Genomic DNA, 144,179 nt, shown 5'->3' with positions numbered 1-144,179 from the left:
GCCTGTTCTGCAGGACTTCAATCCAACTGCTTTGGGTACGGTAGAGGCACCTGCGGGGCTGAAGTTGGCTCCCTCTCTAGTCCCTCCCCTTTCTCAAGGTGAGAGTCAAGATGAAAAGGGGGCTGCGGGAGCAGGCTGGGAATGAAAAGACCGGAGGCAAGGCACAAAAGAGGGAGGAATCTAGCCAGACTCCCACCGCTCCCCACCGCTTCTCAGACAGGCACGACTGAAAGAGATAAATAAACGAAGATCCTCCTGGATCCAGAAAAAAATCCGATAGATAGAACAGTACCTTCCTCTGGGGTGGGCTTCACCGCGGGAAGATATCCGCTCACCTGAGCCAGTTTGGGGTGTGTACTCAAGACCTACCTGAGTCCGGGTAGACAGAGCTATTGGTCCCCAGGTCAGAGGACTGCAGCCGCCCTCGGTTCGCAGACACCTCAGCTCTAATCCAGACGGTGCAAGGATGCGATCTGGGCTGTACACTAGTGCCCTCTTTCTTCGGCACTATTTTACCGCAAGGGAAATAAAAATGGGGGAGGGAAGCAAACTCAAAAAAAAAAGAAAGAAAACGAAGAAGAAGAAAAGAAAAAAAAGCAGGTCACCCAAGGTTTGTCTAATATCTAATGTATAAAAACTAGACATTTGATAGAGGAGGAGGAGAAGCCAAAGAAATGCAGAAACTGTCAATTTCTCCACTGCTGTGTTGTCTATCTATCTGACAGACTTTAAAGAGGTTATCAGACACATGGGGATTCAGTAATTTCTAGCCAGAGGAGTAAGGAGCTCCTGGTCTCCTTTGGGGTGATTAGCTTTCTTTGCATTTAACCCAAGGACTCACATATTTTTTTCCCTCTGGAAATGAGGTCCACACTCACAAAAGCAATGTGTGCAATATGTGTCTATATCGCCGGAGAAGGCTCTGTTGGCAGGTTGCAATGAAGATGGAAAGCGGTTCCACAGGGCGGGACAAGGGAAAGGAGGAGCATACACACCCTAAAGCAGGATGAGTCAAATGTAGACTGGACATCACACCCACCTTTTCCAGGTCAAGATGGATCTAAATTGAGAACAAGAGGTCATATGAAAACACTGGAGTGAAAAACACTTATCTGAATTCCTCCCAGACTGCCAGCACCTTCGCGACAGGTCTCACAGTGTCGCATTTTCCAGCATGAAGACTGGAAGTTTAAATCACATTCCTCTTGGAGCAGGAAGGCTGAACAGAATGAGTCCAGGCTTTTTTAGAGGCAAAAACAAACGACATGGAGGCTTTCCACACTTAGTTAAATCTCTTTGGAGCAGAAACCAGCCTGTTTTGGGGCCCTTGATCATCACCTTGTTCACCTCATCTTGGTATTAGGAAAGCTGTCAGGACCAAGGAGATGAGCCATATGGAACTATATCTTCAACTGTATGTTCCGTCAGAAGTTGGAAAGGGAAATGCGTCCAGTCAAGAACAAATAGACTCCGTGTTCTGGTTTTTGTTTTTTATTTTCCTCAAGTGTCAGACATTTCTGAACTGTTTTCTTCAGCAACCTAAAAAGGATTCTTCTGACAGCCTTTCCCACAAAGAATGAACTGAAGCAAGTATGTACTCTACAGAGTAAAAAGTCTCACTTCTCAGTTCTGGGGGAAAAAACACGCATTTACTCAAGGGAAGGAGGAACATATAAGTTTCAGTCTCTATATACAGTGCAAACTCATTCTGTTTGAATTTTCAGAAGAGAAAGCTGAATTTTTCATAGTGCCCATAGTATTTCATGTCCTCTAACAGCAATTTGAGCTTAAATTATAGATCATATTCTGGGTTCGGAATCTCTGAAAATGATTTTTCTGAGCTTCTTCTCAGTTGTAGCATTCCATATACAAATTAGTAACTATGTGTACTAGCTAATTTTGTGTCAACGTGACACAAGCTAGAGTTATCAGAGAGGAGGGCGCCTCAGTAGAGAAAATAAGATCAGGCTGCAGGAAAGCCTGTGTGGCATTTTCTTTTTTTTTTTTTAATTTTTTATTGATAAAAGGAGGATAAAGAAAAGAAAAAAAAACAAATTTCCACCTCCTCCCACCAGCCTCCCATTTCCCTCCCCCTCCTCCCACTCTTCTCCCCCTCCTCCCACTCTTCTCCCCCTCCTCCCACCCCTCTCCCCTTCCCCCCCACTCCTCTCCCCCTCCCTTTCCAGTCCAAAGAGCTGTCAGGGTTCCCTGCCCTGTGGTACGTCCTAGGTCCTCCCCCCTCCGTCCATATCTAGGAAGGTGAACATCCAGACTGGCTAGGCTCCCACCAAGCCAGCACATTGCGTAGGATCAAAACCGCGTGCCATTGTCCTTGGGCATTTTCTTAATTAGTGGATGATGGTGGAGGTCTCAGATCATTGTCGATTCTGACACCTTTGGTCTGGTGGTACTGTAAGAAAGCAAGCTAAATAAACCATAAAGAGCAAGTCAGTAAGCAGCACTCCTCCATAGCCTCTGCATCAGCTCCTGCCTCCAGGTCCCTGCCCTGTGTGATTTCCTGTCCTAGCTCCCTCTGATGGTGAACAGTGATGTGAAAGCCTACACTGAATAAACCCTTCCTCCCAAGTTGCTTTGGCCACAGTTTTTCATCACAGAATATTGTCCCCAACGAAGGCACTATGATTTCCCACCAAATAGAAGAAAGTCCTTAAAGTCCACCATTATCTTCGGCATGCAGTCCTTGAAGTCTTTGATGTACCAAATTTCTATCATTTAGAAAAGACTATCTACTACTGAAGGAATAATTAAAATTTGAGATTTTATGTTTTTTCAAAATTCATTTTATATCCCAAGTAAAAACTACCCACTCAAGTGGGCAGGAAGAAAGATGAATTTGGGAATCAAAATACAACATGTGCATGTGTGTATGTGTACACACATACATATAAGCATTATATATTGTGGGGATTAAAGATTAACTTCAAATGTAGCATCTTGAAATTATTAAGTTTTCCTTTTCATTACACTTTATATTGACTAAATTTTCAAAAGCAAAATACTAATAAGATTATTTTTACATTGCTAATAAATCATAGATCACAGATATATAGTACCTTATCCATTTGCTAAAGGTGCGTGAATTAAAAAGCACTAAGAGTATTAATATTTATTCAGTACTGACAGGGTAGTATATTGAACTTAACATGTGATTTGTTAGCAGTGTACAAAATGCCGTAAGTATTTTGCTTTGCAGTTCTATTTACTGTAAGATGTAGTAGTGATCAGACAAAAGATTATCTGATAACTAGCTTAAAATAGATCTCAGAATACTGACTAAGACACTCTTTATCAGTGCTATCAACTGAAGAGCAAGCATTCAAATTCATGAGCCTATGGTGGGTAATTGTCATTCAAACCACCACACCCTTTCTCAAAAAATGTAGTCCATATGCTACTATAAAAATAAATATAATGTAACAATATTTATCATGTGAATATATGGTAACAGAGCAAATATTGCTCACAAAAATTACTCTCTGCTTCCTTTTTAGTACATGCATAATTACTATTGGATTCTTCCATAAAAGATATTATGGAGAAATAAGTCTAGATTATAAGTAAAGGATTTTAGGGTTTCCCCATAAATCAGTTGAAAATCCAAATCCTTCAAACAAGAAATGTAAGAAAAAAAAAGCAATGAGCAAGTTAAGTGTGTGTTGGAAATTATAGTGGACTCTAGTGGGCATTTTGAAAATTAACATTTACACCGTCATTGGAATATGGAAGTAAAGTATACACAAGAGATAATAAACTCATTACTAAAGAGATAGCACTGACTGAAAATAGAAATGGGATCAAAGAAGGTCTTTGTAGAAATTCATTTGTGGAAAATTGATATGTAATGTATTACTAAGGGAATATAATGGCTGTTCAAGGTAAACCAATGTCACGTATCGTGAATATCATGCTTTTTCATAAACTACCTTACTCAGTGGACAATTGAATTAATATAATATTTCCTACTTCTCTACATTTAATTCATGAGCATAGCAGGATAATTCGGGTCCCAGTGAAGATTTTCAGTTTATTTATTCAATTTGGCTATCTACTCTGCTTAAAATGAGAAGTAAATTGCCATATTAAGACTGGATGTCATGCTCTGAACCATATACAAAAGCAAAGTATAAAACTTCATCCATCAAAATGTAAAATCATTTTTATAAAATGTAAACGAGGGGCCACAGAGATGGTTCAATGGATGAGAATACTTTCAGTTTCTGCAGATGACCTGGGTTAGGTTCCCAGCACCCACATGTCAGCTGCTATTTGTAACTGGAGTTCTAGGAGGTCCAGTACCCTATGTGGCCTCTAAAGACAACAGGCATCTGCATGATAAACAGACTTTCATGCAGGCAAACACTCACCCAGAGAAAACAAAAATGTATACATTTTGAAAAACTATAGATCATGGTTGATTAACAAGGCTACATATTCTATTGTTTTATTGGTGTGATTAATTAGGTAAGAACAAGACATTGCAATAAGATGAAAAACACCAGCTACCATATGTGGTTAGAAAGCATAAAGGAACTGTGTGCTCTTGCAGATGGACTAAGTGACATGTGTTTGAACACATTTTGTTCTTCCACAACAGTCAAAACACTACTTTTTGAAGTTCTAAAATATGATTAAGGAGAATAAGGCAACCACAACTATTCTGGAAGCACAATAATGACTGTAATTACTGTGTGTTACATTCCTTGTGTATTGAGATAGGAGCAGTGGGCTGCTTCCCGCCACCCGCCACTCTGTTGTAATAGGAACAGCCCCGAAATATTTACACGGAAACTGTATTCTTTTTTTATATATATTTATTTATTTATTATGTATACAATATTCTGTTTGTGTGTATGCCTGCTGGCTAGAAGAGGGCACCAGACCCCATTACAGATGGTTGTGAGCCAACATTTGGTTGCTGGGAATTGAACTCAGGACCTTTGGAAGAGCAGGCAATGCTCTTAACCTCTGAGCCATCTCTCCAGCCCCCGGAAACTGTATTCTTTTAAACACTGCTTGGCCCATTAGTTCCAGCCTCTTATTGGCTAGCTCTTATATATTGATCTAATCCATTTCTAATAATCTGTGTAGCCCACGTGGTGGCTTACCAAGGAAGATCTTAACCTGCGTCTGTCAGGAGTGGGAGAACCATGGCGACTCCTTGACTCAGATTCTTTCTCCCAGCATTCTGTTCTGTCTACTCCGCCTACCTAATTTTTTGTCCTATCAGAGGCCAAGCAGTTTCTTTATTACTTAACCAATGAAACAACAGATAGAAAGATGACCCTCCTCCATCACTCGTGACATTATCATGTCTGGTTTATGTTATATGCTCATGTATTGAACAAATGAAAGGATATATTGTTTTTAAACATAAAAATAAATATTTTCTGTGAGTGACTTTCCCTAAGATTTAAGTTGGATTACCAGGTTTCTTATTTATTACTCATTTAATATACGGAGAATGATTTTTTTTGCTTCTGTCTCAAGTGTAAATGGATAGTCCAATTAGCATTTATTTTTACTGTATTTACACTACAGATGTTGTGACATTTGAAGCACTGAAATATTTTTTAAACTTGACAAAAAATCTTTTTATTTACTCTTCTACATTAGTTAGCCAATAATAAATGAGATTTAAAAGCTTATAAATGAGAAAAAAAGGTAGCAAATCAATAAAACATAACTTTTATGTGCTGTTGTTGTTATATAACTCCGAAGTGTCATTTGAAAATATTCTTAGAATCGTTATGACATGAGTAAGACAGAAATATTATAATAGCCTTAGATATAGGACAATTGAGACACCAAGAATCTGATCCTTACTTGAACTCAGAGAGAAAATTAGAGGTAGGGCTAAGTCTTATTGCCTTTAATCCAAATTCATAAGGAGTATGTAATAAAAACCACTTGCACTAACTGTGTTTCGTGATACTTTTCATATTTCCTTAAGCTCTGAACTCATCTTCTCTACTTAGGAGAAGCTTAAGTAATAGAGAAAATGGGTGTGAGTTGCTTTGCGGCTTTCATCTGCTGAGGGCATCAACAGTACAGGTGAGTGCTCTATTTGCTAAAATTAGCCATCTTTTATAACAGTTCTAATAAAGGCAGTAACCCACTTGCACAGTCTCACAGCCAACTTTTGAACAATTAGCAAGGAAAGTATCTAAATTTTCAGGTAATATAAATGCCTTCACTAGAAAAGGTTTTGTTTTACAATTTCAGCTACACAACACATTGAAATATTGTCTCTGAGAGAGCAACACCATGTCATGTCCCTACTTGAGGAGAAAAATCAACACCATGGTTGTTCTCCTTTCAACACAGCACTAAAATAATGATCTACTTAAAACACCTTTTTTCTCCTTTCACTTACTTGCCTCAAAACCTGCAGTATATCAGTAGTAGAATATCTAAATTGATCAACCTGACACTGGAAGTCATTTGACTGTGGAAGTCTCACAGAAAGAAACCATGTAACTACATACTTTTTTATATTAATTTTTATTGATTTTATTGAGCTATACACTTTTTTCTGCTCCCCATCCTTCCTCTTCCCTCCCTTTAACCATCTCCCATGGTCCCCATGCTCCAAATTTACTCAGGAGATCTTGACTTTTTCTACTTCCCATGTAGATTAGATCTGTGTATGTCTCTCTTAGGGGCCTCATTGTTGTCTAGGTTCTCTGGGATTGTGATTTGTAGGCTGATTTTCTCTGCTTTATGTCTAAAAGCCGCTTATGAGTGAGTACATACTTTCTAAGAAGGAGAGGTCAGACAGTAAGGAGAGGAGCCAGTCAGTAAAAGAAAACTCTGGCTTCACATGCTCAAGCATGTTTAAGGGGTTGTGACAGTAAAAACATAGTTTGTTGTTGCTGTTAATAATGGTTCATTTTTATTTTATTGTGTTTTTTGCACATGTACTCAGGGAGTACTGACTACTCTTACTTCCTGCCTCCCTACCAGCCCTATCCACCCACCACTTCAAATACAAATCTCTCCCTCAAGTTTGTGTCTATTCATTTTGTTTTGTGACCCTGCCATGGTCTTCTGTGTGACCAAGAGTCTAGAGCTATTTATTAGAACTTATAGGGGTCAGTAGAGGGTATAAAACTAAAGACAATGATTCCTCCTTGCAGCAGCCAGTAGATCAGGGGTAAAAGGCAGGACCCTGTGAGTTCCTTCTGTTCTTCAACTGACTGTTGATTGAGCTGGTCTTGTTGAAAGTGCAGATAACTACAGTTGATGTGAATGAATGATTGCAATAGATATATGCATCTTGGAAATGGTGTTTTCTAGTCTTCCAGACTTTTGTCAATGCCCTGGCCCCTCTTCTGCATTGCTCCCTCAGCCAGAGAGGGAGCAGTCTAAAGGACTTATTTGGAGCAGAACTGACTTTCATAACTTATTATCTGGAGCAGCTATGGGCCTGCACTCACATCACCACTGTTCCTTGTAAGGAAATGTTTCTCTGATTAGGGCTAGGATTACTTTTTATGGGTATAAAAAGGTATTATAAATGCAGCTTGCTGCCATGTTAGTTCTGTTAACTGTCAGAAATATGCTCTTTCCCACCTCCCATGGACATACAACTTTCCTAGATGTGTGTTTTTAGCCAGGCTCACAATATCAGATATTCCCACCCAATGTGACTCTCATGAAATGGATCTACTCAGAAAACAGTAGGCTATGCACTACTCCCTCCCACAGTCAAGTCTCCGGTACACAGGTGGGCATGTCTTGCTTTCCAAGTGGTTTCTTCATACTTCCTTTATCCAGATTTATCCTCACCCTATCCTACATCCCCAACTTCTCAAACGACGTCTCTTCCTGCATATACCTTTTCGCTCACAGTATTCTGACATTCACTTTCTTTTTACATAAGTTCTACTTCCCCTTTCCTAGTGCAACCCCTTCCTTGTTTTCTGACTTGCATGTATATTTCATGTTAGACATAACATACTAAAGAGTTGAAGCTAGGCTCTTCATATAGAACAAATGCCAATTGTCCTTTTGAACCTTGGTCCCTTCACTTGGAATAATTTTTTCAACTCTATTCATTTCCCTGAATTTTTCATAATTGAATTTCTATTTGCAACTAATTAAAATTCCATTGTGTATATGTACCTGTGGTGGTTTGAAGGGAAATTCCCCCCAAAGGGAGTGACACTATTAGGAAGTTTGACCTTGTTAGAGAAACTGTGTCACTGTAGGGATGGACTTTGAGGTCTCTTTTGCTCAAGCCTACCTCAGTGTGACAGTCAGTCAACTTCCTGTTGCCTGCAAGATGTAGGACTCCCAGTTTCTCTTCCAGCACCATGTCTGCCTGCATGTTACCATGCTCCCTGCCATGATGATAATGGATGGAACCTTTGAAACTGTAAGCCACTTCAATAAAATATTTTCTTTAAACGATTGGCTGTAGTCAGAGTGTCTTTTTACAGCAATAGAAAACTCTAAGACAGTACTACATCTTCCTTACCCATTTTTCAGTTGGTAATCATCTAAACTGTTGCTATTTCCTAACTATTGTGAATAGGGTAGCAATGAATCAATGCTCAGGTATCCCTGTAATAGAGTAAACTCCTTTGAGTAAATACCCAGGAGTGGTACATTCAGCTCATATATAATAGCTTTATTTTCAGCATTTTGAGAGATCTCTAGACTGATTTCCAAGGTGGCTACACTAGTTTACATTCTCACCAACAATGTATTTATTTATTTATTTATTTTTATTTTTTATTTTTTTTGATTTTCGAGACAAGGTTTCTTCGTAGCTTTTGGTTCCTGTCCCGGAACTAGCTCTTCTAGACTAGGCTGGCCTCGAACTCACAGAGATCCGCCTGCCTCTGCCTCCCGAGTGCTGGGATTAAAGGCGTGTGCCACCACCACTCGGCTACCAACAATGTATAAAAGTTCCCTTTCCACACATCCCCACATTTGTTGCTATTAATGTTTTTGATGATAGCCACTCTGATTTGGGTTAGTTAGAATCTCAAATTGATTTTAATCTGTGTTTCCCTGGTGACATGTTGAATTTTTTTTAAGTTTTCAGGCCATTTGCATTTCTTCTTTTGAGAGTTTTCTGTTTAGATATGTAGTCCATTTTAATTGATTTGTTCCTTTTATGGTTGGTCTTTAGTTTCTTGACTCCTTTGTATATTCTACAAACTAATCCTTTGTGCAATGTATGGCTGGTAAGGACTATCTCTCTTCTGGGCTTCCTCTTTACTTAATTAACAGTGCCTTTGATGTATAGACTTTTTTAATTTCATGGAATTCTACTTTTCTATTTTTGGTCTTATTTCCTCTGCTATTGGAGCACTATTTTTAAAAAATTACTACCTATATCCATATGTTGAAGCATGCTCTTTACTTTTTCTGCTAGCAGTCTGTTGAGTCTTATTTTGAAGTCTAAAGACTTCAATTAAAATTAAAATCCTTTGGAATTGAAATTTTTATAGAGAAAGGGGGAGGGATAGAGATGAAAGATAGAGAGAGATAGAGAGACAGACAGACAGATAGAGAAGGAGAGAGAGAGAGAGAGAGAGAGAGAGAGAGAGAGAGAGAGAGTTTCATTCTTCTGCAAGTTGATATCCTAGCACCATTTGTTAAAGATGTCAATGGCAGTTTAGGTAGCTGTGGCCATATGGTCTTTATCTGGTTCCTCTTTTCTATTCCATCTATGTGTCTGTTTTTGTGCTAAGTCACACTATTTTTACTACTATGGCTCTGTAGTGTAACTACAGATATAGTATATCTCCTGTCAATTATTTTTGTTGGGTCTGCATTGGTCATCTTTGATCTTTTCTGCTTCTATATAAATGTTAATATTGTTTTTGTTTTGTTTATATATCTGGGAAGGATGGCTATGGGATTTTTATCAGGATTTCTCTGAATCTATAAACTGCTTTTTGTAGTATGGCTACTTTCAGAATATTAGTTCTGGTTCATAAGCATAGTAGGTCTTTACATCTTCTGGTGCCTTCTTCAATACCTTTCTTTAATGTCTCACCATTTTCATTGTAGAGGCCTTTCATTTCTTTGTTTACAGTTATTCTTATTTTGGTTTTTGTGTGGCTACTGTAAATATGACTGATTCTGTGGTTTCTTTTTCCACAAACATATCACTGGTATAAACAAAGATTATTTATTTGTATGAAGCATATTCAGGAGGCAGAGGCAGACATATCTCTGTGAGTTTGAGAACAGTCTGGTCTACAAAGTGAGTTCTGGGCAGCCAGAACTACATAGATACCCTGTTTAGATAGATAGATAGATAGATAGATAGATAGATAGATAGATAGATAGATAGATAGATAGATAGATAGATAGAGATAGGTAGATAGATAGATAGATAGATAGATAGATAGATAGATAGATAGATGATAGATAGATAGATAGATAATAGATAGATAGATAGATAGATAGATAGATAGATAGATAGATAGATAGATACTTTTTGAAAATTTCTTGGGTATTTGTGAAGCGACTCTTAATTAAATCCATTGATAAGGTTTCACTATAATTCTATATTCTTGCCTTGTCTAATCAAACAATATATGCATTTCCTTTGCTCAGGACATACCTTACACTTAATAAAAGTACACATTCACTTTTTCATGTCTTTTATATGTATTTGATCATCTTCAGAATTCATTTTGAATCTAACTTATTCATGAAAAGGTCCAGTTCCCGAAAGAAAAATTTTTAAATGTTACATAATTTTAAATGCTATGATACAAATGGTAAAGCAACACTTCCTGTAAGCTGGAAAAGCAGGTGCTGCAGCTAATATCACGGTGTCCTTACTTTCAGAAGGGTGACCTGTTCCAACTGTGTGGCCACTAATGAGTGCTTTAAAATATTCTTGAATATAACAAACTGCATTTCGTTATTTTATTATCATTACTCGTGGAAATGTTTCATCTTTTGAGTGTAGATTTAAATTTTATGAAAATGGAAAACTGAAATAACAGAATTCTGAAATAAGAGGAAGTGAGCAAGATATTTGGAAAGAGGAAACTGTCTTGCCTATGACTGAATCTTCCAAACTTAAAATCAGGTCCAGAGCTCAGTAACTATTTATTAATGTAGTAGATAAATTTTTGATCAAAAGTAAGTTGTGATTCTGAGGAAACAGTGTTTCTTTGGCTCCATAGGCAATTCAGAAGAACAGCTCCAAATACACAAAAAATTTTGGACTCACTGACTTTTAGAAGAAATAAGTCTCACACACATAAAAACATGAGTATTTTCTTTAAACTTCATCAGCATTTTTGGCTAATCTTACGAATGGGTAGATTTTGAAGGTTATTTCAGAAATGTATATTAAAATGTAGAGCTGTTTTCTGCTAGTTGATCTGTTTTGTTGTTAAATAGCATGCAAAGCGCGAAGAGTTGAAAGACTACATTGAAATTATACCAAAACATTTCTGCAGGTTATTACCTGCAGATAGCAGTATAATTATAGATTATTTTAATTTTAGTCTTTATAAATCTGCAAAAAGCAGTATAATAGATTATTTCATTTTTAGTCTTTCTAAAATTTATATAATAAATATACACTAATTGGTTAAATAGTTGTGATAAATGAGCATTTATTGATGATAAACACAAGGAATCAGAGCTTACAGATCACAGTGCTATCTGCACCTGCACTACATATCATCTAAAACAGCTAGTTTCTCCTTTTATTGGGAAAGAGTTCTAACGAATACTAAAGACACCACAATAACAAAGATACTGATTTCATGGAATCTGGAAGAATTCAGGAACTTTGAGCCTGATAAGAAGTCATTTTTAGAACAAATCTTTCTACAACTGAAGAAACAGCAATAACAAGGAACCAAAACTGAAGGACAAGCAGGGATTACCTAAATTAAGATGGTGATAAACTGATGAGGAGATAATCCACACAGAAGAACGGTCATGTTCCATGGATTAAAAGGGAGTGTTGTGCTTAACTGAAATATGAATGGTTTGCAAATACAATACAGAGACTAGAAAAAAAAAGTAGGATTTTACTTTGAGAGAGAAATACGATGAGGGGGGTTACATAAGTAATGCATAGGTTTTTTTGAGAGATGACATCAAAGTTACTCAGAAAGTTGATGTTCGTGGCTAAGTCATCATTGTGATTTGGAGGTCAACAAAAGGGAACTGTGCAGAATGAGAAGGCACGCGCAGGCAAAAGGCTGGTGTGCTGCGAGTCTTTTAAGAGAAAATGGAGAGCATGTCTCTGTGATATTACAGACACAAAAGATACTAATCATAAAATTAAAAGTCTACGCCAGACATCATCAAAATTACAAACATCTGTTCTCCAAAAAATGCCACAGAAAATGAAACTGCAAACAACATACGGAAGCATTTGGAAGAGATACAGACACGGAACATATACAATGAGAGGAGGGGTGGACCACATGCAGAACTCCCACAATAAATTGACTATTAGCCCAATTATTTCAAATGTCAGAAAGCTTTAACAGTCACTTCATAAAAATAATATGCAAATCTTCAATCACTACATGAGATGACATTGAACATGATGGGGTCATCAGTGAATGTTCAATGAGATTCTGAGCCACAGACATGAACACAACGGAATTATAACATTTTGAAGACTGAAAACACCAGGTGGCAAGAAGAATAGGAAGAAAATTAAAATACCAACAATAGCTGGAGGAAGGATTGAAATGGTCCAGAAAATCTGGAAAAAAGGATCACTTCCCACAAGCATGCCTATCCTAGCTTCATACTATCCCATTTTTATATATTTATCAAAGTAAAAAAAAAACCACATATTCACAAAAAGACTCATAATATGTTCAGCAGGTTAACTCATAACAAATGACAACTGGAAACAACACAAATACTCACCAGGAAGCAAGTAGGCAAACAAGGTGTGGCATCTTCAAAAAACAGTAAACCACTTCACAAGAATATTTACAGATGCGTGTTACAACTTGGCTGAATCTCAACAGAGTCAGTCTAAATAAAGGATGGGCAGAATACATAACATTTATTTCAAGGACAGTAACACTTATATATGCTAATACAAATCAGAAGATTGGCTGTCTTTGGGTAGGACTGAAAAGGTGACTGTGAAGGAGTAAGACAAGAGTTTTGGAGTGATTGAAATATTTCATACTTGATGGGTTGTTTCACAGGTGCATGCATGTTTTCAGAAATCGTGGAAGGTATGCTTAAGATTTGTGTATTCTATTGTAGATGCATAAATAAATAAACAAATAGATAAAATGCATTTAAAAAATCTAGCACTTTGGGCAGCAAGATGTCTTCATGGTTAGGAGCACTTAACCCCTCTTGCAGAGGATCCAAGTTCAGTTTTCTGCACACATGATGCTCAGAGCAGCCCGTGACTCAGGTAAGAAGATCTGATGCTCTCTTCTGCACTCTTCTGTCCCCTCCCTCCTTCTTCCATTCTCTTCTGCCCCCTTCTTCCCTCTTCCACCCTCTTCTGCCTTCTGTGGGTCTTGCATACAAGCAGGACACATAAACATGCAAAGGCTCAGGCCCAAACATAAATAAATAATGAATAAATAAACCTTTATTTTAATTTAAAAAAGTGTATGTCAGGGTCTGGTGCCGGTCCACACTATATATTATTTCTCCAGACCAGAGGGGAGGCATGGAATTGAAGACACGACTCACATGGCTTTATCCGGAGGGAGATTCTCAGTGATCCCTCATGAAATCCTTAGCTCACATCCTGAAAATTCCTCTGTGTTCATTCTCCAAACAGCCTTATATACTAAAACATAAATTGAGGGGGAAATTCATTAGCAATCTGTTTCCTAGGTAACCAGGTAAATGGCTGTGGTCAAATCCACACATCTACCTATGTGTGCTCTGTCACATCCTGCTCTGTATGCCAGCTCTGTGTAGGCTGAATTAACATCTCTATCCCAGGCATCCTCCGAATTACAAAGAAGGAGCAGAACAATATCCCGACCCTTTGTTAGGGATGACCACCTCCTGTGCAGCAGGCGCAAATTGTGGCCTGAGATTCTGGTCGACATACCATGTAGAAATATGGGCCTACACATGTAAAACCGAAGATTTCTAATCAATACAAAAGCTCCATGAACATAATTAGAACATCAATAAAGAAGTGTTAAATTGAAAAAGTTGGATGATCATTCTGAGAACATGAAGTAAGACACCTAAAATCTAAATCTACAATGTAAGGGATTGATTTGTGGATCTCTTTGAACACACTGTCAAGCTGTGTTGTCTGCTTCTGTCTCCAATTCAGCTAGTGGTTTCAATTTTCAGTTTGGTTCTGTAGCTACACTGACATGACTATTTTCTTATCACCTTGTAGGGATAATCACCTTGCAAGTGGTTTGATGAGTTAAAGTTTTAGTCTCACTCTGAAGGCCTTAAATAAAGTACTTCTTTATTGATGCATATGATTTAAAATAGCAGGTTTTGTTGGATTCTCAGTTCCTCCCTAACATTGGGAAACACAGAACCTGTATCATCAGTTGGGTGATTGCACCCACTTCTTATGACAGCAGAAATATTAGACACAAAATTAAATTAAATCAAAAAAGTAGATAATTTAATCTATCTTTGTGAATTAACAAGATGCATTACAACTGAGTTTGCTTTCATTATAAATTACATGTATTTTATTTTTATATGTATCCATTTTTTAAACTCACTAGGGACACTTCAATAATGATTATTATAAAAATATTTACTGAAAAAAAGTTGCAAAGTTACACTCATTATCAAAGCACTAAAAACAACTCAAACCAATAAATGTTCACAATGGACACAAATCATCAGAAATTCTTTTATATTGTATTTATGTGATTATTTTTTATTTTTGACCATGAACAAGAGATGGAAGAAAAAGTCTTTAGAACGCTTTAAATATCCTCTGCATTAGAAATTAATAGATTTCCCTGAAGACTCTAGAAGATGTTATTCTCCATGCTTAATCACAAAAGAACCAGGGATTAATATGAAGGAAATCACTCAAAACAAATAATATAATTCCAGTTATTATGGCTGAGGGATGCCTGTGCCCAACTCTAATAGTCCCACTTAAACAGTAGAACTAAGACCATTCAAAGGAAATGTCTGGCATTCCAACAGCTGTAGATAGGAACACCTGCCAAAACACACTCACCAGGACACCCCTAGACAAATGTCAGTCAATACGGAGTCCTGAATCTCAGAGACCCCCTCACCCCCACCCTTACTACTATAAAACCCTATTCCAGTTGAGCTGGGGCTCTCCATATGTTCCAATACGTTGGACATGTGGAGAGACCAAGTTTGTAAACTTGATTAAAATAAAGGTTCTTTGCTTTTACATATGGGACACAGTCTCCTTGTTGGCTTTTGAGGGGACTTCAAGGATTTGGGCATAACAAAGTGAAAGACCCAGATAAATCCAGACCCCTCAGCAGGAAAAATAGAGCCAAAAATCTAGCAGGGAGAGAAGAACCAAAAAACTAGGTTAGCCAGTTCAGTGACTCTGTTCCAGGAACTATCTGACCATAAAGTTAGATTATAATCTTGAGAATAATCCTGAGAAAAAAGGAGTTACCCCCTTGTGATGATCACTGGTATTTTTGGAATTTTCCAGTGATCACTGGTATTTTCAGAATTTTGCAATGATGCCCTCCCTACCCCCTTTGGGTTGTGGTTTCTTCCCCTAAATACCCCCTCTTCTAGCTACTCAGGGTCGAGCTCCTTTACCCCTGCATGGGAAATGAGTTTTGGCCTCAGCTGGTTCCTGTCCTGTCAATAAACCTTGTGTGATCGCAGCAAGGACAGTCTCTTGTGAGTTCCTGGGGGTTCCTGTTATCCTGAGACTTGAGTGAGTGTCTCCCCACTCCAGGGGTCTTTCAAAAGAACAGTACAAAATTTTGGACAAGTGAATAACTTTAAGAGAAGATGAACATTTAATATTTAAAAATTAAGTAAATGCTTTAATAGAAAATAGAAGTGAATAAGTAATTTTGTCTAGATTAGGAGAACCAGGTAATCTTCCACAAAATAATATTTCAACTGGACTTTTTAGAAGATTCATTAATTTCCCAGGCTACCACAACCAATTCCTATAAACTCAGTGAACGGTAACAACAGAAATGTATTTTATCAGAGTAATGGAACTCATAAGTCAAAAATGAAGTGTTTTTAGGTCCACTTTGTTGTTCTTTTGCCGAACTACAGTTCCCAGCGTTCTCCTGGATACGGACATTTCCCAGAAGCCTTTGTATTCCTCGTTAAAAAGCGAGGGTCCTACGACCCCGCTCTCTCTCTTCTTCTCTCTTCTCCTCTCTTTCCCCGCCTTTCCTACTGTGTTGGCACACCCTTACCTGCCTGTTACCCCTCCCCCATTAAAGTGCACCCACATGGGACCGCCGTGTGTCTGTGTCTTTTCCTTGCGTAACGTCTTTGCTCTCTAACCTGCAGCCAGCCAGAAAATTAAGAACAACACACTTCCTTCTGGAGGTTTCAAGGAAGCATTCATGACAGATCTCCATCCTCATTTCTGATGACTAAGCCTGGTCATCAGGCTTTCCATCTCTGTCTCTGTCTTCACATCATCTTCTCCTCTCTGTCCTTGTCATAGCTCTGCTCTTACAGGCACATTTGTCACTGGGTATAAGGATTATCTAACAACAATAATCCCCCCAACCTCTTCCTCTTATCTACACAATATGTATTTTTTCCAAAGATCACATTCATTGACCTGGGGAGGTTTCTCTCATAGATTGTATGTCACTATATTATCCAACACACTCTGGGGACAAACACGATTTTACAAACTGGAAAAATTGGAAAGGACTAAGTAATAAAAGCAAATGTTACTGCACAGATGTTTAGAGAGTGTGCAAAGTGTAATATCATTAGAAAGAGCCCGGAAAAAGGGTAAGAGGTAATGATTAAGAAGCAGTTTCGAAACAGAAACACTCTAGAAGTCAAACCAGATTTTACACAAACCAAAAACACTTCAGATGAAGATATCTATAAAACAATTTGGAGTAGAGAAGAGATGTCAGCTGAGGTTGACAGTCTTTGAAACAGAGGTTGCCAAAATTATTGTGCAAAGGGCCAGATTGTAAATATTTTAGGCTTGTGAGCCATGCTATTGAAAGACCCCCAGTGCTGGGGAGACTCTCACTCAAGTCTCGGGATAACACAACCCCCCCACCCAGTAACTCACAAGAGACCATCCTTGCTGCAATCACACAAGGCTTTAATGATGAGATGAGATGGGAACCAGCGCACTGGGGCCGAGACTCATAACCCACGCAGGGGGAGAGTTTGACCCTGAGTGACCGGGAGAAGGAGTTTTTAAGGGAAGAAACCACAGCCCAGTAATCCATAAAGGTCATAGAAAATTCCGAAAATCCAGTGACGGTCACAAGGGGGCAACTCTTTGCCTCTCAGGACCACTCCCAAGGTCATAATCAGCTAGTTCCTAAAACACAGTACAATGATAATCACCAGGGGGAAACTCCCTGTTTCTCAAGATTATTCTCAAGATTACAATCTAACTTTATCTTCAGCTAGTTCCTGAAACACAGTCACTGAACTGGCTAATCCTAGATTTTTGATTCTTCTCTTCCTGCTGGGGGAGGGGGGTGGATTTATCCAGGTCTTTCACTATCTCTGTCACTACTACTCGACTTTGCCATTGGAGAGAGAAAGCAGACATAGACAACATGGAAACTAGGAGCTGTGTGCATCCCTATGCATCCTATGCATCAGTATGGATACCAAATTTGAATTTCACATAATTTTAGAGGACAAAATGGTATTCTTAAAAAAAATGTTTTAAAATACAAAACCACATGTAGGAATGACATCAACAAAAATGCAAAATAGCTAGTTCTATGAGCCCATCTTTTATGGGGGGGGGGGGCTAAAAGCTAGCAAAATCTGGCCAAATCAACTTTGTCAAAACTCTGGAAAAATCATAAAATGTTTATAATAATCAGAATTTTGAGGGGAGGTGGCTCAATGGGCTAAGTACCTGCCACACAAGCATGAGGACCTGAGTTTTGATCCCCGGAAGGCAAGCAGATCATTAAAACTGATTGGCCAGCCTAGATGATCTGTGCACTCTGGATTCAATCAAAGGTCCAAAATATATGGGAGACAGCAATAAAGGAAGACAGCAAATAGTTACTTTTGACCTCCATCTATATACATGAATACCTCTATGCAGACAAGTAAACACACATCAACATATTACATTCACAACAGAGAGACATAGAGACTCAGAGACAGAGAGCTGAATCATGACAAAATTCCCTATAAATTTCAAATTATAGAAAACCTTTGTAGCACTTCTGTTTGCCTTTCTCCTGTCCCTCTCTAGAGCAGCAGTGGTTTGGGGGAGGTAACCTGCATGTCACCATGGGCTGTTTGCTACCTCCTGTGCGAGAGCAACTAGTTGAGTCATTTTTGTCTGCTTTGATCAAGACTTAAAGAAGACATTTGACCTGTTTTACTAACTTGGAATATTCTCACGTGCAAATAGAGACTTTCCTCAAAAACCTTATGAAGCAAACAGGCTCCTCAGCTTCCTGAGGCAGGAGCACAAAGCTGAGTTAAACAACTGAAGAGCCACGGATTTGGAATGAAAAGCAGATAAAAAGTTCCTTTGGGAAATAAAAGCATGGAAAAGGACCCACACAAACAGGGAATTTACAAAATAGTGTTTAGCCGGGACAGAATACATACTTAGGACAAGAACTTCAAATATTCTAGACGTTCATCTTTGACTGATGTTTAAGCTTGGAAGAAGTAAGAAGTAAATGCTGAGGCAGTATTGTTGGGTAAAGTTACCTGCTCAACCCTACAAAGTAAGCTCTCAAAGGCAAAGAGAAATTCTTCTCTTTTTCTTCCTCCCTTCTCTTCTGTTTAGTTGCTGTTGTTGTTCTATTCTATTCTATTCTATTCTATTCTATTCTATTCTATTCTATTCTATTCTTTCTTTCTTGAATTGCTGTTGTCCATTCCACTATTAAAGAATACTTGCCAACTAACTGAACATAAACTAAAGAAACATCACATACAGTAAATAAGACAGATGCTATAAAATGGTCAAGAAAAATATAATTTAAAAAATAAGCAGCTATAAGCCACTAACAACTACTAGACTGAATCCCAAGCAAGAACTTGGGAGCATCTAACTTTCAGAAGTAGTATGTTGTAAAATTTAATGTGTCAGAATCACAATAGAAGTCACAATACTATAGGAAAAGGAAAGTGTGACCTAGTCACAGAAGAATAAGTAGAAACTACAAAAAAAGCACACTCATTGACTTTCTAGACAAAAACGTTACAAAGACTTTTAAACATGTTTAAAGAACTAAGCAAACCAAATTAAAGAAATTAGAACAACACTGTCTCAAAAAAATGGAACTATTAACAGACAAACATGGTGTAGGAGGATTTTCTTTCTATGTGTTGCTTTCATTGGTTGAATAAAGAATACTGCCTTGGCCTTTTGATAGGGTGGAGTAGATAGAACAGAATGCTGGGAGGAAGAAGGCAGAGTCAGAGAGAGCCGCCATGGAGTCGCCAGAGTCAGACGTGCTGAATCTTTCCCAGTAAGCCACAACCTCGTGGTAATACACAGATTAACAGAAATGGGTTGAATTAAGATGTGAGAATCATCCAAGAAGAGGCTAGATATAATGGGCCAGGCAATAATCTAATTAATATAATTTCTGTGTGGTTATTTCAAGGGTTAAGCTAGCAGGGGTGGCCGGGATGAAAAGCAGGCCCACTCCCTCTTCCTACTACACAAACAGATTACAAAAGGGAACCAAAACATCTGGAACTATAGAACTCAAAGAATCTATAACTGAAATTAAAAAGTTGACAAGAGAGTTTCATTGCGGTTGCATAGGCAATAAAATCCACCAACAAACTTCCAGATAGATCACTTGAAAGGATGAAGTCTTAGGTGTACAAAATAAAACTAAATATTAATAAGTAATGGTTTATAGACTTATTAGTTTCCTCTCAATGTGTAATCTCATAAATAATGGGCAATAAATGAGGAGAGATAGAGGAGCATAAGGATAAAAATTAGGACCTATCCCATGAAACAGAATTAGACGGTCAATAGTCAAGACAAAGGAATGATCTCAAAAGCAGAAAAAAATGGAATCAAAACCTCATTCACAAAGAATCCTTAAGATGTTAGAAATAGGTTTCTTATGGGAGCTGAAACTGCTCCCAGAGGAATAGAGTGGTTTAAAGGACAGAAAGGAAACAAAATAAATCATAGGAATGTTTTAGTCAAGGGAGTGAAAGGCATAAATGCTGAAAAGTAAAATACATTGCTAAAAGGAAATAAATCTAAACCAGTCAGAGAGACACCCATGTTTCTGTATTGAAGGACTGGCAATATAACCCTAAGTAATGTACAGATTTAATGGGATTATTATTAAAATCAAGCAGAATTCTTTTTCTTCTCAACTGAAAAGTGAAAGACAAAAGAAGAAAGAAAGAAATAGAATTAAAAGGGGGCTCCAAACAGCAGAAAAAATATTGAAAAAAAAATAATGAATTTTCCAGGGGCAAAACTTCACACAAGATTATGCCATATAGAGCTATGGGGTACTGGCTGAACGGCAGGCTTCTGTATTTGTGAAAACGACTTAAGAACCCAGAAATAAATCCAAATACCTGTCGCTAACTTATTTTCAGAAATAAGAAATAAATGTGTCTGATAAACAGTATCGAGACAGCTGAACAACCTTCCCCAAATATAAAATTGGATCACCTACCTCACAGAGAACATAAAATCCGTTGAAATGGATCAGTGACTTTAACACAAGGGTAAAACTATAAAAACAAGAGAAAAAACAAGGTAAGTCTTCATCTCCTTGGACTTCACAATGGATTCTTAGAAACAATGATACAATACCATGAATAAAAAAAATAATAGGGAAATTTGACTTGATTAAAATTAGAAAATTGTAAACATTGATATACAACCACCTAGAGAATTATAGAAAACATTGACCAATTACATATCTAATTAGTATCTTTTACTCAAAACTATCATTAAAAACTCATATTATAAGAACAATAAGACAAAACAACTGTCAAAAGGTAGATAGAATGATACAAATAGAGACAGTCCTTAAAAAAACATGCAAATGACCAAAATGCACATTAAAAATGTTCAAACCAAGTAGTCCTACCTGACATACAAATCTTTTTTTTTTCATTTTAATCATTTATTTGTTGTTTTTGTTATCAGAGTGGCATCTCTGAAATGGTGAATATAATTAATCATGAAATAAAGAACACAACTAAAAGTAACGGCTTAATAAGAAAAGAAAGAGAAAGAAAATATATTGATAAAATGACAGTTCCAATCAGCATTAAATCATGTTCCTCACAATGCTATTTTCCTTTTATCTTGTGTCCACAGAGTGAAACAAGATTAACTCAGACATTGACCTCATAAGAAAGGCTAAGCAGCTTAATTTGAACATTTTTGACATGTAAATCTTAAACAATAAAATACTACTTAACGTCCAGTAAGATAATTTTTATCAAGTGAAAACATGGTGAAATGGGAACCTTTCAGAATGGGACCATGGGAGAGGGCTGGAGGGGAGGGGAGAGGAAGGAAGGGGAGTAGAGAAAAATGTAGAGCTCAAAAAATAAAAAACAAACAAACAAACAAACCAGTTTACAAAAAGAATGTAAACCAGTGTAGCCACTATGGAAAGCAATCTGACAGGTACTCAAGAGGTCAACCATAAAATTCCCATTTGACCTAGCCATCCACCACTAGGAAAATATCCAAAAGAATTAAAAATATCACCATGAATATTCATAGCACAGCTATTTGCAGCAGCAATTCCTTTCCCTTCCTCTTGCCCCCAAAGCAAAAAGAAACAACAAAAATGAAGACAATAAGGCCAGAAGAGATACCCTATATCTATATCATCTATATCAGCAATAGAACGCATAGGTTCTATTGCTGAATCTCATCAGTTAAGAGCCAGCGATGTTCTTAGAATAACACAAGATCAGTGATGGTGGTTGATCACTTCCTTGAACCCTAGCAGAAGGCCTAGAAGAACTGATAAAGTTGGTCACAAAAAATAAAGAAGCTGGAATACTACTGCAATGGAGGCAGCTAGATGGGGGAACTTAGAAGGTCGAACAAGGATCTAGGTGAGGGTGTGGGTCTGTACAAATAATTGTGGCACTATTCTGCAGGTTAACAATCCAAGTGGAAATTTTGAAAAAAAGAAAATGGTAGGAATGGCAACTGGATAGAAGGAGTGCAGAAATAGTCATATTCCTGAAGCCACCCAGGGTGCACAAGAGCTGATACAAGGATGGAACCTCAAATTCAGCAAAGACAAAAGGATTAAGCACATACATTTATTTAAAATGATCACCTATAGATTTTAAAGCTTTTGAAGGGAGGGAAAAGGCCCTTGACAAGAAATAAACTTCTCTTAAAAATAAGGAATATTAGAAACCTCCCAGAAGCTTAGGCATATAAGACCCTTATGGATGGTCCAAAAGAACTGAAAAGATTGTAACTATTCTGAGTCTCATGTGGGCAGAAGCAATATTCAGCTGCTGCGAGGAGGAGCATGGAAAATACCTTCTTTCAAAAGCATGGTGTCTAGGGCATGCTGAAAGCTGAGGGTGAAGTAGGCACATAGAAACGCTCCCTTATTCCATGCCTAGCCATAATCACAAAGCAACAGTGATCTTCAATCAGTAATATGAGGGGTGTGGTAGCCTGTTAGTGTTAGTTCCCGTTAAGACAGCCAGAGGCATTCAGCTCAGCTTATATAAACTCAGTTTTCTGGTGATAATGTAATACTACTTTTTTATTTCCCAGTTTCTTTCATTTTATTTATTTATTTCCTTATTTGTGAGACAAGATCTGCCCTGTATAGCCCAACTGACAACGAACTCTCAGCAATCTTTCTGCCTCAGCCTAACCATGTGGTGGGATTTCAGGCAGACACCACTACCTCTGGATTCTACCATTAGTGTATGTATAATATGACATGTTCAGTGAAGAATTACTAAAAACACAAGCCTACTCCATAAGAATAGTTTTGATTTTGTTTTTTAAATGGCGTAATGTCTAGAGATAAGGTGGGGAAACACACAGCGATATTTGCTAAGTTAAAACTTTTAACTCTAAAGGTTTGATGCCTAGCCTGTGGAAGGTGCTTATCAAAGAGGGGAAGACACGCTTGAAGTATGGAAAAGTTCAGTGAAGAGATAGAAAGTATAAAACAACATGGAAACAGACAGAAAGATCAAACAATTGATGTGATGAATCACTTCTCTGTCTTCTCCAAGTTATTTCTGAGGTTTCTAGGATTGACTCTTGATGATTCTCAAATACTCACACGGTCCTGAAAATGCAGCATTGGAAGATGTGGACCCTTTAAGAATGGGGCCTTGTAGGAGGCTCTTAGGACATTAGACACCCACCCTTGAGAGTGATTATTGTTCTTTTTCCTCTTCCTCTTCGTCTTTCTCTTCATGCTTTGCCAATTTAATGCAAAAATAGGCTTCTACCATGATGTTGTCTTACCAAAGGCCGCAACATTCATTCTTGAGTTGACACCTCCAAAACCTTGGGTCATGATATAAGTCTTTTCTCCTTAAAAGTTCATTGCACCAGAAATTTTGTTATAGTAATAGAAAGCTGAAAAATAGTTATATTAATAATAGGCAAGCATTTTGAAATGTGGGGACATAGTAGGAACACTGGAGCACTTGCCTAGGATGCACAAGGCTTAGGGTTCAAACCTCATGACCAAAAAAAAATGAATTCAGAAAGATAAGAGACTATCACCAGGAATGACAAAAGTCTTGTTAAAGTTCTCAGAGTTGAAACAACACCTAGCAAATAATGATACCTAGCAAAGGGTTTCGGGTAAATGGAATCAGTCAGAGACTACTTGAGGGAGAACAGAAAAAGTGCATTTATTAGTAAACATAGATGAGAAGAGCCTTCCAGAAGGAACATATTATATTCAAGGGCAAACTGCTTCACCAATTGGGAAAGCAGAGTATCTCAGGAGAAAGGAGGATTCAGATTAGGGAATAGAGTCAAATAGATTTCATATGGTTAGGCAGGCTCACAGGTACTGCCTATTTCCCCAAAATGTTTATCCCTGAACAGCGCAATTTGGTTTTGTTTGCTTGTTTTCAGGATTCTCAAGTCTCAGTGTTATCAAGTCTTGATAGCTCCAGGGTTTATAAAACAAAAGGAGTGAAAGTCTCCAAGGTACTGAGGAGCTGCACTGACTGTATTTGCCCTGTGCATGTTATTTTGCTCAGCTTTGTTTTTGCCAATTAGACATTTAAACATAGAAACAACCCGCTAAAGAAAGTAGCGTCAGTATCTATATTGTTCTTAATGACTCGTTACTAAGTATTTTCAGTTCTTAATTTGGGGTCAGGTTCTTGTGTAATTATTGATTTCACACTGGAGCTCTTCACTTGCATACCCATGCAGCATTCATGCTATTTAAAACTGTTATCCTATAAGCTACTTTACAGCATTCAAATGATATTGGTAATTCTCTCTCTCTCTCTCTCTCTCTCTCTCTCTCTCTCTCTCTCTCTCTCTAGGAAATACTCAAATTATTTCTTTATAAGGCATTATCATAAAGCATAATCTGTGTTAGACCATTAAAAGCAAATTCTTACCATGTGTTCATTGAGAATGCATTCATTTAAAATCTACTTTTAACAGTCCAAGCTGTTTTTCAATAATCAATAATTATCAAACCATTTTTTGTTATAATTGGTTGAACTTAGTGCACTAGACGTAGCAAGCGAGTTGGCATTTAACTCCAAATAAAAGCAGTAGATCAGCATCACTTTCAAAATTAGATTACATACTGAGTAAACAGCACACATTGCTCTCCTTCAACAGAAGAAACTATAATGGAAAGCAAATGCCAGCTTGCTTGTGATTTCATCAATAATTCTGACATTCAATCTCAAAATTAGAAACCATGCCAAAAATCCTGTATTTTCCCCTCCAATTTAAAAAATGGACAATTTTTGACAGGTGATAGATTTATTAGTCTAACCTAAACGGTACTGGGTTTCATATCTCCCTTTTCTTTATTCAGCTTCAGGATATCGATCACTACCTCCTCTACAAGACTGGGGATCAGAGTATCATCTATAGCAGCCTCTTTGGGGACACTCGGGCGACAGCTCTGTCAGGTGTTATTAATGAAAACCATACTTTTGAGAAAATGGTTGTGACACTTGGACAGGAAAGCTAAACCTACGATTGATGAATAACAAGCACAGAAAAATAATGTATATTCCATAGAATAATGATTTCTCCAAGATCGATTTTTCTTGAGTATTTAACAATTACTAATATCCTTCTAACCACACGAGTTCCCTTGAATGCTATAGGCCTTAATTCTTGACTCTCACTTAGCTGCCACTTGTTTCCAACAAGGAGATGTTTGTAACATAAATTTTCCATTTTAGATTTTGAGTCCCTAACTAAAAATGACTCAGTCCATGCACACGTCATGAAAACTGTGCAATCTGAAATACAAACATCACAGTAATCATACATATGATAATTGGTCATAGGTAAATTCTTTGAATTATAATGTAAAATTTCTGCCATAAGCCAGTATCAAGTCTCTCCCATCAACTCTTTTATTTCTGAAGAACTACTGTTTTCCTGGCATGTATTATATAAAATAATCTATAATTATTTTAAGCATTTTAGTTGTTATAAAAATCTGGTTGTATTTTTAAATGTTATTATTAAATTGAAATGTTGAGTTTCCTATCTGATTCAAAAACCATACATTCTGATCTAGACAGAGTTGAAAACTATAGTTATAAAGTCAAGAGATAATTGTTTCCACACAGTTTCCCTTATCTTTGCCTATTCTCTAAGCTTTTTCTGCCTTCATTGAAAATGCCTGAACCATCTGAAAATTTGGGGAAAATATACTAGGATTGTAGCTTAGGGTTGAGTCTGAGATATGACCCAATTCTATATACCAAGAAGGTATTGAAACTTGTGTGTTAACTGTGAACATAATCCTTACAGTCCCATTCTGCTATTGTTTCTAAGACACGCTGTTTGTATAGGGGAAAAAAAAAAGAGACAATGTGGGTATATCTGAGTCCCCAACTAAAGAACTATCAGAATAACTCCACATTTAATCACCATTGACTCCTAACAACTTTGCTTCCCATAATAACTATCAACCATTACAGGATACAAAAATTAACAATTAGAGTGTCCCACACAAAGCGCATCTAGGCTGGGAGAGCAGAGGAAAAGCTGATAGTAGAACAAGTACTTTCCATGAGTTTGCTGGAAAACTTGTCTTCATGACACCAAAGGATCAAGAACTCAGAATGTGAGTGGAAATCATTCAGAAAAGTCAACTTCAACCACCTTCTTCAACACACATCACAACCTGCCTGTCGTTAGTCTCTAGATGAAGAGCTACCAGCAATCAACAGTAGCTGAGAGAGAGGGGAATTAGGCTTCCCAGGCATGATTCTCCCTTCTCAGGGCCAATTAGTTATAAAATACCAAATGGTCACCCTCAGAAACACATACATGCATATAATGAAAGGATTCATCAAGTTGTTTTATGTTTATTCATTTATACACATATGTAACAATGATTGCTTAAAAGTGGTTGTGAATTTGGGAAAGAACCATGTGGGGATGGACACGGGGGGGGGTACAAAAAGAGGAGAAGGATGGAGGAATTTATACAATTATATTTAATTAAATAAAAATAAATATTAAAATAATTACTAAATAATCTATTATCAAGTTATTGAATATCTAGTTCCTATGCTAGATAATACATACTCCATTTAGAAAGCAATAAAGGGGGCTGGAGACATGGCTCAGCAGTTAAGAGCCCTGGCTGCTCTTCCAAAGATCCTGAGTTCAATTCCCAGCAACCACATGGCGGCTCACAACCATCTCTAATGAGATTTGGTGCCCTCATCTGGCAAGCAGGTATACATGCAGGCAGAACACTGCATACCTAATAGATATATAAATCTTAAATAAATATTGAGAAGACTGGAGAGATTTCTAAGTGGTTAAGAGCACTGACTGCTCTTCCAGAGGACCTAGGTTCAACTCTCAGTACTCACATGGCAGCTCCAGTCCCAGGAATCTACATTCTTCTGGCCTCCTCAGGCACCAGGCACACTGATAATATACAGACATACATGCAGGCTTAAAAAAAAATTAAAAAGGAATAAAAAAAAAAGGTATGAAGTCTACTACAAATAGAACCGATAGAGCTTTATTAATCTTTCAAGTTAGAAGTAAAACACATAAATAAAAAAAATCTTATAATTTAGACATCTGTCTTTGTAGTAAAACATTGGGAGAAATCACTGTATGTCTCTGTAAGAAGTCCTTCTGTCTTTGTATTGCTTTCATTGGTTAATAAAGAAACTGCTTTGGGCCCTTGATAGGGCAGAACTTAGGTAGGCAGAGAAGACAGAACTGAATGCTGGAAGGAAGAAAGTCATAGTAGGAGAGAGAAGCCATGGATCCTCTGCCTGAGAAAGAGGCCAGTTAGAATCTCTGGTAAGCCACTGCCACATGCTGATACACAGATGAATGGAGATGGGTTAAACTAATATGTAGGAGTTATCCAATAAGAAGTTAGAGCTAATGGCCTAGCAGTGTTTTAATTAATACAGTTTCTGTGTGGTTATTTTGGGGCTAAGCTAGCCAGGTGGCCAGGATGAACAAGCGGGCCCCTCCTTACAACATGTCTCTAATTCCTACTTTTAAAAAAATTTGCTCTTCCGATAATTTCAGTAAAGTCTTTTAGAATAGTTAGCAAAACCAGTTTTATGCCATGTGTATTGTTATTAAAACTAAATTGAATCTGCAGCAATGACAAAAAGAACAATAGGCTAGTAATTCATTATTATAATACAGTTTTGGGTTGAGTTTCCCACATCCTATCGAGTGTTTACATTACTTTACATCTTTCCAACAAACTGCACTCGTCTGTCTTCAGATTTACTCTGTAAAAGAATGAAGTCACATGTTTCTATGTCCAGATAGCTTATTAGTCTTCTGCTCACAATACATTCTAACCACTAAATCAGGTTTTTATTTCCTTTTATTATACCGATTAACTGTAATAGACATCCACAGGTATAATTTCTAGAACACAGTGTTCTCCCTCTCTACCCAAGGGAGCTCTCCCAGTTGTCTACTTGCTTCATAGTCTACTCTAGTTATTGCAGCTAAAAGTAAATAGTTGTTCTCTGGTTGGGGATTTTACCTTTCTAGGGAAAAATGAAACACATGTTTGTTGATATAAGTTCAAGCTGATTTGTTTCCCATAGGTATTTGGAGGTAGAAATTTCTCAACGCTATTATTCTCAGGCTAAATTTGATGATATTTCAAAAATATAATTGGAATTTTCTTTCTGTTACCACTAAGGGATCATTAGGTTATATATCACAGACTAAATGAGCCAATTTAAAAGAAAAGCTCCAGTCTTCCTCTTACTGTTATTCTCAAAGTGGTTGCTACATGATATTTTTCTTTTGTACATAAAATGACATAGATTCAAATTCCTGTTTGTCTGCTCAGTATACAAACGACATCTATTCACATTTTTCTTTTTCTTAAGTGGCATCTTAACCAACCAAACACAATAAACTGTAACCACAATGCTGCAGATATGAGTGGATCTGTCACTTAGACAGTTTTCATTTTTATTCATCTTTCATCACCTCTCTGAAAATATTCTTGCCATTTTCAGTAGACTCGATTAGCAAATGCTTGCTCCTGTGGCTGTTCCTCCTACAAGCAGCTGGATCCTTCGGACTTTGTTTACCAAGGGAGACCCATCTCCTCTAGTTCCCTGGACTCAGCTTGGACTTTCACATCATTCTGAATGACATTAGTTACAGCAGATTCCCTCCTCTAGCCACTTACATATTTCTTACATTTAAAAAAAAAAACAAGTGAATGTTTTAAAAAATCCTGCGCTGCCACGCAAATATAAGTGGTACTTGACATCGTCATTATTATTATCATTAATTCATAATAAGTACTCACTGTGCATATACGCCAGGCACTTTTCTAAGATTGGGATTCAACAGTGAACAAATTACATGAAAGTCTCTAGTTAGGAAAAAACAGAAAATAAACACTAAGCATAATGGTAAAGTATATAAAATGTCAGAGTGCCACTGGGAAAAAGGAGCCCTGCAAGCAAGGGAACTAAAGGGTAAGATAAGAACTAGAGAGTGGGAAGCAATTTGAAATCAATGGGCTTCCTTGAGAGGGTAACATTGGAACAGAGCCCACACAGAGATAAGGGAATTTGCCTTGAGGATGTATGTGTTGAGTACCCTGGAGAGGGAACTTACACTGAAAAGCCCTGTGGTTTTGAGGAGCAGTGTATAGTGAAACCACACCAGGACATGATCATGTCTGGAGACTGGCTCAGGTCCTCATGTCTCATGTCATGGCCGCTGTTGCTGGGCACTGCCTTGCAGACCAAGACTGGCTGGATTTGAGGAAGTTTCATACTGCATACTGAGCTGGTTTAGTCTGGGTTTTTTTGTTTGTTTGGTTGGTTTTTTTTTTGTTTTGTTTTTTTTTTTTTTTTTTTTTTTTTTTTGATTTTTGAGACAGGGTTTCTCTGTGGTTTTGGAGCCTGTCCTGGAACTAGCTCTTTTAGACCAGGCTGGTCTCGAATTCACAGAGATCCACCTGCCTCTGCCTTCCGAGTGCTGGGATTAAAGGCGTGCGCCACCACCTAGTCTGGTTTTTAAGTCAGCAAGGGTCTGTTGGTTCCCAAGCGCTTTGTGCCTGGGCAAACATCTCCCTGCAGCAAACATCTTTCCTTCTCCAGAGGGGAAGAAGCAGAAGCTCCATCAAAGACCACCTTCTGTTTCACCCAGAACCCTAATAGACACAACTTTGCTGTCTTTTTTCTGTTGCAAGGAGGCCTCTTGTTGGTTCCTGGATGCTCAACCCCAAAATAATCACACAGAAACCATGTTATTTAAATGACTCCTTGACCCATTAGCTCTAGATTTTTTTTTAATCTATTTATTTATTTATTTATTATGTATAGAGTATTCTTGGTATTCTGTTTGCATGTATGCCTGCAGGCCAGAAGAGGGCACCAGATCTCATTACAGATGGTTGTGAGCCACCATGTGGTTGTTGAGAACTGAACTCAGAACCTATGGAAGAGCAGGCAGTGTGCTTAACCACTGAGCCATTTCTCCAGCCCCTAGCTCTAGCAGATTTGTTCACACTTCAGATTAGTCAAAGAAATGCAAGAAAAAAATACAGACTGAAAAAGCCCACTCAATTGTTGTTTAAAAATCAGTAACCAAAGTATCATGGAAGCTAGAGCTTTGCCCAGAGTTATTAGAATCACTAGGATAAGAAATGACACTAGCATTCAGTGTTTATTTTAGGTATAAATTGCTAATGAACTCTGCATGGGACAACAGTGATGTTAAAGACAGGAATGTACTTCAATTATATAGCTGAGAATCAAAGTAGATATGGTAACAAACTCTTATAATCTAGGACTCCGGAAAATGAACCAAATGGATCACTAGCCTAAACTACATGGTGTGCTAAGGCCACCATAAACTATATAGCAAACTATATATATGATTGCTCTTGGGCTGATGAGGGAGGGGGACTTGATTGGGGAAGGGGGATGGAAATGGGAGGCAGTGGCGGGGAAGAGACAGAAATCTTTAATAAATAAATTAATTAATTAATTTTTTTAAAAAGTAGGGAAGGAAGAAAAGACAAAAAAGATAATAAGTGGGTAATTCCACTGGAAAATACCCCATCTGTGTGTGCTTTCTTATCTGAATTTGCACAAAAACTTGTCCTACATTTTTAACTTCTCTGGTGTATCTACCTTTGAGCCTCTTCTAACAGCCATCCTCAAGATTCACTGGTCTGGATAGGAGACAAAGTTTCTATCATTGAGCTTAGAAGAGCTTTCTAATTTCCCTGCCTCTCTCTATATCACTTGGCAATCAACTCCACATTGTACCATTCCTTCTTATCTACTCCATGTCTTACTCTTCTGTAAACGAGTTACCTTCATCCCTTGTTAGGAGCCATTTCCCCCAAAAAATATTGCAGGGACCATTGTCCTGGGGAGTTTGCAGAGAGCCCCACACCCCAACGGTATTAAGAACTGTTTGTTGGCAGAGCCTACCCCACACCCAACTATCTTGAGAGCTATCTGTTAGCGGAACCACCCCACATTCCAACTATCTGGAGAACTAGGTGTGTCAACTCGTGACTTCCTAAAGAGGAATCACGACCTTACCGATCGTAACCTCCTGGCCAATGACCTCCTGACCGGCTTGAACCACCGTTGCAAGATTCCTTCCTGGCCATGCCCCTGCCCCCCATCCCAACCCAAATTCCTCATCCAGGGGCTATATAAGCTGCAACCATGATGCTAATAAACGGAGGCTTTGACACACCTTGCTTGGTCTTCTTCCTCTCTCCCGCCCATGTCTTTTCAGATAGTGCCTCTCTGGGACCCTGGAATAACTGACCTGCCAGGCGGGTTACAACCCCTAGACTAACTGACCCTCCAGAGCAGTCTACAATCCCTACTTTAACTCTTCAAGTAAAAGTCATCAACAACCCTTACAAGAACCAGGGGTTATTTTAGTTTCTGCACACTTGACAGCTACCCAGCATTTAATTGATTGCTGAGGCTTTACGCTTTCCCATCTACTATTCAGTACATATTTCTTAATCCCCCACTTCAATTCCTGACCTTTAATTAGTGATGATTCCCAAGGTTCGAATTGTAGACCTCATGATTTTGTACTTCACTACTTATGTCTGAACTATGTTTTCATTTCTCCTAAATTCAATTCATAATATCTCAGTCTCCAACATGAAAGTTATCCCATCTCCAGTCCCACGTAATTATCCTTATACCCAGTGGTTTCAAGTGTGCAAATGAGCATACACAAGCAAATATATCTCAGTGTGTCACCACATGGAATCACCCTTCCCTGCACAATGTAATCCCTGTTTGCTTTACCTGAAAGCTGTGATTTAAATGTGAAATGTCCCCCCACAGAATCATGTGTTTGAACACTTGCGTCTTACCTGCAGATACTGTCTGGGTAGGTAATGGAAACTTTAGGAGTTGGAGGAAGTGATTCAGAGGGAGGGCCCCACTTCTTGCCCACTCTCTAATTCCTGACTGCTAAATGCAATGTGACTAGCTGGCTTCTGGCTCCTTCTACCATGCCTTCCCCTGCTAATACATTTCTCAAACTGTAAAAGGCAAGTATTCTCCCTGAAGTTCCTTTCTCAGAGTCTTTTCTCTCAGCAATAAGAAAAGTAGCTTTAAAAGGCTTCATTTGCTACTCCTCAGTTGCTCCCATGCCCTCCACTGCTCATGATGTTGTTTTGGTCCCTGTCCTTTACATAGCTAAGCTCACTGCCTGCAAAGAGGTTCCAAAGCTCCCTCTTTCTGCAGACTCTCTTGAGCTGTTCCATCTTTCATTGAATGTCTAGAATTATCGAGGAAATAATATGATTGTATGATCTCCAATTTTGATAGTTTCCTGTAACATCTCAAATTGACAGCAAAATAAATTCCAACTACCATATCATGTGTTTCCCATAAACTCATAGTTACGTTCACACTTTATTTTGTTTCTTGTATGGGACACACCATCTCTTCATGCTCAATTGTCATTCCACCTGAGTCCGGTGGCCTGAATTTTCTCAAGCAATGCAATTGACTTCACAGCTCTGGGCTTTTTGTATTTAAAAGACTTCATCTGGGGCACCTGAGTTTCCTGTTTACTGGGAATATTCTTGGTAATCCTTCAATCGCAATTAGCATTGCCTTTATGAATCAATCTCTAAAGGTCCCAACAAGTACTGTTCCTCATTCTCTTCTTTGTGCCTTCACAATGTTCTGCTGTTTTATCATAATGCATAAAATGTTCATTAAACTGCTGAACATATGTGTCTTCCCTTACTAGTAAAGAAACTGATGATGATGCTGTTTCTTCCAACTCTGTGTTCCCTCATTTAATATACTTTTTATATAATGTGTACAGAATTGTACACACAATTCTGAAAAGGATTTACTAAAAAGAATTTACTCCATTGTGAGTAAAAAGAGTGTGTGCGGGTGGAATTTGGGGACATGAGATACCTAACTCCAAATAAATAAATATGTAATGTAGGTAATGGTGTGCTAACTCATCAACAGCTATGAGGGCACATTTCAGAGACAGAGGTGGCGATGCACATGGCCTGTACTCTGTAGGTTGCTTTCACACTGCTCACCACGTGCCTACTTCCAAAGACTTTCCTTTGCGTTGGATTATCACTGAGTTAGTGGAGGGTGCGACACATCACAAAATTTGATCTTCTAGGTTTTAATCTCTTCAGTGTAACTGAAAACCTCATTCCAGACAGCGAAACCTCTTCTAACAAGCAATCAGGATCTCCACCAAGATACAGAATGTTTCTCCAAAATGTGGGTGATAACCATTATTTTCTAAGATTGATCTCAAATATAAAGGCATCCCCATTTCCTCAAGAAACTGAAGAATATTAAATAGCAGATACAAAGTAAGACTAAATTAGGAACCCTATCTACACTGAGAAGCTTATCATCTACAAATGACAGATGCTAACAAGTTAAAAGCTCTGAAATAGCAGAGTCATAAAACAATGAAATATTTTCTGTTTTTATGAAATTATACTTCTCTTTAGTTAGAACAAAATCCAATGGCACAAAAAACTATATGTAATATTTATTTACATCTAAAAACATAAAGGTTATTTTCTTTTTGGAGACAGGGGTCTCACCATGTAGTCCTGGCTGTCTTGGAACTTGCTATATAGACCAAGATGGCCTTAAACTCACAGAGATCCACTTGTGTCTTCCTCCTGAGTACTGGGATTAAAAGTGTAAACCATTTTCCACCAAATGCATGGATTTTCCATCATTCATCTAGAAATTTTAAATTTACAAAGGAATTTTTGACCCAGTAGTCACTCAGAAATATTTCATCAAATCACCTTTAAGTTGGAACCATAAAAGAAAATAGGAGGAGAATAAAAAAATCCTAAGAAGTAAAATGGCCTTTAAGGCAGAGACATTTCAATCAGTCTGCAGTGTTTCCTAAATGCACATCTGTATTCAAAGGGACTGAAAACACGTTCATAAATATTCTATTCCACACAAGAAGGTGTGTCTTTTGTAATCAGAGGAATAATTACTGATACTTGGGTTTTATTTTAAGTAGTTGATTAAATATTTCATTTCTGCCAACATATCCATTATAAATAATCTCCTATAATGAGGTAAATTTATGCTTTGGGGGTTAATTATAATACATTTCATTCAAATGAAAAGAAACTGAATAACTATTGTGTACAGGAGAAAATACACATCAAAGCAATAGAACTCCCTGATTGGATTTTTTTTCTTTCTTTTTTGAGAATAGGGAAAATACCACCTCATACCCCTTTGTAAAGTATAAAAAGCCATATTTGCGCTAGATATTTGGGACTGGGAAGCCATTTATAATATTATTTTATTAAGTTTTTGTGCATAAGTAATTTCTCTTCAAAGAATCAAAGTCTAGGTTGAGGAGGTTGATTCACTTGTAGCATGATTTCCTAGTGTGAACCAACAGATGGGAAGTGGAGACACAAAGATCAGAAGTTCAAGTCCATTCTCAGCTACATCAGGGGTTTGTGGCCAGCCAGGGATACATGAGTCTTTGCCTTTAAAAAAAAAAAGAGAGAGAGAGGCAAATATATGACAGCCATATTATTTCAAATAAGTAATTCTTTTTTTTTAATATTTATTTATTATGTATACAATATTCTGTGTGTATGCCTGCTGGCCAGAAGAGGGCACCAGACCGCATTACAGATGGTTGTGAGCCACCATGTGGTTTCTGGGAATTGAACTCAGGACCTTTGGAAGAGCAGGCAATGCTCTTAACCTCTGAGCCATCTCTCCAGCCCTCAAATAAGTAATTCTTAAGATTAAAAAAGTTAATTATGTCTATGAGAAGGAGAGTATGTGAGTTCAATGGCCTGCAGAGTCCAGAAGACAGAGTATGTCTCCAGGAGCTGGACTTACAGGTGGCTGTGAGCTGGGTACAGTCATGCCCTCCCAGCTTTTATTTATGTGGATTCTCAGGATCCAACACTGGTCCTCTTGCTCACATAGCAAGCACTTTCCTCAGTCAGCTACCTGGCCGGCCTTTAAAGGTCACTTTTGAATGAACCAGGTTTCTACAGTTTTGGTTTCAGCTCTTCAGTGTAGCAGTAACTATATAAATATATAAAAATTGACTTGAAATTTTAGGATAAAAGAAATACATCTTCTATTTACAAATTTTCCCAAACAGAGACAATAAATGGTGTGTGTTTGTGTATTATATGTGTGTGTGTGTATATACATATATTATATATACATATATGGGTACAAATTTTTCCCAAACAGTCAATAAAGTATGCTAGGTTCTCCAGCAGATAGGACTGAGGCAGAGCCAGTCCCACCAATCTCTCCCTGGGGCTGAGCAGGATGATGGGTGTTGACAACCCAGGGACCTGCCACTCCCCCCAACCCCCCACCCTACTGGGGATAAACGCACACTGAGCTGGGAGTCTGTCAAAGCAGAATCTCACTTTATTGCATCAGGGCAGGAACTTATATAGGGCTGAAGTAGTGGGCTGGAGTCTTGGAATGGGGTGAGGTGGAGTGAGGAATAAGGGCCAGTAATATCCTGCCACATTAGCGGTGGCTGGGCAGAGGTGGGCCTAGGTCAGGCTGTGCTGAATTGCTCCTCTCTAAATCAAGTTAGGCTCAGGAAGTTACACTGGGCCTCATCAAACTCAAGTTAGGTTTAGGAAGTTACACTGGGCCTCATCAAACTTAAGTTAGGTTTAGGAAGTTACACTGGGCCTCATCAAACTCAAGTTAGGTTTAGGAAGTTACACTGGGCCTCGTCAAACTCAAGTTAGGTTTAGGAAGTTACACTGGGCCTCGTTAAACTCAATTTAGGCTTAGGAAGTTACACTAGGCCTCATTAAACTCAATTTAGGCTTAGGAAGTTACACTAGGCCTCATTACACTCAAGTTAGGCTTAAGAAGTTACACTGGGCCTCATCAAACTCAAGTTAGGCTCAGGAAGTTACACTGGGCCTCATGAGGCCCAACAAAAGTGTGTGTGTGTGTGTGTGTGTGTGTGTGTGTGTGTGTGTTCATATGTAGATTGTATATACATATATCAGAATTCCTTAGTTTCTTGTACCTCTCCATAGAGAAGAGATCCTTATTGGTTATACAATCCTGAAATCATATACATACCAGTAATTATATGTGCTGAAGTTAATTTTTACTCTTTGGCTCCTTTGCTTTTTGGGAGCCCACCACTCAGCTCCCCAATTAATCACATAGAGTCTTATTTTTTTTATAAATGTCCTCCTTGGTTAGCTTGTTCCTTGCCAGCTTTTCTTAACTTAAATTATCCTGTCTATCTTTTGCCCCCAAACTTTTATCATTCTCCATATACCTTTTTTTACTTCTTACTCTGTGACTTGCTGTGTAGCTGGGTGGCTGGTGCCTGATGTACTTCTCTCCCCCTCTTTCTCTTGTTCCTCAATTTCCTCTCTCCAAAATTCTCTTTCTGTTTATTCTCTCTGCCTGACAGCCCTACCTATCCATCAGCCATTCAGCTCTTTATTAAACCAATCAGGTGTTTTAGATAGTCAAAGTAACACAGTTTCACAGAGTTAAATACAAAATAAAAAAAATGCAACATACCTTTGCATCACTAAACAAATGTTCCACAGCACAAACAAATGTAACACAACTTTAACTAATATTCCATAACTCCTCTCCCTTTTGTCTAAATAAAAATGAAAGTTTCAACTTTAACAAAGTAAAACTGTATACAACAAAAACAGTTATCGAGTAAGAATTACATTTACAATATTCAGTCCCTTTGTATTTAGCAAATTCAGAGAATATTTCATTATCTATCTTATTGTAATGATTCCAAAGTTTTACTAATTTACTTTCTATCATAACTAAGGAAAAAATTAACTCAAATTTGGTCTTTAACCCCATCAAAGATCCCACAAAAGGATGCACTACCTAACAGAAGAGACATATTGCTGCCTGGAAAGTCACCCAAAGTTCATCTGCAATATTGGAACATTCTTCTTCAACCTACAGGCCTAGATTATCTAGCAGACTTCTCAACGAAGCTAGAAATTTGAAAGACATTCTACCTTATATTACCAAAGTTTGTCAGTCACTTTTCTCTGTTTCTTGCAGAATGTCTGGCACTCTTCTGTGAAGCAGAAATCTTAAAAGACTCCTGCCTTGTTTTGGCGAAGTTCAGGAGTCTTTTTCCTGTGTGCCCTGTATGTCTAGTTTGTACAGATTGCCAGGCAGACCAGTCAAGTGCAGTTTCTTGCCCAAATGGCTTGCTTTGCCGCAATAAAACCAAAGTCCATGAGGGATTTCTTTGATGTCAATCATCTTCTGTGAAGTAAATTGGTGCTGCCAGAAGCAAATGTGTCTCACTATCATGAAAAACCCAATGCTAAGGAAACATTTTAAATATCATATTCTATAGGTCTTTGAAGTTTTTAATACCATCTATCTATCTAAAATATATCTCTGTATGATCTTGAAAACATACCTAACATATCTACAAATTTGATTGCTGTAGATAACTACTCACCTATATTTCTTGATTATCCTAGTTTATAATAATAGTTTTCAAAAACAAGAAAATTTTTTGAGACAGGGTTTCTCTGTAGCTTTGGAGCCTGTCCTGGAACTCACACTATAGACCAAGCTGGCCTTCAACTCACAGATATCGCCCTGTCTCTACCTCCCAAGTGCTGGGAATAAAAGCATGCACCACCACCACCTGGCCAAAAACTACAATTTTACCTTACATTTTTTAATGAACTGCATAGGTACAATACCTTTAAAAAAAGAATAAAAACATATATATATATATATATATATATATATATATATATATTATAAGTAAAAACTTTAAACTTGCACCAATATACTATATTCCTCTAAACCATAACAAACATCCATAACCAACCAAATAACCAAAGACCAGCTACCCCATCTCTTGGGAATGTGGGCATCCTGTTGTCTGTGGGCAAAGGCATCTTTAGGGCTCCCTGAGAAAAACTGAGATAATAATCAAGTCATGGGAAAACCAGCAGTAACCTTTGTTGATATATATTACCTACCAAGTTTCAGGAGGTCTCCCTTGATCAAAACTGATCCATATCAATCTGTAACAAATCCAAAGCCTCTTATTTCCTGTGGAAACAAAAGCACACCCTCTTCTCCAAAGCATTTTTTACTTCGATTTAACATTTTTTTAACTTCCATTTTAAAGTTAAGGTATTCTTAAAATACATAGGCTGGTTTATTTCATCAGGGTCTCTTTCAATCCCATATCTCCTTGTAGCTACTATTTGCTTATCAGCATTCAAAAACTTCAATATAGGATTCAGACTCCCTGCATATTTCCCATTTCTACATTGCTTCTTTTATATAAATTTACCTCTTTAAATACTTTATTATTTTTAAACTATTCATTTCTTCCTATGACCGTCTATACCCATGTTCTTTCTTTCTTAAGTCTACACACATTGTTCAGGACCTCTTTTGCTGTGCATCTTTTAGCCATTTTTGACTGAGTGAGAAAATTTTAAACTGCTAAGCTACAGCTGGGTCCTCCACACGGCTCTATTAGTCGGCTCTGCCTGCTTTTCAGTTCGTGAGAGCCAATTCTAAAGCTCTTATCCTGTTCAGAGATGCCTTTGACTGAAATCTACATTCAAACCCCCAGCTCTCAAATGCCACTGCCCTGCACTGTGGCAGGTGTTGAATTTTTACCGAGTTTTTATGCTTCTATTTAAAGTGAAAAGGGCTGTTTAATGCTCTGCTCTGTAGCAGAACTTCTTAAAGCAGCAGTGTATTTTCTTTTTCAGCTTTCTCTGGCTCTAGATTATTGTTTGAGCCCCCAAATGGGTGCCAAGTTGTGATTTCTTTTTGTTTGTTTGTTGTTGCTTGTTTTTACTCTTTACTCTTTGTTCTTTGGAGGGTCTACCACCCAGCTACACAACCAGCAATGGAGTAAGAAAAAAAGGTATATAGAGGAGAACAAGATAAAAGATCAGAGGCAAAATGTAAACAGGCATTTTCAGTTAAGAAAAGCTGGCTAGAAACAAGCCAAGCTAAGGCCAGGCATTCATAAGTAAGAATAAGACTCTTAGTATTTGTTTGGGAGCTGGATAATGAGCCCTAAAAGAATAAAGAGTAAAGAATTTTTACAAATGTGCTGAGTAAGCTGTATTTATGTATTTAAGAGAATGTGTGTATGTCTGTGTTTAACAACAACTAAAGAAATATTAGCCATAAACTTGAGAGAGAGCAAGGGAGTACATAGGGACTGTTGGATGGAGAAAAGAAAAGGGCAAAATCAATGCAATTATATTTTAAGTTTAAAAATTAACAAAAAGAGATAGCATGTGATCTAGGGAGGGAATCGTGATGAAGGAGATAGGGGATGAGTTGAAGGGGAAGGAACTGGGTGGATTTGATGTGAACACATCATATGCATGAAATGCATTACGAAGTTCTCAAACAATAAAATAATCTGGCTAAAAACATATTCTTTTTCTCTCCCTATCCTCTCTTTTTTTCTAGCATCTTTTGTGTTTCTACCCTAGGTGTAGTTAAGTATTTTACTTTTCCAGTCATATGTAGAAGGCATTCTTTTGCAGCAGACTTCCTGGTCCTCTGGATAGTATAATCTTGCTGTCCTCTCATCTACAGTGTTCCTCCAAGCCTTATGTGTGGGAATTGTGTTTTAGATGTCTTTGTAAGGACTGGGCCCTGCACTGCACAGTGAGCTATCCTCTGCATTTAAGCAGCTATGGATCTCTGAAGTGGTCTCCCTCTGTTGGAAAAAAAAAGCCGATGAGAGGTGATCGCACCTGTAGGTATAAGTATTTGGAATACAGTTAGAAATTATACTGATTTAGTAAAGTCCTCTAAGATCTATGATCTCACCACTCACATGTACTTGCCTAGGTTTATGATGCCAAACACTAGTTTTGTCATCTTCAGAGAAGTACATGGTTTTAATTGCAGTGATCCAAAGTTCAGAGAAGCTAAGCCATACAGCTATTAAGCCATACAGCAAGACCATACAGCTATTAAGCAGATAGTTGCAAAGACTATCCTATCTAGTAGATGAATATTTTCTAGAGTGTGTTAAGTAAGAAAAGAATTTCTCAAACACTAGAAATAAAAAAAGTACCTAAGGGTTAAATAGTTATGAAGCTTGAAATATTTAACTTCAAATAATAGTTATTTATGGGAAGTGAGAAAAGTTGTGTGGTAATTTTTGAAAGACAATACTGATCACTTCTTCATATCTATCCTAGAGCAATAAGTATGATTATGAACATAATTAACATTATAAACAAGGACGCCAGATGTCCTCATGTTTAAAGAGGAAAAAAAACCTATAAATAATCTAAATATCCATTAGGACTAAAGGGACAAAATAGACTACAGTCTATCTATATATAAAAATAAAATAAAACAAACAAAGGAAGAGTAAGCTTATTCTCCACATCTTTGTCACCCTTAGAGACATCTTCATTCTTTTTCTGCTACGTACTTTCCCATAAGAGCTTGTTGACAGCTTTACCAGACGATCATCACCACAGGATACCCTTCCATAGCATCAGCCAATAAGAGACAACAGTTGAAAACAAACAGGAAGTCAGGCGATCCCTCAGCCATTCTTTCCCTCATCTTTTCTGCTCGGTGCTCTATCACTGAGACATCAGCTGCCTTTGGATATCCAGTTCTTGTGTCTCAGATAATGCCATCTTCTTCCTCTGCTCCAACAAGTTAGAATTATTCAGCTTTCCTAGGACTGGTCTTCCAGTAGCTCATTCAACCTTGTGTATTCCTCTGTAGTAAAGTCTTCATCAAAGTCAGATGAGCCATGTGAATGGCCTTCTATTTCATGTCTAAAGTCTGATTGTTCCTCCGTGTGTTTATATCTTATATAAAACACTAAAATAAGTGATTGAGTGAAAAATGCAAATTACAACATAGTCATTATGGCACAAACCAATAAAAATTGCCCAAGTATTCAAAAGTGTTGTTGGATGAATAGAAAAAGATCTAGAAAGATATTTTTTTCCAACATAGCAACAGGATTTGGAATGGCAAAACACCTCTCAGGAAATGGAATTTGGTTGGCATCCAAGGCATATTTTATTTTTTGAAAGTAAATACAACGTGAACTACTTGTATAACATTTTAATTTTATTTTTTGAACACTACCATTGTGGCTCATGCCTACAAGCCTAGCACCAGAGAGGCTGAGGCAGGAGGATAGCTATGAGTTCAAATCAGCTAGGCTCAGTGTAAGATCTGTGTTTTTTTCTTTAAAAAAAAGTTTCAAAAGCCATGAAATTAAAATTTTTTTCCAGTTATTTAACTCATGATATTAGTCAAGGTTCTCTGGGGAAACAGAACCAATAAAATAAATGTATATTAAAGGGGTATTTATCAGGCTTTTTCATAGGATACCCTCTGGGTGTTTCAAAATATCTATCTTCCCACTAGAGAAACTGAGGACCAGTAGCTTCTCAGTCCGTGAGGCTAGATGTCTCTTCCATCCTGATTTGGTCCTGAAGTGCTGGAGGATTTCTGGAGAACCACTGGTCTTCAGTTCACATGAAAAGGATGAAGAAGATGGGTCCTGATGCCAGTGGAGGAAGCAGCAGCAGCCGTGGAAACAAGAGGGTAAACAAAAAGGGTCAGATGTGAGCCATGTTGACAGAAAGCAAAAACTTGTCCCTTGGCTATTCTTACAGCTGGTGAAGGTTGCCAGGACTTGCTGTCCCTATTCAGGGTGGGTCTTCCCACTTTGCTTGATGTAATCAAGAAAATACTTCTCAATAATAAAATGGAGATTAATTAATATAATGTCCAGGCATTAATATAATGGAGATAATTGTTGCTCTTTACAGATGTGCCCAGAGATTTATTTCCTACGTGGTTCTAGTTCTGATCGATATTAACCATAGCACTCATTGTTTGTCAGACATGCTTAGTCTTTTAGCCCTTTCCCCAGAAAAACTATTAGTATTCATATTGTCTAGGAAATGCTATACTAGGACATCTTGCCTTAGAATTTTGTTTGCATTTTGCTTCTTAAAATCTTAACGCTCTTTAACACTATTACTATTTATTCCTTGACCTGTGGACATGTCTAAAGGAAGAAGTAGGAAGTAGGAAGATCCTTTGACTATGGGAAGCTTTAGGCCCTAGGCAGGGGGATCATGAACTATATAAGAGCAGAGAAAGAGTGTAAGCCTATGTATATTCATTCATTCCACTCTGCTTCTTGACTGTGGATGCAATGTGATCAGCTATTTTGAGTTCCTATTGCTGTTACCTCTAGTGATGGAGCATAATCTGGGAATATAAGCTAAAATAAACTCTAGCCTAAGTTGCTTTGTGTTTGGTGTATTTTACCATAGTAGTAGAAATGAAAGAAAGACAGAAGCTGATACCAGGAAGTAGTGTCGTTGCTATGATCATTTTGACCACCTGGCTTTTAGGTCTTTGGAACTGTTTGTATGGGGAATGTGCAAGGGTATAAAACTCTGAGCTTGGAAGGCTGTTGAATTCTCTAAGCAGAAGCTTTCCTGGATGTTCTAGTGAATTACTTGAAGGATAAGAATGCTGACGAAAACACAGTGGAGGCCTGGCTCACGAGATTTCAGGGATAGACCAGGAGTCTATCAGAAACTAAGCCAATGGTCAGTCACATGATGTTTTGGCCAAGAAGATGGCTTCATTCTACTCGTGTCCTTGAGAAACTGAGTGAAACTGAATTTAAAAATAATGAACAGATTTGTTTTACAGAGGACATTTCAAAGTGGTGTGATACTCAGGCTGTGCCGAAGAAGCAGCTTTAACAGATAAAAAAGACCAGCACGATTGTAGAACGACCTCCCACACTACATTGGGGAAGAAGGAAAGGCTCTTAGGGCAAAAGCTTCACCTTTGGTAGGCTTCAAATGTGGAATCCAAATTAATTTAAAAGAAGAAAGCTTGAGACTGTTTCTCCAAGGTGAGTGCACAGAACCTGACACAGATGTAGTCCAAAGGGGCCAGGTTTATAATTCAAGCTGGCAACAGAATTCAGGAACGTTGTGGTTCTTATGTAGCAATGGTTTGGCAGGTCTGAAAGATGCAAGGTTGAGGGAGTCATGGAGAGTGGCGAAGGCCAAGCACTGAGTAGTGAGGTTGGAATTCCTGCAGAGAAGTTTTGAGAGGCCATTGCATGAGACTGTAGAGGTGAAGCCTCAGTTGCAGTGGAGATGTCAGAAGACTGGAGATGCCAGCACAACACATCCACCAAGGAGAACTGCACACATTGATGTGTGGTCTGACTAAGGGAGAATCTGTGGGTGCTACACAGAGTGGAGCTACCCAAGCTTGTTGGGGTCCAGTTGATTACAAGTCCTACATACTGGATATAGAGCTTCAGAATTTAATGTTTGCCCTGCTGGCACTTTTAGTTTGATAATTCCTTGCTATGCACTGACTATTCTAGTTTGAAATAGGGGTGAATGTATCAAAGACAGTTCGTTGTGTTAATGGAAATTAAAGACGGGCAGTGTGGTTTAAATGAGAACAGCCCTCATAGGCTCATGTGTTTGAATGCTTGATCCCCAGTTGATGGAACTTGTTGGGAAGGATTAAGAGGTCTGGCTTTGATGGAGGAGGCATATCACTGGGGGAGGGCTTTGATGTTTCAAAGGTCCACACAACTCTCTCTCTCTCTCTCTCTCTCTCTCTCTCTCTCTCTCTCTCTCTCTCTCTCTCTCTCTCTCTCCCCCCCTCTCTGGCTCATGCTTGTGGGTTAATATGTCAGTTCTTACCTACTGCTCCAGAGGCATGCCTGCCTACCTTCTGCCAAGCTCCCTGACATGAAGGTCATGTGTGGAGGCCCGAAAATATGAGCCTATTTCCACACTGACCAAAGGTCAGAAAGTTGGAACTTAACTTCAGTTCCTTCAAGGTTATTGTACTGCTATCTCAAACAAAGGTCCCACCACGAGACACATCTCAAAGAGTTCTGCTCTCTCACGGTTATTGTCAACATGTGTGGCTAATAGCCAGACCTTGTACTCCAGGAATAGAGAAGTAAATATGTTCCTACTTCAAACAAAAGTCTAAGGATCCAACTAAGGGTCCAGTTCCTTTACTGAGATAACACTGGATTCTACACAGGGAGTGGTTTGCCTACAGAACACTTTAGTCTAGTGTTTGTACATGACTTGTTTTGTTCTAGCAACAAATTGTTTAACTGTGAACATAGCCCATGACCATGACATTGGTATGTTCATTTCCTTGTATCATGTTAGTGTAGTTTTTTGTTGTACTCCTACATTTTGGGATCAGGGATATTTTAAGCAGTTAGAAATAAACACGGGTGAATTTCAGTACTCCCTGGAACTCCCTCCCAATACTATCCTGTATGTTTCTCAGTTTTATTATTTTCTTTTGTATCTTCATATGCTTTACTAATATTTTCTAAATCCCCCCACCTCTACCTTGTCAAGAGGCATTTTTGTCGAGACTGGTACCCGACAGTCATGGACTCTCATCCTCTGGAACCATGTGTACCAAATGAAACCCTTTCTTTATAGGTTGCCTTGGTCAATGTCTTTATCACGATGGAAAAGTAACTAAGAGAGGCAGTACCTATTTCTTTTCCCCAAAGAGACTATAGCCTACTAAGAAAGGGGATAATAAGTAGCAGCCAATTCCAGCATAGTATTAAAATGTCATGATAAGCAGCGAGACCTAGTACTCAGACCAAAAGAGGCACATAGTGACTCACATTGAATAAGTCATAGTATGCTATTCTAAAGTGGTACCTACTTGGGTTTGGGAAAGTAAGCATGTATGAGCTAATTGGATCTGGGAACGCTATTCTAGAGAGATGAGACATGTGCTGGCAACCTGAAAATGAAAAAGTGGTGATGAAGGAGCTGCATGTAGCCCGGATGTTCTCAGTTCAGAATTCAAAATCTGCAGTGAATGCTAAGGAAGGATGGAGAAGAGAAACACAGGTCAGAAGTCACATTTCTTTCTGTGTCATTTTGTTATTGAAACAGGGTTTCTCTATGTAGTCCAGCCAGACATCAAATTAATGGCCATCCTCCTGCTTCAGAGTTTTGAGGATTGCAATAACAGGTGTGAGCAACCACGCCCCAATTCTAAAACCCTAGTTCTTATGCTAAAATTTAGATTTTGTTTTGAAAAGCATAGAAAGCTATTGTATAGCACCACAAATAACTTAATCCAATGTTTTCAGAGAGATAATATTAACGTGTGGGGTGACCCTGGTGCAGCATGACTTTTGCAGCACACTCCTGGGGATACGAGCTAGAGTAATACGAACCATAGTGGTGAAAGTAAGTAGGAAGTGTCATGATCACAATTCTGTGGTCAATATGGCATCAGGATGGGTTGAATCAAATGTGGAGAGTGGAACAATGCAAGAAACCAGCAAGTACTTACTGTGCTCTTTGAACATGTCAGGAAAGGAAGACCCTGGTAAACAAACTATTATCAGTTTTGTAGAATTGAATCAGAGACTCAAGCAAGAACAAAATACTTTGATAACTATTTCTATAGCTTTATACACCATTCCATATGGTATCAGATTTGTTACATAAAAAATTCATATTAGGCCGGGCGATGGTGGCGCACGCCTTTAATCCCAGCACTCTGGAGGCAGAGGTAGGCGGATCTCTGTGAGTTCGAGACCAGCCTGGTCTACAGAGCTAGTTCCAGGACAGGCTCCAAAGCCAGAGAGAAACCCTGTCTCGAAAAACAAAAAAAAAAAAAATCATATTAGCCAAGTGGTGGTGGCGCACGCCTTTAATCCCAGCACTTGGCAGGCAGAGGCAGGCAGATCTCTGTGAGTTCAAGGCCAGCCTGGGCTGCAAGAGCTAGTTCCAGGACAGGAACCAAAAGCTGCGGAGAAACCCTTTATCGAAAAATCAAAAAAAAATCATATTAACTACCAGTGATATTTTCATATCTTTCAGTACCCATCAGTTGTCACTATGTTCTTTTTGGGTTCTAGGTTAACAAAATCTACTTACAGTTCTTGTAATTAAATTATAATGTTCCAAGTTTTTTGATTCTGAATTAATTATTATACAGTCCTCTGTCAATATGAAAATTAACCCGAATAAAAACATCTATTGATTTTAATCATCTGAGACTTTTAATAACCTGTCAGCTTTGTAAAAACTTCAAGTTGACACAGTAACTTATGAAAAAAGATCTACAAGTAAGGTCATGTAACAGAAATGAAGTTACATAAAAATTTAACACACTCTACAGATTATTATTGGTATTGGCTGAGATACAGAGAATGATTCATCTCAGTCTCTGTCATATAATTTAGTCAATAAATATGAATCATAGAAAGCACACACACACAGCATAAAAAGATTAAATAAACTGATTTCATTTGTCAAGTGCATTACTTGACTGAATTCCATCTATTTACAAAAAGTAAGTATGACTTGGATGAATTTTAGTATTATTAGGAGAAACATTGCACCAAAAGATCTGAATGTAACATTACACCCAAGGATGGGAGTCTGTAAGTCCATATGTCTTGCTGGTATTTATCTACCAAAAACCAAACAAATCTAAATAGATATAAATGCTTAAGATAAATATGTACTAAAAATCTAATGTCTATAACGTAATTTGATAGATGGCAATGCTTCACAGATGGAGTACAGGGATGGTGGCAATGATGATGTGAGTGTGTGTGTGTGTGTGTGTGTGTGTGTGTGTGTGTGTGTGTGTGCAGATGCATACATCCATGTGGGACATATGGTAGCCAGAGGACGACATCAAGTATCCTCTATCACTCCCCACCTATTCATTCTTTGAGACAGGGTTTCTCGCTGATCCTGTAGCTTGTTGACTTGGGACTAGGCTGTAACTAGAAAGACACAGCAATTGTTCTGTCTCTGCTCACCAACGAGTCACACACACACCTTCCCTACCACCCTTGGTGCTGGACTTCAAGGCATGCACAGCCACACTCAGATTGTTTAGACACTGGCCGTGATGGATCTGATCTCAAGTCTTCACACTTATGAAGGAAACACTCTTGCTCACCTAGTCATCTCCCCAGGCTACTTTTCTAACAGAGGTAAAAATTTTGCCCCAGAGACTAGGCAGTACCTGAGAAGACTGATTATCGTCAAGACTGTGGGGCGAGGCTTGCTGCTGGTGTTTCACAAGTAGCAGCTAGGGAGGCTCCAAACTGTACTGTAATACCAGAACACCTTGCAACCAATTGTTTCACCTTAAATGTCAGAAATACTAAGTTTGAAAAGTACTGATCACCAGGCAAAGCTTCTTTTGAACTTCTCTTCGTCTCAGGTGTGAAAAATGTTATGCTTTGTGTTATAACCAAATGTGCATATGGTCATGACACTCATAGGATGCTAATATTAGTTTAAAACTGTGGTCTGTTCACAGAGATGAAAGTGTTGACCAAGGACACACAACTAGGAAATGGTGGGTTGAAGATTCCAACTTATTTGTCTGATTCATTTCACTATCAATTTAAGAAATGTGCCCTTGGCTAGGAAATACCCATCATGTATTATAGACTGATAACATTTATGTTTTTTCCAATTAGATGTCCATGTGTTAGACAAGAGGTTGTTTCCCTCTTCCTCATTCAGCTGCAAGGAAAAGAGAGTGGTAATGATGATAGAGCTGAGGAAGCTGCTTCGACTTCTACTTCTTTGACTCATTTTCAGCCACTGTGTTCACAGAAACCGCAGAGAAAGGGGGAGCTGAATTCAGGAAAACAACCCTTTTTAAAGATGATGATGATGATGATGATGATGATGATGATGATGATGATGATTACTTGGGAAACAGGGTCACCCTGCCTGATCCCTCCAGGGAGCCGGATCCCATCAGTTGTGCCAGGCTACCTCTCCCTGACTACACTACATGCCCAGTTCAACATAGTTTTACTGATATCTGCCCTTATTTGCCATAGTTGAACTCATTGGGAAATTAATTGCTTGGGTTTTTTTTCCTTGACTATTTTTTCTTCCCTATAGTAGAAAGATCGCTTCAGAAATGCGTATTTTTCCCTGTTTTGTGGATATGGGTAGTGAGACTGTTGTTCTTTTGCCGAACTACAGTTCCCAGCATTCTCCTGGATACGGACATTTCCCAGAAGCCTTTGTATTCCTCGTTAAAAAGCGAGGGTCCTACGACCCTCTCTCTCTCTCTTCTCCCCCTTCTCCCTTTCTTCCCGTTTTCCTATTGTATCGGCACACCCCCACCTGCCTGTTGCCCCTCCCCCATTAAAGTGCACCCATGTGGGACCGCCGCGTGTCTGTGTCTTTTCCTCACGTAACCGTCTTCGTCTTCTACCTTGCAGCCAGAAATTAATTAATTAACAACATTGGTGCCGCCGTTTGACTCGTCTGAACTGACTGCCTGCACTCACTTCCAACTGTTTACTACGGCCATTCACCTCATCCTCATCCTCATCCGTGAGTTAACCTAAGTTGGCTTCCCTTCCCCCGGGGCGCTCAGAGACTGTCCGGCGGCCGGCTTTCTTTGGTGCATCCTGGACTAGGTCGCCAACCTCCCTCCCCCTTCCCCCAGGATTTTTGCCCTTGGCTAAAACCTGCCTCAGCCCGCACCCGGGAGTTCGGTGCTCCCGGCCTTTTTCTCCTTTTTTTCTAATCTTTCCTGTCTCCGGCCCCGCTTCGGTGTGGTGCCTCCAGGCCGTACGCAGGCCCTAAAAAGCTTAATTGTCTCCTCCCAGCCAGGGCTTTTTCTCCCTCATACGGTAGTTGGGTTCGGGCCAGTTAAGTCCTAACACACCCCAAAAACACCAGGACACCGGCGCTCTTGGCCTGCCGTGTTCGCGGTACCTTTTGGGTACCTTTTTGCGGGCGGGCTTCAGTTTCAAGTCATGGGCTCTGTAACCAACCCCCGCATCTGGAAGGCTGGTGAAATGCCATCCCTCCAGGGACCCTCTGCTCCCGCTGCCATGGATCCCAGACAAACCTCAAACTCCATACCCCCCCCACCGCGCCTGGAGGGGCCACTCGCTCTCGCTCTGGCCAGTCGAGGGATAGCGATTGGCTCACCCATTCCTCTTCCTTCCAAGGTTTACTCGCCTGCACCTTTCCCCCATGTTGCCTCTGGGCGTTTCATTACTAGGTCTCCAGGAGTCCAGCATAAATATTCTTCTGGGTCACCTACCCGCTCCCTCTCCGAACCAGCTTCACCCCACTTCTCCCACAACAGGTCGCGCATGTCTTCGGATTCTTCCTTGTCTCCACCCCCACTAGGCGGCGGGCGCGTTGCTCCCGGAGAAGCCCGGTCCCGCTCCGGCTGCAGCTCGCAAGCCGCTGGCCGCGGCCCTCCCCCTGTTCCCGCAGTGGACCCTGCTTGCCTTCCCCTGTCGGGTCGCACCATCGCAAGCAGGGGGGACAGGGGCAGAGCGTCTGGGTACGCGTGTTCCCGGGATCGCAGGTGCAATGCGATCCTCTCCGCCGGCCGCTCTCCAGCTCTGCTCTTCTCCGGCTCCGAGCCCTTCCAAGGGGACCCCTCCTCATCTCACCCTTTGAACTCATGTATGGGCAGCCGGTTTTAACCCCCGGCTTCTCATCGGAGATCTCTCCCCTTCCTGACCACCTGCTCACTCCCCTCCTTTTCCACTTACGCTCACTACTGTGGGACTTCACAGATCATTCACTACCTCGACCATGTGCTAATACATGTCCACCGCCAGTTAAAATAGGAGATAAGCTGCCAAGCTTGAAGGGATTCCTCATTGGATTCACCTGTCACATCTTAAACCGTTTATCTCCACAGCTCAAGATAATCCTTCATATACGGTAACTCAAACTGGAGCCTGTTCTCTTAAGTTCCAAAGAACGCCTGATTCAGTTCCCCTACCACAGTCTAAGGAGAACACTGGTCCCCATCCGTCACTGTGTTAACACACTCTCCCTTCTTTAAATTCATAAATAACCGTCTAGCTGTCGTTACAGGTACTCTCATTGAATACGGAGTCAAGTGGAAAGCAGATTCTCCTCTACAAAGCTCTTTAACATAACAGGCCAGCCACTGACTGCAGCAGTGGCCCCTGAAATGTTAGGAAATGTATGGTTAGAATCTATTTCTTTTAAGACAGTTTCTTTAAGCAACAGGATGCCAGCCCAACCCACCTAAACAAATCAAACACAAGCGGACCATTAATGGAATAAGTATTCTTTTTATCATTCTTAACCCCGGACATCCTATCTCCCCCCCCCTTTTAACCCCTTTTTTACTTTTTTAATTTTCTTCCTTTTACTAATGCAACTTTTGCCTTCCAGCATCTTAATGATGACCCAGCTACTCAGGAAAGCCAGACAGATTTCTTCAACCAGCTACCTCAGATGACAGCCAATTTCTTCAATCAGCTACGCCAGACACCAGCGACCTCAGACACCAGCGGCCAGTGGGACATCGCCAGAATAATCGGACATTCCCTGGACCCCTCAACGCCCAAAGCCAGCAGGAAGCAGCCATGAGAGACCGGACTACGCCCCCATTCCCTACCCTTCAAGGTTCTACCCTTCAAGGTTCCCCAATTGTTTTTTAATCAAACCAAAAGGGTGTAATGTTGTTCTTTTGCCGAACTACAGTTCCCAGCATTCTCCTGGATACGGACATTTCCCAGAAGCCTTTGTATTCCTTGTTAAAAAGCGAGGGTCCTACGACCCTCTCTCTCTCTCTTCTCCCCCTTCTCCCTTTCTTCCCGTTTTCCTATTGTATCGGCACACCCCCACCTGCCTGTTGCCCCTCCCCCATTAAAGTGCACTCACGTGGGACCGCCGCGTGTCTGTGTCTTTTCCTCGCATAACCGTCTTCGTCTTCTACCTTGCAGCCAGAAATTAATTAATTAACAACAGAGACAGTTGACAAATTTATAATTGCAAGAATGATGCAGCCGAGAATATTTCCTCTGTGACTGTTGGTAGGTGAGAGAATGGAAAATTCCTTAATAGCTCTATTTACAAATGACGAAAGCTTTAAAGCAAATTAAAATTCAGATGCATTATGCACTATCCTTTCCTAGGAATTTCCATATGAACTCCATATTTTATGCATTTATGTCTGAACACATTAAAAGTATTCTACCTTGTAGTGAGGGTGGTGATATCATATAAATAGTACAGAATCTCTGTGGTATGTGTAGACAGGATATTACTAACCTCATTTTTTAGAAGAAAAAAGTCATTGTGAGAGTACATGATTTGTACAGAGCGGGACTTAAGTCCAGTTCTTGTTGGGATAATAAAGGAAAGACACTGGGATCACAGTCACTGCTTATGTAGCTGACCTTTTTCTGCTGTGCCTGTGCAGGGTTTGCCAGTGTAGAACTCAGCAGCACAGGCCACATGTGGAACTTTCTTTCTACTATCCCCTCCACCCTCCCTGAAACAAAGTTCATCACTGTTTCACAGTTAACAACCAATGGAACCAAGGGCCACCAGTGTCCAATAGATTCAGCAACCCTGTATTACTGCATTTGTCTTAGGAAATCATTGTGTTAAGACACCCAGGATGTAGCCGCTCTTTCTTTAGCACTGAACACTTGTTATCATCCAGAAGCTTTGGGCAATAGAAAGTGACTTTAATGCTTTTGTCTGTTAGATGTTGCTGTATCTTCTAGTGATTTACTTGGAAGAATTTGTTTTTGTTTGTTTGTTTTTTGTGGTTTTGTTGTTGTTGTTGTTGTTGTTGTTAAAGAAGGTTGCCATTTTTAGGAAAACTATCAAAGCAGAAACACTTCTTTTTTTTTTTTTTAACCAGTCCAGGTACTTTGGGCCTTTAAGTCAATTCTGAAAAATAACTTTGTTTACTATACTAAAAAAAAGTTTATAAAGTATATTGTGTATGGTGGTTTAAACAACAAATGTTCCCCCCAGAGGATCATATACTTCAACACCTGGTCCCCAGCTGGTGGCGCTGTTTGAGGAGGTCATGGGACTTTAGGAGGCAGAACCTTGCTGAAGGAAGTAAATCACTGTGTGAGGACTTCTAGGCTTTATAGCCTTGCCCTATTACCTTCTCAGTCTCCACTTCATGAGTATGGATGAAAAGTGATCAGCCAGTTTCCTGCTCCTGGACCCCGGGGGGCTATGCCTTTTCCACTATGAAGGATTCTTGACACCTGCAACAGTAAGTCAGAATAAATGCTCTCAAGTAGTTTTTGGTTATGGTGTTTTATCGCAGTAATGGAAATTTAACTATAGTTTATTTTACTTTCCATGTAATTTTGTACTAATTTTGGCATGTCAAGAGTATATACTAATTTTAAGGAATGGAGCCCTCATTTATAATTTTGTGGCTATTGGAAATAAAGATTTGACTTATGAAAGTGTGTTGGTAGGCTTCATAAGACTGTAGCTGAGAAAAATTAGAAAGGGAAAGGGCATATTTTGACTCACAACTCCAGAGGTTTTGGCACATAGACCTAAGACCTTGTTGCCTTGGGTTTACACAATAAAACACAGCCCAAGGGTATGGTAGAAGTTGCCTGCTCACCAGCACAGTCACCAGGAAGCAAACAGAAAGGAGTTGGGATTCCAAAATTCTTTTCAAGGGCATGTCTCCAATGACCCAACTTCTCAGTAGACCATACCTTTGAGGCTTCTACCACCTCCCAATAGCAGCAACTGAGGATCAAGCCTTTAACACACAGGCCTTAGGCAAATATTTAAGATGCAAACCATAGCAACAAGCTTGCTTTTTTTAGCCATTCCAGAATCAATTAGAATATAAATAGGAAATTATCTGCCCAAGTGATTCCTAGCATTTGTCTCTGAATTATTTTCAGTAGAGTTACCTTGGATAATTGGATGGTTGATTTATTTTTATTTCATCACTATCAATCAATAAATAGCAAGGTGCTAGAATACACTAGCTTCACTCTGCCCTGTGAGACGTAGACCTCTGCTGTGAAAGAATCTATGAGGTGTGAAGGTAGAGCTTTGTACCCTGTGTGCAAACAGTTATAGAATCATGATGTGACCCCACATATGAGTCCTGGTATACTCAGAGAACACAGCTGTTCTTCACATGTTCAGCTAGCAGTGGGACACTTCTGCCAATCTTCAGAAATAGCTATTGATTGGTGCCTCAGGTCATCATCATGCTAAATGTTACTGTGCCAAGGTGACTATGTTTTATACTTTATTTTTTAATAATACATATGTATGGGTAATGTTTCCATATAAGTTTACATTGTATAATGTTTAACTCAGGTTAACTATCTAGTTCTTTAAACATTTATTATTGCTTTATAGTAAGAACATTAAAACCCCTTTCTTCCAGGACCTTCACATATATAAAACCTTATCATTATCTGAAGATCTGTTGCTGCCTTTCTATGCAATAGCACACCTGAGATTTCTGTACTTATCTCAAGATAACTTAGCGCCCATCAGTTCACTGCTCCTCAGTCTCACTTTCTCTCACTTTTCCTGGACTCTAAGAAGTACTGCTTTACTCTTATAGTCTATGAAATCAAACCTTTATATTCTATTTGACATGTTAGTGATATTACAATGCTTGTCATCCTGTCCCCAACTTAGTACATTTACCAATGGTCTCTGGTTCTGTCCATTCTATTGCAGATGACGGAGCTTTTCTCTTTGTGCCTGAATATTATTTTAGTGTAATTCTGCTTTATTTATTCATTGACTCATGGCACCCATATTATTCCTAACTTTTGACTTTTTTGCATCATGCTGCCACGAACATAGGAGTACAGACATCTTATCATCATACCAAATTGATTTCCTTTCAGTACACGGTATATGTTGCATAGTGGTACTGCTGGGTCACGTGTTTATCATATTTTTAATACCTTTTAAAATATTGACGGAACTGATTTACATTCCCTTGAATTTGATACAAGTTATTCTTTTTCCCTCACATCCTCAAGAGTACTTACTAAATTTTAAATTTTTAAAAAGTTGTCACTTTGCTATTTATAACCTATTTATCTCATTGAGGATTTTGGTTTTTATTTACTTAATGATTAGTGATGATAGCCAGTTATTGCTTTTAATTTTTAATTTTTTTGTATGCATGTGTGTCTGAGTATGGATTTGTGCATGTAAGTGTTGCACCCACAGAACCTAGAAACATCAGATCCCCTATGCAAGAGTTATAGGCATCTGTGTGCCACTCAGTGTGGGTGCTGGGAATGGAACCAGGAGTCCTATACAAGAGAAGTTCATGCTTTTAACTGCTGAGCCATTGCTCGTGCCCCTAAAGTATTTTTGCTGATGTTTCCATTTTTAATATACTGTATTTAATAATCTATTTCCTAATTATACAGCCTCTTTTATGAAATATATCTTAGGCATATTTAAAATTGGGTGAGAGTTTTTGTTGTTTTGGTGGTTTCTGTTTTGTCTTGCTGTTTGTTTTTGGTAGGAGGGCCATGAGTTCTAGTCTAGTCTGAGTTTCATGGTGAGATTTTGTCTTTAAAAAGAAAAAAAGAAGGAAGGAAGGAAGAGGAAGGAGGGAGGGAAGGAAAGAGGGAGAGAGGAAAAGAGGGAGGGAGAGAAGGAAGAAAGGAAAGAAAGAAAGAAAGAAAGAAAGAAAGAAAGAAAGAAAGAAAGAAAGAAAGAAAGAAAGAGACAAACTATAATGAACTTTCTCTACATAGCCATCATCATCTGGTTTAACAGTTAACACACTACTGTTCAATTTTTCAGGTATCTCCCAAATTTGAGTGGAGTCTTTTAAAATAATTTTTTATATTTTGAGATTATAACATTACCTTTCTTTTCCTCCCTCCAACCCCTCCCATATACCCCTCCTTTCTTTCTTTCAAACTGATGGCCTCTTTTTTCATTAAATATTGTTACAAGCATATGTGTGTATACATATGTGTACACACACACACACACACACATATATATATATTCCTAAGTATAACCTGCTCGGTCTGTATTAAGTCATTCGTGTGCAGTTTTTTAGACTGACCATCTGGTATTAGATAATGGATTGGTGTTTCTTCCATGGCAGTCACATTGTTAAGACTACAGATGTAGCTTCTAACATTTCTAGAAGACACAATCTCACAGCAAGCTCTTCCTCCTTCTGGCTTTTGCAATCTTTTGGCTCTCTCTCCTAAAATGGTTACTGAGCCTTAGGTGCCGGAGTTGTGTTGTAATGCATCAGCCCGGACTGGGTTCTACAACTCTGTATTTTGATTGGTTATGGTTTTCTGTAATGGTCTCTGTCTTTTGCAATGAGAAGTTTACTTGATGGGGGATTGGACTACACTTACCTGTGACTATAAGGACAAATATGTGTCACGTAGTTAGGGATTATACTTGTTTAGTCAAGTGACAGTTGCAGGTTCTCCTTTAAGATCCATGACTTCATGAACGCTGGAAAGTTGACTAGGTTTCCAGAACCAGGCCTGATTTCCCTCTTGCTGTCGGAGGGGGGTCTGAAGTCCAATTATAGAGCTTACCACCAAGACACGTGTGCCACCATTTCATCAATGACCACTTACTTTCCACCTCTTGGGGGCAACCAAGAGTAGCAGCAATATCATATTTGGAGGACTCTTCTGTGCAACCTTGACTAACAACTCAAAAGAAGGATTCCCATGCCTGGTTTTGGAGGTTTCTTAGATGGTCTTTAGGTAGATAATAGTATGATTCTTTATGACCTTTCCAGGCATCCTTAGTGTTATTTTACCCTTTCTTTCTCTTTTCATTACCCTCCTGCTCCATAATTACTGCCACCCCTTTCCTCGTTTTTCCTTTCAGAACACATATACCCTGCTATTCCCTTCTCTACTGCTCCCACTCCCCTCCAAATCTGGAGATTTGGAGCTAGGAACTTCTGATGAGAGAGAAGATGTAGCATTTGTCTTTCTAGGTCTCAGTTACCTCACTCAGTATATTTTCTGGTTCCACCCATTCCCCTGCAATGTTCGTCATTTCATTTTTCTTAAAGTTGAATAGTATTTCATAGAGTATATGTACCACATTTTCATTATCTATTCATCAGGTGAAGGACATTTAGGTTGTTTCTATTTCTAGTTATTGTGAGTAGAGCAGGAATGAACATGGTATCTGTGTAGTAGGACACACAAGTATCTGTGGAGTAGGATGTTGAGCATTTTGGACATATGATACAGAGTGATATAGCTGGAACACAAGGGAGATTTATTTGTAGCCTTTTGAGTATTCTCTACCCTGATTTCCAAAGTGGCTGCACCAGTCTGCAATTCCACCAACAGAGAATCACAGTTCCCTTCTCCCCTACAACCTTGTCAGTTATTTTGTTGCTCTTTGCCATTTTGACTGTGGTTAAGAGGAAATCAAAAGTTGTTTTAACTTAGATTTCTTTAATCACTTGTGATGGTGAACATTTTTTGAGATATTTCTTAGCCAGGTTTTTATTGTTGTCTGATAAATTCTATTAAGAACACTGTCTAGGTCCCAGGACCATTATTTAAATGGGTCATTTTGTGGGTGTTTTGTTTTAACTCCATTTCAAAATTCTTCATATATTATAGAAATTAATTCTATGTCAGATGTATAGTTGACAAAGATTCTCAGCCATGCTCTGGGCATCAGCTTCACTCAAATGATTGTTTTCTTAGCTGTACTAAAAATCTTTTTTTAGTTTTATGAAGTTCCATTTGTTAAGTTTTGGCCTTAATTCTTGGGCAAATGGAGTTCTACTTAGAAAGTACTTTCCTATATGTACACTTATATCCAATAGAATACTGCCTATGTTTTCATCTAGCAAGTTCAGTGTTTCAGTTCCATATTTAGGTCTTTGATTTTCTTGGAGTTAGTTATCATTCATGGTGATAAACATGAGTCTAAATTCATTCTTCAGCAAGTGTATATCTGGTTTTCTTAGCAGATTGTTGAAGATGCTTTGTTCATTGTTTGGTTTTGTTGTTGTTTTGCTGTTGAGTTACTTTTCTTTCCTGACATATTCTGGGAATTAACCTATTGTCAGAGTTATAACTGACAGCAATTTTTTTCCTATAACATAATTCTTGCTCTATTGGTTGTTTCATTTAGTTGTGCAGAAACTTTTTAATTTAATGTAATCCCACTGGTCAATTTGGGCTTTTATTTCCTATGTTTTGGGGGTCTTGCTTAGCAAAAACAACCTTGCCCTTTTTAGCATATTAAAGTGCTTCCCCTGTGTTTTCTCCTGGTAGTTTCATAATTTTGCAGTTTTGTTTAAAATCAATTCTCAGGAGGTTATGTTCCTAAAGTTCTGAGGTAGTTGGAAGAATACGAATTGGGGGGGGGAGGAATGGTTGGACATGGAGGGCCAGAATTGTGAATGACTTGGTAGTACATAGTTCATCTCATCTTTGCTGACAAGCACTGAATATAATCTCACTTTCATTACGCTCTTTTCCTACATAGCAAACTCTTCTAAAACTAATGCAATAAATGATATATTATTCATGTCCCATGAATTAATGTCCAATGCAGCATTTTATACACAAATTACAAAGATGAAGTGATGACAAGCAGAAGAAACACAGCTCAAATTTCAGTTTTCAGGTTGAGCTTGCAACAGGAAAGATGGGGGGGAGCATAAACTTTGATATAAATGTGACCTACAGATCACCAAAAATAAATAAGTAAAATAAAACCAAAAGTTAAAAATTTAAACCTATGTAGACTTATCTGATTAAGGACTTTTGTGGGAAGACCTTGTGTGTGTTGCTTTTATTGGTTAATGGATAAAGAAACTGCTTTGGCCTGCACAGGGTAGAATAGAGGTAGGCGGGGAAAACTAAACCGAATGCAGAGTGAGGAGACACCATGTAGCCCCGCCAGAGGGGAAAGATGCAAGCTGCAAGTTGGAACCTTGCTGGTAGGTCACTAGCCTTGTGGTAAAATATAAACTAATAGAAATGGGTTAATTTAAGATATAAGAGTAAGCCAGAAATATGCCTAAGTGATTAGCCAAGTAATGATTTAAATAATATAATTTCTATGTGATTCTCTTGGGAGTCTGGATGGCCAGGAAACAAACAAGTAGCCTCCTACTACACTTATCCTGAGGAAAAATTGTGAAGTTTTGAAAATAAAGATTTAGTCCATATACCTCTTGACCCAAATTAGAAGTTTAGCTGACCCTTGATACCACTGTGATTATTTGATAGACCTAATACCAGTCTTTTTGATAGAGCTGATGACCCCTGCAGGCACCAATTTTGTTAGAGCATTTTCCTCATTACTCTCTCTGTTAGTACTATCCACAGTTTCACTGTGGATTTGAGTATTATAATTCACCCTGTAATAGGGGCATTGACCCTAAAACTTTCATTGTATCTGGAAAACAAAAAGCAGTTCTAAGTTGGTAGTAGGAAATTTGGCAACAAGGATTCCTCTTTGTCAACTGTCAACCATGTTGGGCAGCCTCCTACGACACCCCTAGAGAATAAGAAATGGAGAGAATGTGAAATAAATTTTTCTAACATTCTTTTTGTCGAGAAGGAAGGAGAACTTGGTCTAGTGTTATTCTTGCTGAAATACATAACTCCGAGTCGCCAAAGAATTACATGTCTCATGCCTCCATTTTGCCCATACTAACCTATGAAGAGTAATGGATAAGTTTAACAGTAGTAAACCACATGGTTCTGTAATAAGGCTTATGCAGGGGAGTCAAGAAATGTTCTAGATTAATGAATCTCAACCTGTGGCTTGTGACCCCTTTGGGAGTTGAATGATCCTTTCACAGGGATTACATATCAGATATCCTGCATATTAGATATTTACATTACTATTCATAGCAATAGTATAATTACAGTTATGAAGTAGCAATGAAACAATTTTATAGTTGGGGGTCACCACAATATTAACTGTATTAAAGTGTCGCAGCATGAGGAAGGTTGAGAACTACTGGTCTAGATTCTTGTTCATAGAGCTAAATTATGGGAAATCAATTTCAGATGGTTCTTCGGTGCAGTGAAAAGTGAACTATAGTTCATTACTGGTAAATTCATAGAAAAATCAACATGAAAGATCTTTGCAGAATCAAAAGCTGTGCATATGTACTGGAAACTATTCTATTCCTGCCCCAAAGGGAGATAAAATTGTGTATACTTACATAACTTCCTTTTAAAGAGTTTTACTTTCAAATATTGAGCTTGTCTCTGAGAACAACTTAAATCATTCATTTGCAAAAGAAAATATGTCCAGAGGTAGCACTGCCAAGAGAATGCAAACAGCTTAGCATCCTCAAAAGGAAATGGATTTGTCCCTACTTCAGCCATGGAGAGGAAAAGGGGGAACATGGTCTGACTGCCTTCACTTTTACAGGCGTAGGCGTACCTCATCTTACTCCACTATTATGGTATTTGTTTACAAATGGAAGATCTGTGGCAATCTTGCATTCAGCAAGTCTACTGCTGCTATTTTCCCAACAGTATATTGGCACTTTGTTTTTTTATTTATTAATTTATTAATTATTTATTAAAGATTTCTGCCTCCTCCCCGCCACCGCCTCCCATTTCCCTCCCCCTCTCCCGGTCAATTCCCCCTCCCTCGTCAGCCCAAAGAGCAATCAGGGTTCCCTGCCCTGTGGGAAGTCCAAGGACCACCCACCTCCATCCAGGTCTAATAAGGTGAGCATCCAAACTGCCTAGGCTCCCACACAGTGCAGTAGGATCAAAAACCCATTGCCATTGTTCTTGAGTTCTCAGTAGTCCTCATTGTCCGCTTTGTATCCATGTCAAATACAAGTATTTGTCATCGCCATGCCATTTCAAACTTTATTATCCTCATTTGTTACGATACTCTGTGTTTGATGATAGTTTATGTTCGTGTGGTAATTGTTTTGAGACACCACACACTATCTTTATACATAAAAGTGACTTTAATATAAGTATGTGATCTAACTACATCACCAATCAAATATTTCCCCAACTCTCTCCCTCTCCTTGAACCACTTCATCATTTGAAACAACAATCCTGAGATTAGGATAACTAGAAACCATGTCACATGTCTCTCACTTCCAATTAAAAGCTCAAAATAAAAGTTTAATTTACGATAGGCTGAAAGCTAAGCCTCTTGCAACAAATTATGAATGTAAAGGAAAAATCCTTGAAGGAAATTGCGAGGGTATTTGATGACCAAAACTTCAAAAAATTAATTATTTCCATAAACACAAGAACTCTAATAAAGAGAAGTAACTTCATTGCTGATACAGAAATCTGACAGATCAAACTACCCACATTTTCATTAGCCGAAGCCTAATGCAGAGCATTTCTGCTCTGTAAAGGCTGAGAGATAAGGAGTTTGAAGCTTGCAGTTTGTTCTTGAAGCTTAGGGGGGAAGAGGAATCCTTATGACACAAAAGTGTAAATCAAAGCATCAGACAATAGAGAAGAAATGTAGAGATTCATCGAGAAAAAAATGTAACTAAGATTATTGATGGGGTGGAAATGCCAAGCAGTGTGGACTAAACAGATCTCTGGTGAAAAAACGTGCCTCCTAGAACTTCCATAGGTAAAGAGGAATTAGTGAGTGGCTTCAAAGGTTAACTGCAGGAGACTTTCTTTTCAGGGCGACAATTCAGCTGGTGATGTTAGGTTGGAGTTAGTGCTCATTCATTGTTCTAAAAGTTTCATGACTCTTAAGAATTGTATTTAAAGCCGGGCAGTGGTGGCGCACGCCTTTAATCCCAGCACTCGGGAGGCACAATAAAAATTGTATTTAAAGCCGGATGGCAGATTATCTGCTTACTAAATATTTTTACTGAATTTTTAAGCTCATTGTTGAGATGCACTGCTCAGAAATTTTTTAAAAAATTAGATAGATAGATAGATAGATAGATAGATAGATAGATAGATAGATAGATAGACAGATAGTCAGACAGATGTGTACTGAAATTGATATGCTTTTTATGCCAGCCAACACACCATCAGGGTTTCAGCATTTGGGGATGCTGGAGAGATAGCTCAGGTGTTGAGTACATTCTGCTCTTAGGCAAGACCTGAGTTCAGTTATAAGCACTCATATCAGACGGCTCAGAGTTTTGTCCTATTCAGTCGGAGTGGCAGTCTCTTTCTGTGCCACTATGAATTTATTTATTTTAATAAATTTCTATTTTCTCCTCATTTCTTACCAATCACCAACTTGAGTCAGCAGTAAGCAGCTTCAAGAAAATCCTACATCAGGAAAAATATTATGTGCTGAAAATTCAGATGGTCACTAGCATTTTTAGGAGTAAAACATTTTTAAATTTTGATATTTATACTATATTTACACATGTTATTGTATACTTACTGGACCACAGCATAACATAAACACAAATGTTTATATACATTGGGAAAGAAGAAAAATTCGTGAGACACTCTTTATTGCAACATTTACCTTATTGTAATGGGCTGAATCTAAACATAGACTAGACATGATGCAATATACTTAGATTGTTTCAAAACAAAGTAGTTGAACTAATATCCCATTTTAAATAATCCCCAGCTAAACTCACTGGTCGGATAGGTGTAAGTTGATTCTCTGGTCCTTATTGTCATTAGATTACTTACCATTTACTAGCTGTTAGCACTCAGTGTTTTATGAATAGTTGTCTCACAGCAGGGGACTTCCAGAAAGCCAAATAATCTTTTTTTTTTTCCTCCTGGAATTAGCTCGGGTGATTACAAAACTGAAAGAAAAAAAACAAAACAGAACAAAAAATAAACAACCCCACACCAAACAAAAACCTTAACTCACAGAGAAAAATTTCAAAGGATATACAAAGCTAACACACTACTGATATATTCATAAGGGAGAATTTTGTTTGTGTCTACTGGAGGTCCTGCTTCAGCACAGGACGTTCCATTTTTCTTACGCTGTTTAAACAGCATAGCGTTTTTCTTGGCAAGAATTTCAATTCGATCGGGCCTTATTATTAGCCTATTTTATGATGTTTCTGGAGACATCTCTACGTTTTGTTTCTTGTTAAATAAAATTCTTTTGGCTTAGTAGTTTTATCCCTATTGTGTAGATTGTTTGGGTATTGTAACTGTCTGACATCGTGAATTTAGTTTTACGTAAGTTTTCTGCTGTTTTATTAACCCCACAACTCATCTGGCCCGCTCTGGGAAGGAGCCCCGCCCTCTCTGGGGCTGGAGCCCCGCCCCCTACTTAGGTCCCCGCCCATTCTGCGTTTACTAATAGCACGGTAGGCCGGGGAAAGAGATGGGAACAAACATCGCGAGACTTCAAAGGTCTTCCCACAGGGGCTTCAGGGACGGGACTTGCGCAGTAGCGCCCTTTGAAGCCAGCGTGGGAGAAAGGGGCGGGGCGTCCCGCTGTGTCGCGTCCGGTCCGGCGCGTTTGTTTGGGCCCAACACTTCTACTCTGCGGTTTCCGGCCTGTGCGCCGGTCTCCACCCAGCGCTCGGCGCGCGTGCGCGGCTCCAGCAGGTGTGTGTGTGGCGGATGTCGACCTGGGGTCTGCAGTGTTTGAGGAAGGCCAGGCCTAGGGGCTGGCGCTTGGGTACCGGCTGAGGTAGGCCAGGGCGGCTGTGGGGTCAGAGGTTAGAGGTCGCGGAGGGAGGTTGGCTCTGGGTCACCGAGAAATGCCCAGAGCTCCTGTGGTGCTCCAGGATCGGAGGCCACCGGCCTTGCGAGTTCCCCGGACTGGTCCCCTGCCCGAGCGTGGGCCGTGCCCGTCTCGCATGGGACGGGGGCTTGCTGCCCACACCCGCGTGCCCGAGGCCCTGTCACGAGCCGTCCCTTCGGGAGCTTGAGCCGCCGGTGCTGGCAGCGGGCTCCTTTCAGGAGGGTGACCGTGCTGTGCCTTGGACGTGCCCTAGGGGCTGATGGTGCTTGGGGCTGCAGGTGCCCGAAAGAGGTGCAGAGACTGAGCAAGTTAGGCTCCCAGTGCTCAGTTGCCCTCGGCGACAAACTAATTGCATTCGCTTTCCAAACCACCCTGGCACATGTGCACGCTGTGCCTTTCGACTCTGAAGTAGCGCTGGTTCATGAGGAAGTGTGGATTCATGGCCAGAGGTACCCTGTCTGAGGTGCATGCAGCACTGTTCACCACTGGCCATTTCTACTCGGTGCCTTTTACTCCAGATGGCTTGAATTTATCTTGAGCAGTCTTTGTAACTTTCTCTACTACACGTTTGTCTTTGTCTTCTTTGAGCTTGGGTTGGCTCACGTCCCATGATTGCTGTCGCCACCTCGTTCTTTGTCTAAGGAGCCTCTCTTATTCTTCTTGTCTGTTGATCCAAAACACCATTGTGTGTTGTTGTTGTTTCTCTTTGAAAAAGAGGATGTTTCGAAGGGATTTTAAACTATATAGGGGTCGTTCGAGGTTTGATGCTTTAGGATTGTAAAGCACACTGGACTTATTCAGCAGTGGTGTGCGTTTAAATACAGCTCACACTTGAAACAAGCTTTTATTTCCGGCTGTGTGAGGGGGTTGTCTTCTTAGTTTTCGCCTATCGAATGTAAGTTTTATCATTTGTTTTCTTTTGTACAGTTAGTTGATTGTCTCAATGAAATTTTTCCAGTAAAGATGAGTGAAACCTAATGGATACGTGAGATCATGGTTAATGTGTTCCTTACATATTAGTTTTCTCCTTGAGGTGACCAAATACCAGAGAAGAAAAAAGCTACGGAGAGTTGAGAGAACAGTTCGTCATGAGGGGAGACACAGTGAGGGTGAGTCCGGCCTGGTGACCACAGGGTAGTAAGGTGGTCACATCTTAATAGGTAAGAAAACAGACAGGACAGGAAACAAGGCTGGTCCTCCAGTCTCAGTAACCAGCGTCACACTCCCTATACCTTGGCCCCATCTAAAGTTTCCAGAACCTCCCAAAGCAGTACCACCAGCCAGGGATCAGTTCTAAAACGGAAGTCTCTGCGGAGCTTTTATAGCCAAATTATTTGGCTTAAGGCTTTTTAGGAATTTACCCCTTGTTTTCTATATATCTTTCTGAAAATTTCGGTCATATAACAGGTTTCATGTTATGTATAAAGGCTGCTAAGGAATGTACTTGGAATCACAGGGTTATCGTTGAGAGAAAGAACTGGGTTAGAATTCAGGAAATGACACCTTCACTGTGAATGGAAGTCATAGTCTTGTTTGTGAGATTCCTAGAAAATAATCCAGGAGAGGCCCTACTCAAGGTCATACCCGTTTGGGTTGTAAGAATGTTAATGTTTTTGTTTGAAAATATTTCTTCATTAAAGACACATTACCTCTATATTGGTAACCTTCACAGTTATGTTGGTAATTGTGCTGGAGTTTGTATTTGCAACAGGCGGGAGGTCTTGCCCAGACTCTGGTGCATGGAGTGTTCTTTTCCTGGTTTGCCATAGTTTTCCAGTCTTTCTGTTCTGCCTCATATCCTCTGTTTATTTGTCATTTAGAATTCATATTAAATAACCAAGAAAGTGTGAAGATGAGCAGCCGAAGGAAACGCGCTCCCCCAGTGAAGGTCGATGAGGAAAGGCAGCAGCAGCTGCACTGGAACATGCATGAAGACCTGAGGAATGAACCTCTCACCTTGACCATTGAGCAGCCCTGCTCCGGCGCAGACTCTTCCTCTGATTGCATCCTCATAGATGATGACCCTCCTGAAGATGTAGTTCACAGGGATAAGAAGAGGCGTTCAGAGGCTGTGAGCACCTTAGAATCCACTGAAAAAGAGACCCCTTTGTCTGTAAAGTTGAATGTTATAATTTCTCCCTATCATGTCGATCATTCTTGGAAAGCATTTCTGGGAGATTTTGCTCTTCAGCTTCTCCCTGAAGAGAGTTTAGTTGAACATTTTTCTGAAAGGAGTTTTGCCTTGATGAGTTCAGAGTCAAGCAATCAATTCCTGATCTATGTCCATTCAGAATGTAAAGATGCAGAGAAGCAAGAAAGTGTATGCAAAGAATCGGCTGATGTTTGCAGCAAGGGTCTTCGAGTGGAATCGTCCTTCAGTAGTGACATGTTACAGGATTTGGCTTGGCTGCAGAAGAAAAGAGGAATAAAACTTTATCAGAGACCAGAAGGAAGTCATACGATTAAGGTACTCACTTACTGTGCTGTATTATAAGGTTCCACATTAAAGTTAGCTTAGACAGTTTCAAAATCCAGCAATAAGTGTCTCATTATTCTTTCAAGGAATACATTGGGGCTTTAAATAAACGGAACTATCTTCCTGCCCATCATTTATAGCCTAGGCGACATTTTCCTGAGGAAATTGCCCTGAGTTTTCCTTCCTGCTTCTGTGCTCACTTACTTGCTTTGGTCCTTACCATCTTGCATTCTAATACCTTGTATTTTCAAATCCTTGTCCACTTTGTTCCAGAAATGATATGTTATGAATTAATGTCCTAATTGTAGAACTTGAGTATAGCCTTCCTACTCTGACATACAACTTCCTGTTTGTTATGTCATTGAATCCTACCCTTTATCACTGTGCTTTTTTATCTTGCTCCAGAAATTCCAAATTAATTTGTTTCCCAAACAGATTCTTTCTGTCTGTGTTCCCTCTACTAGATTAATTTCTTCCCCTTCTCTACTAACTATATGTCATTCTCTGGTAGTCTGTTCAGAAAGAGTCTCATGCAGGGAGAACTTTCCTTAAGCCCCAGGCATGGTGTTACAAGCCCTGACCCAGAATATCTAATACCTATTTTGGTTTTGGTTTTGGTGTTTGTTAGTTTTCTTCTTTTGACTGCTTAAACTGCACTTAGATTTCAGATCTTTCATAATTTCTAAACTGTGAGGTCTTTATCTTCACTGCCTAATTAAAGTGCCTAGTACCTAACATCATCAGTAAATTTATAATTCATTTCAAGTTGTGCATCCAGTAAGTTGTGTAAATATTACAGATCATTCAAATGTTCTAATATCAGCCTTTTTCTGTATGAACTCTAAATAATACCCATTCTTTCATGATAGATTTTTCTAGAGGCAGGTGAGATATGCCGTAGGTATATTTTAAAAAGGGATTATATGCCGTATGCTAAAGGCTGAAGGAAAAATTCTGAGATATTGCTTCATCTTTGTGTCTCTGAATTTTTTTTTCACATTTCTCAAAAGCAATTGTATCAGTAGGTCTAATTATTTTTTTCTGGAGAGATCTGATGTATTCAAGATGGAATGGTCATAGACTTATTTCAAAATTTGTAGAATAAAGAACATTTGGAAGCATTGTGCAGCAGTTAACTGTGGACGTGAAACTCATAACCATACAGTTCTCTGTCTACTGATTTTAAGGACCAGTATTTTGCTGAGTGATAGCTGGGATGTAAGAGTTAATGGCTTGTGTGTATGTATTCTACTCTTGAAAGCAAATCTTAATCTCTTCCATTTTTCCTGACCTTGATTTTTATAAAAATGCAAATATCTGTCACTACCAAGTGAACAAAAGGCAAGTTTACACAGGCCTGAAATGTAACTCACTTGTCACTCTGTAATGTTACTGGATTCTTCTATTTCAGCAGTAGAGATGAAGGATTTCAGTCATTAGGGAGTCTGGTGCCAGGGGAACTGGAGAAATAAGAAAGTGAATTGTCTGTTAGACACTTTAAGCTGTGTCGGCTGCCTCATATGGACTTACTATTTTAAAATCGAGAATGTTTGAGTATAAACAAAAGTTATTTTTCCTAAATTTCTCTTATTCCTAAATATCATTGCCTGTACTCAGATTTAGATATTTCAACTCTTATGATTCAATAGCTGCATTGTTTTACTTAACATTAGTCAAGGTCTGTTTTCTTCCACCTTTTATTTGATATTTGATCCAGTGATAAGGATTCCCAAACTTAATCACAAAAGAGTGAGCGTGTGTTTTTAGTTTTCTGGGAGATGCTTCATTGCAACAAGCTTCACTGCTTATTCAGATGCTACTGGGTTTAGACACTAGTGACTTGGTGGGTAGAGTTGAAGTTTTTGTAACATTCTCCTGTGTTTGGTCCCAATTAAGGAAGTCTTTGTTTCATTTATGCATCTTAGGCATTTACAGAATGAATATATGAAATTAAAAATGTATCTCATGCCTATGGGGCAGACATTGTTAAAGCCTTTAAGAAATACTGAATATAGGGACTAGAGAAATGGTTCAGTGGTTAAGAGCTCTAACTGCTTTTGCAGAGTACCCAGGTTCAGTTCCCAGTACCCGCATGCCAACTAATAGTCATCTGTAACTCCTGTCCCCAGGGGACTCACTGTCCTCTCTTGGCCTCCACGGGCACTGCACACACCATGCATAAACAGATAAAACACCCATATACATTTAAAAAAAAAGCAACCTTTTTCTTTAGAAATAGTGACCTTGGAAAAGGTTTCCTTGTATCCTTATAAAGAATGGTATATTGCTAGTAAGACTTTACTTCTTTTTAGGTTGGAATTTATATCTTGGAAGCGGGCCTAACAAGACTAGACTTTATGAGTGATGCAAGTTCAAGAATGAAAAAGTTCAATCAGCTCATGAAGAGAGTGATGGAAAAGTTATATAATTTTGTTATTCCAGGTAATTATTAAAGTAAACTTTACAATTGCATTTTGGGGTTGTCAGTTTTTCCTCAACTTTTATATATAATAACTTGAGAATGAATAATAAAAAATGAAGAAACTTAAATGATCTCCATATAGTATCTATGACAAAATCGTATCTGAAATGCCCTCACTGATAAGATTTGTTCTTTCACTATATTTGCTTAGCATTAGGCACAGAGTTCAAGAAATGTTTTGTAAAATCAATATACAAAGTCAAAAGGCAATCAAAATACATTTGAACTGGTTTTATTCTTTCCTTCCTTTTCTGCAAAATTCTGTAATAGCCCGAGATTGTTACTGCCTTTTAATCTACCTCACCTTTGCAGTATGATAGAGAATCTCAAGAGCCAGGTTTTTATAAAGAGCAGATGACTTTGTTGTTTGTTGGTAGGATGTGGAATCCTTGGTTAGAACTGCCACTAACCTAACTAACTAAACTAAAGGCCTGTGAATATCAGAGAATATAACTCAGTGGTAGAGATACAGAACGCACTGCTAGCCCAGCACTGGTACACATGGACTGACTGTGGTGCATTCTGCTATGCTGCTGGAGACTCAGCGTGGATTTTCCAAGTTACGCTGGAGAACTTAGTATGTTTGGTATTTTGATGCAATTTGTAGGGCATTCTGTCCCTCTATTCCTTTCCTTTGTTTTCTTTTTCCCTTTATGTGTCTCAGAACTGCATACATGCTAGGCAAGTACTGTACTTCTGATCTATAGCCTCAGCCCTATAGAACATTTCATGTTAGAATGTTTTGGAAATCTGTTTTTGAACATGGTGGGTAAATTGATGCCATAGCTCATTCTTTCAAAACTTCATAATACTAATAGTAGTAAGTTATTTTGGAAGTTAGACAGTTAGGGAACAAAATATCTTGTTTTAGAATTAGAAACGCTATCAAAACATTAAGGGTTTTTTTTTAAGTTATAAAAATTTTAGACAGCTATTGTGGAACATGCCTGAACTTTCAGTACTCTGAAGAAAACTTCAAGCTTAGATATCAATACTTGATTACATTAATTATTTTGTGGTGCTGATATGAAATAAATGCATAATTAAACACTGGTTATGAAAATCCTATATGATACTTTGTATTGAAAAGAATTTGTAGATTCTTCAGTACACTCTTTGTAACTGAGCATATTAGGTATGTTCTGTAAAACCAAGTAGTTTTACCATGCCCTCTTTGAGAACAGTTTGGAAATAAAAATGGTTCATTTCTTCACATTGAAAGAATAATGCAAGTGTGTTTAGAGTTTTTATTTGTTTAAAGTTACAGTGCGAGTCTTATACAGGGCAGTTGTGTTCCTCCAGTGAAATGGGACAGCTTGACGCAGATTAATGATTTCAGCATGTTTCTTCACTAGCTTCTGCTACGACCAGCAGCTCACTTTTTCTTCTTAGCCTGAAAAATTAATGAGAACCCTTATTTTAATAAGCATAAAAATAGGATTTTTATGTTAAGATGTAAAAGTGAAATAAGTTAATTTATAAATCACAGATGAAATACATATTCAGTTCTTCACAGTTACTAAATAGGAGAACAGAACATGTCCGTTTCTCTGAGGGCTGTGACAAGTACACATGAATTGAAAAGCAGGTAGATCATAACACATAGTTATAGCCAAGTATAAAGTAGCGGATGGACAGCGAGGAGAATGTTGACACCAAGCAGCATTTGCACTCTTAAAGAATGCATGGGTAGATACTCTGGGGAGAGGGATTTCCAGTGCAGAACATACAGCAGGATGGTGGAGATTAATGGGTGCTTGGGGCCTCCTATAAGGACCAGCAGTTAGAAGGCCTTATAGCACATGCACCTACGTTCCCAGTCCTCAGAAGATTGAGTATTTTGGATGAGGCCAATCCAGAAAGTATTGTATTGTGAAATATTGTCTAAAACACAGAGTAGGAGGACAAGGGTTTAATTAGAAAAAAAAAAATTGCTGTGGCTTACAATGCAGATCCTGTTATGAGTACCTTTGTTGGATATACAGATGTGCTGGAAGAAGATGAGGAAGATTCAGAGAGTGAGCCAGAGGGCCAGGACATTGATGAGCTCTATCACTTTGTGAAGCAAACACACCAGCGAGAAACACAGTCAGTCCAAGTGGATGTCCAGCATCCTGCGTTAATCCCAGTACTGAGGCCCTACCAGAGAGAGGCAGTGAACTGGATGCTACGACAAGAGCATTTCAGAAGCGTTCCTGCTGGTGGCAAGTATAAGATGTTTAAAGAAGGGCTCACTGATCGGAGGCACAGTGCTGAAGATGGGTCAGAGGGGGTCATGTGCTAGGGTGGGAATGCATTAAAAGTAAGAAGTTTAAATCATGGTTTCTACTTATAATCTTATTTGGGGAGGTAGGAGCAGGAAGATGAGGAATTCAAGTCATCCCAGGCCACGGTGTAAATTTTAGTCCAATCTTCTGGGCTGTGAGCCATGCTATTGGAAAAAAATCACGACTTGTCAACAAAAGATTGCTTTTAGAACTTGATTAAGTACGTGTAAGAAACTTCCTAACTGGACAGTAAATGTTAGCAACAGAGTAGATTTACGAACGTGACGAATTTTCCTAGTTTGTATTTTTTGATTGCCCTACAAAATAAATAAAACCAAGAAATTTATTGGAGGGATGTGCTCTAGTAATATTTTTTGTTTGTTTGCTTTGAGACAGTGCCTTTGTTTAGCACCCTGGCTGTCTTGGAACTCACTGTTTAGATCAAGCTGACCTTAAACTGTAATGCGAATACATTTTTCTGCCTACTGAACACTGCTTAAAATAAACAACATCAGGCCCAGCACTATTTTTAAATGAGTAGACAAATTTTGAGATTTTTTTACACAATTCTATAAAATGAATTATTAACTAGTTTTGATTCTCCCTGTGTAGATTTACTTAAATTAGTGGCAGATGATATTACTTATTTCTCCCAACAACATAATTCTTTTTAAGTTTTCATTTTGGACAGTATCAGTTAATAGACAATATTATTTCTTACTCCTGATTCTTTTAAATATCGGTAGATTTGCCTTTTTCAAAAATTGTTTTCCAGCCGGGCGGTGGTGGCGCACACCTTTAATCCCAGCACTCGGGAGGCAGAGGTAGGCGGATCTCTGGGAGTTCGAGGCCAGCTTGGTCTACAAGAGCTAGTTACAGGATAGGCACCAAAACCACAGAGAAACCCTGTCTCGAAAAACAAAAAAACAAAAACAAACAAAAAAAAATCTTTTTCTCGTCTCTATTTTCCAATCTCCCACATTCTCATTTGTTCATATTCTTTGGCATTCTCTCCCCTTGCTCTAAAGTAAACGTCCAGCTCTTGAGTTGGGTGCTCTTCCTCGACGTTCATGTCTGTCTGTCTCACTGCCCATCTCTCATGCAGTCTTGTCCTCTCAGTTATTTGCTTGGGAAATTGTTAATTCTATAAAGTCCCACGAAACTCGTACTTTTTATTTCTCTGTAATAATTTTCTTTGGATACATAATTTCAGAAAGGTATAATTTATACACAACAAAATGCTTTGAACTTAAAGGTTAAATTTGATGCATTTTAGCAAAAGTATTATCTTTGGAGTCAACAACCAGTTTTTGTAAGCCCTCCACCACAGTGACATAGTATCTGTGAAAATCATCTCCAGAGTTGAGAGAATCACAGATTGAAAGGTTTCAGTGCAAGAATGGCTAGCCTGATCGCTTTGGATCTTAGGAGAGATTAGATATTTACAGGGACAATACTTCCAAGAAAATACCTAGTTTCAGAATTAGAGGAATGCTTTCAAATACATCTAGAATTTTTTATTATTATAAGAATTTTTGTCAGCTATGGTGAGGCATACCTGAGTTCCCAGTGCTTGGAAAGATTAAAGAGAAAGACTGGAGAAGGTTGAGATAAATGTAATACTTAAATATTACAGTTTAAGCTTTCTTCTTCCTCTGGTCCATATGACATGTCATTTGCAATTAAGATAAATGGTGGAGCCAAGTAGCATGGGTCTTTTGAGTTAAAGTTGCCTGTGATCCTCCTGCCTCCACCTCTTGCAGCAAATTCTACTTGTATAAACTACCATGACCCTGAGATTAAGGTGTGAATGCTCTACTAGTCAGGCTCCCCAACCCAGAATCTTTCTCCAGTTGTGCAAAGGAAAATCAGTTTTCTCCAGCAGAGTCTCACTAGCTATATAAAAAAGGGTTATTAAGGGCAGGCCCTTTGCCTAGCAGTAGGTGATCAAACACAAAATGAACTCAGTGACATTTTTTTGAGATTCTTTGTGTCATAATGCACTTAATGCTATGTCACATTTTTTAAACCCTTACAAGTCCTTGTCATATATATTATAGTTTCCGGTTTTGTGCTTTTTCTTTGACTTCCTTCTGTTTGTTTTTATATTATTTTTTTTAAAGTTTTCTTTTAGATGTCTGTACTTGAATGAGAGAAAGAAAGGGTATAGGTCATGGTGGGTGGGAAGGAGCTGGGAGTTTGGGGGAGGGGAAATCTTAATATATTATATTTAAAAAATTGACTTGCAGTAAGAAAGAAGTTGCCACTTCTTAGGTGCTTTGTTAAAGGTAACCGTATCAGGTGGAGTTGGTGCTGAGCATTAGTTTTCCTGCTGACCTCAGCAGAGTGTTATGCTTCACTCTTCTGTGTTGTAACTTGCTTATATGGATTTGTGCCAAAGCAAGGAAGCTGGCAAATAGTATTAGAAGGGTATTTTAAATGGAGAGAACCATGACCTTTTACCCACCTGCTAACTGAGAGGCAACATTCTCAAGAACATCTGTCTCCTGAGTCAGCATCCCACACCATTCTGTTTTATTTTAGTATCAATATGTGTCAGGGAAATAAACCAAACAGAAACTCTTACATGGTTTTTCTTTTCTTTAGATAACTCCCTGCACTTCTTATGGCGAGAAATTGTTACACCTGATGGTTTGAAGCTCTACTATAATCCATATACGGGCTGGTAAGGCAAAACCTTACATGCTTGATTTTTAAAATATATACAGTAAAATCTGTGAAATTTTTGACACATGTTCACAGTCTTGAGGAATACTAAATTACTGTATTATACCAAGGATAGATTGAGAAATAAAAGCACTTGTCATTTTTCAGTGAATGAATTTATCATGATAGCAGCTGCTGAGTTATCAAGAATGACAGAGACGGCTGGATATGGTGAAGCATGTACTTTAATCCCAGCACCTGGGGAAGCATGGGCAGGCAAATTTTTGAGTTGGAGGCCAGCTTGGTTTACATAAAGAGTTCCAGGGCAGTCAGGGATATATAGCGAAACCCTATCTCAGTGAGGGAAAGAATAAAGGAGAGATTTATATCTCAGGTATTATGTTATTTTGTTTATAAAAGGCCAACTTTTTAAATTTTCATTAAATTTATCAACTTGTAGATTAAAGAAATATACAAATCTTTAATCAGAATTAATAAGTCAATATCTATGATCTTTTATAATTTTTAATCACAGGTTCATAAAAACCATAAAGGGAAAATTGCTTCCTTCTAAAATGTTATAAAATTACATACATTTATTTATTCCGTGGCCAGGGAAGGAGAGGACCTATGAAAGAAGAGGACAGTTTGCAGGAGTCTATTTTCTCCTTTCGTGTTTGTCGTGCCTGGTGGCAGACACCTTCGCCTGCTGAGCCATGTTGCCAGCCAGTATAACATTTCTCTTTAATTACAGAAGAAGTAAACTGTTGATATGTATGTACTAGCACCATTCTTATTTCTACAGGCTTAAATGTCTGATTATTACTGTTTCATTCCTGTTTCTATGATTTGTGAATTTGAATTGTTTTCTCCTAAATGAATTTTCGATAAACTTAAAGTTTTATGCATTTCTTCTATTCCCTTTGGGAATACTAATAAAGGACAGCATAACTTTTATTTAAATTCCTGGATTGTATTTTCCCTTAGCATCATTCGTGATTTCCCACATGCTGGACCACAGTTGCTTGGTGGAATCTTAGCAGATGAGATGGGTCTCGGAAAGACAGTGGAGGTTCTGGCTCTGATTCTGACACATACTCGGCAGGATGTCAAACAAGACGGTCTCACTCTTCCCGAGGTACAGAGAAATATTGCTGTGCTCTAGAGGTGGGAACCTAGCGTGCTAACAGACCTTACAGCGAACATTGACTATTTGCTTGGCCTCTGTTTGATTACCTTCAAGTAACTGCAAAGAATGGAACGCTGGTTACCTAGGTTTTTCTTGGGTGATGTAGACCAATTAGTAAATAGGGTATGTAGTAAGTTATCAACTAGTTAGCAGAGAACTTTTTTACAATTCTTCCTACTGGTGCTTCAAATATCTTGTCACCACTATATGGTCCATATTACCAGTGAATATTTTTAAGAACTGTCTGTAATTACAAATTTCAGATTCTGTTAAGTAGAATTTACTATTTGACTGATAGCTTAGTAGTAATAGATTGTTAGATAGAATAGATTTTCTATAAGTATATAAATTAGAGTTTGCAAAAATTAACTTCTTGTATCTCCCAGTAGTGAAACCTGAAGCCAGCACATTAAGCACTGCTGACTTTAACCCACTAATCCAAGGTCAAACTAATTAAGAACCTTCGGGAACCACAGACCCACAGACTTTATATGTATAGGATCTGTTGGAAAGTCCACGTAAACAAAATAAACCTTAAGGATTTCAATAGTATATAGAAAAGAAAAATTCATATGAATATACTTTTATAAATTTATATAAATAGATTTTTACATATATATGATGTGGGTATTTAGCAGTTAGGAGCTCTAATCTCTGGCTACTCTTCTGGAGGACTCAGGTTGGATTTCCAGCACCCACCAACTGAGCAGCTAACTTTATCTATAACTCTAGCTCCAGGTGATGTCCCTCCTTCTTCTGGCTTCTGTGCGTACTGCAGGCATGTGATGCACAGACATATATGCAAGCTAAATACCATTACACTTAAGACAGAAATAAGTATTTTTTTAAAAGACACTGTATATAACTGGAATTATTAATAACTTCTTTCTGAGATGTTAAGCTCATTACATATTTCCAAATTTATGTTTTATTATTATAAATTTAATGTGTCAGTTCTATTTTAAAATGTGTTTTTAAGTTACTTCAGAAATTCCCTACATTGGTGTACATTTGAATAGTGTACACAAAGAAGAAAATGATGGTTAGGTGCAAGCTCCAAAGTAAAATTGTTTACATAATGAATGACATTTAATCATCTCCTTCTTTTATAGTTATATGACTATTTTCCATGTCTTTAATAGAATAACTATAAATGATAATTTAGAATATTGAACACAAAATATTTCAGCTATCAAATGTCATGTATTTCAGGGGAAAGTGGTGAATTATTTCATCCCATCTCACTGTCCCAGAGGAAAAGTAAAAAGCAGAGAAATCCAGGATAGAGAATATGAACCAAAAGAAAAAGTTCACTGCCCCCGTAAGTATGGTCTCTTCAAGTAGCTTCTTATTCTGTCCTCAGAAAGGTCATAGTCATCATGGCTAGGTTTTTTTTCCCCAGTTATTTGTATTTAACATAAGAGCATGGTTACAAGTTACATTAACAAAAATAGAGTTGGTCCCAGTACTACTAGTTCAGTCTATTATTATACTTCAGTTTTGTATATTTTCAAGTGTAGCTACTACAATTTCTATTAACAAATTTTCTTCAGCAATGGTAGCATAGCATATACTAGGGCATTCAAGAGATTTTTATTTTTATTTGAATGATTGTTGTTTTATCAACTAGCAAATTAGCCTGAATAAGTCTTTGCTAAATTATTTCTATTACAGTAATTTTTTTCTTAATTCAAGGTAAAATTTTATTACATATTCTTTGGAATGGTACTACACTGCCCTAAGTCTTTTGTTTATTTTCTTAACCTAGTCCTTAATGTGAATTAAGATTAAATTTCATTTTAGTTACTTTGAGTAATTAGCATATCCTTTTTTTCTGTCCACTTGTACATTTAGCTACACGTGTGATGATCCTAACAGCTGTGAAAGAAATGAATGGGAAAAAAGGAGTTTCTATTCTTTCTATCTATAAGTATGTCAGCTCCATATACAGATATGATGTTCAGCGGAACCGGGGTCTTCTGAAGAGAATGCTGAAATGTTTAATCTTTGAAGGTCTTGTGAAACAGATCAAAGGTCATGGTTTCTCTGGGACTTTTACTCTGGGGAAGAATTACAAAGAAGAAGATATATATGATAAAACAAAAAAGCAGGTAACAGCATTTATTAAGTACATATACTTGTAAAAGTATTTTTCTTTGAGCTGCCAGCTCATAAAAAGCCACGCAGACTTACTTAACTATGAAAGCTTGGCATATAGCTTAGGTTTACCCCACTAGCTCTTGTATCTTAAATTAGCCCATTTCTATTCATCTGTGTGTTGCCACATGATTCATGGCTTTTATCTCTGCGTCCAGCTGACAACTCCTCCTTTCTTCTTCCCAGAGCTCTCTCTGTTCAGAAGTCCTGCCTAGCTATTGGTGTTTAGCTTTTATTCTGTCAGTCACAATAACACATCTTCACACAGTGTAAAGGACAATTCCACAACATTTCGCCTTTTTGTCTTAAAACGTTCTTAACAGTAAAACTATATACAGTAAGACCAATTATCCGGTAAGAATTACATTTACAATGTCCAGTCCATTTGTATTTGACAAATTTAGAGAAAATATTCCATTGTCTATCTTGTCTTGATGAGTCCAAATTTTATACTTAAATCATTTTCTATATTATAACTTGTATTGCCATCTTAATACTGTCTTTTTAGGCCTTAAATCATTTTCTTAGTGTAACATGAATGGGGCCTGCTTGTTGGGGTTTCTGTCCCTCCCAGCTGGCAAGCCCCAAGGAAAATCACACAGAGATCTCTAAAAGTTATAAAGCTGATTGGCCCATTAGGTCAGGTGACTTATTAGCTCTTGTTGCTTATATTAACCCATTTTTCTGATCTATGTTAGCCATGTGGCTCAGTACCTTTTTCAGTGGGGCCTATCACATCCTGCTGCTTCGGTGGTCTGGGCAGGAGTGGGAGGAATCAACTTCCTCCTTCCCAGAATTCTCCTGCTCTCATTGCATCATTTCTTCTTCCTGTCTTGTTTTCCTACCTATACTTCCTGCCTGGCTAATCAGTGTTTATTTAAAACATGATTGACGGAATACATACAATTTTCCCGCACCATCTTAGGTAAACTATTCAAACTTTTGCCTTTCAACAATATAAAATTATATCTCTTATATTTCTTTTCCTAATTTGGTAACAAAGAGAACTGTAAACCTATAAATACCTAATCTTCATTCTCCATCAGAGACCCAAGAAGAATAAAATATTACCTGAGTAAACAGGAAGTACAGAGTAGACAATTTCCAAAACTAAGAAACAATAGACATCTGGTTGCCTGGACAGTCACCCCAAGGTTCCTTTGTAATTTTAGGCCTATGGGCCTAAAATATCTGACAGACTTTTCTCTGAAACAGAAATTATAAGGCCTGTACTCTCTTGTCTTGGCAAAGTTTGACAGTTGCTTTCTTTTGTGTCCTGTTTTTCCAGTTTGAACAGCATACTGTCAGCAGTTGAGACAAGGGCAGTTTCTTACCCAAATGACTAGCTTATGCGATGAACAAAGCAAACTCCATATGGAGGTTCTTTGATGCCCATTGTCTTTATTTGAAGTAAATTGGTGCTGCCAGGAATAGATGTATCTCACTGTCATGAAAAGCCTTACGTTATTAAAACATTTTAAATGCCATATTCTGTAGGTAGGTTTTTGAAATGTTTGAAGATCACTTATCTATCTAGAATATGTATGACTTTGAAAGCATATCTAACAGACTATAAGTTTGATAGCTATAGATGACTATTAACCTGCATTTCTTTACTATGCTAAATAGCTTTCAAAGACTAAAACTTTGCATTACATTTTTAAATAATCTGCATAGAAACAGTACCTTAAACAAGAATAGAAACATATATACAGTAAAACAAAATAACTTTAAATTTGTATCAGTATATAAAAGTCTATACCAATGTAAAATACTCTAGACTAGTGGTTGCTTAAAAGTAGACTCACTTTATATCCCATTATTTCTATACTATTTTCCTTTTTTTCTTTCAGAAATAGATCCCTGAATCTAATCTCCATTTTTAGTTTTTTTTTTACCATGACCAATAAGAACTTGTAACCAACCTCCCTAAATAATGACAAATATCTATAACCCACCAAATGACCAAAAACCACCCCCTTACCATATAGAATAGATGGATAGATCCTACCTTGACACTAATGCTTTCAAAATTTGCAGGCAAAAATCAAAGTAAGTGAGGAGAAACATTATGACAGTGACTTATGTTTTCTATTTTCCGAATGTAAATGTCACAAAAGTAATAACTATTTTAGTTACATGGAACCCAGAGAAATGTGGTGGACTCATTAGAAATACTCAATGGGATGAACTCTACAATTAATTTCATATGCCTTACAGTTTAAGATAACCTGTCTATTATTAAATGCTGCCTGCAGTTACAAACTTTGCTCCCAAACTTAGAAATGTTAATGCCTCAAATTTATATATACCTATTTATTTATGTTTCAAGTCTTTTATATAAAGTTATCCTGTTCCCAATGCCATCATCCTATAAAACTTTTTATGTTTTGGTATAAAATTGTTTTCACTGGGCCAATATTTCAATTTGCGTTTAGAAAAATAGTCACAATACATGTAAACATTATCAAGGAAAGACTACTGACAACAAATCAAATTATGAAATCCTTTTGTTGGCCACACATGCAGACACACACACACAAACACACAGACTCTTCCTCTCTTGGACTAGGGAGTGTCCACCTTGTACCCAAGCAACACAGAAGATTGCAGTGAACTGTGCTTTTGTAATCCTGCTGCCACCACAAGGGGGAATGTCCAATCAATGCCACTGTTTCTCTATTAATATCTGGCTCTTCTGTTTGCCCTTAGTTCTGACACCTTCTTCAGGGAACTGTTCCTATCTCCTTCCTGTTTGTCACATCCTGTCTGCTTTACCTGCCTTTTGTAGGTACTTGTGTAGCATATTTTTGCTTTTTACTATTCAGAGAGCTGTTGAGACCAGATACCAAATATACTTTTTTTTAAAATATTTATTTATTTATTATGTATACAATATTCTGTCTGCATGTATCTCTGCAGGCCAGAAGAGGGCATCAGACCTCATTACAGATGGTTGTGAGCCACCATGTGGTTGCTGGGAATTGAACTCAGGACCTTTGGAAGAGCAGGCAATGCTCTTAACCTCTGAGCCATCTCTCCAGCCCACTTTTGTTTTTTATGTTATTTTTTTTAATACCCTAGCATCTAAAACAATGCCTGGCCTAGAACTGACATTCAACCATAATGTTAGGAGATCCACATAGAAAGGGCAAAGATAGGAGTTTGTTTACTGATTGCGGTAAATATTAGATTAACTTTCACTTTCTTAGTACTTGATGACTTGGAATTGTATGTACTCTAGATTTCTGTTATTTGATTTAATTAGACATTAAATCATAAACTATTACTAACAAAGGAGTGATCTCCCTTTATTTTTCTGATCTGTATCTCTAAACTATACAGGGATGAAGTAGAGCCTTTGCTTCTCTGAGGATTACAGAGAGAGGTCTTCCACAGAGTAAATCGGAGTGCGTTAGTCAGGAACTAGTCTCCTTATATAAAGACAATGTTGAACTTGCATAAAGTTTAGAGCTTGATTTCAGTGTTATAGCCTTATTGGCACATGTTAATTAAACAGTTCTTTCTCATAGGTGGTGGGGAGTCCAAGGAAAATTCAGAAAGAGTTAAGAAAATCAGTGAACAAGGACACAGATTCTGAATACCTGCCATCAAACACTTCTGATGATGATGATGATCCTTATTATTATTACTGTAAGGCCAGGAAAAGCCGTAGTAAATTGAAAAGAAAACCTGTTCTGCTCACTAAGAAGGAAAAGAGGCAGCCTATCAGTCCGGATTCCCATGGTCACTCTCCAGCTCTTGGTGACTCAGCAAATCCTGATCCTGATGTGTCGGAGAGTATACCTGCCTCTGAGAACAAGCAAAACCAAGAAGACAAAGACCGGGTGGGGTCTCCAAAGCCTACTGCTGAAGACTTGGCACATTCTAACACTGCGAGTCCCTGTGAGACCTCTGATTACCGCTTTGAGTGCATATGTGGTGAATTTGACCAGATTGGCCGGAAGCCGAGAGTTCAGTGTCTGAACTGCCACCTGTGGCAGCATGCAAAGTGTGTGAATTACGAGGAGAAGAATCTGAAGGTGAAGCCTTTTTACTGCCCCCACTGCCTCGTTGCAATGGAGCCAGTGTCATCAAGGGCAACTCTGATCATCTCTCCAAGTTCCATTTGCCACCAGTGGGTGGATGAAATCAACCGGCATGTCAGATCATCGTCTCTTCGAGTTTTGGTAAGACAGTGGAGCTAAAGAGGGATAGCATCATGATAGTTTTCATTGTGGTTTTGTTTCTTTTCATGTTCTTATTACTGTTTGTTATTTTATTTGGAGGGAGGGTTGGAGCAGAGTTTCACATAGCCCAGACTAGCTTCAAGGATGACATTGAACTCTGATCATCCTGCCTCTACCTCCCAAGTGCTGGTATTATAGGCATGTGTGCCACACCCAGCTAATTTTATGTATGATTTTACTTTTCTATATATTTTTATTTTCCAAAATTCTTTGTTAATGTTTTTATACTTTTTTTCCCCAGTAATACCTTGACTCGTTAGATAAGCACTCTAGCACTGAGCCACATCACCATCATGTTTTTTTGTATATTCCTAAAATTATTATGATACTAATACTAGCTGTATCAACTTGAGGAGAATATTGAAAAGAAGAAACAGAACAGTAGACTATATTCTTTTCTGATTTCTGAATTTTAGAAGTTGAGAATATGTTAACATAAAAACTTTAAAAATTCTTGATTATCATGATGAAAATGAATTGGTATAGGCATTTGTAATTTCAGAGGAAGATACAGTTCCAGGGTAGCATAGTATAGTTTCAGATGCTCATTCTAACCTGTCACCTTGTAGATCCATAATTCTCTTCTGGAGCCTCAGTTATTTCTTTAGTAGAACAACAACAAAATACCTATTCAGCAGTTATTTTTTGGTGTGTATCATTTTCCAGGAACTATACATAATTCTGAAAATGGTCTCTCGCAGGCTTGCTGTGTAAATGAGATTTGCCAAGTACTGACTCATGGTCATTGGGTGTTACTGTTGGCCACATTTCTTCTTCCATGAGAATCGTGTAGATTTTCCATAGTGGGCCACTGTTGTGGGCATAAAAACTTACAATAAATAAAGCATGACTTTTTCCACTAAGTAACTCTGTTTTGTGTGGATGAAATTTTAAGTCTTAGCTCCTTCAGTTTTGAGCAAGTCATTGTTTCCTCTGTGTGGGATAGGAGTAGCACATAACAGTTTTGCAGTTTGGAGACAATGCTTTGTGTAGCTCTGAAACAGAAAGAGTACTTCGTGAATAGTAGCAGTGATTGCTCTACTTTCCCATCTGATCCCACTATATCTCACACTCCTACCAAGTCTATCGTTCTGCCTACATTCTTTGTTCTGTATTCTCACACATGTTGAGTCCACTTAACAACCTGCCTATATTCTTTCCTCTCTTTTTCCATTAGAAAGAACCCTAAGCATTGCTTCAAAATGTAACTGAAACATTAGCTCCTCTGAGTTCACTGTCAGTTGCACAATTGGTCTTTGTAGTGGCATTTCAATTGTATTTTAATAAGTAAAGCTTGCTTGAAGATCTGAGAGTTAAACAGCCCCAGTGGTCAGCCTTAAAGACTAGGTAATGGTAATATACACCTTTAATCCCAGTAGCCACATTTAGTTGCCATAGAAACTGGGCAGTGCATGCCTTTAATCCCAGCCCTAGAATGGATTATAAAACGGGAGGAGACAGCTCTCAGACACAGTCTCATTCTGAGATTCCTGGAGGCAGGATACCATTTTGGACTGAGGTCAAGGTAAGAGCCAGTGGCTGACTTTTTGCTTTTTAGATATTCGGGTTGAACCCCAATTTCTCTCTGAGTTTTTATTAATCGTGCTTTCGTCTTTCCACCAGTGCTGTCACAGTTGCTTTGTAATGTGTCCATTCGCATTGTTTATGTCACTTGGCTCCCACACTAGAGCATAATCTTTCTGGACAGTTGTACAATCTGTCTATAGTATGTGTGGCCAAATGCAAATTTAGAAAGGGCTCAGGTCAGTAGGAATATGAATAAATGAATATTTTTATGACCTTTGCCAAGGTGTTTTTTAATAACTGTTGGTTCTGATTATTTCCCAGGTATATCAAGGAGTGAAGAAAGATGGCTTCTTACAGCCTCATTTTTTGGCAGAACAAGATATAGTTATCATTACCTATGATGTCCTTCGTTCAGAACTAAACTATGTCGATATCCCACATAGCAATAGTGAGGATGGGCGTCGCCTGAGGAACCAGAAGCGCTATATGGCCATTCCTAGTCCCCTCGTAGCGGTGGAGTGGTGGAGAATCTGTCTTGATGAAGCTCAGATGGTTGAATGTCCTACAGTAAAAGTAAGAATCTCTACAGCATCTTTTGAGTGCTGATGATGGAAGGAAGAATGTGAATAGTTCAGTAGTTGTTTAACCCATACTACCGATACCGTTTGAACACTCTTTTTTTTGGTTTTTCGAGACAGGGTTTCTCTGTAGCTTTGGTGCCCATCCTAGAACTAGCTCTTGTAGACCAGGCTGGTCTCAAACTCACAGAGATCCGCCTGCCTCTGCCTCCTGAGTGCTGGGATTAAAGGCTTGCGCCACCACCGCCCGGCTTGAACACTGTTATGTTGCTATACACTCCTGTGTTATGAACTACTTAATCTTTTGAAATTAATTCTCTGAATGATGCTTCTCTATGGAATACTTGGAAACTTGAATGTCAATGTGTATATGACAGTGTTCAAAGCAAGCTATGCTTTGGGGCTTCTAAATTATTTCAACTAACTAGGAGACTTATCATATGACTTCAGAAAATGACCCTTATGGTATAGAATTATATTATATGTATCTGTGTATGTATGTGTATGTCTCAGGCCTTTCTCTGCGACTCTCCACACTATTGCTTAAGATGGTCTTTCACTAGACCTGGAGCCTGCTGATTTAAGTAAACTGGCTGGCATAGCCCCAAGGATCCTCCTGCCCTTCCTTTCCCTGGTGCTAAGATTTAACCCTTATGCACATTGCTTCTTACTTTGTTGCCGGGGATCCAACCTGAGGTCCTTGATTGTGTAGCAAATACTTTGATGAATGAGCCATCTTCCCTGTCCCGTATTATTTTTCTTTATTCTGTCTCCAGTGATCAGTCTGAAACCTGGACTGAATTGATGAATCATACCTCATCATACAGAAGCTTACTCCTCTAGGAAGGCCTGGTGAAGGGATTGTATTCATTCAGGATATCTTTTTCTTCTCTACATGCTTGAAATATCCCTTCATCTCAGGGTTGCTCATAGTGAGCGCTTACTAATGGGAACCACTGTGTTGGGTAATGGCTAATTGAGTATGACATTCAGCAGTGAATGTGATAACTATTAAATAAAAGCAGATGTATCTTAACTGAAATGCACCTGTTAGTAGGTATTTTCATGAGAAAATGTGTGACTGATTTCTGTGTTTTATTTCAAATTTTTCTTTGGTTAGGCTGCAGAAATGGCCCAGCGTTTGAGTGGGATTAATCGGTGGTGCATCAGCGGCACTCCAGTGCAGAGAGGATTGGAGGGTAATGCAGACTTCACACAGTCCCTATACTTGAACTGCTTATTTGTTTGGGGGGAAATACTGCTAGCCTTAATGTTTTTCAAAATCTTTATTTAGTTAAGTATTTGTGTACTTAAAGTTTGCTCCTACTAGTTAAAGCATTTATCTTATTATGTTGAGTTTGGGTGGTATCTTCAGAAACACGAGGACAGATATGTAGTGAGCACTCCCATTGCTTTAAATTGACCAAACATTGTACCCATTCCACACTGTGTGTGTGTGTGTGTGTGTGTGTGTGTGTGTGTGTGTCTCAAGTCAGCCTGAGTTCAAAGAACAAACTTTAGAGCTTGAGAAAGGAAAGCATGAGGGAGAAAAAAATCAAATTTCAGAATAAGAGATACTGAAGAAAGATGTGGCCAGATTGAGATTTGCAACGCTGTTCAGTGATTAGCAGAGGAAAGGGTTCTCCAGCTAAAGTACGGAGAAACCATGTGCATGCCGAGACTCAATAGATAAGTATAGAGAAAGTCAAAATGGACCTTTTAGACCATAATAGAGTGTTTTTTATATTCTCATGAAAAGTTGGGAGCTGTTAAAAGAATTTAGACACAATGTTTTACTCTCATCTTGTAGATAAATTTATATTTCAGAAGATCACTCATTGTAATGTGGGAAATGATTTATCAGAAAACAAAGTATATACTAGGATATCAGATGATTGCCTCCAAGGACTGATGGAGGCATGCAGGGCCATCATTAGGGTTCTAGACTAGAGTTATCTTAGAGAAATAGAAAAAGTGGATGAGGAAACTTAACAAGGGATGATGTTTTGACACATTACTGACTCATATATTTCTCTGTAAATACTAGAGGAAAACATCTTTGGGAAAGAATATTAATTTGTCTTAGGCAGATATAATTTGAGGGTCTTAAGACCTCAGTGAAGTAGAATATAAATAGCTATACTGATGTAATCTGAACTATAAATCTGATTCCTGCAGATAAGCGTTTGTTACTAATTCCCATGTACTATGAGGGTCACTTAATTCCGCTACCTAGGAGGCCCTGTCTAACAAAATAAGTAATTTCAACTAATGTGTCTGTCATCTTCATATGACGTTATAGGAGGTTGTGGTTTTTACATTTTTATGTTTTTATAGTTTCTTTAGAGTCTTACACAGTGTGTCTTGATCATATTCACCTGCCTCCCCGAATTCTTCCCCAGTTCACTCACCAGACCTGCTTGTGCTGCCTATATTTTGGAGTATGTGGTCTTCCACTAGAGGCTCGCCAGGGACTATGCTGTTAAAGAAAACGCCCCCTTTCCCAGCAGCTAACAGTTGCCAGTAGCTCCAGAGCATAGGATGGGACTGTGTTCTCAACTTCCCTCTCCAAGTTGGAACTTCATCTAACATGGAGTCATGGAATTTTAAAAATAATTCTTGCTCATTTTGAAGTAATTATTTACTGTATTTTTTTCAATTAATAATACATAAAAGCATAAAGAAAATTACACTCAGAGCTGAAGAAATAACTCAGTGGTTAAGAGTGGTGATTCATTAAATAAGTTTTTTGTGTATTTCATTATTGTCTTAAGCTTGTTCCCTAGAAATGAAATTAGTAGATCATTGGGAAAGTTAGGTCAGAGCATATTCTCTGTATCGCATGAGATTACCTCATTTTTTTCACACTTTTCTCATTTGACAAGTCTTACTTTGATGCTTGCATCTTAATTAAGCAAATCTTCTGAAGAAGTTTGCACTGCCAGGCTTTTAAGTGCAAGCTGTGATAGTAGTTGTTACATTTTAAGTATCTCAGCAGTTTGAGCAGAAAGTAGATTCTCAGAAGTGTAAACTGATCTGGAATTAAATGTTCAAATTGAAGAGGCTACAAGATGAATTCTTCATACAAGTTCTGTGTGTGTTTGTGGGTCTTTGGGTGATCTTACACAAAAGAGCAATGAAGAAATCCAGAAACAATTATCCCTGCTGTCCTGTACCTTCTCCTTCATAGATCTCTTTGGTCTGGTGGTCTTCCTTGGGATTGAACCTTACTGTGTCAAGCACTGGTGGATTCGACTTCTCTATCGACCATACTGCAAGAAGAATCCTCAGCATCTCTACAGTTTTATTGCCAAGATATTGTGGAGGTCTGCAAAGAAAGATGTCATCGACCAAGTCAGTGTGTCAGCCCTTTACTAAGGAAACTAAGCTTGCATGCAAAATTAAAACTTCAGGTTAAATTGTTCCGTTTTCTAACTTGCCAATACAGATCCAGATTCCCCCTCAGACTGAGGAAATGCATTGGCTTCACTTCTCTCCCGTGGAGAGGCATTTCTATCACCGCCAGCATGAGGTGTGCTGCCAGGATGCCGTGGTAAAGCTCAGAAAGATCTCCGACTGGGCCCTGAAACTGAGCAGCTTGGACAGAAGGACCGTCACCTCCATCCTGTATCCTCTGCTTCGGCTCAGGCAGGCCTGCTGCCATCCACAGGCTGTTCGCGGGGAGTTCTTGCCACTCCAGAAGAGGTTTTACTATCAGTTTCCTTCTCCTGTGGGGTTTATTATGTTGCAATAGTAGGCCATATTTAAGCACTTTGACTCCCAGTTTTATTCAGGGACTTCTGACTAGGTATCAGGTTTTTTGTTTTTTGTTTTAGTTTCATGGTTTTCTTCGTATGGAGCCTCATTTGTGAAAGAGTCATAACAAAAGGATTTTTCTGTGTTTTTGAACATTTCTTTTAAAATATGAATAATTATAGCAGGTTTCTGTGGTTGCATTTTTGGTTTGGAGAGTTCGTTTGGTTTTTAGCCTGTGTTTTTTTGTCCATCCCACCCCTGTGTGCACGCTTTTCAAGCCGGGTTTCTCTGTGTGGGCCTGACTGTCCTGGAACTCACTCTGTAGGCCAGGCTGGCCTTGAACTCAGGGATTCTCTAGTCTCTGCCTCCCAAGTATTTGGATTAAAAGCATGCACCACCACACCTGACAAAATTTTTTGTTCTTGATGTATGTCTAGTTTCCCATATGAGGAAGCAGCTAGATTGACACTAAGTATTTTCTTTATAATTGTGCTAGCTCTATCCTTTGATATGTTCTGTTGTTCCAGAATTTTTTTTGTGGCTTGAACTGCACCTCAAAATCTGGCCTGTTTTTTAGTACCTGGGATTATAAGAAACACTTAGCTTTCAAAGAGCTATAAAGACGATTATATTTGGGGCTTACCTTTGAATGGATTTATAGACAGCTAGAAATGGTAAAAATGATAATTCATATAGTAACCTGAATTGGTAATAGTTTTAAGAATTACAGATTGCTATTGAAACAATTTCATTTAAATGGTAGTTTATGATATCCCTTTAATGGAAATCGTATTTTACTTGACCATTAAAACATCTCTTACTTTTATTTTATAAACTAAAAATTAAATTTACAGTAAAGCATAAATTTAGAGAATTATAGTGATGGGATTGATTCAGACCCAGTCCTGCATTGTGATCCCTGTACTGTTTCAAATGGATCATATTTTACTTTGTTCTTATGAGAGATTTTTCTAGTTCCTTTTTCCCTTGAATAAAGTACAAAAACTTAAAAGAAGGCAGGTCAGGTGAAAGAATACTTGCTGTATTAGTAACAATGAAGTAAAAACAGTAACTGTAAAACTGAAGGTGAAGGAACTGGAGATGGTTCAGCAGTTCAGAACTCTTGCTGCTCTTCCAAAGGACTGAGTGTGGTTCCCATTACCCATGTCAGGTGCTCACCTCGTGTGCGCGGGCACACACACATACAAACATAATGACATACCGTGATAGACACACACATACAAACATAATGACATACCGTGATAGACACACACATACTCAAACTGCTGGTTTGTACAAAAACTATTAAGATTCCTCCACTCTTCTCCGAGGACAGCGTGATTTTCCTGCTGTGATAGTACTTAGGGTTTTGTTTCAGTTTTGAGAGATGTCTCTTCTTTTAGCACCATGACAATGGAAGAGCTGCTGACATCTTTGCAGAAGAAATGTGGAACAGAATGTGAAGAGGCCCACCGGCAACTAGTTTGTGCCCTCAACGGCTTAGCAGGCATCCATATCATTAAAGGTAGAAGGTGATTGCTTTATTATATCTGATTCTTCCAGTACTTTCTGAGGAAGGTTAGGTACAGAGGGATGCTGTCACGCACTGTTGATATGAGTTAAATGGGTTGGGTTATACAGAGAATCCTTACGTAGAACAAGTCAAGAACAGTCAGTGCACATGAACCTTTAGCAAACATCTTTACTTCAGGAAGTTTTGGAAATTAGAAAATTACAATATGAGAAAAAATTTTGTTATAAGATACTTATCTTAGTCTTTTATAGTGAATAATCAGCCAAAACATTTAGAAATAGAAAAACAATTAAATTTTGACACTTTCCTGGAAGTATTTTTCATTGATTTTTTTTTTAAAAATAATAATACTGTAAATTTATTTCTTTTCATATCATGGTGTGTGCCATGTAGATATAGAAAGGAAGATGCAAAATAAAATCTGAAATCTTGCGTATATAACTAAAGTCTCTGTTTCCAAATAAATACAACAAAAATTGATAGACCTGTTAGGAAAATGGGTAGATTTGTAATTGTCAGTACCCCTCAATTACAGAACAAATAGATAACACTTAACCACTAGAACAGAGACTTGACCACTTACTGAACACTGTACCCAGCCAGAGAGAAATATATACTCTTTTCAAGTACGCATCTAGGATATAAAGAAAGTCAATAAACATAAAGATTCAAGTCTTCCAATACTTGTTTTATTACCACAGTGGGATTGAACTCACTATCAAAGACTGGTGAGGGGCCTCAGTGGGTAAAGGTACCTGTTGCCAAGTTTGATGACCCAAGTTCAATTCCTGGTACCCACATTTTGGGACGAGAGAACTCACAAGTTGTCCTCTACCTCCAAGTGTGCACTTTGGCATGCATCCCCTCCTCACTTATAAGTAAATAATTAAAAAATATATATCAATAAAAAATAACTAGAAATACTTAAGATATTTTGGAAGGGAGTAACACTAAATATAAAGAATAATTCAAAAGAGAAGCTGGGAGTGTTTTCAAGAACAAAATATCAAGATGTATAAGGTGCAGTACATCAATAATTAAAGAGAAATTTGAAGCATAAAATAATCAAAAATGTATTTATAGTTGTTCTATTACATTAATCTCTCATGTTGATTTATACATTTAACTTTACCATAGGACTGTGTGCCTAATAAGAAACTCTATACACAGGTCTCAGTACTGTACGCTATCAAGCATTCACTAGAGTTTCTTCTATATAGTCCCTGCTGATGAGAGGAGATCTGCTCATAGTGTTAGAGGTAGGGAGCCTTCTCGTGATAAACAGCATTTCCTCCACACCATCAAGTACCGTGATAGTTCCTAATATACTAATGCATGGTCATAGGGAGAGATTTTACAGCTATTCTCATTTTCATAGTAACAACTTAAAGCATCATTTAAAGGTAGACTGGAGTGGTAGCTTGGTAAAGCCTTGCAAGCAAATGAGTTTGATCCTCTAGGAATACATGTTTAAAAGAACCAGTCTGGGGTGATAATGCACTCTTATAATCCAGCAGCTGGGAGACAGACAGGCCTTCCAGCCTAGCTGCTGGAGAACAAGCCATGATGAGACCCTGTCTCCAAAAATAATGTAGACAGTACCTGAGCAACAGCAGCCACTCCATATTGTCCTTTGGCCTCCACACACATTTGCACACACATGCATATGCATCTCTCTCTCTCTCTCTCTCTCTCTCTCTCTCTCTCTCTCTCTCTCTCTCTCTCTCTCTCTCTCTCTCCCCTTTGGCCTCCACACACATTTGCACACACATGCATATGCATCTCTCTCTCTCTCTCTCTCTCTCTCTCTCTCTCTCTCTCTCTCTCTCACACACACACACACACACACACACACACACACAAACGTACCTGCACACACACATACACCAAAGGAAAATAATTTAGTCAGAGAAATACATACTTTCTGTAGAATACAAAACAGTGTCCTAAGTCTTTAATTAGACTGCTTTATCTGTGCTTTGGCATGGCAGAACCATACTAGGAAGTGTTTCTTCCTTTCCCAGGTGCTTGGGAAAAACTAGGAGCCTCACAAGCTGGGTAGAAGAAGCTCTGAAAGGGCAGTATGACACCTAGCTTCTCCTCTACAGTTGTAACTGGGCTGGCCTCTGACACTCAGGATGTCTGCGTCAGTCCTTTAGATCGCAGTACAGAGTAGCCCTTGCTTTGCCTCCCCAAGGAAGTGTCATTCTACTGTGAAGCAGGGAATCACTGAAAACTTGGGATCCAGCTCTTCTCATGTTCTGGAGTATAGTATGAAGTTAAATCGGAGTCTTAGTAATTTCACCTTGTTTTATTCACAGTAATTAATTTTATTATCAGTAATTAATAATAGGAAAAATCGGGGTTACTTTTGAGTAATATTCCAAATATAGCACTAACAACTTTGAGAAAATCTTTCTTTTGGGACATTGCTAGGCTCAGTAGTTTTTATGAATTAATATTGCATCTACTTTTAACCATCATAGCATCATTTTGCTAAGCATGTCCTGACTGTAGTAGTCTAGGAGTCAGTCTAAATTCCAAAATACCCAGATTTTACAGTCCAAGACTAAACAGACAAACAACTCTGATAAAGAATTTTTTAATTGAACATTTTTATGCCAACTTGGGCAGAGTTAAGCAAAAATTAGGAAAATACGTATCATCTAATATCAGCGTTTTACAGTGTATACTTGAGTAGAGTAATTGTTATTAGAGTTTGTAGATTACTTCACTACCATCGAAGCTGAACTTGTAAAAGTGGGGGAAACACGAGCCAAATAATCCCAAGATGACTCCAAAAAGAGTATTCTAAGGTTTTTCTTTATTAAAGGGGAAAGCTCATGGAACAGGAACGGTGAAGGTGTGAAGCGCAGGAAGAAGAGAGGGGAAAGCTGGGCATGATGGCAGCTTTTCTGGGAACCCAAAAGTCATGTTCCCACCTGCTCCAGCCTTTTGAAGGCCATTGCCTAAAGGAGGTTCCTCATCATACTACACGTGAAAAATACATGTGCTTGCTCTTGAAAATGTGTGAATAATGAATGTGATATCTTCTCGTGATAAACAGCATTTCCTCCACACCATCAAGTACCGTGATAGTTCCTAATATACTAATGCATGGTCATAGGGAGAGATTTTACAGCTATTCATTAAAATCTAACATCCTATCTGAGAAATGATCATTAAAATCTAACATCCTATCTGAGAAATGATCATTCTCCAACTCTAAAAATGGGTCTCTGTATAACCCAGACCAGGCCTTGAATGTGGCTGTGTGGCCTTGGGTTACTCAAACTATGTATTCCTCTTCCCTTTCCCTCAGTCTTCTGAAACAAGTTGGGGTTACAGCCAGAAATGATCTTTTTCTCTCGTCTTTCTTTTTTCTTCTCTCTTCCTTCCTTCCTTCCTTCCTTCCTTCCTTCCTTCCTTCCTTCCTTTCTTTCTTTTTTCGAGACAGGATTTCTTTTGTCTCCTAGCTTTCCTGGAACCTGCTCGCTTTGTAGACCAGGCTGGCCTCTACTGGAGTAGGAGGATCTTCTGTCTATGTATTACTTTCATTGGTCAAATAAAGAAACTGCCTTGGCCTTTTGATAGGACAGCAGCTTAGATAGGTGGAGTAGACAGAACAAAATTTTGGAAGAAAGAAAGCAGAGTCAGGCAGACACCATGACTGTCTGGCCCAAGACGGATATAGGCTAGAATCTTACCAATAAGCCACAGTCATGTGGTGATACACAGATTTATTAAAAATGGGTTAATTAAGATATGAGAGTTAGCCAAGAAGAGGCTAGAGATAATGGGCCAGGCAGTGTTTTAAATGAATACAAGTTTCTGTGTAATTATTTTGGGTTAAGCTAGCCGGGTGGGACTGAACAAGGGGCCCTCGCTATTTGCAACACTCTACCTCATAGAGATCCACCTGTCTGAATGCAGGGATTAAAGACATACATCATCACACCTGGCTTGAAAAGATCTTTTTCTAAATGCATTTTATATTGTGCATAACAGTTTCATGTCTATACGCTATTTTATTCATATAATTGCTTGGTAATTGTGGTATTATCCCATTTTGCTTAAGGAAACACATTCATATGGGTTTAGTTGCCTTCTCAAGACCGTGTTAATGTCTGACTTGGTGCACATGCCTGTTATCCTAGCCCTTGGGAGCCAGAGGCAAGATATCTGCTACAAATCTGAGGTCGGCCTAGTTTGCATGGTGTTCTCCTGATCAGCTGCTCAGATTATGGTCTAAGCTGTGATACTTCCATTAAACTGGAATTTATTAGATGATTGTTCTTTATAAATGGTAGTATAGACACTAATTGTTTCCATATACCTATTGAGTGGCATTTCTGTCTTAGCACTAGGAAGGCTGAAGCAAGAAAATAGGAATTCAAAGTCAGTTGAAGCTAAATAGGGAGATCCTATTTCAAAAAAACAAAAAGCTTTTTTTTTTAGGGTTTTTTTTTTTTTTTTTTTTTTTAGTTTTTCCGAGACAGGGTTTCTCTGTAGCTTTGGAGCCTGTCCTGGCACTAGCTCTTGTAGACCAGGCTGGCCTTGAACTCACAGAGATCCACCTGCCTCTAAAAAATTCACTGTATGAGGATAATTGGATATCACTCTCCATTATATCAGATTACCTTATTTTTATAAAACTAATCTTCTCCCTTATCATATGGAATAGAAATTAGCTGAGTCCTCAGTATTATCAAAGTGTGTGTTTTAGAATGTTTTATAGTATGTATATGGGCATGTGTGTATATGCATACACACATATACATGGACTTATAGATGAGTTTAAAATAGGAAAAGGAGAGAAAGCACATCTATATAGGGAATTGTGGTTATAAATATAACCCTAAGTATTATTAAAACTACTTTAAAGTTGTTTTTATTTTGGTGAAAGAATAGCATGCTTTCTTGGCAAAGAAACAGCAGCATCTTTACACATCTTCACACTGTTTTTGTACTTCATAACTTTTCTGGCATTCAATTTTAGAGTTAACTTGTAATTTAGTTATGAGATTTTCCTCAGGCAACAAATACTAGTAGAAGCTATTATTTAAGACACTAAATTTGACTCTTCTCTCCTTTCCTTCGACATCTTCACCTATAAGCTAGAGACGACCTTATAGACGTTGTGAGGCATGGGTCCCCTCAACATCCACTCCGTCCTGCTTCTGTAGCATACAGGCAGCTGTGGACAGCAAGGAGTGAGCAGAGCTGGACTCCAATAAGGCTGTTTATGGTCATTCTATCTTTCATGTCATAAAACATCATCTTGTGAAGTTCTTTCTGCTGTTTAAAATGTAAAATTAGTAGCTTAGCGTGTAGCTCAGTGGCAGTTGGTTCACTTGCTTGGCATCCTTCAATCTCAGCACCACAAAAAGTAAAAATGTAAAAGCCATTCTTTACTGAGAAATTACATAAAAATGCAGGTCAGATTTAATGCATTGGCCGTTGTTTGGCTGACTGTGTTTCAGTAGATGTTTTTTGAAGTGCTTCCTGTGCATAAACCATGAAGTATAAGCAGAGAAAACCAAATATGCACAAACAGATGTGATGTGTGTAACTAGAAATGGAAGGGTTGCTAAGATCTGTGTTGGTTTCTGCACGTTTTATCTTGTTTTATCCTTGCGATAGGTTTTATTCTAGTCCTGGTGGTCCAGAGCTTACTGTGCAGTGAGGCCCCTTCCTCTTCCCTCATAATGATAACATTACAGACAACTCTTGGTTTTTGAAGTGTTGTTTTTAATATTGTTTTTCTCATTTTTGAGATTATTACATAATTACGCCATCCCCTCCCCATTTTCTCCCTTTAAACCCACTGATACATTTCTTCTTGCTTACTTTCAAAATCATGGCCTCTTTTTTCATTAATAATTGTTACATGCATATATATGTTTATATATATTCATAACTATAACATGTTAGTCTGTATAATGTTACTTGTATGTATATGATTTCAGTGCTGACCATTTGGTACTGGGTAACCAGTTGGTGTGCTCTTCCCTGGGGAAGACTTTCTCCCCGTCTCAGCGTTCCTTAGTTGCCTGTAGTTCTTTGTGTAGGGATGAAGCCTCCAAGTCCTCCCTCCAGTCCACTTTGGTATGCTTTATACTAGGAACAAGTATGTATATCAGTAAAAGTTTGTTACTTTTCTGAGAATTAGATATAGATTGGTCAGAATGTTATAAATACTTATCACTACTGATATCCCAAATTTGTCCTTACTTTTAAGCTATAATGAATGCTAATTGACAATATTTACCTCTAATATGAATTATTATTTTTTATATTTAATCATTTTCAGTATAATCTCAAGGCATTGCAAATATATTTTATTTTAAATATATAATAAAATATAATTTAATAAAATATCCTGTGCAATAAAGGAATGATAATCACCTTTAAAAAAGGTAGAATAATCCTAATTCAAGGTCAGATTCTTTAACCTACAAAAATAATGAGTTATAAGGTTAGGAATAGGGCAGTTGTTCAGTATGTGCAAAAATTCCAGCAGTGAAAAATCAATAATAATAGCCATAATAAGAGTTAGAATTATTCTTTTTCTAGTAGTTTTTTAGATTACAGATAACTGAGTAACTCTGGGAGTGATGTGACTTGTGTCTTTCAATGTGTTCTAACCCCTCAGGCGAGTATGCCTCGGCAGCAGAGCTGTACAGAGAAGTGCTACGCTCCTCCGAGGAGCACAAAGGAAAACTCAAAACCGATTCTCTGCAAGTAAGTGTAGCCTGAAAAGTGTCAATGTGGGTTCAAATTGTTTTAAACAATGTCTTTTCAAAAATGTTAAAATAAAATGTAACAGTGAACTGAGTCCCAATAACGAGATAAAAGCTGTATTCCTTTTTTTTTTATTTATTATACAATATTCTGTCTACTTGTATGCCTGCAGGCCAGAAAAGGGCGCCAGACCTCATTACAGATGGTTGTGAGCCACCATGTGGTTGCTGGGAATTGAACTCAGGACCTTTGGAAGAGCAGGCAATGCTCTTAACCACTGAGCCATCTCTCCAGCCCCTGGTATTCCTTTTTTTAAATGTGCCCCTGGAGTGGTTTATGTATATGATAAAGTTTGAGAATCGCAACTGTTCTTTCTATGTGGGCCTATAGCCTACCCTGGTAGATAGTTGTAATTGTTTGTAATTCAGAGAGTAGGCTAATTTTATAATTTTCCATATGCACATTAACATTTGTTCAAATAACCTTTATCAGAAATAAAAATGAGCTAAAACTAAGATAGTGAAACTGAGTAAAATAATGGTGACCCCTGGTCTTCTAAGTTCTACTTTTAGAAACCTTGTAGGATTTGCATGTTTGAATTATATCACTAGCTGCTCTTTCCCAGCAAATCATAGGTAAGAGTCTAGGTAAGTGAGAAATAAAGGCTCATTCATTAATCTCGGCAAGCTTGGGCTTGTCATTCACAAAGACTTTAGAACTTGCATATCCATGTGATACAGTAGCCGTTTGGAAAAGTGTATAAAGGGGGCAGAAATAGGGCAAAAGTCAACTGAAAGTGTATTTACTTCTGCAAAGGTTAACAAGGCAGGACATGGACCTTAAACGTGTGTATCTCAGGGAACGATGTCTTGTTCTTCAAGAAAGGAAATGAAGAAGAAGAGGGGCAAGAAGATAGTTTGAGTTCCAAATTTCTGAGTTCAAAATCAAAGGATAAGCCATCAGCTTCGTTCTTACTTATCATTAGTTTATGTCTGCTGCCTGGCAAAGTGTTGCTCACTGAATCCTACTCTTTCCAGTCAGGTCAGCAATGCTGTTCTTCTGGGATAAAATACTACACATTTTCCCTTCTAACTACTTATACAAAAATTAATAGGTCATTTTCCACACGCACACAGAGAAGATGAAACACGTATCTCTAGTATCATTTGTACCTTTTTGCCATTAAATCTGCTAGTACTATTCACTTTGTGGTTTAAGGAGCCATGTTGAAAAGACCTAACATTTAAGGTCATGTAGACTCCACAGAGACTTATGCTATAGCTAGTAATCGTAATCTATGCCCAGATAAAGCGAGCTCTGAAAGTCTTATATCACTGGCACCAAATCATATTACCAGAACTCTGTCCTAATCATCTTTTAGCCCTAGCTATCTCCCCAGATAAAAACCACTGTGGTTTCACTTCAGTAATGCTCATTGCCTCTAACCTCTAGCCAGTTGCTGACTATTCATAAGCTCAGTGTGTTCAGATAACAACATCTGTTTTCATTATCTCTGTTTTTGTCATAATACTCTTAAACACTTTCAGACTCATTTTCTAGAAAAAGAAGTTAGTGCAGTCAACCTGTCTACATTACTGTGTGGTCTTGAGTCCTGCAATTTCCTATGTAGACTTTTGCATGTACAATAAAAAAGGAGGTATACCCGTGTACTCGTACTTTGCTGAGTGCATAGCCATACTACAGGAAAATGTACATCCTTAATTGAAGAAAATTCATGTCGTGATTTAAGACCTTTGCTGTTTACTTTCCTCTGGAAAAAACAATGTCATTTTCAGATGAAAAGTATTCAGCAAGAGAGGCTTTGAATTCATGCTCTGTGTGCCACGCAGCAGATGCTGTGGTGTCCACTGCGTTGCATCACAGCATCGCCTTTTGTGTTTATAGAGACTTCATGCCACACATAACTTAATGGAGCTCTTGGCAGCCAAGCACCCAGGGATACCTCCCACCTTAAGAGATGGCAGACTTGAAGAAGAGGTAATCGTTATTTTTTTCATTCTACTTACGAAAGTTTACTTTTTCAAACTTTATATTTCATTTAGGTATTTCTAGTGTATAACATTTAAGTAAATGTAGCCAGCCATGTTTTCCTGTAATTTTGATGTTTCAAACTTTGCAGTGGTGACTTGGAGTGACAGAGAATATTGGACTCCATATTATTTGTTTGTCTGGTGCTCTATTTACTAATGTGTTACTTGGCTTGTATATACTGAATTAATGATTCATGATAGGTCTATAAAGAGTTTGGTAAACAGACAAGTTACATTCTCTTTCTCTCTTTGTTTTATTTCAGAGAGCTCGTGAACTTAAGTTCTCAGTCGCGTTTCTCTCTAGAGCAGTTGTTCTCAAGTTTCCTAATGTTGTGACCCTTTAACACAGTTCGTCATGTTATGGTGACCCCAACCATAAGTTATTTTTATTGCTACTTCATAACTAAATTTGCAACTGTTGTGAGTTGTCACATATTTGTTTTCTGGTGGTCTTAGGTGACCCCTGTAAAAGGGTCCTTTGATGTGCCCCCCATGGGTCATGACCCTTAGGTTGAGAACACTGCTCTAAGCATTTTATTGAAAGGAATGATACTATAAGTTGTTTTACTAGAAATTTCTAATAACTTGCTATACTAATTCTCCCAAGAACTTTTGCTTTTTTTTAAGATCTAAGAGGAAGAACATCAGTAAATTGAAAGAGTAGATATGGTTGAAATATATTGAACCTCAAAGTAAGAGTTTTTATTAGAATCAATAAGATAGAAAATTTGGATTTTGTAAGTACATTAATCCCTTTGTATTTGTTAAAATGAGTAATTTTTGTTGACAAAATTTCATGGATTTTAGTATACAAAATGATGTTTGATGTATACAGATATTGTAGAGTGGCTAACTAAACATAATCTCTCCCCATTACCTCATATACTTAATTTTTATAGTGAAAATATTTAAAATCTATTCTCAATAGTATAGTGTGGCTGTAGTCATTGGTGTATAGTCCTCTGACCAGTATCCCCTCAATCTGTAGTCCCTAGCTGCAGTGTTTCTTTGGGACTAAATGGCTGTGGGATCAGGCGGGACAGAAATCTCTGTCAACACCTAGCAACCTCCATTCTCTTCATCTAAGTGAGGTCATGCATAATTTATCTTTAATGTCGGTTGTTTTATTTAGTTTGTACTCTATGTTTACCTGTGCTGTTACAAATAACAAGAAATTATCCTTTTTTGAAAGCTAAACACTATACCACTGTGTGTATGTGCACACCTGTATGTGTGTTTATTGCTTTTTCTTTTCATTTATATATGTTTGTGATGTACATGCATGTATGCATGCTCTCATTTGTGTGTACATGTGTATGCATGAATATGGAGGCATAAGATTGATGTCAGGAGTCATTCTTAATAGAGCTACTAGTGCCAGCCATTTTGCTCAGAAGATCCCGCCTTTCCATCTTCCAGGGCTGGAGCTAAGGCGAGCTGCTCTTCTGGCTTGTGCGGCATGCCCTGTGACTACTGAGCCATCTCCATTAGCTTCAAATAGCATATTATGTTTATGAATTATTTGATCACTACCCTTTTATTCATGGTAGTATTGGTCTACTCAGACTGTCATAAGAACACTACAGGCTAGGGGCTTAAAAAATAAATATTTCTTACAGTTCTAGAGTTTGAAATCCAGAATTAATGTGTACTTCCTCAAGTCTATGTGTTTAATGTCTCTTTCTGCTCCTCTCTCTGATTTAGATGCTGCTGTCTTCTTATGTGGCCTGTGTTTTGTGCTTGTACATCCCTGGTGTTTCTTTTCTCATAAGGACTATACTAGGGCACTATTCATATGGCCTTTAACCTTAGTTACCTTCTTACAGGTCCCATCTCCAAGTGCAGTCGCACTGAGGGTCAGAACTTCTGCACATAAATTTTAGAGGATCAGGCTCAGTTTCTAACACTTTCATTACTGTATATTCAAGAATTATTTTTAAACTACAGCAATTTTTTAAGCTTGTCCAAAGTATTTTATTTTGTATTATTTTATTTTGTAACGGAAGAGGCAGGATTATCAGAGCAGTTGTTCTCAAGTTATTCAGTAGTGTACAAACAAAAATATTCAAAGAACAAAATATAAATAATAATTTTATTTTTGCAGAAACTTGGTGCTTCCAAATATCACCACTTACACTCTTTTATCACATTTCAAATGTTTTCGTGTTTCAAATTTTTCAACTTATCACAGCATAAGACTTTTAGACATAAAGCAAAGAAAAAAACAAACCCCAGAGAACCTAGACAACAAAGAAGTTCCTAAGAGAGACATACATGGATCTAATCTACATGGGAAGTGGAAAAAGACAAGATATCCTAAGTAAACTGGAAGCAAAGGGAGGGGAGGGGAGAAAAATATATAGCTCAATAAAAACAATAAATAAAAGAAAAAAAACTACAGTTCTTTAAAGGCATTGCCACAACTAAATCAGAGAAGTAATTCTATATTTTTTGCCTCATTTGTAAGATATTAATTTTTTTTATCCTATAAGGGATAAACCTTTAGGAGTATAATCTTTTGTGGCTTGGACATACCAGTTTTGTTCTTTTTATTGTATATCTTAGAAATTTCTAGAACAACTATATTTTATTTTTTACAGCATGGAATTTTATTTATGAATCACGGAACTTTAAATGTATGGAGTGACCACATTAGTACTGAAACATCATACTAAATTATGTTCAAACCCTCAAATAAAAGTTTATATCGATTCTGTTTCAACACAGGCCAAGCAGCTTCGAGAGCACTATATGAGCAAGTGTAACACAGAAGTTGCTGAAGCCCAGCAAGCTTTGCAGCCTGTGCAGCAGTCCATCCGGGAGCTCCAGAGGAAGGTACCGATGTGTGGGCTTCTTTCTTGTGCTTGTCCCCAGGTAGCAGTTTGAATCTATTTTGTTTGGGAAAATTCTTGAACTTCTTGTTCCTTTCTGAATTCTTAGCACCTTGTTGAGTGCCTGTATTATAATACAGATGTCTTAGTTACTTTTCGCGACTCATCAGAACTCCATGACCAGGGCAACTTATAAGAAAAGTGTTTATTTGGGTTTATGGTTTCAGAGATTGAGGAGTCCATGGAGGCCAAAACAACTGAGAGTTCATGTCTTGATCCACAAGCATGAGGCAGAGAGAATATACTGGGAATGGAGTGAGTTTTTTGAAACTCAAAGCCATCCCCTTGTGACAGACCTGCTCCAACAAAGCCACACCTCCTAATCCTTAACAAATACTTCTACCAAGTGGGAACCAAGAATTCAAATATAATAGCTAGTGAGGGCATCTCATTAAAACCACTACAATAAGTTTATTAGTAATTAATAGTGTGTGTTCTAGAGTGGACAGATAGGTGGATGAGTCAACTATTTTAAGGTTCAGTTTTCTTTCTTTTTATTTTTGATTTTTCAAGACAGAGTTTCTCTGTAACTTAGGAACCTGTCCTCGAACTAGCTCTTGTAGACCAGGCTAGCCTCGAACTCACAGAGATCCACCTGCCTCTGCCTCCCAAGTACTGGGATTAAAGGCATGCACCAATACCACCCGGCTAAGGTTCAGTTTTATTTTTTTAAATTCTAGTGGATTCCTTTTATGTTGGGTAAATAATAGTTTGTCCTTTGGAGAAAGTACAAAGGCTTCTATAATTTTCTTCTGATCTTAGCTATGGCTTTCTCCACATTTAGAATCCCCAGTTTTAACCTTACAGACCAGATGCCTTTTATCCTTTCTAAAATAATCTAAGACGAGACAACACAAACAAATTGTCTTCTACTTAGAATTTTTTATTAGTTGTTCCATGTGTTCCTAATTCATTAATTATTTAGTGCCCAGTCATAATTTTGCTTTTATTCAGTAGAATTTAATTCGATACTCATTGGTTAGATATACCTTTGTTGACTGTGTTGCCCTATACCCTTAGAGAGGCCTGAATTTTCTTCTTGGTAAAATACTTTTTAATACAGCTTTGATACACAAGTTTTATATAAAGTCTTGTTCATCTACAGTATTCCAAAGAGCAAACTCTTTTGTTATGAATACAAAAGAGATATTTGCCCAATATATTTAGAGTTTGTGTGTCTTTCTGTGTGATGTAGATATATACAGTATACACACATTTATCTGTTGTTATCCTTTGAGAACAGAACTTAATGGGTTTTTTTTGGGTTTTTTTTTTTTTAGTTCTTCACATCACTTTTCTCAGTAAATGCTAAATATATGTAGTAATTGGTCAGTTTTGGCATTTTTTTTTTTCCAGATTCATTCTAATTCTCCTTGGTGGCTGAATGTAATCCACAGAGCAGTGGAATTATCTGTTGATGAGGAACTTGTTCAGCGGGTGCGAAATGAAATAAGTAGTAACTACAAGCAACAAACTGACAAGCTCTCTATGTCAGAGAAGTAAGAAAACAGTGCAAAACAGAATCACTGTTTAGACCATTTAGTATCAGGAGGTGCAGTTCAGTGTCCCATCATGTACTTAGGATTTGTTGTGTATTTTCAACAAAAATATTAGATATTATATCTAAAACACAGACCTTTTTTCCCGATGGTCATCATTTGAAACCTTTTAGAGCCTTCGGGGTCTGTTCTTGGTTGCTGTTGTTTCATACTCCTTCTGAGTAGCTCTGCCCTGAACTCATTGTGTGGACCAGGCTGTCCTCCAACTGGAAGATCCAGCTGACTCTGCCTTTCTGTGCTGGGATTAAAAACTTGGCACCACTGCATCTGGCTTAATTACATTTTTATAAGATGTGTCCGTTTTTCCTCTCAATTTTGTTTAATCCTGTAGTCTACATTCTCTAAATAGGGAAAGAATGTCAGAAGATATAATTTATAGTGTTCCAGCCTTTAAAAGCTAGAATGTATATTAGTCCTGATCTTTGAAAGATACTATCAGCACTATTTTAGTTCCCAAAAATAGAATCATCAAACTCTTTGGCATTTAATTAAACCTTGGGTACTAGTAGATACCACTGGGCACACTCTGAAAGGAAGTGTCAGCAGAGTGTGTGAGTTTATTCATTTATTTAACACTGTGACAAACATTTTCTGGAGAAACTGACTTGTTCCTTTTTTTGTGTTGTGTGCTGTGCTGGTGATGGGAATAAGGTTCCGTGACTGCAGAGGTCTTCAGTTCTTACTCACAACACAAATGGAAGAGCTCAGTAAGTTCCAGAAGCTCGTGAGAGAGGCTGTGAAGAAGCTGGAGCGACCTCCATCCCGTGATGTGATTGAGTCTGCCACAGTCTGCCACCTGCGACCAGCTAGACTCCCTCTCAACTGGTGGGTGGTGGGGTCATGCAGGTTACACCATCTTCTAGGAAGTCACATTTGGTCTGAGGCTAAAAACAGTTGCTCATGAATTGAACCATTTTCTCTTAATTCAGACAGGTGTAGATACGTATTTTTTAAAAAAAGCAAATCAAGGATTATATGCTTGATAACCATTCTTTGTTAGAAAAATAAAATACAAAATGTTAAGCTTTTTTTAAGAAATTATCTTATTGCTGGTCGAATTTGTGAATATTTCTCTGATAATCTCTTTCAGCTGCATCTTTTGTAAAGCCGATGAATTGTTCACAGAGTATGAATCAAAACTATTTTCTAACACGTAAGTTCACTGAGGGTTGAATGTCTGATTATGTGACTGTATTTTCTGTTATGACCTTTGTTATATTTTTCCTGTATAAAATCAATTTAATGATTATTTGGCATCTAACATGCCCATTTTTTCTTTAGAAGTTACTCCTAAATGTTCATGAGGGACAGTCTGTAATTATCGCAAATATGAAGCAATTGAGAGTAGTAGTAAGATCTCAGGATCAATAGTCTGATGGATTTGAACTCAAATCCCTGTCCACTGACAAGGACAAACTATTTCTCTGACCCTCGTGAAGTAAAGGTAATAACTAACCTTACATAATTTTTAAGTATTAAGTAAGGAAATATATATAAAACTATTTATCAAAGTGCTTAGTGTATAGTAAGTACCCAATAAAAAATTAGTGACAGTTGTTATTTTCTTCATCAGAGACCTTGTTGTGTGTTAGGCGTGTAGACAAGTCTATGCTCTGATTGTGGCCTGTGCTTGGTTGCCATTTTGTCTCTTCTTTATTTTTTAATGGCTGGTAATGATTGTAGCTCAGAATTCTCAGAATGTGACTTATAGAATGAAATTTAGAGATTCATTTTTTGGTAGTGTTGTTGTTAGGTGGTTTTATTTGTTTATTTGCTATTATCCTGGATTGTGCTCATGAAACACTAGGCAAAACACATACACCTGTAATCTAACCTTTGAAAGTTGAAGGAAGGACAATCAGGAGTTCAAGGCCAGCCTCTGCTATGTAGGAATGTGAGACCCTGTCTCAAAATTATAAAACAAAACAAAACAGGACAATTTTCAGAATTGCTGTTATTTCTTTTTTCAAAGACCTATAAGTATTAATGTATTGATGTGAAAATTGCCATAGAGCTACTGAACTTGCTTTTCTGTTTGTCCTAATGGCATCCTTCTGCTAGTAATCATTGGAAGCAGTTAGAATTGCTTGGTTCTGTTATCTTTTCAGAGTCAAAGGCCAGACGGCAATCTTTGAAGAAATGATAGAAGATGAGGAAGGACTTGTGGATGATAGAGCACCTACCACTACCCGGGGCCTGTGGGCAACAAGTGAGACAGAGCGATCAATGAAAGCAATATTGTCATTTGCAAGATCACATAGGTTCGATGTCGAATATGTAGATGAAGGAAGTGTTTCAATGGATCTTTTCGAGGCATGGAAGAAGGAATATAAGGTAGAGTTATTATAATACAGAAAATAAAAAAATATTAAACTGACACTTGGAGTTAATATTCGTAAACTTTTGCTTAATTGTGTGTTTCATCCTATTATTAGCTGGGTCTTCACAACTTGTTTTTAAATATATGCCTTTTCTTTTTAAAAAAAATTTATTTTTTTGTGCATTGGTGTGAAGATATCAGATTCTGTGGGACTGGAGTTAGAGATAGTTGTGAGCTGTCATGTGGTCCAAGAATTGAACCCTGGTCCTCTGAAAGAACAGCCATTTCTGCAGCCCCCTTTAACAACTGTTTTATGAAACTAACTTAAGGCTTTATTTCATTTTTGCATGGGGAATAACAACCAAATATATCAGATTTGAATTTTGGGGAGGAGAGCAGATACTTTTCAAGCTGGAAATCTGGAAACCATTGCAATGGATGCAGCATAAGTTGTCTTTAGTTTTATACTTCACTGACTCCTTTGTACTGTAACTATATATGAGATGTGCTTCTAAGATTTTTTATTATTAAAATAAGTTTTCTTACTAAATTTGTTATCTTTGATTTTTGCATATGATATAGGTATGGGGAAACAGTATTTTTAAATTATAATGTTACATTTTCCATATGTTACTATTTTTTTATGTTATTATTTCAAGACAAAATTTTAAAAATTGTGTCAAATAAGATATAATGTCTAAAATGCCAGTTCATACTTTTGATAAATTGAAGAATAATACTATTATAAAGTTGAAATCATTCGTTCATCATATTTGCTGTTATAAATGAAAAGCACATGAACACAGTTCATTACAGCATACCATGGAGGATGACATTGTTCTTACAGTGCCCTGTCATTCTTGTATTGTTTTCTGTAGCCTAATCTTGCCATACGCTCTGTCTTAGATGAGTGCTTATCATGCTGCTCTAAATCTTTGTACATTTTTACTTTATAAATGAAAAATGAATGAGCAACCGCTAGATACCATCAACTAGTATTTACTTCAAAATGCTACTGAATAAATTATCAAAATATTTATAGTGATTGATAACATTTTTATAAATTGTGGAAAAGTATAGTATTTTTCTAATAAAAATGGATTTAGTAGTAATTGATAGTAATTAATAATGAATAATAATATTCATTATTAATTATATTGCGGGGAGCTACGGGCTGTGTTCCTGCGGCCCCAGCTCCCGGCCGCCTGGCTAGTTTATGCCCCGAAATAATTACACGGAAACTGTATTCTTTTAAACACTGCCTGGCCCATTAGTTCCAGCCTCTTATTGGCTAGCTCTTACATATTGATCTAACCCATTTCTAATAATCTGTGTAACCCACGAGGTGTCTTACCAGGGAAGATCTTAACCTGCAGCTGCGTCGGGTGGGAGAATTATGGCGACTCGCTGACTCCGCTTCTTTCTCCCAGCATTCTATTCTGTCTACTCTGCCTACCTAATTTTCTGTCCTATTAAATGGCTAAGGCAGTTTCTTTATTTAACCAATGAAATCAACACAAAACAGAAGATTCCCACATCAGTAATTGCCTATTTAGCCTTAAAGGAGAAAGTATAAGGAAATAATGATACTATTAAGACTTTCTAAGGAATATAAATATAAAAATATTTTAAGACAAAAACAGTGATCACATAATTCTGGTATCGGTTTATGTCGAGCTTTGTCTCACCATGAAATCTTCAGGTGTTCTTCCTGAGAACTGCAACAGCAGCAGCATCCAACAAGATTATTTTCTCATATGTCCTCATCCCAAATTAGCCTAAGGAATTACCTTTCCTTGAACATTTAATGAAAAAATGTAGGCCTCATTAAAGCATTTTGCTCATCCTAAATTAGCCTAAGGAATTACCTTTCCTTGAACATTTAATGAAAAAATGTAGGCCTCATTACAGCATTTTGCTCAAGGTACATCGTAGTGATTTTGAACAATTTTAATTCTGTGTCTTTATCTTTCCACTTCAGTTACTTCATGAATACTGGATGACCCTGAGAAATCGTGTGTCAGCTGTTGATGAACTTGCAATGGCTACAGAGCGGCTAAGAGTTCGCCATCCCAAGGAACCAAAGCCAAACCCACCTGTCCATCACATCATTGAACCACACGAGGTAGTTAAGAGTAGGATCACAAAAAACACAGTAAAATCCATTTGCACAGGAGACATAGAGTCAAAGCATGATAACATCTGGAGATAATTGTTGCTATAAGTATGAGCCACATAAAACTGTTTTTATAGGTCAGAAATGAGCAGTTTCATTCGTATGTGATATGTGCTTAGTGTGACCACTGTGGGGGTTTGTTTGCAGATTAATATGTTTTGAATACTTTCTATGCATCAAATCCAATATATTCTTGGTCACTTAAAAGTTTTTTTTTTTTTTTCATTTTTTATTTGTGTAGCCATGGCTGTCTAGGAACTCACTCTGTAGGCCAGACTGGCCTTAAACTCAGAGATCCTCCTACCTCTACCTCCCAAGTGTGGGATTAAAGGTGTGTACCACCACTGCCTGGTTTAGAGATGGAAAAAGGATGGCTCATCTGTTAAAGGCTAGACTCACAACCAAAAATAGAAATATTTTACGTAGCCTCAGTTTTGCCAGAATCTGGAAAGCATGTTTCTCAAAAGAAACTAGAAGCTTATATTTTGCAGGTTCTTCCTCTTACTAATAGAAGGTATTTACTCTGATAATCCCTGTTTGTGTCAGGATTCAGTCAGAACTCCACCACTCTTTTCTAGTCCATTACAAAAATACTTACTTCTTTTGTAATTTATTTTTATTCCCTATGGTGGTTTAATACTTCAAACTGATTTCTTTCTGTGAAGCATTTAGATTGCAGTTTTGAAAAAGTTTAAGATAATTTATAATGTTTTATGCTCTCATAAGTATGAATTCTCGGTAATGTTTTTCTTCTAATGTGTGTTTTAGGCTAAATTTACAGCACTACAAACAAAAAGAATAATGAGGAAAATCCCCCTCCTTTAATTCCCTTTTCTTTCTGATGTATTGTAGAAGGGGAAGAAAAGTCAGGGTTATTCTTCCTGGATTTCATAAAATCAATTTTAACAAACAGTGCATCATGTCATTATTTTCTTTCCATACATGTATTATTGAGATGTGACACATAAATAGAATTCAGATAGATTTTTATCCAATTTTCCTATATATCACTATGCTTCCATTTAAAAGAACTTCATGGAATTCTGTCTTCTGTAAAACAAAGGCATCCTTTCAAAGTGTTTTCAGTAGTAATCTTATAAAATTGAATTTTAATCTGTAGATGAATTTTTATAGGACAGGACATGAATTTTCATTATTCAGAAGCATTATGCATGTTCAATATAGTTGAACCCTATTTTGAGAGAGAATAAAAGATTTTGTTTGTTTATTTCTAGGTTGAACAGAACCGTATAAAACTGATAAATGATAAAGCGGTTGCCACATCACAGCTCCAGAAAAAACTTGGACAGCTTCTTTACCTGACGAATTTGGAGAAGGTGTTGCTTTTCTTAAATGTTGTTTTCCCATACTGTATTTCAAGAACCACTTGAGTGATAGTTTCCATGTAAAGTATCAATCCTAAACAGATGTTTAGCTTGTGTTAAATGAGTCAAGACTAGTTTTGTCTACAATGACTCTACAGGCCCTCTGCCTTTGCCCCTTCCCCTGACTATCCTCCTACCAGACAAGGTCATGAGCTGTTGTGTCTCCAGGAGCATCTTATCCATGTCAATCGAATCAGCCCATCCCAGAAAGTACCCAGATGACCTGTAGAATTGTGAGGAATACATATGGTGAATTACTTTAAGCCATCATGTTGTAGATATTTGTTTTATGTGATCCAAAACTGTACCGAAGGTGTAACACCAAATCGGGTGTTACACAAAACAGATCAAAATTAAGATGAAATAATTTATTCAACTCTTTTAAATGCCATTATAAACTAATTTTGATGCCTTTACTGTTACTAAGTTTAAGTACAGAATTTGTTTTATTTTTGTATTACTACTTAGAAAAAGGGTTTTGTTGTGCTTTGATTTTATTGTTTGACTATTCAGTTAGTGAATCCAGAAAGAAAATTTTTAGGGATCTTCTATTCAGTTCACTATTATGTTGTCCTCGGCTTTAAAGCTTGTCCATCTTACTGACTTTCTGAAACTTGAAAATTTTATGAGAATTTTAAGGAGGTGTTTAAAATCTATTATAGTTTGATAGAATGTTAGGCACAGAAGTCTCAAATCAATTCTATATCTGCCTTTCAATTATTTGCTTAGTGATTCATGAAGGGATGCTGAGAAGCAGCAATCTTAATACAAAACTGTGCTAAGTAACAGCCTCTTCCCACACCTGTCCTTGTGCTACTTAACATTAGAGTGTACACTTCTACATATGCATTATGATTGCACACTTCTGCATACGCATTATAGTACACACTTCTATGTGTACATATGCTTTAGAATACACACGTATACATAACGCATTATAATACATACTTATACATGTACATTAGAGGTACACACTTCTACATAGGCATTATAATACATACTTATACATGTACATTAGAAGTACACACTTCTACATAGGCATTATAATACATACTTATACATGTACATTAGAAGTACACACTTTTACATAGGCATTATAATACATACTTATACATGTACATTAGAAGTACACACTTCTACATAGGCATTATATTACACACTTCTACATGTGCACTATAAGTGCACACTTGTACCGTGACATTTAAGGAGCTTTATTTAAGAAGAGAAATAGATGGTTTCTTGTAATCCGAGCTCCATCAGAATACCTTGAACTTTTTCATTCACCTGCATTTCTTTCCCGAGTTTAAAGTTGTGTTTCACCATACCAGTTATTAATTCATAATTCTTTATGATAAAATGTAGTCTGAGAATAAAATTTTGAAGGTTTACATATTTATATTTTGATTTTAATTTTGCTCTCCATTGTAATCACAAATATAGTACATACTTTAAATTATGTTAAAAAATGGTTTCCTTTCTTTGTGTTCTAAATAAATTTTAGAAATAATAGTATTAGGTAATACATAAGTAATTTGGATTTGGTCATCTCACTAGTTCAGGTTGAAATTACCAGCACATCCTTACACAAGTAGATTTCAAAGCATTCATCAAGTTCTAAATATAAAAACATAGCTAACATGTTTTGGGATTCTTCTTTTTTTCCATAGTCTCAAGACAAAACATCAGGAGGTATTAATCCAGAGCCTTGTCCAATCTGTGCTCGACAGCTGGGAAAACAGGTAAAATTATATTAAGCATCACATGAATTACTAAAACACCTTACAATTCGTAAGGTTTCTGTTCCACATCTAGTCAGCCTTTCTCTGTCTCATGCCCATGCACACACACATGTGCCTTCTCATAACTGTGATGAGGAGTATTTAGTTCTCATCTTAGTGGTGGGGCCAGGACTTAGTTGACATGCTTAAGGCTACAAATACTTCAGCCATCTTTTTCCTAAGTGAAAACTTAACCCTAGAACAATCTTATCTTTTTCATTAAAGATTCATAGTTGTGAAGGTTTTTCCCAGACAGGACAATGTTTCCAAGTAACTTAATTTTGCCACATTAACATATTTGGTAGTTAAATAAAGTATAATGTAACACAAATGTTGTGGGAGCTGCGGGCCGCTTCCCTGCTGCCCCAGCTCCCGGCTGCCTGGCTAGCTTATGCCCCGAAATAACAACACACAAACTGTATTCTTTTAAACACTGCTTGGCCCATTATATCTAGCCTCTTCTCGGCTAACTCTCGCACCTGGACTAGCCCATTTCTAATAATGTGTGTAGCACCCCAAGGTGCGCTTACCAGGAAGATTCTAGCCTACGTCCATCCTGGGTCGGAGCTTCATTGCGTCTGCCTCAGAGAGGAGAGCTATCGAGTCTGAGCTCACTTCCTCTTCCTCCCAGCATTCTGTTCTGTTTACTCCACCCACCTATGTTATAACCTATCAAATGTGCCGAGGCAGTTTCTTTGTTAGCCAATGACCTTCCTCCATCACACAAGTTTAGTGGAAAAGGTAATACATAGTAATGCATACTGGTACAGCTCTTAACAATAGTAAGATCTCAGATCAATCCCAGCTTTAAATTACAGATAGCTTCTCTAAGCAAAACTTACATGTGGTTTTGGTTATGGTTTTTTGTTTGGGTTTTGTGAAGTGGTTTGAAGGAATTAAGCACAGTCACTTGTGCATGTTCGTATAAAAATGCCTGCATGTTGTTCAGTGATAGTGAGTGTGCCTAGCATACAGACGGCCCTGGGTTCAAGCATTCGTGCCAAAAGAATCAGAAAGGTAGAATTGGATCAGGTCAGAATAGTGTCTTTTTTAAATTTTAGCTTTAGTGAAATTCATTTGTCTCTGAAATTGTATTTTGTCTTATTACAATTTTTAAGAGTTTTTTCATATATATTATTTTATTCAGTTCTAGTATTACCAAGGTTTCCTAAACTTAAAATTGAATTACAAAAATAGTGATGAAACTCTAGCCCCACGCTGGAAGGACTCTGTATCCTGCATCCCTGCTGATACTGTTAGCGATGTTACCATTTGTTCTTAGCCAATTGAGTGACTATTCTACTGCTCACGTGACTCTGATTTCTTCCTGTTATCAAATACGGTGGACCTGTCTTGCTCTGTACTTTATCAGTTGAATTTCTTCTTTTTTTTTATACCATATTTTATTTTTGTATTGTGCTTATTGAGCTATACATTTTGTTCCACTCTCCTCCTTCCTCCTCTCTCCCCTTCTACCTTCTTCCTTGACCCCCATGCTCCCAATTTACTCAAGAAGTCTTGTCTTTTTCTCCTTCCTATGTAGATTCATGTATGTCTCTCTTATTGTCCTCTTTGTTGTCTTGTTTCTCTGGGTTTGTGGCCTGCAAGCTGGTTTTTCTTTCAGTATGTCTAAGAGCCACTTATGAGTGAATGCATATTATATTTGTCTTTCTGCATCTGGGTTACCTCACTCAATATGGTTTGTTCTAGATCCATTTGCCTGCAAATTTCGAGATGTCATTATTTTTTTATCACTTTGTAGTACTCCATTGTGTAAATGTACCACATTTTCTTTATCCATTCTTTGGTTGAGGGGCACTGAGGTTATTTCCATGTTCTGGCTATTGCGAATAATGCTGCTATGAATGTAGTTGAGCACATGCTCTTGTGGTATGATTGAGCATCTTTTGGGTATATACTTAACAACGGTATTTCTGGGTCTTGAGGTAGATTGTTTCTTAATTTTCTGAGAAACTGTCATACTGATTTCCAAAGCGGCTATACAGGTTTGCACTCCCACCATCAATGGAGGAGCATTCCTCTTCCTCCACATCCTCTCCAGCATAAGCTGTCATCAGTGCTTTTGATCCTGACCATCCGGACAGGTGTAAGATGGAATCTCAGAGATGAGTTGAATTTCTGTGAGTCCCAGAGGTCTTGTTCGTCGTATAAGCATTCTACATGTCCAGTGTCACTTGAAGTCCACAGTGTACTGAAGAGTGCTGCAGTGTGAAGTAAACCTGTGTGAGACTGGTCTGAGATTGAGGATTCTGCTTTAATCTGAGAGCATAGATGAGACTAGGGAACAATAGGAAAAGTGTTACCCATCTGAAACAAAATGAACTTCTTTCTCAGGAACTATTTTAAAACCTCGCTGTCTATCCTAGTTTGCTCTGTCCCTAGTCTGAATTGTTTACCAAAGAGACAAGAATCTCCTTTCAACATACTGTCTGACCCTTTCAATTCAAATACAGACATGTCCAGATGTTGGAAAAACCAACACAGCTGAGAGCCTAGGACCCCACTGCCGCAAAGCAGTGAGGATCCCACAAAAGTCCCATCTGTGTCTCAAAACAAATCTGAAGTATAACTCATCTCATTTTCTATATATGTCAACAACTGAAACTGTAAATAAATTGAGTAGCGGTGAGTGTATTATCTTCCAATTATTGTTGCTCTCAGTTCTTCATTATCTATTGTTGGAGTGCTAAAGGGGTAAATCTATAATGCTTTTTCTAAATCTGAAATGAGAGCACTAGCTTTTTATAGTGATGACTGACTAAGGTAAGTGAAGCTGAGAATTATGAAAATGTATTTTGCTTAGATTAAAATAATCTGAAAGCATATTTTACGTGAAATACTTGGGAATTACAGTTGTAAGTCATCTCCCCATTTCTCTGTTTGTGGATAGAAAGGCCTCATCAGCCACCTTCTCACAAGACGTGTCATGTCTGTTTTCTTCTCAGTGGGCAGTGCTGACCTGTGGACACTGCTTCTGTAACGAGTGCACATCCATTATAATTGAACAGTACAGTGTGGGGTCTCATCGAAGCTCCATCAAGTGTGCTATCTGCCGCCAGACCACATCACACAAAGACGTCTCCTATGTCTTCACCTCAGAGAAAGCAAACCAAGAGGATGATATCCCTGTGAAGGTAAAGTAGGTCAGGAACACGCAATCAGAGCAGTGCCACAGCGGTTAGTGTCTGGCAGTGTAAAGCATTAAAGAATGCTGGCACAATGAGTGTAGAAACACTGTTCCCCGTGAAAACCGCCTGGAGGTTGTGGGACAGCGCTCAGCACACTAACCAACATGTCTGCAGTCATGCCCGCTAAGAGCTAAAGAATGCACTTCTCTGTCATTTATGTGATTTCTCTTCACTACAGTCAGTTTCAGACTGGGAATATTCCTAAATGCTAGTGTGTGTGTGTTTTTTGACCCAAATATATAGTTTTTGTTAAAAGTATTAAAAAAAAAAAAAAGCTCCTTATTTAGTCCAAACTAAAAGAAAGTAAATGGGTTTCCAACATTAGTTGATTATCATAAGAATGACACTGTATGCTTTAAAAACACTGTGGACTGACATTTCAGAATATAGCTAAACTTGAATTTATAGTCCTAACTTTTCCATGTGTTATTCAGAATCTTTTTTTTTCTTTTTTTTTTATTGAGAAAAGGAGAAAAAAAAAAACAAGTTTCCACCTCCTCCCAGCCTCCCATTTCCTTCCCCCTCCTCCCACCATTCTCCCCCTCCTCCTACCCTTCTCCCCCTCTCCCCACTCCTTTCCCCCTCCCTCTCCAGTCCAAAGAGCAGTCAGGGTTTTCTGCCCTGTGGTAAGTCCTAGGTAGGGTCACGGAGTCTACAATAGGTGAATCTAAAGAAGCTAAGTAAGAAGGGGAACCCAAGGAAAAACATATAGTTATCCTCTTGGCTAAGGGAAGTAGACAAAATTGCCGGGGAGAAAATTGGGATCTTGGGGGTGGGGTGGGATGGGGGTAAGGGGAGATGGGGAGAGAAAAGTTAGAAAGGAAGGAGAGGGGGCTTTGGGGAAACAGGAGGATTGGGATAAAGAAAGGTTGGACAGGGGAGCACGGAACCATAATTCTTAGTTAAGGGAGCCACTTTAGGTTTGGCAAGAGACCTGACCCTAGAGGGGCTCCCAGGTGCCCAAGCCGAGGTCCCCAGTTAGTTCCTTGGGCAGCTGAGGATAGGGAACCTGTTATTCAGAATCTTAAAAAATTCCTAATTCAGTGTACAAACAGGATCCACTGAACTTTCTGCCCAGAGTGTACTCATTTGTTAAAAAGCACTTATTAGGTATTTTTGCTACTTATTTTTCTTACATGTGGTTTTTAAACTTTTCGTTCTAATAGATTTAGTCAAAAAGCAAATCAGTATTTAAACATAATAGGCATTGGAGGCCTGCTGAAGAGAGTAACATTAGTAGGGCTAATGCTTAAGCGGGATGTCAACTCCTCATTAATTCCTTCTTTGGATTTTTGACACTTATCTTTTAGGAATGTGTTTTCTGAGAAGAATTCAAGGCAAGTTAAAAATTACTGACAGAATTAGGCGTTTGAGGGCTGGAGAGATGGCTCAGTGGTTAAGAGCACTGACTGCTCTTCCAGAGGTCCTGAGTTCAATTCCCGGCAACCTCATGATGGCTCACAGCCATCTGTAATGAGATCTGGCGTCCTCTTCTGGTGTGCAGTTATACATGGAAGGAATGCTGTCTACATAATAAATAAATAAATCTTTAACATTTTTAGAAAAGGAATTAGGTGTTTGGTAGAGTGTTCTTCCTCTTAGAAACCTACGGTTCAATTAAAGAATAAAGGTAGCTGCTTTTTCCCCCTCACGTATTTGAGTAAACTTCGAGGTGTCAATCTCATTACTCTCTAGTGTGTCCAGGTAACCAGAGTTGGCACAGATTGTCATTCATTCTTTCCATGCATACTTATTAGATACCTCCTTTGCCTCAGGCCATGTTCTAGGCCTTGCAGATACAGTGCACAGTCAACAGGTGGTTACTGTTCTCGTGAATTTTACAGCTTGGTGGTGGGGCTATGGAGGAGGAATTTAAGGTATAGTAAAAAGGATAGACATTAAACAAATAGTTTTTATAATTATGATAAATACTACAAAATAAAAGCCAATCTCGACTTTTCTGAAGGAAGGATTATTAAGCAGACAGGATCTAAATGATGAGGGGGATTGGCCAACATGGGAAGATGATAGAACTGGTCTGTTGAGAGGAGGTTCCCAGACAGAAAAAGAACACCTGGCCTCTGAAAAGACCAAGCTAGAAATGACTCAGGCGGAAGTGAGTGGCTGAAAAGCAGTGGGCAAAACTGAAAATACAATGGAAGGGCAGGTGGGGTAGGTGCTCAGGCTTCAGAGCTTTTTAAGATCTTTCTTGCTACAGTCTAGGAAATCAGTTAGCAGGGATAGAAAAGAATAAAGGTTGGAAAGATTTAGATGAATTTAAGAGGCTGCAGTAGTTGTCTACTTTAGGAACTTTAGATTGATGGCGGGAGAGATGGGAAGAGATGGATATATTCCAGGGACACTCAGTACAACACAGTGTTGGAGGTATAGCGTGGGAGATCCTCCAGACTCTGATCTGAAAAATCAAGTAGGTACCATTGCTGCTATAGAGGAGAAATTTGAAAGGGAGTACATTTAAATATTTAATTGGTATTTTGAATGCAGAGCTAGAGATATGAAATTCAGTCACTAGTATAAATGATCTTTGAAGCCACAGACTAAATAAGACAACCTAGGAAAGAAATACTGAGGTTGCCTTCAGGTTGAACACAAATTTATAACTTCTAAGTGGTGGTTAAAGGGACAGTGAAAGCTGAACAAGGAGGCTGAGAAGGAACTAAAGACATGGCAGCCTGGGAGAACACATGTCAGCCAAGGCCACTGGGTCAGTTCTTCAGTAGTGCTTTTCCAGGTGTGTCAGGGAGAGAGGACAGATGAACTGCGTGTGATGTAAACTGGAGAGGCTAGTAGAGATGACTTCAGAAGGAACTCCTTCAGTGCAGTGCATGCCAAGGAAAAGCAGAGTAAGAAAGCAAGGACTGTACAGGAAATATACAAATACAGAGTGAAAATGACCAGCCGTTTATAAACTTAGAAATAGAAAACCAAGAATTGTAACCAGACCCAAGTGTAGAAAGTCAGTTCTTTGATGTTCAAGATAAATGATTTTTAAGCATATTTGAGATACAGTAAAAGGGATACACAGAAGTCAGCAAGACAACTCAGCTGGTAAAGGCACTTGGTACCAAGCATAACAAGCTCAGTACTATGCTGAGACCCACATGGTGGAAGGAAAGAACAAATTCCCCAAGTTGTCCTCTGACCATGTACACTGGGGCATGCATGTGTGTGTGTAAACACCCACAAAACAAAAATAACAGGACAGACTGAAGACAGAGAAAAGAAAGCTAATTTGTAATACTGGACTCTTGTAAAGATAGAGTAGATAAGAGTATTCATTTATAAAAAAGTAGAGATCTCATTGAATTCAAATGCCTACAGGGTGGGCTATCGAGCAAACAAACTGTAAGGCTGTATGATAATAATCTGGGAGAGTGTAAATGAGGTAAAGAAGACTAATGGTAAAAGAGGTGAGACTTGTAATGTCTAGATCTGAGGTATATAGCAAGTGTAAATTAGATGCTCAAGTCTTTAACAAATCATTTAGTAAATGATAACAAAGAACAGAATTAGAGGATAACTGAGTTTCCTGAGGATCATGAGAATGAAAACTTATTTGTGTTAGAGACTAAAGATGCTTAAATGCAGAACACAGAAAAGTAAGCATTTTCTATTTAAAAGGGCTCAAAGGATAGCGAGGCTCTAATAACAGTCAAAAAGAACAGTATTTCTATGAATCTGAAAAACATGTATGTGTGTTTCTGATGATGATGATGATGATGATGATGATGATGATGATGATGATGGTGATGATGATCTTAAAGAACTTGTTCTGCCAGTTAAACATGAAGAGTGTAAGGCGGTAACTGGAAGGGTGAATACACAGGCGTGAATTGCAGTGCAGCTTGGGAAGCATAAGTGAGAAGAGGGTCTTCTTGACCTAAGGATCATCTAGTCTGTCTCTGAATCCTTTGAATGAATCCTTTGTGTTTTTAAAGCATGTGTCAAGAAGCTGTAAAATGAAGTAACTGGAGCAACCCAGTGGCCAGCCCTGGGGCTTTGGTGGTCACTGTCTAATCGCTACTGCTACTCCTGGAACTAGAACTGTTGTCCTTCCAGTCCCTCCTGCTCTCTCCATGCTCCTGTGTTTCTCTCCCCTTCTCCTAAAGATACTTGTTTTCTCTTCCTTTTCTTCTTTCAGCTGCAGGTATGCCAACAGCAACAAATGGCATTCGGGGGGGGGGGGGGGGGCTGAGAGGACATTACACAGGGAACACATTAATCATAGCACCAGGAACCAGCATGAGGTAGAAATGCTGTCCTGCTTTGTTCAAGGAGGTTTAGGAAGAGGTTGGTGTAGCTGCCAGTAAACTGCACAGCTGTGGCACTGAGTCACTGAATCCATCAGACCCAAACACCTGTTCGTGTATGGCAGCTTTCCTACACCCAGGACAGTTACATTTGCTGCCCTGTGGAAAGGGATGTCAGTGTTGAAATACTACTACATACTCTTGCTGCTGCTTGTCTTTCATGAGTATTGGTAAACACATGAATTAAACTCTTATTTAGAAAATAAAAGATTAGAGAATTTAGTAAAAATAGTTTCATCCTACCATTGACACGAATATGCTTGCATTTCTTTTTTCATTAAACATAACTAAATATTTTACATATTATATAAACCAATCTCATTCCTCTTCCACTTTCTCACTATTTCTTACCACATTTGTGCTTGCTTTTCTCCTTTTTCTGTCACAATTTGGTTCTGTCACTTTTGCCTTCTGTTACTTGTCACCTTTGTCCCATTTATACCCTACTGTCTGTCACTTGCTCTTTCAAACATCTGCATAATGTGTTTTTAAGGGTGCCTGACTCTCTTACTTGGTTCATATGACTTCTAGACCTGGAGGGTCTTGTCTTTTGTGTTACTGTCAAGTTTTTGGTACTTAAACATTATAAATAAGTTAGTTTCTATAACCTTAATATCTAAGTATTCATAATAAAACTTTATACATAGCAGACAGTATGACAACATACACAGTGCTTAATCATATAACTTGAGATCTTTTAAAAGATTCAGAGAATGCAAAAATAAATCGTCTTTGGCATTTTGTTTCTAATGATGTTTTCAGGAAATTAGAGATTTAACTGTATCCGGAATCCTGTGGGTTAACCATAGAAATAAGATATTGAGATTACCAGTATCCTTTTGATGCGCGCACTTAAATAAAACTGTATCATCCATAGCAACAGTATGACAGTATTCCCGAATGACCTTGGAACCTTCTGGGCATTTCACAAAGTAAACAAAATTCCCCTTGCAAGTCCCAACAACTGCAGGGCATTTTGGATGTGGTGAAGTCGGCCTTCTGGCAGAACATATCCCCACGTGGCGTATTCCCCGTGTCCTTTGTTTGGCTAGGTTTCATGCAAAGCACTTCTGCTCGTGCAAACCCAGCCTCTATACTGAACAGGAGTCTTAGTTCATAAGTTTCTATTCAGTGCAGAATGTTACACATACCTATAACCATAGCAAAACAATGCCCGCCCCAGCCACACACTTGAACTGTTACTTCATCATCTTAGATTTTGAATATCTCATGATTACCCAGTGTGCTTTTAATAATAGACTTTTCAGGCCCTATCTTGATGAGATAGGATATGATATAGGATTTTTGGTTTTAACAAGTACACCTACTAACCCCTGAGATGTCTGTGGAACTTTAGAGAGAAAATACTGCATTTACATTCTAATTTCAAGACAGTCAATACAGTAATAAGATATATAGAATTCTAGTGGGTTTTTTGCTGGTTTATTTTTGCTTTTCCAGTTATCAAACGTTTTCTAGTTCATACTTTCCAAAATGTAATTAAACATCTGTGTAGAAAAAAACTAATTATAAAATTCTGAGTGAGTTTAAAACAAGATCTATACATAATTGTATTATATATACATCTGAATATCCCTATATGAGCTACCAAATACGTTATACATCAGTGTTAACTGATAAAACGAAAATGGCATTGGTGTTTTGTTAGGATGAGCATAAATCAATATAATTCTAATTGTCAAAAGAGAAAAGAAAGTTTCTATTCAGTGGCTCAGTTAACAGTTATAGTTCTGAATTGTTAGTCAGTCATCCTAAAAAGTCAGCCATGTCATACATACAATATAGTGAACACACAATAGAGACACTGAAGACATAGAATGTAAATTACCTTTATTTAATTAGCTCTTTGAAAAACATAGTCCTTTTTGGACCATTAACTCCACTAGAATGAGTTGAGACATGATTCTCTTCGGTATCCCAATCATCTAGCATAATACTGGCATTCAGTAGGCACTCAGTATATGTCTAAATGGATGGTTATCAAATATTCCTTTGACCCAAATATTATTTTTAACTTTTTTATTGATAGTAACTTGTATCTGAAATAATTCTGCAGATTGTTTTTAAAATACTGAAAAATACTTTGGAGACCTAATGTTTATCTAAGATTCCTCACAACTGGAGAAAGTATCTCTTGTGCTTTGTAAAGTAACACAAGTGAATGTGTGGGGGGAGGGCCTACTTGTTCATCCTGGCCACCCAGCTAGCTTAGCCCTGAAATAACCACACAGAAATTGTATTAATTAAATCACTGTTTGGCCCATTAGCTCTAACTTCTTACTGGCTAACGCTTACATCTTAATTTAACCCATTTCTGTTAATCTGTATATCACCACGAGGTTGTGGCCTACCAGCAAAGTCTCAGCACTTCTTTCTCCAGCGACGGGTCCATGGCATCTCCTGACTGCTTTCTTCCTCCCAGAATTCAGTTCTGTCTTCGCCTACCTAAGTTCTGCCCTATTAGGCCGAGGCAATTTCTTTATTCATTAACCAATACAGACAACACACGGAGGGGATTCCCACATTATGAGTGAAGAACCCAGCACTGGTTCCTTGTATGTGCTTGAGAAGTATTTCTGCCTTGTGAAGTCAGACAAGCTTCAAAACTGGACCATGTCATAGATGGTGCAGCAGCATGGGGTTCTACCTTAGTGAACGGGTGTGAATGGAAACAGCATGGCAGGTTGGCACTAGGAAGGAGCTGGCCTTATTCCACATGGAAGAGTACAGAATGGAAGTCAGAAAATACCAAAATAGTAACTGGCCTTCTACTGAATACTTGCAGGAGCCTTTGAACATTCCTGTAAAAGTTACAAACCTCTAAGGAAACCTATAGAAAAATCTGTTGCATTTGTAGACCTGGCTAGACTCAAAATCTGTCACCGGCATTGGTGGCGCACACCTTTAATCCCAGCACTCTGGAGGCAGAGGCAGGCAGATCTCTGAGTTCAAGGCCAGCCTGGTCTACAAGAGCTAGTTCCAGGACAGCCAAGGCTGCTACACAGAAAAACCCTGTCTCGGGGAAGGAAAAAAAAACTAAAAACCTGTTACCACCTAATACCCTTCCAATTGTTCATATTACTTTTTCTTTATTAGGAAGCAGAGTAATTTGCCATCTTTAGGATGAGTGAATATATCATCTTTGAAATATGTTTCTCAGAGGAAATATTTTTTAAAAATGCAGTCTTACAACATTTAATTCTCATGGTATATGTGTAAGTTTTAAAAAGTTACTCCAAGTAATGACTACAAGAATAAAATATTACTGTGCTGTTTCAGATGTGTCTGTCCCACACCTAGCATAGATGGACTTATCTTCTGTAGCAAGTATCCATGGGCAGTAAGAAGCACTGTAGGTTCAGTGACCTGTAGCAGGGGCATAGTGATCCCATCCAAGGCAGCTAGCTCACTGTGGCAAACGAACACCTGATAATATCACTGGAGTAATAGACCGTCCACTTCTTCGCCTAAAACTCAATTATAGTTGATAAAAATGATTCTTTATAGGTTTAGTAGAAATATTTAATTAAAAGGGGGGAAATATGTAACTTTGATATCACACAATGAAAACTGGTATTTAGCTCCATTCTCTTTTTATTCTATTACTGTGAATGGTTTCTGATTTTAGTCTAGGGTTAGCCCGTATGCCTTCCAATACATGTAAATTTTTCCTTGAGTACTAACAGTGGTCAGAATCCACTGGCTCTTCTTTCTAAAATATGAGAAATTAGTGCAGCTGTTCCTCTATCCTTCCTCCTCCCTCCTTTTTAGTATGTTTAATTTTTAGTGTATGACTCTATATCATAATATTTATGGTAGCCATACTTTATTATGTAATTATAAACACATCTATATCCTGAAAAAAATTCAGTAGCATGTACAGTATTATAATATAATTTTTTTACCATATAATCAAGTAGAATTATTGAAGTTATACAGCAAAGAATATCTTCCTAGTCGTCTGTAACTGAGCTTTGTGCTTCAAATAAGTTTTTTTAGTTCTTTAGTTGGATGGTTGGTTGGTTTTCGTTTTGTTGTTTGTTTTTTGGTTTTTTTTTAAATATGTGTTTATTATGTATACAATATTCTGTCTGTGTATATGCCTGCAAACCAGAAGAGGGCACCAGACCTCATTACAGATGGTTGTGAGCCACCATGTGGTTGCTGGGAATTGAACTCAGGACCTTTGGAAGAGCAGTCAGTGCTCTTAACCTCTGAGCCATCTCTCCAGCCCCCTGTTTTTTGGTTTTTAAAGAGAGGGTTTCTCTGTGTAGTTTTGGCTGTCCCTGAACTCACTCTGTAGACCAGTCTGGCTTGAACTCACGGAGATCCGCCTACCTCTCCCCCCTGAGTGCTGGGATTAAAGGCATGCACCACCACTGCCCAAGCGCTTCTTTTAGTTTTTATTAAGATATATTAAGTGGATAATGGGTTTAGTTGTAACATTAATTATAGGAGTATGTAATGTATTTTGATAACAGTCAACCCTAATTCCCTCTAGTCCTGCTCCTGTCATCCCCTCCAAAGGATTTTCTAAGCACCCAAATCTATTTTTCCCTGATTATCTTCCTTTATTTCTAAAGAAACTTGACTTAATTTATCCATAAAATCCTCATTAAAGTCCTTCATTCTCGCTGGGCAGTGGTGGCACACGCATTTAATCCCAGTACTTGTAGCCAGAGACAGGCGTGTCTCAGTGAGTTTGAGGACAGTCTGGTCTACAATGAGAGTTCTAGGACAGCCAGGTCTGTTACACAGAAAAACCCAATCTTGAAAAACAAACAAACAAATATCCTTCATTCTTTATGTTAGACAGCTTCAAAATAATTTGCCAAAAAATAAAAATGACCACTTTTAGAGTTCTCAGTCTTATCATGAATTCATTTTTCCTGTACTCCAGAGTGATGAGTAGTATTTCCTTTGCTACAGAACTTGACTGGATATGTTTCATGTATACTACAGTGTCATTTCTTTTGCATACATAGAATATACATTAATGTATAATAGATAGGGAATCTCTGAAAATGTGGATTATTATGTAGGTATTCTAAACACAAATGTCCTTTCTTCTGTTAACAATTAGACCAGGTTGGTTTTCTCTGCTTTTCTGCAGTACTTTAACCTGTAATTCTACAAGTGAGACTAATAGAACTATTGGAATCCCCAGAACAAAAGAATGAATAGAACACACACACACACACACACACACACACACACACACACACACACACAGGAGGCTGAGTACAAAGTGACATAATAGGCACTATGCTCCCTGTTTGTTTAGCATCGTAGATTGGTATGCCTTGCTTCCAACTGTGACTCCCTACATTATTTACTTTTATTAGAAGTTACTAAAAATACAAAGCAATGATATTTTTCTGTTAGAATAATTTTATTTATTCAAATCAAGTCAAGTAGTCTATTGCTTCTGCAACAGAGAGATCTTGAATATCTCTTACTTCCTTGTCTCTCTTTTAATAAGTGATCTCAGCAGATAGGAACAGATGTGAAGGAATAAGAGTTAAACCATGACGTGTCTTTCTGTCTCCTGCATAAAGATTTTTACTATGCTCACACTCTCTTCTCCACGGAAGACATTATCCCAGAATTGCATTAATATAGCAGTTTTATTCTAGATGGGCAAGGATATCAAAATATCTAAGCCAGATACTCCATGTTTGCTTTATTATTATATTTTTTAGCCCACTAAACATATGGCAGGAGACACTGCTCTTTCTATCCTTTCAGCACAGTGAAAATGTTTAACTTAGAATTTAAATTCTCTGAGTTTTGCAGCAAGAACACATGGCTGCTCTGTTTTAAAGTGATTAAAATAAGTTAGTTACGCCTATTAGAATAAGAATCCGCCTGGCACTTCTGATTTTTCTGTTATGCTATTGCATGACATTGAGGCCAGATTTCATAAGAAATACCTTTTGTTAGCCTTTGGTGCTGATATATTTCTGCTGTTAATTTTTTAAGTGCTGACTTCCTATCCAAAAATTGAGTTTGTTCTATATTATACTTAAGAGAAAGGTTTGAGTTAATTTCTTTATTTATTTTATTTATATTTGCCTGCTGATCTCTTGAGTGGAGAATCAGTAGAAACAACAGCGATGAACAGAGTGACAAAACTTTGCCTCTCGTCCCATTTCATTGAAACATTATTCTTTCACAGTAGTCAAGATGTAGAATCCATGACTGGATTAAGAAAATATGGTATCCAGTGCTTGGGACATGGCTAGCTCAGTGATCACAGTGCATATCACACATGAGGACCGTGGCTTAGATCCCCAGAACACACATATATGCCAGGTAGGCATGGCAGGTTGCCTCTAATTCTAGCCTTACAAGGTGGAGAAGGGAATCCCCTGAGTAAGCTGGCTAGCAACACTAGGTTTATCAGTGAGCTCTGAGTTTGGCTGAGATATTTGCATACATACTTGCAGAGAGCATGTGTTACTACTTTTTCAGTGCTGCTCTTTTATTTCAGTAATCTTTTGTTGTCTAGAGCATTTTCTTTTGACTTAAAATCATGGCTTTTATCAAGATAAGTTCACAGAGGCAATGAATTTTCAATCTAACATTTTATAACCTGAGGCAAAGGACTAGCAGTGTGGCATACAAGTAGCGTGTTAGCATGTACATGCCCTGGGTTTAGTCCCCAGCAGTACAGGGAAAGCAGCAGTTAACCTAGAGCCAAAGGTTCCAGTCCTACTTGTGTGACTCAGACCCAATAGAGTACCATGATCATTTATAAGTGAGGCCTATCAGGATTTTTTTTGTGTTTTGTATTGTTTTTGAGAGTTACCAAAATTTGATACCAGGAGAATGTTTTGATGTGTCCTTACACAGAGTTAGTACCCCATTTGGATGCTACTTATAAAAGATGTTGTTTTCTTTTGAGCTTTTAGTTAAGAAACAGCTCAGTAGATTAAAGAGCTTTTGTTTATCCTGAAATGTCTTTCTTATTGTGTCTTGACATGAATGTGCATGTGGAGGTTATGGGGACACTTGTGGGTTTGTTTCCACTTTCTTATACCATGGAAGTTCAAAGGATAGAACCGAGGTCATCAGGTTTGGCAGTAAGTGCTTTATCCACTGAGCCATAGCAAGTGAAATGCTTTCAAAAGTAGCACATTGCAGGGACCAGGAGGGCTTCTAGCTAAAGGTCTAAATTGTCATTTTGTGTTCTTTCCCTGTTTTTATTTTTCTCTGTTATTTTAAATCAGTAGACTGAGACGGATGGTTCCCTTATACTTTTTAGCCTCGTATGTATAATTGAGAGTCTATATATCTAAAAAATTAAATATAAATTCCTTATTTTAGTAGGAAGATTTTAACACTTTTTTCATAATTTTGACAGTAAATTAGGGTAACCTTCCTTGTTTATTTGGTTACCTTTCTGAATTCTTCCAATTGCAAGTAAGTGAATTTAGAGCACTGAGGAGAAGGCTAATGCTGCTGTGGAAACACTTGCTGTTTGATTTCTCTGGCCCCTTCCCCATACCTTAGTTTAGGTCATTATAATGTTCATAGTTAACGTTTGAAACGTCAGTTACTGATTGTTTATTTACAGGTGCAGCCACTTTTCACTTCCATATTCCTTTGATGGAATAGTTCTGAAAGAAGAAAAAAAAAGGAAGAAAACCACTCTTGTAAAGAGTCTTCCTGTGTTTTAGATGACATCGTTTGTGTGTCTGTCCTTGTCCATGGCCTTCTGGTTGCAAGGAAGTTTTGCTCATTGGTTAAGTACTTCATTTTGCAAAGCGCCTTGAGTTTTTACTCTTTATATTCTTGCATTTCTATATGAAATGAAGGAGTGTAGTGAAGAAGGTTTTTGAATACATAGTCTATTTCTTTGCCCTAACAAAATTTGGTAACTGAAAAATCTAAGTAAAAAGTGTTTGGTGTCATTACTTTATGACTTTTTAGTATGCTTTCCTGCTCAATTAACTAGGTATAAGTTTTTTAAGGAAATGCTTTTTTTTTTTTTAACATTTGGAGGACAGAGAGCATGTGAACAACATGGCACATTGTACGGAGTCGGAGGACATGTAAACAATGGCTTTCTCTACCTTGTAGGCTATGGGAACCACATTCAGATCATCAGGCTTGCCTGCCCACTTTCTGTCTCTTACACATCTTGAATATAAACCCATTCAGTTGTGTATAGACTAAAGATTATTCTCAACAAACAACATAAAAAGACTAAAGCACGTAATATTTGTTAAGTGTCTCTGTTATATACAGTTTGAATGAAGTGTTTATACCGAATTTCTTTTTATTCTTAACTAGGTTTTATTTGGTACTAATGTATTTTCCCCTTTGTGTTTACAGGGCAGCCACTCTACCAAAGTGGAAGCTGTGGTCAGAACTCTGATGAAAATACAGCTTAGAGACCCAGGGGCCAAAGCACTCGTTTTCTCAACGGTATAACAAGACTTCCCTGTCTCGGGCCAGCTGGTTTTCTGCCTCTACTTAGTATTTATCTGAGAACTATTTTTAAATGCTTACTGAAATAGAGTTAAGATTCAGAATTACTGTTGGATTTTTTTCTGTGTCCTTATATTTTTGTTTACAGAAATGTGATGGTACTTCATTTTTATTTTATTTATTTATTTATTAAAGATTTCTGTCTCCTCCTCATCACCGCCTCCCATTTCCCTCCCCCTCCCCCAAGTGATGATACTTTATAAAGGCAGTTCTTGTAAGATTTTATATTGATTTCAATAAGAGATTTTATTTTGATATTTTAAAAATTGGAATCTATAACCTTGACTCATTCACAAATGAATTTGACTATTTAAGAAAAAGTTAGTTAATGAACTATAAAGTATTATTTATAAATATAGAGTAAAAACCTTAGTTTTGCATTTAGAAAGAAACTATATCTATTACATATGCCATTGTTTTGTGTTATATATTTTCACTATTTTCAGTGTTGTTTGTATTTTACTATACTACCTTTCCCTCAGTATTTGATGAGAGGGAATGCTGTTTTTAACAGAACTAGTGTTAGTAGGTATTCCATCTGAGACTTTGGGTTTGTTTTTGTTCATTTAATTGTTACTGTGGTTTAGTTAATATTTCTTCCTTCTCAAATCCTCTTTGGCCAAAAGCGGTGTATAAACACTATTTTTCTCACTTTTATGTTCTAGTGGCAAGATGTACTCGATATTATTTCAAAAGCGCTGACTGACAACAACATGGAATTTACTCAGATCAGTCGCATCAAGACATTCCAGGTGTGTCAAGTTTTCCTTGTGGTTTTAACAGATCAGTTGCTAACTGAAACTGCTGCTCACTAGCTGACTTAATCTTCTGCCCTGAACCCTGAATGAGGGCTTGAATTCTTGATTATTTACGAAATAAGTATTTTAAAGGAAAGTAGAAAAGCTGTAGATTTTTTTTCTATTCAATGATACCTAAAAAGAGAATCTTTAAAAAAAAAATTTTTTTTTTTTACTTGAGATCCTTTTCCTTAATGTAGAAAAATGGCCTTGCACTATCTCTCTCTGGGATTATAGTCTACATACACACACAACACATTCACACACACACACACACACAATCAGGAAAAAGTAATATTGTTAATATTGTTAAAATTTCCTTTATGTCACATTCAGTACAGTCACACCCACATACTCTGAGACATACCACACATAAGAACAACTAAAATGTAGTAGATTCCTGTCTTACCTCACATTAACTCTTCCACATTTTTCCTTCCTCTCCCTCATACAATTCAGTTTTCATGTATCACATATCTGTGATATGGTTTTTACTATATGCTATAAAAGCAAAAGTGTTTGTATGATTCTCTTCTTTAAAATCAAGGAAAATAACATTCTAGTTTCTAAACTTGGTGAATTAGCATTTATTTTTCACTACCATATTAAGTTTGAGCTATAACAAGCTGCTCTTATTTCAGTTGATCCAACTAAAGTTAAAATGTACCTTTCTTTTTTAGGAGAACCTTTCAGCATTTAAACATGATCCTCAAATCAATATTTTGCTGCTGCCCCTGCACACAGGCTCTAATGGACTAACTATCATTGAAGCTACTCATGTCCTCTTGGTGGAGCCCATACTGAACCCTGCCCATGAGCTTCAGGCCATTGGGAGGGTGCACCGAATTGGACAGACAAAGTAAGGACTAAAATAGCATCAACCACTTTGCCTCGTGTTATAGAAACTAACTCAGCATTTAAATTCTTTATTTATGTTCATCGAAGCTTGTTTGTTTTTAACTACAGGTTCTATCTCCCTCACCTGAAATTTTTGGGACCAGAAATGTTTTAGATTAGGGTTTGTTTCGCCTTCAGATTCTAGAGTATGTACATGTCTTTAATGAGATATCATGAGGAAAGGTTCTGAGTCTAAACATGAAATTGATTATATTTTACCTTAAACATAGTCTAACCCCTCACATGAAGTCAGTTGTGGAAATTTCCACTTTGTCACATGTCTTGTATGCACATGCACACACAGTGAATGAACCAATAATTCAGTGTAATAAAAGATAATTAGACTTAGTGCCATACCTAAACCAAAAGTAATAGTGATTATTATATTATAATTTACTTACTTTATTCAAATAACAGATTATGTGGGTATCTGTAATATAACTTCCTCGTTAATGTTATCTCATGGATGCTAGAGACCTTGAATGTTTGAAGATATATACATACTAAGTACACACTAAGCACTCATTTAGTAAGTATTACTGAGCACCTAAAGTATGTCAAGCATTATGCAACATACTGAAGATTGTAGTTACATAAAACAAAACCCATTCACATTTACAATGTACATAGAAGGCTACTGTGTAGCACAAGAAAAAGATGATTCAGAGTTATATGAGCAAAACAATTTGTTTTGTGCCCTGAAGGACAAAGACATTAGGCTGAAGGACTGATTAAGTTTGAGAGTTGCTTGTGTATAACAAAGGGGAGATAAACTGACATTTCTGAGGATTGTGAGGGGTGTGGAACTGCTGTAGTAAAGCATGAGCAAGGAGTAGTAAATGAACTGCATGTCAGAATCAGCTACAGATTTACGTAAGCTGCAACTTTGAAAGCTTAGATAGCTCTAGTTTTAAGTGGGAAAGAGATAGGTTCTGTGTTTAAATTACTTTTCTGATTGCTGTGTCAAACTCCAAAGAAAAGCAGCTAAGGAAGGAAGAGTTTATTTGGGCTCACAGTTTTTTAATAGAGTGGGAAACTCAAAGTGGCAGGAGCAGGACATGGTTGGTCATACCGCAAGCACAGTTAGGGACACCGGCAGATAAATGCTGACTCTTTGCTTGCTTTGTCCTCATTCAGTCTTGATCCCAGCCCATGGGATGTTGCTGCCTGTATTCAGGTTAGCTCTCCCTTCTTCACATAAGTCTTAAATGCTTTGGGAATTACCCATATAGATGAACTGAGAGTTGTATTTCTATAGTAACTCTAAATCTCATCAAATTGATGATCAAGATAAGCCTTTGTACTCTTTTAAAAAAAAACAACAAAATATGGCAAAAGTAGGACAACCATAATCTCAACACACAGTTGTTCTAAAGTACTTGCAAATGTCATTTAGAATGCAGTTAAATTAGTGTTTGTGTAAGTGCAGGTGCCCACATGCCATGCTGTGATTGGGAGTTCAAAGGACCACTTCCAGAAGTCAGTTCTTGCCTCCATTTTGTTGGGGCCATCTTGCTTCCTTTCTACTGGTGTGCATACTTTGCAGGCTAACTGGCCTTTGCACACAGTGTCTGACTCAGGTTGTTAGCTTACCACATGCTTTTTAGTTGAGCCTTCCTGCCGGCCCTTAACTCTGACTTCTTATACCAACCTTTTTTAAAGCATGGATAGGGCTTGCCTCCGATCTAGAAGCCTAAGTCCAGTAAGGCCATTGCTTCCCATCTTTTAAGAGACTACCTGAATCTTTGTATCCTCATAGAGAGAGTTCAAAGTGCCTTCTCTTTCTCTCCATTATCTACTTAAGCAGTTGGTGTTCATTGGTCTCCACACACTTCATTCAGTAGACCTTTGCTGAATACTTTCTATGTGCCATGCAGAATTTTAAGCATTTTAGATGTTTTCATGCAACTTGAAAGCAGGTTCTAAGCAGGTTGCTGTAGCAACGGTTAGTGTGCAGCAGATTAAAGGGCGTGTCCTGTGAGGAAGATAAAGACTTCAAATGACTTGGAATCCAGTCTTACTGAGATGTAGCATCTGACCAAAGCTTGAAAGAGATTGGATAGTTAGTCATGCTAATATCTTTTTTTTAACTTTTTTTTACATACCAACCACAGTTTCCTCTCCCTCTTCTCTTCCTGCTCCCTCCTCCTACCTCCCTTCTGCCTCCCCCTTCACCTCTCCTCCATTTTCACTCAGGTGTAGCCATGGGAGTCAGCAAAGCATGGCATATCAAGTTGCAACAGGACCAAGATCCTCCCCCTTGCATCAAGGCTGGGCAAGGCAACCCAGCAAGGGGAATAGGATCCAAAAAGCCAGTTCATGCATCAGGGACAGGTCCAGGTCCCACTGCGAGGGTCTCCACAAATAGACCAAGCTACACAGCTGTCACCCAGATGCAGAGGGCCTAGGTCAGTCCCATGCTGGCTCCCTAGCTGTGAATCCAAAGCTAATATCTTAAGAAAGAATGATTAAGTAGACAATAAAATCATTGTGACATCTGTAAGTCAGGAGTGTTCCTGGTTTTTTAAAAAAAATAGCAAAGAACTACAGTTGCTAGACTGAAACAGGTAGGAAATTAAGTCAGGGATCATATTAGACACTAATTAGGAAGCTGTAAGCAGAAAAAGGACACAATCTAGCTTCAGCTTTGAAGCAATCATTCTGAAATTTGTACTCAGTTTAGGGAATAGGGGGTGGTGTAGGAGGTCCTTCTGTATTTGTATTGCTTTTACTAGTTGAATAAAGAAAACTGCCTTGGCCTTTTGATAGGGCAGCCCTTGGGTGGGCAGAGAAGACAGAACAGGATTCTGGGAAAAAGGGCAGTGTGGCAGACATCATAAAGCTCCTGCCCGAAACAGACGTAGGTTAGAATCTTTCCTGGTAAGCAATGACCTTGTGATGACACACAGATTATTAGAGATGGGTTAATCAAGATGTGAGACTTAGCCAATAAGAGCTGGAGTTAATGGGCCAGGCAGTAATTTAATTAATACAACTTCTGTGGGGTTATTTCGGGGGTTAAGCTAGGTGGGCGGCAGGACACAGCCCGCAGTTATATTACAAAGGGGAGCACAGGAGGCCATCCAGTCTTGATGACATTAGAAGGTAGTTTGACTGGTGGCAGTTACCTGCTGAGTTGTGATCAGGTTCTAGATTGTTCTGGAGGTAGAACTGACAGTGACAGTTTCTGTGGACATAGTAGAGATTAGATTTGAGAGTAACACCATGGTCTTTGGCCAAGATGACTAGGAGGATAAACAGCCTTTAGCTGAGTATATTATTACTATTAGAATAGATTCAGTGGGTGTTGGAAGGAGGCCACTTGGCAGATTGTTCATTTCCCAGCTGCCCAGACCCCCAAAATAATCACATAGAAACTGTATTAATTAAATCACGGCTTGGGCCATTAGCTCTAGCTTCTTAGTGGCTAACTCTTACATATTAATTTAACCCATTTTTGTTAATCTGTGTATCGCCACCTAGCTGTGGCTTAACAGGTAAGGTTTCCAGCGTCTGTCTCTGGTGGTGGCTCCATAGAGTCTGCCTTCTTCCACCCAGCATTCAGTTTTGTTTTTTCCACTTCGCTAAGTTCTGCCCTACTATAGGTCCAGAGCAGTTTCTTTATTCATATATGGTGATTGCAGTATACACAGGGAAATCCCACATCAAGTGGAAAGAACAAAACTTGACTTTAGATATGTTTGAGATTTTATTAGCTATATGAAATATGTAAGTTCAGAACCTGGGAGAGAAGCCAGGGTTAAAAGCATACACTTTGATATCGGTAGCATATGATGGTGTTTTTAAGCCATGAACATGAATGGGATTATTAAAGGAGAGAGAGAATAGTGATAGGCCACAAACTAAACTCTGGCGCACCTAAATTAAAAGACTAGGAAAAAGTAAGACACCTATATGGTTGACTGTCATTTGCTGCAAAATTTCAAGAAAGGAATCTTACTACTAGAGTTTCGACCATTAGCTTTATTTAGCGGCATGATTAGAAGCAGTTTAAATGGAACAGTGTAGGCAACTGCCTGTTAGGATTTTTTTTTTTTTGTTCAACTCTAGTTCAACCATCACACACAGAAGGATTGGGTAGCTTGTGTGATGACAGAGCTACATAAAAGGTGGCAGGTGCAAGCCTGCTTGCTGCCTCCATGGTCTGTAGACAGAAGTTTCTGTCCCGCCTGGTCTCACAGCTGTTCAGTCCCAAATAAACACACAGAGGCATATATTAATTATAAACTGTTTGGCTTATTACTCAGGCTTATTACTAGATAGCCTTTTCAACTTAAATTAACCCATAATTCTTACCTATATTTAGCCATGTGACCTGGTAACCTTTTCACAATAAGGCATTCTCATCTTGTGCCAGGCTGACGACTACGTCCCTGCCTTTCGTCTTCTCAGAATTCTCCTAGTCTGGTTGCACTGCCAATAATTACTGCCTAGCTATTGACCAGTCAGAGTTTTGTTAACCAATATGAATAACAAATCTTTACAGTGTACAAGATCAGTATCCTACAGCAATGGTCCATGCTTTAACCAGGGCACCCTACTGTTACTGTGCAGCTCATAGGAGTAGAATCTTGTAAGATTTTGTTGCAGAGTAAAAGAAGAGACTAAAATTAAAAATTTTGTCCTTTTCAATTAAAAAATTAATTGGAGAATGATTCATTAGAAATAGAAAAACAAGATGGATAAGAATGCTAGACATTTTCCATGATTGGGCAAGAAGATATAGGACCCAACATTGATTGGTTTCAGGCAAGAATGTCGCTCTGGTAATGGTCAGGAAGAATTTGTGCTGTGCCCCTTTATTAAAATGGAAGATGTGACCTTTTTTCACCCCATTTGTCCTAAATCTCACCTCTTCTCATATTCTCAAGAGCCTTCCTCTTGTGATACATCACATACACATGTCTGGATGGTACTCCTTTACAGTCCATCTCTACCTGCTTGACCTCCCATTCTCTCAACCTTTCTCTTTTGGTAGTTGCCCCATGGATAATACACTGAAATGATGCTTGGCGTGAGTGTAACTGGTGGCCTACTTCTTGCCAGAGGTCCAGTGGTTTTTTTGTTGTTTTTTTTTATCTTCTCTCTGAGTTGTTAGTTCACCCAGTGCCATAGTCTTAAGTAGCATGTGTTGTGGGTAACCTTAACATGTATATCCCTCAACCCAGAAATTCCCAGCTTTATAGATGTAGTCAATATCTGTACATGTATCTAGGAATTTTATGTCTCTCCCAGGAGATGGACTCAAGTTTAACATAAGTAAAACAAACTGCATTCTTGCTACAGTCAGCAGTCCAAGCTTTCCTCATATTTTAATGTGACTCTTATCATCTATACTTGCTCAGACAAGAAATCTAGGACTCTCCTGTATATCTCTTTTTAATGTCTTATTTTCAGATTATTGCAGTCTTGACTATTATATCTCACAAATATTCCTCATCTTCTGACTACTTATCCCACTGACACAAAGCACAATCCACCTCCTCCTGCTGAGATGATCACAAATTTTACCTCTTCTCTGCCTTTACAGTAGCCAGAGACGTTTATATAGTATAATCTATTGTAAATCAAATTATGCATAACCACTGGAGCATATTCTTTATAACCACAAAATCCAGTTTGTGGTTGGGTCCTGCAAAGCCACAGTATATGATCTGAGCTCTGCTTACCTCTAACCTCGTGGTCACCTGTTTCATTTACAACATGCTTTTGCCATGCTAGCCTGCTGTTGGCCCCTGAAACATTGTTAGCTTTTTCCAAGCATGTGCTCATCCAATAATGTTTATTAAAATGCTTTGTCTTCTGTTTGCCTGCTCTCCCTGCTGCTTCTGTGCTTACTGCCTGATTCTCTTTCTTATTTCCACTCCTCATGGCATTATCTGTGCATGGAACTGATTTTCTCATGTGTTTATTACTATCTGTCTGTCTCATGAGACGTTAGTTTATGAAGATCACCTTGGCATCATTCACTACTGTCCTGTTCCTCAGCACATTTATTTGTACCTGCCACAAATGGGCACCCATGGACTAATGAATATAGCATTTGTGTGTAAAGTCAATTTCTACTCGTTTGTCTTACGATGGTTTTTAAGCTTACAGTTATTATTTACCTTCCAGACCTACCATTGTACATAGATTCCTAATTAAAGCAACAATAGAAGAGCGAATGCAGACAATGCTGAAAACTGCAGAGAGGAGGTAGGTAACAGCTTACAAGTGAAGCTCCCTGTCATGTGATCCTTGTTGGTCATCTTTTCATGGATGATAGCAAATGACATAACACTAATACTTTTTTGTTAAAGCAAAGAATAGCATTTTATCCAAAGCATTTCCTAGTTAATGCTTTTGCCATTCTGTGTTTGATTTAAGATATTTATTAGGCTGTAATATGCGAAACTAACCGACTTTAACACATTAGATTACTTTTTAAATGAAAGTTATTGTTCTGTCTTACCTAAACTTTTGTCTGGTATATGTGAAACAAATGTGCACTGCTGCTTTATAGTTTACACGTGCCCATCACAGATCGAGAGGAATGTCTGAATTTGCAGTCTTGGCTGGTAAATTGTGTCAGAGTCACAGACGTCAGAGTAGCAGACTCGTCAAAACAGTCTGAACTTTGAAACATGACCTTGCAGTCTTTAAACTTCCTAATGTTTGCACAAATTAATAATTTCTAAAATAAACTGGTACCTGTGTACCTCCCTATATGATGAGATGGGGCGGAAGTTGCCCATGGTAAAGATGATTACTTTTTAAAAGGGACTGCATCTCCAGGGATACTTTGAGAAACACAAAAACACTTTCAAACCAGAAACCTGCACGCTGGTGATGTACAAGGAAAGACGCCAGCCACCCCACGAGCTTTACATCCTTTTGTTCTTGTTGTCACATGCTGCAGACTTCAATGATTTTTATTTCAGTTACTTTCAATAGTAAAAGAGCTACTGTACTTATCTGTAAGTGGAAAAAGTAATGGTGAATTTAGAACTTTCTTGGCCACAGTTGTCAGATGTTCATAGAAAACATTGTTTTACAAATCCTCAGAATTATTTCAACATTTTCACCGATACACTTACATCATTATATACTTCAGAGAAGTTCCCTATGGCTCAGTTACGACAACATAGGAGCAGATTTGTGTTCTCCATTTACTGTCATGCATGCGGTCACTGACTCCTGGCCTTCCTTTTTCATTGTGTTTTTTGAACTCTTGCAGTCATACAAGCTCATCCGGGAAGCACTCTGAAGCCTCTGTGTTGACTGTGGCTGACCTGGCAGACCTCTTTACCAAAGAAACAGAGGAGCTTGAGTGAAGTGCTATTAAATCATTTCATTAACGTCCATAGTTGTAAAGCAAAGTTGTTAATTAAAAACAAAAGATCAGTAAATATTAGTAAATACTATTTCAAACTGGATGAATTCTTTTTGTTATAAACTAACATAGTAATAATTGGCCATTGGTTCCTTTTCAGTATACTAATTTCAAAACATGTACAATGAATTTTAATTTTACTTTTCTACTGAAATACTTTGTGTTCCAGTGAGTATCTATAACTGATAAGGCAGCGGAATTAAGAAAGGTATTGAAGATTTTTCTTCTAATGCATAGATATTTGTATTAACGAGTCAGAATACATAAAAGAGAAAGTAAAGTAGTCTAGTTTTGTATGACCTGATATATCCAATCAGTGTAGATCACATTTGTGAAAGGGCCTTCAGCATCTTTAGCGTATGATTCACCATTATCTTCTCAGTAATGTTTGTTTTAAAAAATGCTGCACTGTAATAACTAGTTATTTGCATGAGTTTAAATGTAACACTGTCATTGTAACTTGAAAGTAAGTAGTGCAACTCCTAATGCTAAATCATTAGGCAATTACTTTGCTTTTCATGTTTTGCTACTAAAAGTTAAAATACGGAAAAATTCCTTTTTTCTATTATGTATTAAAGTAGTATCATTGTTAGTGTGGTTTTATGTGTACTAATATTTACCTGACAATGATGTTTAATTCTCTTAGTAAGTTTTTTTAATGTGTTTTAAGATGGATGTATCTATAAATACTGAGTTTTATGATTTTATGGTTTGTGATGTTACTATACCATAGAAATGTGGCTTTTTAAAAAAAAGAAATCATCATTGTACTGATGTCTTAGACAATATTCCTTCTTCTAACTAGTCATTTCAGCCACTAGTATCTAAATTTACAATAGAGTTTATTCATTTCAGTTACTCCGCCCTTAGGAAGTAAGTTACTAGTGTTACTGCAGGAGAGTGCTGTGTTCACACATGCATATAACTGTAAGTGATGAAACTGTCTCTTCTTCTGTGAAGAATTAATAGATGGCCTTGGCATCACAGAATCAGAAGTAGCTTGTTGTATCCTAGCCCTGTGATGGAATATGAGTGTTCTTATTTCCTGTCTTTAAGCCTTTGGAGTTTTAAGTGACCCTCAGGATTCATTAGCTCCTAACTGCCCAGAATACTGGACTGGACTGGGTCTCCTTCATCAGTGAGCTCTGGTGCTTAGCTAAGGTGCATTTCCCACTCCAGGTTTACAGGTGACAGTTCAACTGAAGAAGACACATTGTGGGTGCTTATTCTTTAGTTGAAGGGAGATATACATTGATTCTTTTATATGAAATTAAACTATTTTTACAGCTCTTTTACATATCATAAAGAGCTTTATGTATATTCATGTGGTTAACATTCCTAATAGTCCTGTGAAGTAGATATGATTAATATCATTCCTGTTTTGAAAGTAAAGAACTAATGCTCAACAGTACTAAGAAACTTGCCTATGACATGTAGCAATTATACAATGGAGCCCAGACCCCCTGGCTTCACATCTACTGTTCTTCCACCAAATCATATGCTATGCTGAGATTCAGAAGCCTTGTGGCTATAATTTAATAATGAGATTGTTTAAGTAATTATTTTTGTTTCCTAGTATTACTCCATGTGCTATGTTCTAGGGAAAACAATTTGTTGTTCTTCAATTTAAAAAATGATATATTGATATCTATACTTACCAGTATTAGAGGAAAGCTACTCTTATTTATTTCAGTAAGATACCTCAATTAAATAAATATTTTAGTGGAAAATGAAATTGTGGATTGTTTAATTTCTATAGATCATATGAACTTTGGTTTTTATTGACTTAACAAATAATATCAAATTGCCTATCAGCCAAATCCCCCTAAGAATGAAAATGTCAATGTTCTGTCCCTGTGTACTTCAGATGCTCTTCATGTGAATTTAATGCATTCTGAAGCTGGAGAAATTGACATTCACAAGCACAATAGGACATGCAGTAACACTGTACCTTTATAGAATTAATATTCTGGTGCTGAAAGGTCTTTGCCTTCATCAAGTAGACCAAAGTCATCCTTGATCTCTGCCTACTATCACCTGAAAGCCTCTTGGTCGTTTGTTTTAGTTCTACTGCAGTCTAATATACTCACTTTATAAATCTTTCCCATCTTCCTGCAGAAACTAAGCTCTGAAAGCTAGAATCTTGTCCTCTGCTGTAGTGCATCACATGGTGCACAGTAGAGGCTCAACAGATAGATGTTGGACAATGTTATGGTTGGGATAAGGATTGCTAATGTTCCAAAGACTTTCAATAGATACTTACTGCTAAAATATCCTTTATATTAAAGTCTCTTAAAGTATCTCCTTTTTTCTATAAAGTAGAATATGAGATACATTTATGCATAAGTTGTTTCTAACCAGTATATTATATAATGAAGACTTCAGCTTGTATGACTTATAATACAGCTTATTATCATTTCTACCTCTGATTTCTCCTGTCCCAAACTTAGACCTTAATTTCTAATTCTTTTCAATATATCCAGCAACACCTAAGTTTGGATTAAGCTCCGACTTTGTTAGCAATCTGGGTCTTGTTGAACAAGTTACTTAGTCTCTGGACCTCCTCATATCCAAAATAAGATAACAAACTGTTAGCATACTTCAGTCATTTGTGGGAAAGAGTTCAAACTAGACAAGAATTCTGTGATTACCCAAAGCCTTTTTTACACTCTGAACAGACCAGAAAAAATTGAGGAAGCTGGGAAAGAAGGAAAATTTTAATTTAAATGTTGTAGGGAGCTGCGAGCCGCTTCCCACCGAGCTCCCCACACGGCTAGCTTTACACCCTAAATAACAACACACAAATTGTATTCATATAAACACTGCTTGGCCCATTTCTATTAATGTGTATAGCACCACGAGATGGTGACTTACCAGGGAGATTCTAGCCTTCGTCCATCTTGGGTCGGAGCTTCATCGTGTCTACCCTGGAGAGGAGAGGCATGGCGTCTGCCTCACTTCCTCTTCCTCCCAGCATTCTGTTCTGTTTACTCCACCCTCCTATGTTCTAACCTATCAGGCCAAGCAGTTTCTTTATTAATTAACCAATGAAAGCAACAGCTTGATATATTATACTCCCACATCATTTAAATAACAATTTTACTTTTTCTTTTCTTTCTTCCTTTCTTTGGTTTTTTTGAGGCAGGGTTTCTCTGTAGCTTTGGAGCCTGTCCTAGAACTAGCTCTTGTAGAGCAGGCTGGCTTCAAATTCACAGAGATCCACCTGCCTCTGCCTCCCAAATTCTGGGATTAAAAGTGTGCACCACCACCGCCCAACTTAAATAACAATTTTTCAATAGACAGGTATGGATACAATTAAGAGAATTTCTGTAAGGATGAGAAGTAATGAGGTTTATTAAAAGCCTGAATCTTGAAAGAAAGGGAAGGTCAGAAGGCACTTTCATTTCTTCCCCAACATTAGACATAACCAGTAGCTACTCCCATCTGCTTTTCCATGTATTTTGGAGGGTTTTGTTCTTATTGCTGTTGTTTGTTTACTTTTGACATTTTATGATGCTGCACATTAAAACTACATGTACAGCTTTTCCCAGATCATTATTTTTATTGCCCCACACAGAAGCACTAAGTTTTGAGATTGAAAATAATTCCATATAGTTTAGTAAATATTTATTATAGGTATTAAATGTTCACTAATTTAATTCTGGCTTTTTAGGTCTTGGGTTTCTGATTATGTAACTAATAGCATGCCATTGTATAGAGGGTAAAAAACAGTGCTTGTGCACACAAATAAGTACTGGAGAAGGGAAGTTGAACTCACAGGCATCCTTCAAAGCAAAGAGTTTTTAAACCTGTAGTCCTCCTGGAATGCTGGGAGTCAATGTATTACAACCTGATGATACTTTGCTGTCTGATGGACTAGGCTCCACCCATGTCTTCCAGAATTTATCCCAGAACTTTTTACCCTAAAACCTTGATCATTACTTCTAGGCCATAAAACTCATTCTTGTGAGAGATGCCATTTGTACTTTACAAGAGCTTCCTAGGTGACTTCTGTGTATGTAATCTTAGGGCCAGGCCAAACCCTGATTCCCACAGGTGTTATGTTTACTTTCATCATTCTCCCTAGACCCTTATCTTGAGCATTGTTTTTCAGTCAACCAAAACCCATCTTATGGATAAAAGCATATTTACTTTGTGAAGAGCTTCAATATAAACATGTCTTGAGCTTTGTTGTGCTCATGGGAATGAGTTGTTATTTGGAAACCTTTTCTCCAAAATGGTGCTGTTCTTAAATATGGCAAAAAATAGAGAAGCTGATGTCAGACTGTAGAAGTCCTAGCCCAATACTAGTACCTAAAAGTCTGGCTGCACTGAGTTTCATTCTTGTCTTCCTAGATTCCCTGCTGCCTTTAAAGTCTGCAACTACCCTCTACCTCATTCAACTAACATTTCTCTTATTCACTTTTTCCCATTAGTAAAGTTCTATAGTGCATTATTCTTGACTCCAGGAACTTTTTTCTAACTGCTCCTATCAGATAATCTTCTTATTTAAACCCTTCTATTTAAACTTCTTCTCTCAAACAACTTATCACTTATAGATTCTGACTCTTAAAAAGAAGGCAAGAAATTAACCAAAATGAAAGGAATTACAAACATTAGTACCATTGTCTTTCTGGTACTCACATTTGCAACAGATTTCAAAGGGATTGATGTCTAGCTGACTCATCCTCTGAGTTAATAAAATGTCCTGTATCAAAGATTCTCAAATTTAACTCTGTAGCCTAAAACAGAACTGCCTGAAGACTTCATTAAAATTCAGATTTTTGCGCTAGCCCCTAGAACTTCTGATATAAAAAATGTGTAGGAGTCAATCATTTCTAATAGTCCAGGTGTTACTGATGCTGCTGGTCCAGAGAAGAACATTATGTGCATGCATGCGTATGTGTGTCTGTTTCTGTGTCTGTGTCTGTGTGTGTACATGCAAGTGGAGGTGAGAGGTTGAGGTCAAAATTTGATGCCTTCCTCTATCGCTCTCAACCTCAGCGTTTAGTCAAGGTCTATTGAGCCTGGAGCTCACCAATTCAGCAACCACAAGGATCCTCCTGTCTCTAGCTCCCCAGAACTCAATCTCTGATATGTACTTTTATGCTGGCTATTTATTGAGTGCTGGGGATCTGACTTCAGATCCTCATGGATGTGTGGCAAGAAGCACTTACACTAACTGAAACATCCCAGCCCTCAGGACACACTAAGAATTTCTGTTTTATAAATAAAAGCTCTACATGGTTTGTTTACTCTTAGTTGTAAATGCCCGAGGTAGGCCAGAAATGTGATATGTCAACATTGTAGTACTCAGTGAGGTTATATGATGTTGTAATAAACAAGAAAGTTTCATTTGTTTGCCAAGCACTTTAAAAGATCAATACATTCATCTTTCATTGCCATCAAAATAAATACAACTTCAAAGTGTTCAAGTACTCAGCTTTAAACTGGGCATAATAGAGGAGTGTAAAATCAACAACAAAGGCAAATACACTTTTAAGGCGAGCACAGTTTTCCTGAGAAATCTGGGTTAGTCCACTTACAGAGCATAATTCAAATTCTCTCACAGTCCAGTGTTTTAAAGATAGTTAAAAGAAGCAATTGAGGTATAACCTCACATGTGCAAACCCTGAGCCAACAGGATGGCTGTGCTTATCGAAAAAGGTCAGGGCATAGACAGGCACAGAGGTAAGACCATGGGAAGGCCCATGAAGGATAGCCATCTACAGACTAGAGAGACCAAAAGCAAAATCAATGTTGCTAATCTTGATCTAGAGCCACTAGCCTCTGATATGTAAGTCAATTCTGTGGTTTAACCACACAGCTTGCAATACCCCCATAATGGCAGCACAAGCAATGTTACATATTTGGCAAAGTTATCCTCTTATTTATAGAAGGACCTATATTTGATTGTTATTTCTGCCGAAACAATGACCATGGAAGGTGTTGGCTTCAAATAATAGTTGTTGACAATATCATGTTATCAAAGCCAAAATTCTAATGTTTTACTTGACTCAAATCAAGGTGCTAAGAGGTCTCCAAATCTCCCATAAGCTCTTTAGGAGACTTCCTCTGTCCTGCCCCCTCCCCCCAGCATCTGGTGCTACTGAAATTCTTAGTTGTGGGCCCATCACACCAACCAGTGTTTTCACAGTGCCTCTTCCTATTTATGTCTGATCGCCTTTCATTGTCCTGTGACAATGACATTTGTGAGTGCATTCAGATCAGGGCCTGCCAGATTCATCCCAAAATAGCTTTTCATCTCAAATTCTTCACTTAATCTCTTTTATATGATTCTCTTTATATATAACAATTATAGGTTCCAAGACTAGAACCTTGTGATAGCTTATATCTGCCATGTGTTAAAGACTAAATTTTGAGCTTGGTTCATTTAGAATGTAAGAAAACCTTTGATCTAGTAGGGCGTCTTGGATCACTAAGCTCTTGCACTTGAAGGAGCTCGTAGAATATAGTTTCACCTCTTCCTGTACATTGCCTGACACCATGAGGTGAACATTTTGCTATACCATGATCCTACCATGATATAACTTTTTGCACAGCCCCAGAAATAACAGGCCAAACATGGTATGAAGGCTCCAAATCTTTGAACTAAATAAACTTTTTCTCCTTAATAGGTTGATTTATCTCAAATGCTTGTTAGTATCATGGAAATCTGGTTGTCCAACTTTTTTACCACTCTGACAAAAAATAAAAAGCAATTTAAGAGAAGACAAGTTTAATTTGTCACTCTGTCCAGAGGAAACATTCCACTGTGACCGAGAAGGCATGGCTTCTGGAGGGCTCATAGCAGCAGCTTTGATATGGTACCAAACATACCATATCAAAAAAAAAAAAAAAAAAAAAAAAAAGAACAGAGAACCAGGCCCAAAGCAGAGCCAGTTTGAAACCCTCAAAGGCCCTTTCCCTGATGGAGGAAGGTCATTGGTTAAATAAAGAAACTGCCTTGGCCCTGATAGGTTAAAACATAGGTGGGTGGAGTAAACAGAACAAAATGCTGGGAGGAAGAGGAAGTGAGCTCCAACGCCATGCAGCTCATCGCCAGGGCAGACGCAATGAAGCCTCCAGGTCAGACATGCTGAATCTTTCCCGGTAAGACTGATGCCACACAGATTATTAGAGATGGGTTGATGGGGATATGAGAATTAGCCTGTAAGGGCTAGAGCTAATGGGCCAAGCAGTGTTTAAAAGAATACAGTTTGTGTGTTGTTATTTCCGGTAAAGCTAGCCGGTGGCGGGAGCTGGGTGGAGGAATGCAACCCGCAGCTCCTTCAACATTCCCCAGTAACATACCTCAAGGCTATCCATACCTTCAACCCCAAAGGTTCTACAACCACCAGAATTGTACCCCCACCCCCAGATCTGGAGACAAGTATTCAAACACTTGGGCCTGAGGGAGTACATTTTATATTCAAGTTATAACACAGACCTGCTACCCTTAGGGTTATACATCCCACTACACTTTGATGGGTGAATGAGTTCTGATGTGGTTGCTGCAACACCTTGATTTAGTAATGTTTCATGTTTAGTGTACCTGCTCATTTTAACAAGGAAAGCAAAGAGAGGAAAAAGTAATGCTAAGCATGCAGAGTGAAAAGCCACCCCAGAGTATTGTGTGATGACCTCAATTTGGAATTTTAGCCTCCTCTTTTTTTAAGTTGGGTTTTATATTTGGGAACTGAAATAAGTATTTTGACCATAAAAAGCAGAATACAGGTTTAGCTAAGCAGAGTAGGTAATTACATTCTCTGTACGATTTTATACCCTAGAAATGCTACTTTCTACTTGCCTCTGTCTTACCTTAGCCAGCACAAAGGCTAAGCACAAGGGGCAAGTTGATTGTGTGTTAGACAAGCTAATGTTTGTGTGGAGAAAGCACCTTTGACCTCTAAATCCCTGGTGACACAGAGCCTTGAAAGATAGAAGCAACTTCTAACCTTTCTCTTCTACAAGAGGCCTCCTCCCTGGAATCAAAAACCAGGGCCCAGTGTTCATGTCCCCATTTGCCCAGCATGTGACTTCTGCACCTTTGGCTCTTCAGATGCTACCTAAAATGAACCCTGTAGTCATTTTGAAGTGAGATCAGAGTTTGCAGTTCCTTTATTATCAGTTATGTTTGATAGTAGTTGGAATAACTTCAAGTAGTCTAGTATTTTATAATAAAAGCATCATGATACACAATTCTCTCCGTGTATTAAGAATACAAAAGTAAGATGCTCCTTAAGGATCACCCTATTGACTATGACTCATGTAATCTTTAAAGTATGAGGAGGGAATAAGATGAGGGAATTATTGTTATCCCCATGTCTGATTGAAGAAGTTGAGTGTTAAGAAAGAATATTTAGAAAAAGTATAAAAATATGACACTTAAAATGAACACGACAGATTTTGTTTCCAGGGAAACAGATGTCAAAGAACAAGTAAAGATGCTTAAATATATATGGTGTAAAGGCATGTTGACGTTAATAAGTGGAAGTAGTTCTCCTAGGCTTGGAAGAAGTCAAAGAGCTCACGACAGAGAAGACAGACTCAATCCTGATCTGGTAGGTACAGCTGTAAGGCAATGAGATAACCTAGGGAAGGATGTGGAAACAACACAATCTGGGACCCAATTCAGAGTTTGTCCAATTTTATCACCTTTGATGACAACACAACCTCTGAGTAAAGTCTTATCTCCTTTTTTATATCAGCTAGAGTTACAAAAGAAGCACATCATAAACAGAAAACAGAAGTGTCTAGCTACCCACAGAACGTTTCTGTTTTGCTTTGTCTTTAAATGCTCACTGAGGGTGACCGGAAATGGTGAAGCTGAGCCCGCTTAGTGTCACTCTAAAAGTCACTCCTGAAGTCACTCCTCAGACCTATCTATATTCTTGCTGAAGCCCAAATCCTATGACCAAGCCTCAGGCCTGTTCAGATGTACCTGGCTTCTCCGTGCTTTTGGAATGGCAATTTGGATTAGGATAAACCTCTGATTTTACAGGGACCACATTAGCACTTAGCTAATCACAGTGGCACCTAGCTCAGGCTGTCACAGCATGTTACCACAGACTGGAGGCTTTATTTATATGAATTTATTTGCCATAGTTCAGAGGCTGGAAGTTTAAGATCAGGGTCTAGCAGAGTTGAGTTCTGGAAAATACCACTACTGTTTGACCTTCTCATGTGTCCCTCCCACGGGAAGGAGAAAATGAAAGCTCTTAGCATCTCCTCTGAGGCTCTGAACCTGTCATGAAAGGTCTACCTTCACCACCTGTTCAAGTCCAGTTTCTTTCCCAAAGAACCCCATCCTCAACGACCATCACACTGTGAGTGAAGAGCTTCAGTGTATGAATTGTAAGGGGACATAATTCATCCATAGCACCGCCAATATATGAACGCAATCAAGAGATTACATGAGGAGTCTGAGATGGCCACAGCTTTTGGGAAGAAAATAATCAGGCCAGAAAAATTTATGTTGCTGTGGGGTAGTGGTGGCATATGCCTTTAATCCCAGCACTCAGGAGGCTAGCTGATCTCTGTGAGTTCAAGGCCAACCTGGTTGACTGAGTGAGTTCCAGGTTAGGCTTCAAAGCTACAGAGAAACCCTGTCAAAAAAAAAAAAAAGGAAAAAATTAATAATAGTTTATAATCTTGTGGCAATTCATGGTCCCGAATATTCTGCACTAGAAATAAAGGTACTAGTCTCACATGGTCCATATTTCAAGTTTTAATTGGTGGGTCAGATTTACTGGATGAATAAAGGACATTAATAGTATTGTAATATTAACAAATTTGTCTATGACTAATAACTTACAAATCTAACAGCTAAAAAGAAATAATTGTTTCAGTGTAGGCTATCCCAAAATCTAGGGCATCATCCAGTCTTGAGCCTCTTGGGCTTTTTACTTGGAAAGAACAATGTGTGTGTGTTGGGGTGGGGGGCGGTGCGGTTAAATCTTGACATTATTCTCAAAAGATTTTCAAATCCTGCTAATGAGTTTATCTTATTCTTACACTGAGTGACTTGCAAAACCACCATCTTCTTTACACTGGTCACCAAGAAGTAAAGTACACTCTTTATTCAGAATCTTTTTTCAGTGTGCTTGGCCCAAATTATAAATAGGACTTAGAAGATAACAACACATGATAACCCGAAAGGACTTATCTAGAGTTGTAGCACACAGGAGGAGGAAAAGAGATTGTGCTGGAGTACAAAATTCTCTGACAAAAGCAACCCACTGGAGAAAGGACATGTTTTAGCTCTCTCTCAGTTGAAGACGCATCCCACCATGGCAAGGAAATCAAGGCAACAGAAGCTTGAAGCTGGTTGCA

The 144,179-nt window shown here is 38.1% G+C and overlaps 2 protein-coding genes and 1 long non-coding RNA gene across 9 annotated transcripts in view; 1 reads left to right on the top strand and 2 right to left on the bottom strand.

Moving 5' to 3' along the window:
- Positions 1-503, bottom strand: part of Grm1 (glutamate metabotropic receptor 1) — a 386,914-nt gene extending 386,411 nt beyond the window's left edge. For 2 of the 3 annotated variants that reach the window (XM_075949025.1, XM_075949032.1), the window contains exon 1: positions 370-484. The gene's annotated coding sequence lies outside the window, so the exon portion shown is untranslated. Of the gene's footprint in view, positions 1-369 lie in introns of all 3 variants that reach the window. The other variant, XM_075949016.1, reaches the window with a different exon arrangement.
- A 41,106-nt stretch (positions 504-41,609) lies between these two features.
- LOC142842578 (uncharacterized) lies at positions 41,610-62,154 on the bottom strand. The gene is made up of 4 exons (XR_012909404.1): positions 61,890-62,154; positions 52,390-52,495; positions 45,775-45,807; positions 41,610-41,932 (listed from the first exon to the last, which is right to left on the bottom strand). It is a non-coding gene; the product is annotated as an uncharacterized LOC142842578 (long non-coding RNA).
- Positions 62,155-62,651: 497 nt separating this feature from the next.
- Shprh (SNF2 histone linker PHD RING helicase) lies at positions 62,652-135,579 on the top strand. Of its 5 annotated transcripts, XM_075949004.1 has the most exons (31): positions 62,687-62,771; positions 63,931-64,019; positions 64,731-65,377; positions 67,699-67,828; positions 69,854-70,072; positions 72,743-72,821; positions 73,790-73,940; positions 75,204-75,312; positions 75,846-76,102; positions 79,682-80,338; positions 82,247-82,498; positions 83,624-83,702; positions 85,694-85,857; positions 85,952-86,208; positions 87,663-87,784; positions 94,449-94,537; positions 96,443-96,535; positions 99,316-99,423; positions 100,836-100,978; positions 101,690-101,863; positions 102,129-102,191; positions 103,147-103,372; positions 105,340-105,483; positions 106,770-106,871; positions 108,587-108,658; positions 111,664-111,852; positions 124,599-124,691; positions 125,420-125,506; positions 126,232-126,410; positions 132,587-132,667; positions 133,689-135,579. In XM_075949004.1, exons 3-31 carry the CDS (start codon positions 64,763-64,765, stop codon positions 133,783-133,785), a joined length of 5,031 nt encoding a protein of 1,676 aa, XP_075805119.1. In that variant the 5' UTR covers positions 62,687-62,771; positions 63,931-64,019; positions 64,731-64,762; the 3' UTR covers positions 133,786-135,579. The 5 variants fall into 5 exon arrangements, with proteins under 5 accessions (XP_075805090.1, XP_075805082.1, XP_075805119.1 ...); XM_075948975.1 differs by lacking the exon at positions 63,931-64,019 and having other exon boundaries at positions 62,652-62,771; XM_075948967.1 differs by lacking the exon at positions 63,931-64,019 and having other exon boundaries at positions 62,667-62,856.
- The last annotated feature ends 8,600 nt before the right edge of the window (positions 135,580-144,179 follow it).

The sequence above is a fragment of the Microtus pennsylvanicus genome, chromosome 1 (genome assembly GCF_037038515.1).
Source record: "Microtus pennsylvanicus isolate mMicPen1 chromosome 1, mMicPen1.hap1, whole genome shotgun sequence".
In the NCBI taxonomy this organism is placed as follows: Eukaryota; Metazoa; Chordata; class Mammalia; order Rodentia; family Cricetidae; genus Microtus; species Microtus pennsylvanicus.
This window is presented reverse-complemented; position numbering and strand designations above follow the sequence as displayed.

Bases quoted from the DNA above. Each gene is read 5' to 3' on its own strand.
- Shprh (XM_075948975.1), top strand. From the start codon at position 64,763: ATGAGCAGCCGAAGGAAACGCGCTCCCCCAGTGAAGGTCGATGAGGAA. The intron at 80,339-82,246 runs GTAAGACAGTGG...ATTATTTCCCAG, and splicing joins CATCGTCTCTTCGAGTTTTG to GTATATCAAGGAGTGAAGAA. The intron at 125,507-126,231 runs GTGTGTCAAGTT...TTTCTTTTTTAG, and splicing joins GTCGCATCAAGACATTCCAG to GAGAACCTTTCAGCATTTAA.